Source organism: Pollachius pollachius (genome assembly GCF_949987615.1).
Source record: "Pollachius pollachius genome assembly, chromosome: 3".
Classification (NCBI taxonomy): Eukaryota; Metazoa; Chordata; class Actinopteri; order Gadiformes; family Gadidae; genus Pollachius; species Pollachius pollachius.
In genome coordinates, this window is record NC_136936.1 from 23635057 (window position 1) to 23757556 (window position 122500).

Consider the following 122500-nt stretch of genomic DNA (forward strand, 5'->3'; position numbering starts at 1 on the left):
ACACTCGATTTTAGTCAACCCTGGAACTGTAAAAGTCGCCTACCGTGGAACAAAGGATCCGTTTATTATATTTAATCAGCATTTCTGATTGCAAGTACGCAAATACACATAATGAGGTGAGCTGAATTGCATGGGACACGATTATTTTATGACTATAGTACACGTGCACATTGGTGTCAGTAGCTGATCCAGGGAGAAGGACTGTGTTTGGGGTACAGGACCGACCACGAGAGTGAAAGACCGGAGCCAACAGCAGTTTAATTGCATCAGGGTTCAGCAGAGATAAGTACACGTCCCAGCAGAGATCTGGCTCACTGGCACGGATCTGCTCTCTGCTCTGCCAGCACAGTGGCAGAGCAGGCTGCCCAGAAGACGTCAAGATATCCAAGAAATGACAACCATCCATACATATATAGGGCCTATGTGTAAAGATAAGTACCATTGCTATGTTTAGATGCCGCGTTTTATTGTGTTGCTGGAGGTGGATTTTCGTTTGGTTTTTATAAATGAATGGATGAGTTGCATGAGTGTTTTCAGCATGCTCAGAGTTCACTGGTTATCTACTATAACTGATTATGTAGCTAGCGGTTAGCCCGTAGCCTAGCCCCTGTAGAGGATCATCTACGGGCCACATTACCTCATCTGCCATCAGGCCGGCAACTGTGTGGCCAGAGCCCTCGGCCTGTGGTCTGTGGCCTGTGGCTCTGTGGCCCTGTGGCTCTGCAGTGGCTTTTCCTGTGCTGGCTTACAGACCAAGCGTTACCATACCAACCAAGAAACAAACGCAGCAGACACAATCAAAGCAGGGATGGATTAGGTCATGTTTGGACAGCCAGTTCTGTGCTAACCAAGTTAAGTTAAAGAAGGGTGAGTACCGTAATGGTGGCTCATTAGTGAGCGGGCACTGCTGTTTACCATAAGTATGTGTGATGACTGTATTGGATGCAACCTGGGAGACACCAGACCAAGACCCCGGCACAGCAGCCTGTTGAACAACTGCTCCTGAATTATTAGGAGTAGGCTGGGGTCCAAACTTAAGAACTGCTCCCAGGGCACACAGGGAGGAGGATGGAAACTATGCCCCGACTAACTTGACCTCAAAAGAGCTCTCTGCTATCATTATTGGTTGGAATGAAGTCAGGAATTATGGATAAAAAAGAACGATTTGGAGACAAAGAGCAGGAGCTAGAACTGACTCTCAAACTCTGACACGATCAAAGTCTCAGACACTCAGACTCTCCTCCCCTCCTCTCCTCCCCCCCTTCTCTCTTCCCCTCTTCTCTCCTTTTCATCTCTTCTCCTCCTCTCTCCTCTCCCGTTCTCTCCGCTCCTCTCCTCCCCTCTCCTCTCTTCCCCTCTTCTCTCCTTTCCTCTCTTCTCCTCCTCTCTCTCCTCTCCGGTTCTCTCCGCTCCTCTCCTCCTCTCCTCCCCCCTCCTCTCCTCCCCTCTCCTCTCTTCCCCTCTGCTCTCCTTTACTCTGTTCTCCTCCTCTCCTTTACTCTCTTCTCTGCCTCTCCTCTCCTCTCCTCTACCGTTCTCTCCTCCACTCAACTCCTCCCCCCGCCCTCCGCTTTGGGTAAACCACATGGTTTCAGCGCTAACTATTGTTTGCTCTAAAAGGGGCAGAGTGTTAGGATTTGTAATGGTTGTTAACTTAATTCTTTATGAAGATAGAGCGCGACATCAGAAACTTTCATTCTTCTGAACTCAATCCAATGATACATTTTGTGTGTGTGTGTGTGCATGTGTGTATGTAAATGGGGGAGATGGAGAAGGTTAGAGACAAATAGGCAGAGATAATGAGAAACCATTGGTGAGTTCATTTAAAAGATTACCTCAACATTTGAATATCACATTTTTAAACAACTGCTTCCATTGAAAAGTCAACTAACTGTACCTGTATTCCACGATGTTCTCTTTTTTGTCCAAACCCTACCTGTAGGTTTCCAGGTTAAGGTAGACATTCCTAAACCTGCCCTTTAATAACCTCCATCTGAATCCACTGCCAGACTCAAATGACAATGTAGTAAAAAAGAAGAACAAAAATAAAAACAAAAGAAATTCAGAAAAGTAGCAGTTGGCCAAGACAGAGTCTGGGCAGCAGCCGTTTGACAGATTTAAGTATGTAGATCTGTGATTTGGTTTAAATGCCTGGAGATTACTACCATGTGCTGAGGTGTTTTTTATTTGAAAGATGAAAACAGCTCTGAAACTTGTGGCCACTGTGGCCCAAATTGGCAAAAGATCGTAGCGGTAATCATGATTCAGGAATGCCGGCTGGAAAATAACATTTTGATTGAAAGGATAGAAAAACACCTACAAACATTTCGTCTTTAGTTTAAAATTATTCATTTTATTTTTAATCTGGTGTAGAAACTGGTGAGACCAGTGGTGATATTCATCATCTTAAGAATCAAGGTATCCACCCTTCAACTTTAACCTCCCTCCCCTCCCCCACTTCCTTCAGGAAAGCATAAAGTTGAAGTGACCTGACATCAAGATGGCAGCACAGGTGACAGTGCAGACAGCACATTGATACAGGCTTTGCACTTGGCTGTTGCCCCAAAGGCCAAGCAGTGTGGAAAAATGCTAGCAGAGATGTTGGTGTATGATTGTATGTGTGTGTGTGTGTGTGTGTGTGGGGGGGGGGGGGGGGGGGGGGGGGGGGGGGTTATGAGAGAAAGTATGTGGAGATTGGCTGCATGTCACAGAGCTCCCATTGTACACCACTTTGGCTCGGGCAGAGGCCTTTGTCAGTTGAATTGGTGTGCATTCGGAGACGATTCGGCTACTTTGTGCATTTTGTTTCTGCATTGGCCAAGTGAAGGCCTTGCTTAACGTACACGCCTTTATAAATCTCTGTGCTTTGAATACACGCCCATGTAGCTTATGAAGCTCATCCGTTATGTTGTATGTGCATTCTTCAGGGGGCACATGTGTGTTTTATTGGTTTACATTTGCATGTCTCATTTTAATGTTCCAGCTGTTTCTACCCCCATGAAATATTGAGTGTTGGAGATGGAGGTTGTGAAAATAAAAGAAAACAATTGAAGAATTAAACACCCTAGGTTAAAAATAACAGAGTACATGCAGAGTTTGCACACACATCACTTGATTAAAACAGTATGCATAGACCTTATTATAAATGATTCATATCTTTTAATAATCAATAACCCAATTCAATCAATAATACAAATGTTCATGTGGATGATTCTTTCTTCTGTTTACACCTTGTCCTTCACTCCCTCTCTATCTCTCTCTCTCTTTACCCTAACCCCAAACACCCACTATCACCATACCAACGGACCGTCCCTCCCCTTCCCTCCACACCGCCCTCCTTCTCTCCTCTATCCTCCTCCACCTCCATCCCCCTCACCCCCTCACCCTCACCAGGGAGCTGGAATGGCCAACAAGGGTCCCTCCTACGGCATGAGCCGGCAGGTCCAGGATAAGATCGCCAGTAAGTACGACCCCGAGCTGGAGCAGATCCTGGTGGAGTGGATCAGCCGGCAGTGTGGCTCTGGCGTGGGCAAGCCCGAGGCGGGGAAGGTCGGCTTCCAGGCCTGGCTGAAGGACGGATGTGTGAGTTTCAAGGCCTCCGTGGGCCATGTTTGACTCCTATAGCTATGCTCATTTCTACATGTACCGCACAGTGAGACAATATTCTAATGTTGTTTTTGGTTGCACCATGCCCTCATTGCCACTCCTACCCCCCCTCTGGACCCATCCCTCCCTTCAGGTGCTGAGTGAGCTGATCAACAGCCTGGTCACCGGGGACAAGCCCATCAAGAAGATCGGGAGTTCCCCCATGGCCTTCAAACAGATGGAGCAGATCTCCCAGTTCCTCACCGCCGCCGAGAAGTACGGCGTCATCAAGACGGACATGTTCCAGACGGTGGACCTCTGGGAAGGTACGGGACTTCCTCCTGACCCTCCCAGCTCAGGGCCTTCCCTGATTGTCCATCATATCCTCAGTAGAGTGTCCAGTACCTAAGAGACGTTGCAGTGGCTGGAGATAGGGCTAACTGCTGCTGCTTGGCTGTTTTGTTTTGCTGCGTCTACTGGGACAGGTAAGGACCTGGCTGCCGTGCAGAGAACCCTCTCCGCTCTGGGCAGCTTGGCCATCACTAAAGACGAGGGGACCTACCGGGGAGACGCCAGCTGGTTCTTCAAGTGAGTGCCCTAAAAAATGACCTCAGTGAGGAGATGTTGATTTTAACATATGATGCTGGATTCTATTTTGAATTTTTAAGTCCATTTGTATGTTGACTACATTTCCAATGCCCCTTTGCAGGAAAGCCCAAGAAAACAGGAGGGACTTCAGCGACGACCAGATGAAAGCGGGCAAGAACGTGATCGGCCTGCAGATGGGATCCAACAAGGGAGCCTCTCAGCAGGGCATGAGCTACGGGAGCTCCCGACAGATCCTCTGAAGCCCCTGACCCCACAGACGGCCCCAAGAAACCCTTCCTTTCGAGATAGCTGGCTTTGTAGTCTGTGGTAACACCAGTAAAACCCTCCTAGCAACCGCCCACCTACTGTCCCTAGCAACAGCCCCACATAGATGAGCAACACCCTGTTAAACCCCCCCCAACTCCCCCCCAGCCTCTTCTCTCCCGCAGATCTCCTTATAAGTTCCGCCTACTCAAAACGTCTTAAACAATCCTAACATCTTCAGTGTTGATCCCGCCCACTCAAAACCTCTTAACCAATCCTAATATGTTAACATCTTCAGTGGTTTGCGGTTAACAGAACCAGCGTGCAACAGCCATCACATGTAACTTTGAAACTAAGCTCAATAACTTCCTTCTCATGCACCAGGAGGACGTTGAGCAGGACACACAGAGTACTCCTACAACATCAATCATTGACTGAACTCAGCATTGACAGAGGTCAAGGCCTGCCCCGCAAATAATGATTATAATATCCGTATTGAACATAGTTCAATGCGGAATGAGAGGATAGAGGTCGTGGGTGATGTACAAAACATGTTCCTCTCGCTGATACAATTCTCAGTAAGATCCAATATTTCTTTGAGATGGCTTTACATGCTGTATCGGCACCAATATTTTGTACATTGTCTAATTAAAAGAATGACTTTGAAATACATCACGTACTAACCGTTGAACTGTTGTTTTTTTTTATACTAAATGGAAGTTGGGCCACAATACACTTGGTTGTATGCTTCAATAGTGTGTGACCACTGTTTAAGTTACTGCTGACATGGATGGAGACAACTTCTTACCAAGGCTTTATTTACATACAGCTCACCTGGGATTTGCACAACAACCCACAGCTTTCACCTTTAATCCAGAAACTCCTTTGCATAGAAAACATTTAACTCAGTTTAATATACTTTGATGACCCAGGCACAAGTTGTGTGTGTGTGTATAATATATATATATATATATATATATATATATATATAGAAACATAAAATTACATACAGTATTAAAGTTTTGCACATTAAACGTCAAGGTCTCTAAAACTTCATACGTCAAAGAATGAACTCATAAGTGAAAGTCAAAATCAGGCACACACACACACACACACACACACACACACACACACACACACCTTTATATAAATAAGGGTACAGTAGTGCACGTCAAATAAAGTCCAAGGTGACTGTTGTGATAATAACATTACGCCCTCAATTCGCATCGTACATTCAACACCCCTGCAACCCCTGTCCCGATTCTCAGCCTGAATCACCACACACACACACACAAAAACACACACACACACACATACCTTCCCTCCCACATAATAAACCCATACGCACTCGCACACACACACACACACACACATCATGCCCCTCCAACCATACTCAGTCATTTGATCCAGAAGGCCACATCGTGAAGGAATGCAGGGCAGGTGAGTCCAGTTCTGCTCTCCCCCCTCAAACGACTGCATGACAGCCCACTGAGGGGAGAGTGACCGAGCAACAGCTTGAAAAGGGCAGCAGGGGTGAAGAGGGAGTGGGGGGGTTCAGACCCTGAGAAGGTGCCGCGAGGCGTATACAGCAGGTTAAAAAGAGAAGACCCAAAGGTCAGCGGCCAGCGCCTGGCGCTACGTGGCCGCTCTCTCGGTGGCGGCGGCTGGCGCCTTGGCCTCAAAGTCCAGCACAATGCCCGAGTCCCGGTCCTCCTGCTGCTCGTCCTCCCCCTCTTCGTCCCCGTCCTCCACCGACACCCAGTCCAGCCCCCTGTCCCGTTCCCGCCGACGGCCCCTGTGGGTCCGGGGGCGGGCCCCGCTGCCGCGGCCCCTCCGCCAGCACAGCAACTCCTGGAGGTCCAAGTGGGCCAGCCCCACCTCCAGCGTGTAGTACAGCGACCAGAAGAAGGCGAAACAGCCCAGCAGCAGCAGGAACTATGTGTGCGTGTGTGTGTATGTGTGTGTGCGCGTATGCGTGGCAGTGTGTGCGTGCATGCATGTTCACGCGATAGGAAAGAATGGTGGGGTGGGGGAGAAAGAATACAAAAGTAAGATGGGGAATCCAGAAACGCATTTGCATTCTGTGAGCAACACTGAGCATTAAATGATACGGTCGTTACCGCTGGCGATTACACTGAATGATCCATGAACGAAAATGACTTGCTGGCATGGATCAGCCACGTATTAGGTTTTTAATGTTTTGATTGGCTTATCCTGTTTGCAAACGCCTTCATTAAGTTAGACAGAACCAGACAGAGCCAGGGAAAAGGGAGATAAAGTCTGAGTGTGTGTCTGTGTTTACGTGGGTGCGTGCAAAGGAGTGCATGTGTGTACGCGTTACCTTGAGGTTGTTGGAGGAGAAGGGGGTGAGTGTCTCCGGGGGGACGTCCAGGCCGGGTGGGCAGGGCAGAGAGAAGTTGCTGTCTAGGTAACGGCCGCTCATGGCCTCTTCCACCAGCCTGTCAGAAGCCCCCCAGCCATTCAGAGTTCAAAACCACCACTCAGGGATACCTTCTTACATTGGGAATGTGTGTACGTGCACGTGTGCAGGTCTGTCTTTGTATGCGCGCGCGTGCGCGTGCGCGTGCGTGCGTGCGTGCGTGCGTGCGTGCTGACCTCTGTCTCTCCTTGACCTGTCGGTAGGTGAGCGAGGACCCGTACAGGGTCAGCTTCCACTGGTTCAGCGTCCCCCCGGCAGCACACATCTGGGGGGTCGGCGTCTCTGTGGAGCGCAGGGGGGTCAGTCTCACTGTGATGCCACGGCTATTGGCGCGTCCTCACGTGTCCTTATTGGGGCCGCACCAAACAATTCTCTCACATGCAGTCAATTAATCAGTTATGGTAAAACTCTGTTTTGCGGAGGTAAAATATGAATCAGGTTTCTGCATAATGTCTTGATTTAAGAAATATGTGATTGTGTAGTGTGTTTGCGTATTCAGTCTTGAAAATACAACTTCCCACCGCGCTTCTCACCGCCCGGGGACAGCTACATGGTGCAGGGGCGTGTGCGAATGACGCAGTTGCGTCTTCGCTAAATCAATTATCTTTCTCTTCACATGTTCTTTGTATGTAGTGGCATGTGTCCATGCATGAACAGTAAGGCCTGATGAAGTGAATTTATTATAGGTACCTTTTTAACTCGGTTTGATCATATTTGTTGGAGGATAGGTCAACACCCCCATCTGTGCTTCATGTATTGGCATGTACTAATTTCGGGTGGTCTGTCTAGCATATATATGATATAAGGAATGTGTGTTAGTTGCATCAGGAGACGCTAGCGAGACAGAAGCTGTACTGTGTTGTCTTATACCCTCAGTTGTGTGAGGTATGGGACAAACCCTAATTGCTAAAGCCTTGAGGGAAAAAGTGCTTTGCGTTGGCTGAATATAGCCATAGTCTTTACTAATTGTTAATTATTTTCCTTTTCGCCGTTTTTGTACCATGGATGCCTAATTACCAGAGATGGGACAAAGTCACTGTTTGGCAAGTCCCAAGTAAGTCCCAAGTCTTAGCAGTCAAGTCCGAGTCGAGTCCCAAGTCAAGACAGGGAAAGGCAAGTCGAGTCCAAATCAAAGACACACCAAAGCCAAGTCGAGTCCAAATCAAAGACACACCAAAGCCAAGTCGAGTCCAAGTCCAAGTCCCAAACTTTTTCAAGTCTTGAACAAGTCACCATGTATTTTTACTTAATAATGTCATTGTTAGGCTATTGATCATAATTTCATGTTCATTGTTTCTGTCTTCAAATGTGTTATGATATGCGCATGCGCCGAAATCTTAGGTTGTTAAAAGTAGCCCAATAGGGCAACACTGCTGAACGTCCTCACCTCCAGCGTCAACGTAAATCCATGAGACCAACTGAAACGAAGCCGATATGAAACTTAAACTGTGATTCTGAAGATAGCATAAATGATATCGAAATTCAGTTTAGATATTATTGAAGATACGAGTGTGTAGATTTGTTATATTTTTTGAACGAAGGTAAACGGTTGAACAATGATTTTGTTACGATGTCTTAAGTGTCAGAGGCTGGCAAGACGGCTTCAATGGGACCAACTCAAAACGTAGCCGATAGGAAACTAAAACTGTTATTCTGAATAAAGTATAAACGATATCGAAATTTCGTTTAGATATTATTGAAGTGTAGATTTGTCTACGCTCGCTGTTTTTTTTTTTCATCTTCACGGAAGTGAACGCGTCTTGGGTGTCTAGCCCTCTAGGCGGGAAATAGGATAGATATCTAAAACAATAAAGGTTTTTGACTCAAGACATGTCGAGTCATTACAAGTCAAAGAGGCAAAGTCCGAGTCAAGTCTCAAGTCAATAGCAGTCAAGTCTAAGTCGAGTCGCAAGTCATGCGTAATTTTGTCAAGTCGAGTCTGAAGTCATCCAAATCATGACTCGACTCTGACTCGAGTCCAAGTCATGTGACTCGAGTCCACATCTCTGCTAATTACTGAAGAAGAATAAATTGTATCAGCTTAATTTTTGCCTCACTGCTGCCTTTTTGTGCCATTCCTAAGACCCTCGACAAACTACCCTTTGACACTCACCGTGGCCCCCAGAACCCCCAGAGGACAGCACCACGGCTCTAGGTCCCACCACCAAACCCAGGGACGTTCCGTTTCTCCATTGTCTTAGTGTGTGTGTGTGTGTGTGTGTGTGTGTGTGTGTGTGTGTGTGTGTGTGTGTGTGTGTGTGTGTGTGTGTGTGTGTGTGTGTGTGTGTGTGTCTGTGTCTGTCTCTGTGTGTGTGTGTGCGCGAGGTGTGTGTCTTACTGTGGTCCACTATGAGGAGTTTGTATTCGCCCAGGGCTTTCTCTCCCCAGCAGCGCACCGTTGAGAAGGTCCACTCCTGGTAGCCTGAGGGGTCCCTGTAGACACACACACACACACAGCTAGCAAATAAGCTTTATAAAACACATGAAAAGTGGACATCAAGCACACATCAGTCTTTTTTTAAATGCGTGTGTGCGTGCGTGAGTTACCGGTCGACGGCACGACGAGCCCCGATAAGTGACGTCATGCCACTGGGGCACACCAGCGTGATCTCTACGTTGCCGCGGCACGGGTGGGTGATGGTCATGGTAACGGACACGTGCTCCAGAGTCTGCATGCCCGACTGGCTCAGGTCCTGGGTGGTGACTGGAGGCGACGAGGGAAATGAAGAGTCAATGCCAGCGAGCTTGTCACATCTCAGCACCTCCGACAACACACAACGTTTCTCTGTCCCTCGAGGCGTCATCCATCAGTACGCCTCTCCATCATCGTCATCCTCATCTATCTGGCCTGGTTTCCAGTGGGAGAAGCAACCCCTTGGTATTTCCTGGGCTCTGGCTTTGCCTAGCGAGGCCTGGCGCTGCCTGACCATGTAGGGCTAGCATACAACACATGGTCAGTCTGAGCTGGGAGGGGTAAAGGAGCTGGTGACAGTGGGAACTGTGTGTGTGAGTGTCCACTGACACATACTTCTCTCTGTGTATAATAACAAAAACAGTATTTGATTTACAAAGCTCTTTTCTATGATCCAAAAGGCTGTGTGTGTGTGTGTGTGTGTGTGTGTGTATGTGTGTGTGTGCGTGTGTGTGTGCGTACAAGTGTGTGTGTGTGTGTGAAACACTGGCGACTTAAAAAAAATCTTTAAAAAAGCAGTTTTGTATTTGCTGTGTTGCTTACACTTATAGGGTAAATTCAATGCAACTGTGTCAACCACAAAATGACATTCCCAGCTGTTTCCTCTTTAAAAATTATGAGGGAAGGGCATGAGTTAAAATGCTGCCAGCCTAGAACACCTAGCAACCAGAGCAAACACAACACACTTCAGCCAGCGCCACCGTAACTTTGTCACTGGAACTGTTCAAGCAGAGAAATGCGGGCATCAGGGGACAAACCACACACATAGCATTAGCATCTATTTCCCCCCTTTCCCGCTGAATGGGAACAACATGTTGCATTTTTTAAGTATGGCTGCTCGGTTGAGAGTGGGCCCAGTTCTACCGGAGTTAATGGTGTGTTACACAGAATGTTCTGGGTGTCATCCCTGATGAACTTCAGCTGTGGGAGCCTACACACACACACACACACACACACACACACACACACACACACACACACACACACACACACACACACACACACACACACACACACACACACACACACACACACACGAGCAAACCAAAAAAGGAGGATGTACAGGGGACAGTCAAGTCGGAGTGGAAGAAAAGAAAGATGCTGTTGCCTATTTCCCTTGCGTGCCTGCATGCGTGGTAAAGCCTTATAATGAGCGATGTTGTGTATTAAATGCGTCACACACCGAGAGGTTACACTATAAGTGTTCGAAAAAGCATAATCCTCTATCGGACACGAATATCACAAAATGTTTATTCGGAGGGAGCTCGCACGTCCACACACACATAGTGAGGACATCGTAAAAGTGTTTCAAGAGCAAAACCCTCTCTTGGGATGCACAAATCAACACTGCACATGTTTACCATTCTCTCTCGATGACAGTCCTTTTCAAGTAACAGTGATAAAACGGCATAGATTACCATGTGGAAGATCATATTAGGTTATATTAATATCTTTGAAACAGAAAAAGACTTTGGTTTCACTTCCACTTAAAAGTTTAAACCCAGAAACATAAAGAAGAAGGAGGAGAAAAAAGGAGGAACGCAGGGTACAGAGGTAAACAGAAAACAAGCACAGCCTAGCGGGGAGAGTCTGACATCCCAGCCACTAGATCTGTCAGAAGAGTGTGCACAAGGACACAGCCAACTGGAGAACATGCCCTTATACGGGCAGGCTGCAGACAGCCTGTTCAGTGGAGGAGAGTCCTGCCAATGTAACACCATGTGTAAACTAAAGAAAGGAGGAGGGAAATGAAGACAGGCAAGACAGTCCGAGAGAAAGAGACAAACCAAATTTACCATTCCAGGTGCGGGTCAGATTGTCTGGATAGGTCAGGATAGTCACATCCCCCTTCAGTACCGGGCTCTGATAAGACAATAGGAATGGCACCGAATCCCACACCTGGCACACACACCACGGAGACAGAGTGAGGCCGACACACAGGAGCAGCCAGTTAACACACAGAGAGAGAGAGAGAGAGAGAGAGAGAGAGAGAGAGAGAGAGAGAGAGAGAGAGAGAGAGAGAGAGAGAGAGAGAGAGAGAGAGAGAGAGAGAGAGAGAGAGAGAGAGAGAGAGAGAGAGAGAGAGAGAGAGCGAGAGAGCGAGAGAGAGAGAGACTCTATATATATCAATCAATTCTATTTATATATATGATATTGACATATGATAGTATAGTACATTATATGGCCATATGATAGTAGTACATGATGGACACTATATGGCCATATGACAGTATAGTACATGATGTTCACTATATGGCCATATGGTAGTAAAGTACATGATGTACACTATATGGCCATATGGTAGTATAGTACATGATGGTGGCCGGTACCTTGGCAGCGTTGACCATCCTCCAGGCATTGAGCAGGCCGAAGCCGTGCTTATGGCTGTGGTGGAAGCCGGCCCCGTTAGTACTCCAGTCAATGCTGTTATCGTACTGTGAAAACACACAGCCCACCCCCCCCCGGTTCAGAGCCCGCCTGCTGCCCAGACCTCTACTGTACTGGCAGCCAACACCTGGATAGCAGCCTAGCCTGGGCACAGTGTGCGGTAGACGGCTTTCAGTTCGACTGGGATATCGTCAGAGTTACGGTTAGGGTTAGGGGACGTTTCCGAAGGGTCTAGGAGCAGTAGCAGAGGGAAACTCGGGAGCGGGGTGTGTATCCGCGGCCAACTGAAAACCACAGGTCTTTTGGCTCTCACGCCTCGCACATCTGGCTTTCGGATTCTAGAGTTGATGCTGCGTATTTTGTTACACAAGCCAGTACTGGTTCGTACCTCACAGCTACTCGCGGGACTTCTACATAGGTCGAGGTTACTGATAAGGCTTCAGAGTCGTTGTCCAAATCCAAAGCTGCACGCACTGGATTAATTTTCAACACGTGCAGAGGTCCCTAGTTAAGACTAGAGTTTAGATTCTCGTCCGAGCCCGACCCGGCCGGGCCGATATTTCCCACCACTATCCTCGGGCCGGGCATTTGATCGAGCGTTTGTGTTATTTTATTTATTTTTTTAATCATTGCTTTGTTGGCCTAATCTGAGGAGAAATCTACGCCATAAACAGATATATTATAGGCCTATATATATTTAGCAGAGTAGGCCTAAGTAACTAATGTGTACAAAGTTACACATTTGTGTACAAAGGTACGAGCCTTACGCTGTGCTGCATAGGAAGTGAATTGACCACCCCTACATGGTCAGCGCTGCGGCGGGACCGACCTTGGTTGCTGTGAAGATGATGATGTGCTGGACGTCCCGCCAGGTCAGGCAGGGCCGCACCTGCAGCATGAGGGCCACCATGCCCGCCGCCAGGGGGGCCGCAGCCGACGTGCCCGTGTGCCCGTTCGTGCAGCCCGTCCCCTGCTGCATCGACCAATCGGACGTCACCTGTGTGGAGAGCGCATCGATTGGGACCGACGGAAGGAGAGGGGAGGGGAGAAGAAGAAGGAGACATTACAGGATTTGGATGGAACGGAGACGGACCAACTTCAGAGGACGTAGAGTACCAAACCAAAACAGGGAGAGTCTGAAGGGGACCGCTCAAGATGTGGTGCAGCTGCCCGAATGACGAGAAAAGCCGAATTAGGAGGGCCACAGACAAACAGTGCCTAGGTGGTCACAGCCCATTGGCAGAGAGCCCAACCCAAACTGTTAGTGGAAGGGGCTTGTGCATTAACACGCTCGCTCACATACCCCAGGTGTACATTCAAAATGTACACGTCTGATACTAGTCCTTCTGGCTCTGAGACTAGGGTGCCTATTCTCCGAGCTCGTCGACTGAGCCGAGGCACTGAACCCATGTGTTAAATATGGGTGCCCCACTCCAGGCTTCACATTGTTTGTGTACAGTTAATAGAGGCCATAAAGCCTAATAACAATGCGAGGAGCGGTGCAAAGAACAGACAGGGTGTTACAATTAACAGCCACTGTAAAACCAAATCAACCACAGGAAAATGACCTACTGGAACTACTACCTAGAACTACACTGGATTGATGCTCTCCAATTTAAAGGTGTAGTGTGAGGAATTGAGTCGCATCTACCAGAACGGACAGGGCACCGATGGAATAATATTGTTTCTACATAGGGGGCGGGTCCTCTTCCACAGAGGTCACCGGGTTGCACTGGATTACACTTAATCCTAAACCTTTAAATTACCGATGCATTCCCAAAACGGGACCATCTCAAAAGCTCACCCTCCTGCCTTACCTTTTTGCTTAGAGGGGGTGGGACAAAATATCGATACGAAGATATATGGTCGCCCTTCCTCGTGTGATTCGAGAATCAATACACTGGTCCTTAATATCGATATAATATATATTTTTTAAGAATTTCTTTTGCATTTTTATTCTTTATTCCTGATGAGTTACACAGGAAATATCGCCCCAATTATCAATATTTGAATGAATAAAATAAGGTGCTCTAAACAAATTTCCCTGCTCCTCGAGTTGGCACTCAACAGGTGGGTGATATGGCAAAAATATAAAAAATAAATGAAATTCAGGCATGATCACAATACACGGCCTTATCATGATTATTTTTCATGTTTTTATGTAACCCATCCGCTGGCGAACATGAGTCGGTCCGTCGGTACTCGGGAGTGCATTTTCGCTGTTCAATGAAATGGTACCAGATTTTTCTATAGTACACTGAAACGCATCCTACACATGTATTTTAAATTAGTAATCAATCAAACTCTTCGACATTATTTTTATCCATGCAGGTTTCTCCATGATAAGATGTGAATAGTCCAGCAAGACGGAGCCCTGCGTCGCAACAGACTGGCCCCTGTCACATCGAACAGCCCTAGTGCACGTTAGCATGCATCAGGACTGTATCTGGAGACTCACGATGCTCCTCAGTTCTTTCCTTCCACTGCTGAATGTGACTGCCAACATGGACGCACACTCCTCTGCATAGAAGGGCATCAGTCCCTCCTCGTCCACCGCCCCTGAACACACAGTGGATTAAACACCGTTAACCTGGGCCTCAAACACAGTGGATTAAACACCGTTAACCTGGGCCTCAAACACAGTGGATTAAACACCGTTAACCTGGGCCTCAAACACAGTGGATTAAACACCGTTAACCTGGGCCTCAAACACAGTGGATTAAACACCGTTAACCTGGGCCTCAAACACAGTGGATTAAACACCGTTAACCTGGGCCTCAAACACAGTGGATTAAACACCGTTAACCTGGGCCTCAAACACAGTGGATTAAACACCGTTAACCTGGGCCTCAAACACAGTGGATTAAACACCGTTAACCTGGGCCTCAAACACAGTGGATTAAACACCGTTAACCTGGGCCTCAAACACAGTGGATTAAACACCGTTAACCTGGGCCTCAAACACAGCGAGTTAAACACTGTTTATCTGGGCCTCAAACACATTCCCCAATGAAAGAAAAAATATAAAAAGACTCTTACCAATGGTGATGGTGTAGATGGAGTTGGCATAGCCGTCGTAGTTGCAATTGTCGTTGTACTGTCCGCCGTTACCACTGGCAACAACAAAGATGCTGCCGAACCCTCTTCGGCCAGCGATCACTCCATGCTGCAGCGCCGCCTGAAGGGAGGGACAGATCAATACTTGATGCTGTATCAATGTTTATTAAGACCTCAGTTAAAATGCATTGCATAGAACCAGGGGAAATGATAACCCTGATTAGGATACGTCATAATAATATAATACCCTTTCTAGATCACTTCAGAACTGACTTTACACACGGCACACTGCTGCAGAGTTATAAGTACACAAAGGAAAACAAAGGGGAGTTTGATTGTTTCAAACCATGTACAAAAATAAAAACCGCCAAAGAACTAAACTAATGAACTAACAGAACTAATGAGTACATGAAAGAGTGTATATGTCCTAATTCAAGCGTTGTGAAATACAAAGTGAAGAGTAAGAGACAATACCATAGAGTGGTGCTCTAACCTAGAGGAATCTTACAAACATTACCATTATGATAGTAGAGCAACACTTACAGTATAGATAAATATGGTCAAAAACACAGTGCTCAAAGGTTTTTAGACTCAATAATAACGTTGAAGCATTTTGCATCTGTGCTGTCCTCTGTTGGACAAAGAGGGTAGTGTGCGAGATCCCCCTCACCTTCCCCAGCGGGTGGGGTCCGTCCACAGTGTGTCCATCGTCGTCCGGACCCCAGCTACGGACCACAGCACAGTTCATCAAACCGGCATTCTCTAGAACAACATCCTCAATCTCTGCTATGTTCGTTGATGTGGAGGGAGGTCCGTTTTATTATTGTGATCACGAATTACAATTCCGTAATTCTTTTCACACGCATAGTTGCAGTTATGATATTTAATTAATAGTCGATTTGTAAAGTGGTTTAAGTTCAGCAGACTTTAGTTCTGGATAATTGCGTTGTATCTTGTAGTAACTTAAATATACAAAAAGCATATTTATGAAAGATTTTAGAAATATATTCTAAAAGATTTGAGACACTTAAAATGCAAACTGCAATGCACCTCAGCTGCAGTATTGTTTTAAATGTTTTTGCCCGATCCCTAGCAGAACCAAGTTCGAGAAATGGAGGTTTTGAGCAATGAGGACTAGGACAGGGGCTTCGACACCTGCAGCTGTAGACGTCGTTGACCTGGAAGTGTTTGTTGAAGGCCACAGCCTCCATGCTGTCCGTCAGTGGGCCGTCCAGCACTCTGATACCTGCACACGCAAACACAATGAAAGAACCAGTAATCTGTAAATAAGAAAAAAATCATCATTGCGGACCCATTCCATAGACCCTTCGGATATTCACGAGTGTGTTCTGCAATAGGAAAACTGTTGAACAATTACAAAAAAAGGGTACGTAAAGTACGAAATACACTACCGTTCAAAAGTTTGGGGTCACCCAGACCATTTCATGATTTCCATGAAAACTCATCAACAGTTTCCAGCTGTGCTAACATAATTGACAAAGGTTTTCTAATCATCAATTAGCCTTTTAACACGATTATCTAAACAATGTACTATTAGAACACAGGAGTTATGGTTGCTGGAAATGGGCCTCTGTACACCTATGTAAATATTCCATTAAATATCAGCCGTTTTTTCAGCCCACATTAATATTGTCTGGACTGTATCTCTGATTTATGGAATGTTATCTTCATTGAAAAAACCTGTGCTTTTCTTTAATAAATAAGGACATTTCAAATGACCCCAAACTTTTGAACAGTAATGTATATTATATTTATTATTATCGAAAGGAGGATGCATTGGAAATCTCAGGTTGTATAACAGAAAATGTGTCATTAATTCCATGCAAAAGAATATTGAATACAATTCTAGGTTCATCTTGGGAATGCAAACAGAATCAAGTGAGAGTATAAAGTCGGGCTGCTATGTTGCACAAAGTACTGGTGCCTATGGTCACAAACCAATCAAACGCCTCAGCCAAGCATACCTGCCACCTTGCTCCCGTAGGCCACGCCCACGGCACAGAAGCTGTTGTTGGGCACGGCGGCAATCTCCCCAGCACAGCGTGTGCCGTGGTGGTTGTCACTGTGGGCATCTGGATGGGGCATGGGGTCGGGGTCGTTGGAGTTCAGGTCATAGCTGCCCTCTGGACTCTGGGGCAGAGGTGGGCAGAGGAGAGCGGCGGATGACTCAGTTTCAGTTCTGAGTTTTCGCTCTGATGATTTGACAGCCAAGAGAATGAACAAACAGGCAATGGCCTTATAACACACAACTCTGTTGTGAAAAGTCATTTTGGAATCTAAACCCATGTTATTGAATAATTTAACTGCCAAGAGAATGCCAAGCAAGGCTAGTATGATTATCTCTTCAAGATGAACAAAAACAAGTAAAGCGAAATATTTTACCATGTAGAAAAATATGGTGTGCTAAAGCAGTAATGTGTTTACACAGAGTTGTGCATATGTCTTTTATTAATATGATTTTGTTTGCTTAATGCAATGCCTGTACTTGTGTATATAATAAGTACTTAACAGTTGGTTATGATGTCATCCTTCACAAACCTTCCAGGTGAACCTGGTTTCCAGCAAATAACAGAACCTGCATTCTATTGGGCAATGGACCAGGGAAGCTATTTAAGATTAATCTAAATGGCTACTGGAAATACAGACACAGCATTTAGGGCATTTAGCAGACGCTTTTATCCAATGTGATTTACAACAGTTCATACACACTCAGACACCGACGGCGAAGTCAAACATGCAGGGAGACAGCCAGCTCGTCAGGAGCAGTCAGGGTTTGTGTCTTGCCTATGGACCCGCTATACGTCCTGAGCTAAACCGATCCCAGACACAAAAGGAAAAGAGACAATGAAACTGAAAAGCAGAATTGAAGTCGAAGACTGACTAGTACTAATAACTTAAATGGTGATTTTTAGTTAGTTGTTGTCTTTTGTACTGGAGAAAGTCCATTTGTCAATTTGTTTTTGATATTTGTCAATCCTTTTGTTGATTTGTTTATTTGCTATGGAAGAAAAGATTTTTGAAACTCGTCTCTTGATAATTCGTGGGCCTGATCACGACCTGCTTTTGAAGACTCAAATTATTCGGCCGTTTATGAAGTAGTCACAGGTTGCATTCATAGGCTGTTTCATAATCGGTCCTCACAGTAGGGTACAGAGACCGACTACAAAACAGCCTATGAATGCAACCAAGGCACTACTTCATAAAAGTCAAAATACTTAGTGTTCTTAGAATTTGAGTCTTCATTATTACAAACAATACAGCAGCTATAGTTAAGTAATAAGAAAATATTACATTTTATAAAAGAATTTCTTAACACTTAAGGTTCATATCAGTTACAGTTTTCTTAGCTATTCAGAATATTGCACCCAAATCTCAAGTAACATGTTTGAGTGACTTAAAAGGTAGTTAGTGATTAATGATGAAAACAAACAGTTCTCAGTAGTGCACTCAGACTTTTGGACCCCCACCTTTCCCCCATGTCGCCCACATGCCAGTCATGGCCCAAACCAATCAATGGTGCAGTGATAAAAAAAAGTCAAACGTCCAAAAGTAACGTTTGCCTTACATAGTTGGGCTGGATGTCCTGCAGCGTGTGTTCCACTCCGTCATCCACCACCACCACCGTGACCCCTGTCCCAGTGATGTTGCGCTCCCACAGGCCCGTCACGTTGATGTCCATGCCCTTACTCTGTTTGTTGTGCTGCAACGCGGCCCAGGGCATACAGAGAGGACAGAAAACCATAAAAAACTAAAAGGAATGATGATTGGTAGCACTTATATGATGATGATAATAATAATAATAATAATAATAATAATAATAATAATAATGCTCAGTCAAAAGTCTAAAAAGTTTATTATTCTTTAGTAACTGATGAACTTATCATTAGCCAAACATTAACATACATGTCCATCCAGATGTAGGACGGATAGATATTTGTTAATGATAAGGTCATCCTTAACTAGAGGCATATATAAATGAAGACAAAATGTTCCCCGATTATTCTATTGTCTTTCCACCAGAGCAGACACACTGATCTAAAAATCCAGGCCCTCACCAAGTGCCACTGGTTAGGGTAGAAGGGGTCATTGAAGGTCATTGCCCTCTTGGATCTGCTGAGGACGATGTCCTTGGAGTACCACAGCACATGCGGGTGGGCTGCCAGCAGGTCTCCGGAGTGGGCCCCCTTGTCTGTCCAAGCGGTAGCCCCAAGCCTGGGCTTTGAGGCACACAGGAGGTAGTGGCCTTCCAGCTGTCCGATCTGACCCCGGTTCTCCAGTCCGACCTGTTCTGCCACCTGAGGAATGAGAGAGTATCAGGATGGATGGTTTGGTTGGTCTGTTGTGCAATAACGGTAATCAGTATTCATTAACCCAGCCACAGCCGAGAAGCGCATTAGAAAGCTTCCACAAACAGGCGACCCATTCAAGGCCTCAGTCTGCGAGGGTCTTGTTCATTACTGGTCATGATGGGTTTGAGACACATTCAAATCATGATGTGCATTTGAAGCAAAATTCAAACAGGAAATGAAACGCAACCAGGAATTGCGTCCATCTCCAAAACAATGCATGACGTGAAGCAGCTCAGTACACATCGCGTGCATATTTGATCAGAAGGGCGCGTTGACTGATTTTTGGTGTCATACATGTTGGTTCCACCATCTCCGAGACCACGTCAAAGCCTGATCCTTTGCACCTCACTGCATCATCTACTGTACATGCATGTAGACATCACCGGGCTTGAGCTTCAACCTTAACGTGTTTTACACGTGATCCCGTGATCCTTGTGGCTCCTCACCTTGTCTGCGACCACATCGAGATCCACGAGAAGTCCGTCCTCTGGGGGAGAGCTGAAGCTCAGCCGCACAGCCCAGGACTGGCCCAGACCACAGGATGGGGACGGCAGGGGACCGGATGAAGAGAAGGATTCCGAGATGAGGTTGAGATACAGCAGGCAGGACGAGGACAGAAACACCAGTAGGAGGAACAGGGAGAGATAGGGCGTTGTCATGGCAACGGAGAGACAAGCGGAGGGTCGTATTAGCATCCCCACTTCATCTGAACAGCCACCTGGAACAGTGGGAAAGAAAACACAAAAGAGCAATGAGAAGACAACAATACGGGAACCAACACGACCATCATCATATCAGAAAGTTGATCAATCCATTCCTGAACATCCACAACATAACTCCGGCCTGACACTCACTACCACCGCACACACTGACGACACTGGTTTGCGTGACCAGTGTGTGACATCTAAAAGCTATGCATAATGCCATTAAAAGAAGGAGGGTAAGTCCTGGTCCTGCTCTGGCTAGGCAGCAGGGTAGGCCAGCTCCCAGTGGCACTGATAGTCCACCTCTGAGTGGACGTGAGTTACAGACTAGATATCACTCTGTGTTGAAATTGGGAGAAATACCCGGAACAAATAACACCCATTCACACGATATGCGACAATCCTGCGATACAACAATGGTGGGAACGTAGTTTGAGACACGGTGGACGTGTGGACCAAGGCCAACTCGGATGGGTTCATGAGTTTCCAAGACTACTGTTAGAGCAGATCTACACCCTCACAAACAACACGATTCAACGACTGTTAATACGTTTTTCATTGACAGGTCTAGTGGCTCACCGTACTTTATGCGTTAACGTCGTTTATCTTTGATCTGAAAACTTCCCCTCTTGTGTCTAAGTGTCAAAGAACAAGCTTGTCATCTCATTTCCGCATAAAACAAATTTGTTACGCGTGACGTTGTAGAGGGACGTACGACGTAGTAAATAGATTCATGTTGACTGCTGTACTCCATCCGAAACACCAGAGGGCAGCATTATAGCTCACAACATGTACAGCAATGGTTCCCAACCTTTTTTGTTCAAAGGACCGGCATATGCATAAAAAAAAAATTGGAGGACCGGTAGACAATTTTAATGCCTTCATTTTAAGCAGGCCCCCAGGTGCAGTGCATACTTCCGCAATCCACCAGTGCTCAGCGGTCAAGCTTGGTATTGCAGCTGTTTAAGCGGGCTGTGGAAGGGTCCCTCGATTCAAGGGGTCCAGAAGTAGATATCTCCGTTCACTCCAATACAAGTTGGGAACAGGAATGTGTCTCCGCAAAAAATATCTGGATATCAATTATTAGTTTTTAATAATAACTGATACCCAAGTATCAGTTATTAACTCATACTTCCATGGTCGGTGAACAATGCGACTGTTCACGCTTAGACCTCTCGCTTATGATGCTACAATGCTAATGATGCTAGTTAATGAAAATATTTCTGCATCCGGCACGTCATGCACTAGGGCGTGGCTAGGCACCCGAGATGCGGAAGCAAATCTCTCGATGTTTTTTTGTGTTTAATTATTGAACATTTAAGACAAAACAATAATTATGCAATACAACTTCTCGTAGGGGACAAACAATCCGATACATACACAAATACAAAACAAAAACAAAATTATGAAGGCCTAGGGGGATCCACAGCAAGAAAAAAAATCAAATAAATAATCTTATAAATAAACAAAAATTACAAGACAACCAAGTTTTAACATATGGAGCAGGAACGTCAAGGTCCCAAAATGACTTATCTTCAAAATAGCAAAAAGTTAGAAAAATCGACATTTATCTTCTTTGCAATTCTAGAGTGTTAAGGACAAGAAAAACAGCCTAAAATCATTTAAAAAACAAGTAAAGGACTGTTTAATATTTCTCCACTTGCAGCAATGAAGATGATATTTACCCAAAACTAAAATAATATTAATCAGACACAGTTGCATTCAAATTATCCATAAAAAAGAAAACGTGAGAGATATCAAAGGTTGGAATGTTATGTACTTTTAGTAATAGCCAATTTCTTATGTCAGACCAAAAAGCTTGGGACAAGGGGCATAAAAAAAACATACGTTCTAAAGTTTCTTCACACTTACCACAAAAATTACAGGGGTCAAGTTTAAAACTAAACCTTTTATGAAGAAATGCGGCTATTGGATAAACATTATTAATAATCTTAAAATGAGTTTCTTTAACTTTAGGAGAGACGGGCCATTTAATAAATTTGTTAAATGCTTTATGTGTAATAGATAAGACTGTTGAAACTGCACCTTGATTGCCTGTGGAAATTAGATAGCTATAGCCAGTGACTGAGGGATTTTTTCACATCCGTTATACGTTTTGAAACACTAACGTCTTCTCTTCTAATAAGGTTTTTACATAATGTTATTCCTAAGTACTTCACCTCAGATTCAACTCTAATTGAAGCAATAACTTAGTCGTCACTTGTATGAATGGGGAGAAGTTCACATTTTTTTGATATTAAGTGAGAGTCCTGAAGCTTTTGAAAAAAAAGAGATTGTATTTAGGGATTTATCTACTATTGATTTATCTTTTAAAAATATGGAAATCTCTCCTTGTTGTTGTCCTGCGGCGTGTGCCATTGAGCAGTTTTCATAGGAAAGAACGGGCGGCCATTTTTTAGTCCGCTGTCCTTTCTTTAATAGGTCCATGATTTTAAGATGCATCATTTTCAAACAAAGGATGTGGCTGTTTTTCAAGATGGTTCATTTGTCCTATCCAAATCAATGAAAGCAATAGCAATGAAATGTTTGAGTCTCAGGATCCCTTCCACAATGCAACAATATAATAATAATTTAAATATCTTTATTTATAGTGCACCTTTAAAAACAATGGTTAACACAGTGGCGGTAGGTCAATAGAGGGCGCTAGGGCGCCGCCCCTCCGTGAAATATTCACTTGGATATATCTGCCAATTATTAATCAACTATTATCAATACGAAATAAATCAACAAAAATATATAGCGTTTATCCTCGTTTAATTGTGTGATATACTTGTAACTGCCAGCAACCATTTAAATGCGTCTGAATGTCAATAATTTGGGCTAGGCTAGTAATTGGTCTTTCGAAATAAAGCTCTCCTCCAAGTCAGGGGCGCCGGCCACGTTGGAGTCAATGTAAACTCGCTAACTTGTTGCTGTCTATCAAGCAGAGACAGCTTTTTATTGGCGCAAGAAAATTTGCCCTCGGGTCGCACCAGTGTGCGCCCAAGGCCAATGGTATCGCTTTTCTTTTTTGTTATCACCACATGATTGTACAATTCAGCGAATCAATCAAATAGGCTACCTCCCTCAGCAGCATTCGTGCAACACAACTACATGTAGAGAGGTCGCTAACTAGCAGAGTTGTAAGCACTTTCCACCCATTTCAGTTGCGTAATTGAACTCCCCAAGCAATGTTATACTTAAAAGAAGCAAGTAAGTTACATATTAATTTAGTCTTTCGGCCTGTAGCATATAAACAAAATTAAGCAACTGTCCCATATTTCTAACTGCATTTGAAGTAGACATTGAGACTCACAAAAAAGGAACGCTATAGGACAGTGATCATGGTTTGTCTCAATATCAGAATAACAACAATGGGTCAAATACCAATGGCTGGTGGAATGGCCATAAAGTAGGTCTGTATATGCAGTGTAAGCTTGTCCAGGTCCTGCAAGTCAGAATGTAGGTTATGAATCTGAATGAATAGTAGGTGATAGGTAATAGGTAGTGGCCATCCCCAAAATGCACCAGAATACAGGAAATCCAATCTATTAAATTCAATTTTTTTTATGGGGGGGGGGGGGGGGGGGGGGGGGAAACCCCAGACCCCCTGTCTATTACTGTGCCCCACCAACATTTTTTGATCACCAGCCGCCACTGGGTTTACAAAGTTCTTTGAAATAAGACATTTAGGAAGAGATTAAAAATAATAAATAGAAGGCATCACGTAAAAGCAAATCTATAAAATGTGTTTTAAGCAGTGATGTGAAAGAGGTTATTGATTCAGCCATTTTTATCTCTGCGGGCAGGTTGTTCCAAAGCCGTGGCGCCCTGGTGGAGAAGGCCCGATTACCTCTAGTTTAGCCTCGACCTTGGAACAGTAAGGAGGGCCTCTCCCGCGGATCTAAGGCTGTGAACAGGCTCGTACGGGGTCAGCATATCTGTGATGTACTCGGGGGCTAGACCTCGACGAGCCTTAAAAGTAATTAATACAATCTTGAAATCGATTCTAAAACAGACAGAGAGCCAGTGCAAAGAAGCTAAGACAGGAGTGATGTGATGTCGTCTATTAAAACCAGGGAGAAGCCTAGACTGCATTTTGAACCAACTGGAGGCGGGAGAGTGATTTTGTGGTTGATGCCGGTTAACAGCAGCCTGGCTCCGCCAGCCTAAGAACTTCCGCTCAATTTTCATTTCCCTTCAGTAGGCGAGTTTCAGATGCAGCCAGAGCCATAGAGATAGATAGATAGATAGTTATATCTATCACTCTGGATGAGGCATGCGGCTTCGTTTGCCATGCGTCAGAATGCATTCTGAAAAACGTCAGAGAGAAGGGGCGTGACTTCGCCACTCTATAGAGCTCGTAAATCCGCTCCTTCCGGTAAATTATAATTTAAATCCACAAACAACATATGTGTAATCCAGGCCATATAAAGACTGGGACCAGAAAATAATAGCTGTCAAGGAGTTTTTTGGTGTATTGTCAAAGCCCATCAGGGTTAACTTTTCACCACTGTTGTACAAAGTGAAAATCAAAAACAGACAGGATACAGTTACAATAGATACTTTATTGATTCAATGGTGTTGCCAGCTGACATCAGCCAGTTCTGTAGTACATAGTTCTGAGATAATCTATTTAAGTAGCTCATAGACAGTATTATAGACAGTAGTAGAAACTGCTGAAGACATATTTTCTGATATTTGTATATTGTATTATTTTGTGTTAGCATATTTTGGGCTGGTTTACTTGGGTAAAAAGATGGTCCCCACTGAAGTCAGTAAATTGGACTGTTTCTGAGTCTGTAGATGGAGCCCTGTTAAGTTTTGGTTTACCCACGTCATGTGTTATGTGTTCAAAGATGGCGCAGTTGGAACAAGGTTAAAGCAAGGTGTGTTTGAACAGGTGAGTGAATGCATGTGTATGTGTGCGCACAATTGTAAGATATGGATAGGAAATGCACGACAAATGCTTTGTACAATAAATACACTTAAGCTATCAATATAAGAAGAGGTGACAGAATCTGATTTGCAATCAATTGGTTCTGCTTCATACAAGATAAAACTGAACTGATCAAAAATGCTGTTAGAATGACACATTTACCTAATTAGCTGCAGAGTTGATGTTTATCTATACTCTGTGATAAGCATCCTCACGGATTCTCTCTGCGTATATTCTGCACTTAAATGACAGCGGTTCACACATACAGGCATGCTCCACGGGTGTCCACCTCCTCCTCCGTCACACTCTTAAATACATACAGACACCTTACACACACATGATCTTTTCAATAACCCCCCACCCCGCCAACACAACATAAAGACACCTGAGAGCAACTTCAAGTCGTGAGTTCCCTCAATAAACTCATGTTTGATTTAACCCTTAAGTGTGTCCAAAAAAAGCCCATTGAATCCTTCCACCCCCAAACCTGGGTCAATTTGAACACTATTTAATAAAATAAAATAACAATATTCTGTGCGGAAAATAAAGTGAGTCTTTGTCGACAACATTAGTAAAGCGCACTCTCAATGACATCTGTAGCTCGTAACGTTGATTATTGGTTGCTCCCCAAATAATTTTAAAAGCTGGTTTAATATTCTGTATGCCTTCCGGAATGCTGCAACACACGCCATATTCCTGCAGAGAGTGTATCAAGCAAAAGCAGAAAACAAAGAAAAAGGAGCTCTCTCCAACCGGTAGCAACAACAGTCCACACCTTTAAACCCAATCCCAGACCTGCCTCTTATCATCTCATCAGCTGGACTCCTGGGTCTGACCTCTGACCTGCGCCGCCCCCCCCCCCCCCCCCCCCCCCCCCCCCCCCCCCCCAAACTACCCCTCTGTCTCTCACTTCAGGAGGGAGATGTCGTCGGCAAAGTCCCCATTGGGGTTGATGCAGCGGGCGAAGCGCCACTGGCACACCATGAGACACAGGGGCAGCATGAAGAGCGCGCAGATGCCGGCCATGATGTAGGCGATGGTCATGAGCGTGGACTCATCCGTCTGGGGGATGTTGTAGCCGCAGTCCTCCAGCTCCACGCCGTGGTAGGGGCCTTCCACCGACGCCGTGCGGAACTCGTCGTGGACTGGGGGGCGGGGAGAGAGAGTGAGAGAAAGGGTGGGGGGTGAGGGAGAGAGAGAGGGGGGGAGAGAGCAAAGGGGGAGAGAGAAAGAGAGAATATAATATTTAGAGATAAAGAGTTACAGGTAGAGAGAAAAGAGAAAGGAGTGAGAGCAAGAGAGGGAGTGGGAAACAATGAAAGACAGATTAGACCATTGTCAAATGATAAATAATAAAATGGACTGCAGGTTAAAAAGTACATAATCATTTCATGAGAAATCAGGAGTTTCAAGAAAACAATTTACTAGTTTTCAGCAACACAATACAGAGTGCGGCTAGGAGGTCAGATCAATCTAAACTGCAACGTTTCTACATTTGGGGCAGGAAATCTGAAGCATGTATAGCTTACTGTGTAGCACTATGAGATTGCCTGATCTACAGTCTGTTGAGCTGATCCTTGCTCAGTCACCTTCCAACGACCCCCCCCCCCCCCACACACACACACAAACATCCTTCACTCACCCCTTCCTTCCATTCTCACTAGCTCACTGCATTATTCACCCCAATTCCTTCCCCCCCTATCACTCTGTCTCTCTCTCTAGCTCCCTCTGTCTCTCTCTCTCTCTCTCTTCACCGTGGCAGGTGCTGACAGCGAAGCCGATGCGTTTCCTCTGGCGGTCGAAGACCACGTAGAAGCCCTCCATGATCACGGCTCCCATCACGGTGCCCGTGCTGGACTGGGACACAGCGAACTTGTAGCAGTCCTCCTGCGCAGACGCTACGTCCTCCACCGGCCGCAGGTATTGCTGAGAGAGAGCACGAGAGAGAGAGAGAGAGAGAGAGAGAGAGAGAGAGAGAGAGAGAGAGAGAGAGAGAGAGAGAGAGTGACATCGATGGATAGATAGATGGAGAGATAGGTGAGAGAAAGGGAGCAAGAGAGAGCGAGAGAGATGAGATACGTTATAAGATATAATTGCAATACTGCACATATATTAAACATACAACCGGTAAAAAGTTAAATGATCTCTATATAGTGTATTATTTAACATGTCACTTTATAGCTAGGGTGGGCAATTCAGGGAAACCAACCAGAAAAAGCTATATTTTGAGGGTAAACCACAGAATAAATCCCAGCCCTCCCTTCAGGCCTCCCTCAAAGCCGATCCCCCAAAACAAGCCACTAGCTCGCTAGCTTCAACTATAGGTCTGCTTAGCCTTAGACTCTGTTCATGCAAATTGAGTTCACAGGCAGAGTGCGTGCATAGCCGGACAGGCAGACAGACAGACAGACAGACAGACAGGCCATCCAATCATCTCCTTCTGGCCAAATGAGATGTTTGGACAGCCTTATTGTTATTTGGCGTCATGTGGTTCAGGAGGTAGAGAGGGTTGGCTGGTAACCAGAAGGCTGCTAGTTTGAACCCTGGCTCCTCCTAGCAGAGTGTCGAGGTGTCCCTGAGCAAGACACCTCACCCTGACTGCTCCTGACAAGCTGGCTGTCAGGAGCACACACTCCAAGAATGTTGTTCAATATTGTAAAGTGCTTTTAGTTATGGTTAGAAAAGCGCTATATAAATAAAGCCCATATACCATTGACCATTACCAACCTGCTAAAGATACAGATACAGGTTTATTATAATTATATATATTTTTTATTTGTTGACTTGTTGATTGCTGTTGGGATGCAAAGAGAATCGTAGTCGAGACACAATTAATGGAAATATGAAATTAAATCCAAAGTATTAGCATATAACATTGTCCTATCAATAATGTATACAGAGATGGGTACAGTTTTTCTAATTGGTTAAGGTGCTGTGTTGTTTTTCAGAGGTTTAAGGTGGTAGCAGTATTAGCATGTTCATCTTAATCTGTTTAACATTGAGAATAGGTTAGCCTTAATCAGAGCTCCAGCATTTGTCAATGGACGTGAAGGTGCTCAGCCACCCACACACAGTAAAAGGAAACATAGCTCTCTCTCCTTTGGATTATGGTTTAATTTCCCCACCCACAAGGTCTCCTTTTCATCGCAAACCACAAAAGGAAACTTGCTTAAATAGCTAGGTTGAAAAGCTTCAGAAACTAAACATTTTAACGTTGCGTTAGAAAGCCACAAAATCAATTTATTCTGATGGCTCAGCAAGGAAAATAACACATCCTATATCATGAATTTAAGTTACATTTACATTTAGGGCATTTAGCAGACGCTTTTATCCAAAGCGACTTACAATAAGGTAATTTGTCAGAAGAAGGTGAAACAATATATATTGCGGTCGGTACAGTAAGGATGTTCAGAGAACCAAGTGCAAAGCACTATCAATAGTTAGGTTAACCCATTCCCTGTATACAACAAAGATAGCTAGGATAAGATGCTACACAACTAAGTACTATAACTAGGTACGACATACAATAAATGTGTACATTAAGTGCCAGGACGTACAACATACAATAAGTAGGAGGGGTTGTCGTATGGGTGGTTATGCATAGTCTAGGTGAACTCTGAACAGATGAGTCTTCATCAAAATCAAAAAAAAATAAACACCAAACCCTCAAGGCAGTGAAATATATCAAGGCACTAGTCCTTTCCGCACCATGAATGTGTGTGTCTCCTGACCGTAAGGCCTGGGGTCTCTCCTCGACCCCCCGGTCCTACCCTGGCCTGTTTGTTGTGCTGCAGGCTTGTGTGTGTGCTTTACCTGTGGGAGGATGGAGATCTTGAAGGACTGGTTGCGGTTCTCGCTCATCAGATAGAGGGTGATGACGGGGAAGATGTGCCAGGGGGTGGTGCCAGCCTGCCAGCACACCAGCTGCTCCCCCAGCCAGAAGCCAGAAGGAAACTGCTCCGTCTGCACGGAACCACAACCCAGAGAAGACCCAACATAGGTTAATACACCATCGTCCTGTTAGCCTACTGAGGAGAGGCTCGTTAACAACACCTCGTTAACAACAACCTGATGTGTTGTGTGTGAGAGAGAGAAAGAGAGAGAGAGGTTAATACGCCACCGTCCTATTAGCCTACTGATGAGAGGCTTGTTAACAACACCTGATGAGTTGTTGTTTAATCTCGATTTCCTACTAGTAACTAACTAGTAAGAAAACGGATCGCCTAGAGAGAAGGGTTTCCCAAACTAGGGGTCAGGTCACCAAATTAGTCGGGGTCATCCAGTCTGAGGTGGGTTGCGGCCAGACAACGCACAGAACAACCCATCAATCCAATCTTATCCAAATAGGATCACTGAAGCGGTGCTCAGAGCTTCTTTAGTGTGCTGCTGACGGGTCCCACGGACAAACTGAAAAGAAAAGTCTTCTGGGTCCCGAGGACGAAAACGTTTAAGACGCTGTTAAGTAAAGAGTCTGCCCGAAAGAAGCCTTACTGAGATAGGCCAGTTGTTATGGAAACAGGGTGACAGTATGGAAAAGGAGGCCGAGCAGTGGAGGCATTGGGAGATGCTGGGAGGCGGCAGAAAGGCACAGTGAACTACCAGGACTGACCGATGAGGCAGCTTCGATGGCCTTGACGGCTGCCTGGAAGACCTTCCTGGGCAGGCGTAGGTTGGTGGTCCCGCTGTCCACGATGCTCTTATCGTAGTTATACTGAAACAAGACACGTTGCTATAATCAAACAGCTACAAGATACAAAACATTATTTTTCTACTTCACGTCACACGTCACAATGTGTCACATTTCAACAAGCTCGTGACTTTTGTACAAGAATCATCGACGCTCCAAAAAGCCCCCCGCTCACGCCACCCAGCAAGCCAAGCTACTCCAGTTTGTGTCACACAGTTACATTTACATTTAGGGCATTTGGCAGATGCTTTTATCCAAAGTGACTTACAATAAGTTCATTTGTCAGAAGAAGGTGAAACAATATATTGCTGTCTGTAAAGTAAGGATGTTCATAGAACCAAGTGCCAAGCACTAACCATCACTAGGTTAACCCATTCCCTGTATGCAACAAAGATAGCTAGGATAAGATGCTACACAATGCTAAATTTCTAAGCTACTATAACTCAGTATGACTTACAATAAGTGCGTACATTAAGTGCCAGGATGTACAGTAGACTATAAGTAGGTGATTGAGGTGAGGTGAGTCTTGAGTCCTTTGCTGTGCAACTTGTAGTTGCACAGAAAGTAAGCGTGGATACAACGCTGTTCTTGAGTCCTGTCATTGGGAAAGTCTCTTGCTACTGACTGGCAGAAGCTCAATCTTACAGATTGTGAATTTATCTCCTCCCTCCCCAGATTTACTATCCTCCTCAACTGGAAACATTTCTCAGTTAATACGGACGTTACAGACGGCATCTCATAAAGAATAATGGCTATTCTCAAGGTTATATTAGCTAGCACACCCAACCAACCCACCTTTATCCACACACACAGACACACACATACACAGAGGTGAGAGAGAGAGGAAGAGAGAGGGGACAGATAGAGAGAGAGTGACATCGATGGATAGATAGATGGAGAGATAAGTGAGACAGAAAGAGAGCGAGAGAGATGAGATACGTTATAAGATATAATTGCAATACTGCACATATATTAAACATACAACTGGTAAAAAGTTAAATTATCTGTATATAGTGTGTATTATTTTTAGAGAGAGCGAGAGAGATAGAGAGGGAGATAGAGAGACAGAGAGAAAACACACACAAACACACGCCAACAAACATGCACACACACACACACACACACACAAATACATACACACAACCACTGTCTGCGACGCATCGGGCCTCACCTCCTTACAGTCCATGTTCAGATCCTGTCCGTTGACCTCGATGCGCACGATGATGACCTCATAGTACCACTCCCTGCGGATGGGCGTGTACCACAGCTCTCCCACGTAGAGTGACGGGTCCACTCCTCCAATGATCTGTGGAGACAGGGACCTCCACAGTAAGATAAATACACAAGCAAAAATAAATCATGTAGCAAAGTATAACCAGAACCCCTCGAGCCTCAATGATCAATAATTGTCGAAGTCCTCGTTTCAATCCAAGCAGTTTATTTCGCAATCTATCTATCTACAGCTATTTCTATCGTTATATCAAAATATATTTATATACGTTTTTATATATATATATATATATATATATATATATATATATATATATATATATACATATAAATATCTTACGCACATCACCCTCAGCTAAAGTGGCTGAGATTGGACTTAAAAAGGTAATGATATATAAAAGGTAATCTCTCTTAGTATGAGAAGGAAGACATTGGTCCTCTTATTCTCGATTTATGTAGTCCTAATATAGGAATATATATCTATATATATATAGATATATATTACAATGCAGCCAGATGTCGAAAAGTTGAATCAAAAGAGTTGGCATTTCCAAATACACATTTAATGTCATTGTACTCCTAACCCTAACCCTACTGCTGATGGCTGATGGTAATCCCAGCCAGGTCTAATGGCTGTGTATTGATGTTTGGTTTGGTATCCGTGGGTATTTAGTGATGAGTTGGGTTCTCACCATGCTACCTCCGACGGTAGCGCTGCCCAGGGAGTAGTTCTGGGTGAACCCTGCACCACACAGCTGCAGGGAGAAGAGGTCAGGGATGGAGGTCTGGCGGACCAGGGAGTCAAAGAAGGGCTCCAGCATCTCATCAGGCTGAGACAGAGAGATAGAGAGAGAGAGAGTGGGGGGAGAGAGAGGAGAGAGTGATGGGGGGGAGAGAGAGATGGGGGGAGAGAGAGAGAGAGTGGAGAGAGAGGAGAGGGAGAGAGGGGGGGGGAGAGAGTGATAAAGAGGGAGGGCGGTGAGAGACAGGGAGAGATAGAGAGAGACAGAGAGGGAGAGAGATATGTAAGTATGGGTCAGTCGGTACAGTGAAGGAAAGACATGAAGATAGAAACAGAGACAGGAATCGAGAGAAAGAAAGACATTTGAAAAACAACAACAACACCAATAGTGCTGTCATTAAGGTAAAGTCAGACATCCTCGGCCCGTTCATTACAGTGACTCTTCTCCTCCCGTCGTGTAATCCTGTTGTGTATCTCATGGAGATATCACCGTGTGTCTGCGTTTTCAAAACCACTCCTGTTCATTTGGATGTGGCTGACATTCAGAGGACCTTGTTAGTGTTTCCACTAAATAGCTGAAGTCACAGAATCACTATCATCTAGCGTTTGTTACCATAGCAACGCATGCATAAATCCCCTATTCATATGAATAAAGAAAATATAATAAATGAAATATTTTAACCCCTGTTCGGATCTACCCTGTTATGTCTTGTGCATAAAAAGGCAATGACAGATTCTGAGGTGGGAGCTGGGAGGTGTTTGAACACAGAAGTGTAGTGTGAACGTGTGTTAAAGGGACTGTAGGTACGATCCGAAGGTTGTAAAGAGAGAGAGATTGGAAAAGTCAAAAATGTCAAACGAATCACCCCAAAATCCCCTCCCTGGTGGTTCCCTCCTTAGTTACTTCACCAGTTAAAATTGTTGCATTTCCCACACCTGTGATTGCAAGAAAGATGGATGGTCAAAAAATCTGAATTGGCTCATAGAGAGGCAGGCACAGTCACCTCAAACCAGATATCCTCACGGGCGGATGGCATTGCCATTTCTAACAAATTACAACAGCTGCTTAAGTGCCCCTATTCTACCACCAGGTGTGATCTGTTTCCCAATCCTCCTCTATCCCCGAGCCTTTGCCTGACATCACCAGACCTGGTCTCGAACCTCTCAGTTCATTTTTGATTTCCAAGGAGCACTATCAACAGACATAGACCAGAAGGCCTCTGGACGCAATTGGATAGACCTGCAACCAATCAGAGCAATGGAACGTGTGACATCATGAAAACAGCGCTCCTTTAGGGTGCCCCTCTATTCTGGTATCATAGTCATCATATGAAACCCAACCCTTATAAGATAACACGGGCCAGGTCGGCTGGAAGTCTGTCTGGACGGGAGGAATGCCAGACGCTTCTACCAGAGCAAATAATGCATGAGCTTGTAGATTTGTCTGGTTCCCAGTCTACTAATCCCCCTCTAGTGACATCACAAGTGGGCGTGTCCACCCAGATGTATGCTGGTTAGATAAGCCTACCAGCTGGTGCCGCCCACTGGGCAGGCTGGTAGACTGATCCGGCCATCACGGCACCTTTAATCTCATCCCCTCCCCACCAGCCCCCATCCCGCCCATAGCTCCTCCTACCCGGGCTATCTCGGCGTAGGCCAGCCCCAGGATGCCCTCCCAGTTGGAGCCGTTGATGAAGAAGCGGTCGGACTGGATGATGGCGGCGATGTTGGCTCTCAGCGTGGCGTTGGGCCCGTGGGGCACGGACACCAGGTCGGTGCCAAGCTCGCCCTCCCAGCGGCCCTGGGTGTAGGGCACGTACACGCTGCGCCCCAGGTCCCTGTAGGAGTGGGAGCTGGAGGGGGGAGGGGGGGTTGATGGATTTGGTTGGACGGAGAAAAATGACATGTTGCGGACAAGATGTCAGGTTGGTTTGTATCGTTTTTATTGACAGTTTTAATGCAGGGATATTGATTATTGAACATTTTTGATTACAATGATCAAACCTCAGACCCAGCAGTCCTAATACGTTATACCAGAACTTCCAGGGGAACCAACAACTGGTAGGGGCAGTGTTCAGCCGTGTGTTCCTGAGATTTTCTTCTTTATAACTGCTGGCAGAGTTTGTGATTAACACATTTACACACGCCCGATTGAACCAGATTGAGGTTGTCTGCCATCAAGACTTTAGATTAGAATCTGAAGTCGGATTTGTGAGACTACAATGACTGCGACTCCGACTCGGCTATCCCTCGGTTACCCAAATATCATCGTCCCACTTGAAACCTGACACTGTCGTTTTATACGTCATGACTCTGATCCCGGAAGTGCTGTGTAAACGCACACACAAGGGTGGCATAATGCCGGCTTTGTTCGATTCTGTGTGCAAAAGCAAAGCCAGAATGATGACGGATCTTCTTTACGGAAATGTTGCTGGATCTCTGTGTCAATGGGGCCTCTGCTACCCGCTGTCAAACCAAAGCATGGGGCATCTATTTTAAGTCCCTTTAAACCTATTACAAAGTTGAAGTGCTCCATGTGGGCAAATGCGTGTCTCAGTAAAACCTTGACTTGCATGCAGAATGGTTATAGCGCCACAGTACTTTGATCTGCACACTACAATGGCCAAGGCCACTGGGAGTGGGTGAGGTGCTGTCTCAGCACTGTAGCAACTACTGTGAGCAGTGTGGTTCAAGGTCTGTACTCACAGAGAGCGGTGGTAGTATCTGCGGAGGAAGGGGTGAGACGCAGCACCCACAGCAAAGTTGCTACTGCCTGTGTCCACCAGGATGTTCAACTGAATGGAGAGAGCAGCAGAGAGAGGAAGGGGGGGGAGTAAGTCAGCTTGTTGATGACATAAGTGAGTGATAAGTGAGAGGAAGACAGATTGAGGTAGAATGAGAAAGAAGGAGGGATTAAGAGAGAGACAGAGAGAGGGAGAGAAAGAAAGGGCGTTACAGTAATAATCTTCATTGAATCTGCAGTGCTCCAGGAATCGATGTGTTTGTGGAACTGCCAACCACGTTACTTGATGAAATCGATTATATGGTGTGTTACTTCTGAATGACATCTTACTGTTTGTTTTCCTCGAGACAAATACCTCTTTTTGTGAATCTCTTTGTTTTAGAGCACTGAAAAAACAGTCCCCTAATTCATCCTCCATCTATTTCTGTCTCTCTGTCATTCTAAATCTATCTGTCTGTCTGTCTGTCTGTCTGTCTGTCTGTCTGTCTCCTGTGGAGGTGTCTATTTACTGTTGCCGTAAATTCTCTCTCTCTCTCTCTCTCTCTCTCTCTCTCTCTCTCTCTCTCTCACAAACACACACACGCACACACACTATCTCTATTTTCGCTCTCTCTTTTTCTCTTTTCCTCCCTGCTCTCTCCATCACTCTTTCCTTCTTTATCTAGTCTACCTCACTCAATCTCCCCCTCTCTCTATTTCCCCTCGGCGTCCAATGACCCCGCCTAGCTTCTGCCCCCCTCCCCCCTACCCCCCGGCAGTCTCTCCATCGTGAGGATCATATTTTGTGTGGTAAGTCAATAAAAATAAAAGCAATGGAGGATTTGCAGAGAGCAAACAAGTAGGCAGTTGTAAAGGATGTGCACTGATGAGCCGACGGGTAGACTGACAGACCGACAGACAGACGGACAGTACAGCAGATAGATTCTATTGGTGTAAACCAGCCGACTGTTTAATAATGTATTAGTTCTTAAAATATCCAAAGAGGGACCACAGTTTCAATGGAAATGAGGGCCTGAAACACTTTCAATATATATATGTATGTTTCCCTGTTATTTATTTAAAAAAAATTCTATGTCTCTGACAACCCATCAGTGTCAATCTATATTAGTGTGTGTGAATAGACTTTGTGTACTCTCACTAGCACATGTGCACAAACACAGGCACACGCACAAGCACACACACCCATTCACCATCACACGCACACGCACATACACACACACACACAAATGTACACACTGTACCACCAAAAGCAAAACATTGTGTCATCTGTCTTCTACTGTCAGGGACAAATTTGCTGACTACTCAGAATTTATATGTCCTGCCTGCTTTCTCTTTCCTGTCCCTCTCATTCACACACACACACACACACACACACACACACACACACGCACACACAGACACACTGCATCATGACGCAGCAAGAGCCACCCACCCATCCCTCCTTGTCCTATCTCCCTCCCTTCCTCCCCTTTGCTCGCCCTGCAGAGAGCCTGTGAGCTCAAGCTCTCCTCTGGCTGCTGGAGGAGAGAGCTGCACTGTGGCAACACACCAGACCTGTCACACCGTTAGTGGTCACAATGTTAGCGTCAGTGTGTGGGTGTCTGCGTGTGTTTTTTTGTGTGAGGGAGTTTGAGAGAGAGAAAGAGAGAGAGAGAGAGAGAGAGAGATACAGCCAAGAGAAAGAAACAGAGAGAAAAAGAGAGAAGGAGGTGGGAAACAGACAAAAGACAGATGGACAGTTTTCACAATGATAAATAATGAAAGAGAGAGCAGGTTAAAGAGGGAATGCAAGAGAGAAGTGTGTGCGCTTGTGTGTGTGGATTTTTGTGCAATTCAGTGTCTGCACAAGTGAGTGAGTGTGTTTATGTGTATTTGAGTGTGTGCTTAGTGTGTGAGTGCGTGTGTAAGGGTTTATGTGCGTGCATGCGTGTGTTTGTCTGTGTGTGTGTGTGTGTGTGTGTGTGAGCGAGAGAGAAAGAGAGACACTGGCAAGGGATTTGCCTTCCCCTGCACCGCATTGGGATTTGGCCTATTTGGGAACTCAGTGGACTCTGCCGACATCCGACTCCAAGTTGGTTCCAACATTTAGCTCTGCAGCATAGCATTAACTTGTGAAAGCCCAAGAACTCTCCCTTGACTTACATCAAGTTCTTTATCTACCACGTTGCCCCTGTCTCGCACTCGCCTCTCTCCTATCCATTTATGCCAGTGTGACCTTACACTGTAACACCATTTTTGGAGGGTTAAAAGTAGTGCTGCACGATTAATCGAATTGCAATCGCAATACCTTTGCGATTGTATAAGGCAAAAGGCTGCGATTAATTATAATTTTTTAGTATTTTCTTATTTATTCTATTTATTTTATTTAGTTGTACTATTGAGAAAACCTAACAAGTTTGCACTGCAGAAATGCCTTTATTTTGAAAAAGATTTTTTTTATTTTTTTTATTTTGTAAAATATTGTTATTTTGAAAACAGTACTGTACACATTTTTTATGCTAGTTTAAGTTTGTATGTTTGAGTTGAGAAATAAACATTTTAAAATTATCAGTAATCTGTGTGCATTTTCCTTGAAAACCAAGCAAGTAGACTCTTTTGACTCATTAGACTCATTAGATTAGAGTAGACTCATTTGTTTATTATATCGCAATCGCAAATCGCAATATTGTCCACAATAATCGCAATATGACCTTTTCACCAAATCGTGCAGCACTAGTTAAAAGGGAACTTCACCCTACCCCTCCCCCACTCTCTGTCCATGGCCCTCTGTGTGCCAGCCTGTGCCCCACAGCTGCACCCAGCTAGCACTTCTCTCTCTACGGAATTAATGGTTCCTTTATTCCCCTCTCTCTCTCCCTCTATCTACTTGCCAGCCACATCCTTCTATCCTTCTCGGTCCTGTTTACACACATACACATATGAACACCATGACCATCTGCTCCGACCATGATGTGGATCATTGGAATGTGGTACAACTAAGCCTAACCTCTACATCTTTATGATTTATTTAACGTATTACACTGGCCTAAACGTGTCGACGGGAATACAATAACTCCAATGAGGTGGTATGTTCACCCTGGCGCTGCAAAGTCAGTGACTCCAGGTCAGCTCTGTCTGTGGGCGTGACTTTACAGAGACAGATAAGAGCGCGAGGGGGGGGGGGGGGGGGGGAGAGAGAGAGAGAGAGATTTACCTTCTGCGGGGGCGAGCCCACCGCCATTTCCACGTAGTAGCCCTGGCCGGACTTCCCACGCAAGTTGTCGATCATGTCCACAAAGTTAACACCCTTGATGCCCCTCCGTCTCCGCGTCAGCTGCCTCCCCGGGACGGAGTCGCGGGGGGCCGCCGCGGCCGGTGCGTCTGTGCGCGCGCCCTGGCGCAGTGGGAGGCGGATCGCAAGAGGCAGGCCTGAGGTATTGGGTACTACAGAATGACCCGTGCTGCCATCAAGAACGCAATAAGTCACACATAAAAGCACCGCCCAGCAATGATATGGTGTTTCCATCTTGTACAACATTCTTCTTTTGGGGGGTTTTACTCCGAGATCCGCTCACTTTTGCATCTTTACGCAGTCAGGTGTTGATGTTGCGCAAATGACAGTTGAATGCATTCTAGCAGTAGACAGAAACCCCGGTGTTTAGCCCTGTATTGATTTTATATTGGCCTTGGTTCCTTGGCTACAGCACTCTCTTTAAATCGGCTGCATTCACCTTGTGCAAACTTATTCTAGTCCATGATATTCTAGTCTTAGAATATGATGATTTCAACTCAGTAGCTAGTCGTCTTGGGAACATCCAGAACAAAATAAAATCCTTGCAGTAATCTGAGGTGGACCTGTGTGTTAATTCCTTCTGACAGAAGATGCATAGCCTATATGATGGGCTTCGTCGTCAAAAAGGTCCGATGGTCAGCAAGCCGAAGGCCTCTCAATAGTCCTCTGATCCTGGTCCGTTATGAACAAAATGATCTCTGTCATATGGGACATTATAATCCGCAGCATTTTTTTCCTCCCCGTCCACCCTTTTCTCCACCCTCCGTCTTCCTTCCACCTCCTCCTCCATCAGCGCATCCTTCAGAGCTGAACCTCTCTCTGCAGCCGCTCAACCCGGAAGTAACGAGAACACCGATGCATGCTGGGAGCAGCAGTCTTTTTTTGTTGTGGAAAAATAAATCGGTATTTGAAACAGTTTAGTCCGTTTTTATTAGTTGATGTGACATTAAAAAAACGATATTTTAATCTTTTTGTGAGCATGTCAAAAACCAACCACTTAGGAGAAATAAACAATTACTCGAATGTAATTCGACTGTTCTATAACTGCTTCTACTGCTAATTATACTATCAATACTCCTAATAATAATCTATTATAACTATATATTACTATCATTATAATTATTATTATTATTATTTATTTATTTTTATTATTATTATTATTATTATTATTATTATTATTATTATTATTATTATTATTATTATTAATATACTCTTCTACATTTATATTTATCCCAGGTATGTTCTCTGTGGTGATAAACCAACACAGTCCCAGTAAGAGGGGAGAGGAGAGTAGGAAGTCTGTGGCGACCCGCTGGCTTCGTTTATCCTCTCGGCTCTGTTCGCTGTGGACCCCTTCTGGTGGAGCAATCCAGACGGCTCTGATAGCACACACGTCTTGTCCTCCGGACCTGGAGAAGGTAGGAGAAAAATTATATCAAAGTCAGCTGCTCGTCAGTCTATGGACATGTTATCACACCCTTGGGTCCTCTGATGAGTGGCCAAAGTATCAAAGTACTGTTCTATTTGAATATCTAAATCAATTGACCTTGTGTGTGCATAAATAGTCACTGCTGAGATAGAAAATAATAGATTAGAATAGAAGAAATCAGACACAACTGTATTTGTACTGAAACCATCAAACGTGGCATGAAGATTTGACTATGCTTTGAAATAAACGAGGGCTATTGGAAATGAAAGCACAAGATCTCCTGTGAAATGAATGCACATATGGCAGACCACGAAACCCTTACACGGATCATGGCAGTCAAAGCACTGAAAAACGCTATTAAAGTAACGTGAAGAAGATGTTTCAGCAAACAATCCTCAAGATCTATGCCAACCCTTCGTTTTTTAGCCTTTCATGAGCACCAGATTGGTTGAATTGTTATGGATTATGAGAGTCAGTAAAGGAGCTGCACTCACCTGCAGAGGTCTGGGACCCCCAGCCTGTGGGCTCCGCCGCCGCTTCTGATTGGGCCTCAGCTCTGCCCTCTGCTGGGTGCCATGCAACCATGGACCTGGCCCCGCCCCCCCTGTTCAAAGAGGAGAAGCCACACACACACACACACACACACACACACACACACACACACACACACACACACACACGCCCCCCCCACACACACACACAAACACACAGACACACACACACATACACACACGTACACATGCAAGCACACTCACGCATGCACACACATGGAGTACACCCACATGCAAATACACACACACACACACACACACACACACACACACAAATGCAAGTACACGTCCCCTCCAAACACAGACACACAAATACACACACACACACGCACAGATGCACACACGCACACAGACATATTGAGTACAAACTGCTGTCTGTGGTCTGTGCTGTTCAAAGCCAACATAATTCTCAGGGAAAAAATACAGACTTAGATCAAATCAAGCAGTACCCTCAGCAAGTAAACAAAGGTCTAAAGTTGAGTTCACTTTGAGAGCCCGGTCTTATCACTTGTTTTCCAGCTGATAAATGTCCAAGGGATAACCTGTGGGCCTGTGGGTTTGAGTTGGCAGTGAAAGATAATGATTCCTGTATCGGGTGATTGGTGAGATGTCTGAATGTAATCATACTAGCAGTCAGATCCACCAAAAGTAAAATCCCTGTGTCTCTCACCAGTCCTGGGCATCTGTTGTTCGAAAGCCTTTGGCGAACGGGTTGCTGGCAATCTTTAATTGGGTGATCTGGGAGCAAGAGAGGGGTAAGAGATGGGAAGAGGGTGTAAGGGAGACATGGCAAGAACCACTAATATAGGATGACAGGGCACATGTTGGACACATGCTGTGCCTATCATGCTATATAAAATAATAAGCAATGTTTTTTTTCTCAAAGAACAGGAATTAAACTACTACAATGATCCTCCACACAAACAGGTGCAAACAAACAGGAGTTGAAGCTGAGTGCACTTGGTTTATTGGCTCTGTTTTCTCCCTACCCTTTGGTTCTGGTACGCGGTGACAGCGATGAATTGGGTCTCAGGGAAGGAGAAAGAGCAGAAGTTCCGTTGGGCGTGCAAGTGGCTGTTGGGCGCTGGATCCACGTAGATGACGTGGAGCCGGGGCTGGTAGCGATGCATGGAGTTGAGAATCATCTGGAGGGGAAGACCATGAAAGAGCATCACAGGTCATCCCCGCATGCCACATGATAGGTGCATCATTATAAAACGGTGAATGGGGTGCACCCCCTTTTGGTTTTTCAAAGTCAAATGTAAAACCATGAGCATGAAGCAAAGCATATAGGCACGAAGCACATAGGCACAAAACACATAGACACCAAACACATAGACACAAAACACATAGACACCAGACACATAGACACAAAACACAATAAAATGTTTTCTGACATGGCCGTTGTCGTCCAACAAGTTGTTGGTGAGCTTCAGGGCATCAAAGGACACGGTCTGCTTCATCCACTGGGCCCCCCTCCCCGGGGAGTCTGGGTGGAAGTGCATCCTTCCTGGAGCCGAGATGTCGGCTCGGCCGGCCACCAGCCAGGAGGAGCTGTGGAATGCGTACCTAACAACACGCCACCGCCAGCATCACACAGAGACGTCATGTTAACAACAACGCTGTCCCAGAGACACACTGCACTCCGGCCCTGGGTCTGTCCCTCCCCTGTACCTCTAGGACAGTGTTGTTATGGACAACACACCGCCACCATCACACACAGACGTCATGTCAACAACATCACTGTCCTAGAGACACCGTGCACACCGGCCCTGGGTCTGTCCCTCACCTGTATCTCTTGTCATCCACCGGGATGAAGTCCATCAGCAGAACGTATTCAGCGCTGGGGTCCATCCCTGAGATCCCCACCTGGAATGTTGGGAACATCCTCCTGGACACACACACATACACACACGCACACACACACACACACACACACACACACACACACACACACACACACACACACACACACACACACACACACACACACACACACACACACACACACACACACACACACACAGCTATTCATTGAATTCAGAAATACAAGCTACGTATTTTTCTATAAACATACTGAAATAAATGCAAGGAGCTGGAAAGAAGGGAGAGGGTGGTTGATAATGATTGTGTGTGTGCTCCTCGTCTCTGTAGGCTACCGTACATACCTCCCAGCCTTGGTGACGATCATCTCCGTGCCGAGCTGATCAAACTGCTGCCACAGCACTTGCATTTCCAGCTGAACTCTGACCCTGCCGACCTGGGGTGCTTTTGAGCATGCGAGGGAACCCTGCTCCTCACAGCAGGACTGGGACAGCTCAATGCCCTGGAACAGCTGGTGCCCTGCTTGCCAAGAGAGGAGAGGAGAGGAGATGAGAGAAGAGGAGAGGAGAGGATAGGAGACAGGAGTGGAGAGGACAAGATATGAGAGGAGACGGGAAGAGAGGAGAGGACAGGAGAGGAGAGGAGACGGGAGGAGGAGAAGAGTGGAGATGGGAGTGGAGAGGAGAGAAATGGTGTGAAGTGGAGAGGAGAGGAGAGGAGAGGAGAGGAAAGGAGAGGGGAGTGGAGAGGAGAGGAGAGAAATGGTGTGGAGTAGAGAGGAGAGGAGAGGAGACAGGAGATGAGAGGACAAGAGAGGAGAGGAAAGGAGAGGAGAAGAATGAGAGGGGGGGAGAGGAGAGCAGAGGAGAGGAAAATTGAGGGGATGAGCGGGGAGGAGAGGAGATGAGTCGGTAGGAGAGGAGAGGAGTTGAGTTGGGTGAAGTGCGGGAGGAGAGGAAGAATAAAGCAGAAGACAGGAGTGAAGAGAAGAACAGAGCAGAATAGTTAAGAGGTACGTACATAACCCTAATTGCGTGATGCACTTTATTAACTATTTCCTCACTGTAATGCCTGCATTGATCACACCTTCATCCTCATATCAAAAACCACAACACTAACAGACCTTCCCAGCATTGAGGGGCTGACACTACCAACATCCATAAAAGTACATTCTTCTAGAATTGAAAACCTAAAAGCAAAACTGATAACAATAATCCAGTGGATTTACTTACTGTGCATCTCTTGTGTCTGCCTGCTTCCTCTGTATCCTTCGACCCAGAAGTTGACCTGATTACTTCATTATTTGAATGTGGATTGATTGGATTGATAGTTTTCTTATTTTTGCTCCTCTTGGTTAAAATTTCAACTCATTTCAAAAGTTGTGTTCCAATTAAATTTAAAAATTAACAACCGCTGAAACAAGAATTGAGTTTGTTGATATCACACTAAATCCATGGAACAACCCGGAACCATTGGAGTTGTCTGAGAGATATTCGCCAATGTTTTGTGGTGTAGCTCCTAACCGCTTCTAGACTCAACATTGGGTGTAATCGAAGGTGCTCGCTCTGTCCTCTGTGGTCCAGGGCTGGCAGTGGTTGTAGTCGCTGTGTTAACGTCAAGGTTTTTATATGTCCTGACCATCTCGCCCGGGGCCTCCACACGCGGCCCATCCATTACCATTCTCTTAGGACCGGTGACATGCAACCATCTCAATCGCATGGCAGATACAACCACACACACACATACATACGCAGGCACACACACACATTCACGCACACACATGCATGCATGTACGCACACAGGCGTGCACAAAACGCACACTGATACTTTGCTGGAAACAAACATGAACTCCCCTGCTTGCAACCATCGAAAATGTTTTATCATTTTGGCTAGTTATTGGGTGTGGACAGATGGCCAGAAACAGCCTCTATTATTTAAAGAGCATTTGTGCCTGGATTCACAATTTCAACACTACACTAATTGGAGTTATTACCTCATGAGTGACGGGGAGACAAGTACTCCCTCCCTTCAAGAAGTTGCAATGGATATTCCCCAAAAAATGTAAGGGGTGCACCTTACACCATAACATGTTTTATCTTCCCTGTAATCAAAGTACAAAGTGGATTTATTTTAGATAACATGATCGGTGTGCATAGGTTTGAATGTATATGTGCGTGTGTGTTCCAGTGTACATTCCGTCGTGCCTCAGGCGTGCATGTGTGTGTTTCCAACCCCATGTGGCGGACTGATGGGCCGGTGTTGAAAGCTGGGACTGGAGCCTGGGGGTGAGGGGGACTGATCCCTAATAAAGAAACATATCCAAACTGCAGCCCGTCAATATCTCCCTCCTCCACCTCCATCTCTCTCTCTCTCTCTCTCTCTCTCCTAATCAACTCATTACTCACAGTTAACAGGAGCACAAGCAAATTCATAAAACAAGCTTTTATGAATAGAGCGGGTTGCCTGAAAGTTACTGCGTTCTTTTTCGATTGGAGCTTGTGATCAATCAGAGCTCCACAATAGGCTCTCTGCGCTGAATGACCTGAAGGGGTCACCATAGGGGTGAGAGGACAAGTACAGCCATCTGTAGACTCTTACTCTGAAAATATGGTTATGTTCCAGGCATGATGTGTGTTTTAAACTCTAAGATGTTACATTGAAGATATTTTGGATGGATGATTTACATATTAGCACTTGTAGTCGTAGTATAGTATATTGTATATCATGCTGGTTAACCTCATTAGAAATCAATGTCCAAATATTGAACATATATTTTCCTCTCTGGAAGGATGCTTGATGTCAAAGGATATATGAATGAAAATTCAGAGCATGAATTAGTATGAAATATTCATATCTTTATTGAGCTGTATTTGATGTACAGTTTTCTTCAGACAAGCAGCAATACACAAGAGTTTTATGCACTGGTGAGTATCCACATACATGTCCAACACAACACATAATAAGTTGTTCATAGCACATAAAGCACATGCGTGTTGAATATGTACGTGTCCTTGTATGTCTTTGCTTGCATGAGTTTCCGCATACATGCATGAAGTGAGGTGTGTGTGTGTGTGTGTGAGTGTGTGTGAGATCGAAAGCTATTGAGTCCCACCATTCTGTTGCAGAGAAAGTGCATCAATTTGGCTTCACACAAAGAAGTAGCGGTGTGTGTGTGTGTATGTGTGGGGTCTGAGAGAAGAAGGGGGTAGGGGGGAGAAATTGAAGGAATGATGCATAGGGGGACAAAGAAGGAGCGATTAGTCGGCCGGAAGCGGGTGGTTGTGTAGCATGTCTAGCTCTTGCTCATGGAGGTGGCGAGGGACTCGTAGAGCATGGCGAGCATGGCCCTGGCCTCCTCGACCAGGGGCTCTGCCTTGGTCTTCAGGCTCTCCACATGGGGGGCCACCTGCTTCTTGACGCCTTCGATGTCCAGGGAGCCGGCGGCAGTCTTGGCGTCGGTGAAGGCCTTGGTCAGCTGCTCTTTGTACTCCTCCACGTAGGGGGATGCCATGGTCTTGAGGCCCTCCAGGCGCTCGGTCAGCTTGCTGCGCACGGACTCCACGATGGGCATGAGGGCGGTCTTGGTCTCCTCCACGTTCTTGGACACCTTGGCGGTCAGCTCGTCAATCACGGGGTCCAGCTTGAGCCTGAGGGCGTCCATCTGGGCCTTGTGCTGCGCAGAGTAGTCGCTGATGATGGGCTCCAGCAGGGTGCGGTACTCCGCGATGTGGGCATCCACAACCTTCCTCAGGGCTTCACGCTTGGGGGCCAGGTCGGTGCGCAGGGTCTCGACGTCGGCCATGATGGAGGCACGGACTTCGGTGGTGGCTTCCATGACCTGGTTGACGACGGCGTCGGTGTAGGGCTCGGCGCCGGCCTGGGCGGTCTTGATGCTAGCCTGCAGGCTGTCCAGGCTGGAAGCCAGCTGGGTCCTAGGGGAGAGGGGAGGGATGGGAGTGGTCATTGCCTGAAGGGACCAAAGGAGGGCCCTTATGGTGTGGAGCGGAGAAAAGGTGGGGTTGCGTGGCCTTACTTGTATGACTCATACTCTGTACCATCGAGATGGTCCAGGGCGCGAGTGGCACTGTCCTTCACCTGATCCAGGTACATACCAACAGCCGACCTGATGTGGGCCAGCTGGCTGGGTGCATCGGATTGCATGGCAGCGGCATGGGAGCCTGGAAGAGGAGGGCAGAGATTAGGAAGGAGTACAGTTTGAGTTCAAGTTTGAGAGAGGAAAACATTTTTTATTTTATCTAAAAATATTTTTAGTGTTGGAAGAATGCCGGATAATAGACAAAGACGACATAAACTAGGGTATTGTGCTTGATAAATATTTTTGGGGGCATGTAATAGTAAAGGAATTCGGTTGCTGCAGAACTTACCAACAGCCAGCAGAAGGGCAAGAGCAAGAGCGACGAATTTCATGGTGTTGGTCTGAGGAGCAAAGAAAAGAGAGAAGAGGTTATTTCACATGTTATTGCTGTAGGAAATAAAACCTTAGTGTATTGAGATAACAAATCCATACAAAAAAATATTAAAATTGCAAGAAATCCTGCAAACAATCCTATGTAGCTATTGAGCGTTTTGAGTCACCCAAGAAAGCTATGAAGCTAGAAAAAACTGAAAATTTAAAATACAACAGAATAGCAAATTACAATGACTTTTATCCCAGAACTGTTCCCGATATAGTCAGCACTAGATATCCCTGAGCCCATTAAACAAGTCTCTAATCTCTGGGCAGATTATGTATTGGTACAGAAAGTTATGTGGTATGCATCAGATCAGCTCTACTCCATAATCTCCACTTTAAATCTCACACACACACTCGTCAGTATGAATAAATGATGTGAAAATGTGACTAAAGTAAATTTTCATTTAAAAGTGTCTCAAAAAAATATAAACTATTTAATATACTCATTCACAGTACTTCTAAAACAATGTCAAAGAAGGACATTGAAGCAACTATCTGAGGAAAAACCCATGCTAAACAAAAACAAGAATAAACTACTTCCATGTCCTGCCTTCTCAGCCAAACTCTGAATTTCTCCCAAACTCTGAGACTTGGAAAGTGAGCTGGGAGCTCTTACCTGGTGGAGTGGGTCCTCAGGAGACTGAATGACTGGAGCGTGAGGAAACTCTTTATACTGTCTGGTCGGGGGTGGGGGTAGTGGTGGGAGGACTGTGTGTCTCCGTGGAGGTAGATCTCAACCCCTTCACCCCCCCCCCCCCTCCCGTGTTAGCCGTTACCCTCAGCAGGGGTTCGGGGGAGGGAGGTGATGAAGAGACGGGGGGGGCACTGAGTTGGTGGGTTCAACGGTCGCCTGCTGAGAACAGAGTCATTTGGTGGCAGTCAGCACAAAGGGAGTCGAGAAAAAAAGAAAAAGCAACATAGACACGCATGCGCACACGAGACCTTAGCTGCATTGGGCCGCTTTCAAAATTCAATACTTAGGAAATTATGTTTAATAGACGACACGGGACAGAAAACGCAGCAGTCAAAGTCCAACACTGACTCGCCGATTGAACTGTGACTCAACAGTGTCCAAACACTTCCACTGTGCAAACACTTTTCACAGACTCTATGTGAGACAGCCAGACCGACACACATGCAGAAAGCACGCTGACTCACACCTTTTGTTGTAAAATACACTTTGCAAGATAATGAACAGGGTGATTTTCCCCGTGGTCACGTGAGGATTGAAACACTCTGTAAAACTCTGCCAGTGTTCCCGGACTTCGTGGCTCCCATTTGCTGGGGTTGAAACGGCCCGCAGCCGAGCCGTCACCACAGGCCCCGCGAGAGGAACTTGGATCAAAGTCAGGAGAGACAACAGACCTGGCCTCTGCCTCAGAGGAACATGGATGCATAAAGCTATAAAGACATTAGAGTGACAATGTAGATAAAACATTCTTTTAAGTTATAATGGCTATTTGTTGCTATTCTATCTCTTTAGAAAGGCAGGAAGGGGAAGTATAAATGTGAGATGGGGAGAAAAGATTGTGTCTATTGTGTGTGTGTGTGTGTGTGTGTGTATGTGTGTGTGTGTGTGTGCGTGTGACTTTGACTGTGTTAGTGTGACTGTGTATGCGTGAGTGCATCAGTCTGTGTGTATGAGTGAGTGCATCAGTCTTTGTGTGTGTGTGTGTGTGTGTGTGTGTGTGCGTGTGTGTGTGCGCGTGGGTGTGTGTGCGTGTGTGTGTGTGTGCTAGGAGGTGACTGGGGGTCTGGGGGTCTGTGCGAGAGAGGACCCCCGTAGCTCTTCAGACCCCCGTAGCTCTCCACTTCTTTCCCTCCTCACTAATAATGCTAATTGGTCTTTATCAGCCATGTGGTGGCCCTGTATCTTATCAGGTCTACTGTGAGCAGGATCAGACCCCCAGCCTGACTCCATGGAAGGCACAACACAATAATAATAGCAAATTTAAATGAAATTAAGTGTTTTTTAACATATTGAAATAACTAATTGAAAAACAGAAAATGTTTTTAAGTGGCTTGTTATTTTTTAAGATACACATAAAAATAATTCTGCCTTAATGTTGATCAACAGTGCTGAATTCAAATGAAAAGTTAGTGTTTGTTAACATATTCAAACAACTAATGGAAAACAAGAAAATGTTTTTAAGTGGTTTGTTATTTTTTATGATACACAGAAAAATAATTCTGCATGAATATAGATAGACCGTGCTGAATTCATGTGTCATTGAGTTGAGTGGGACTATGTAAACACACCGTTGAAAATGAGGATTGTCGATAAAAGGGCTAAACTAAAGGACAAGAAGTGGCCGTGAATTTGGTCCTAACTGAACTATATGTCTGGGTATGTCTTATTAAAATGCACCTATCAATGTGCAAGCAGAGGAAAATATTCATAGAGAGACAAACTACACAGACACGCACAACCACTCATTCAATACCCTGCCAAATAGCCATGTTGCAATGTTTAAAGAAAAGCCCAGATTTGCAGTGATGTGCATCACAGCCCTTTATTGTGTAAGTAAGTGGGCATTAATGTGCTCACTCTCTCGATTAAAGATCAAAGGGTGATCCATGTACATGCTGTTGTCGGTTTCGTCACTGGTGGACTTCGGCCTGCTCTGTGTCAGTCAGTTATATGTGAGTTCCACCAAGCATAGCCTCACTAGGACAGGGAAGAGAAAGAGAACATTTTGATTAATACCTTACATACTGCCTAAAGACAACACTGACACTCAAAGACCTGAAAAACGCTGGGCATTAGCAGCACCGGTATTGAATATTTACTGATCACATACGATGGATGCCTAAGCCATAAAGCCAGACGATACTGACATCTCATCATTGCTCCAAAGATAAACTTAAGCCCCGGTGATGAACCTAATTACTTTTCTTCTTTATCTCCAGCCACGTGTCGTGCATTGTGAGCGGTGTATTGCACCCATTGTGAAATACGTGGTACAAGGTTTGCATAGTTATCATGTTATCATTCATTCATTGGTGTAATGGCAAATATGTCTACATGGTTCTTGCAATGTACAAAATCCGAAACACACAGTGTGGAATTTGCAACGGACGTTATGTAACATGTTGCTGAGATTGTAAGATAAAATATATGTAAAATTACAGTGAATGACACCTACTTGTTTTTAGAGAAAAATCCAAAGTAAGATAATTAGATTAGACCAAGATAATTAGACTTTGTATGCATATCTTCTGAAAATGCAACAAAGGAATTTGAGGAAGTGACTAGCAGGACAACAATGTTTTATTCCAATGCCATTTATTCGGCTTATTTCCATTCCTGTGGAGATTTCAGAGTTGGGCTGGATAAAATCCGCCCATTCACATTCACAAGACAATTCACCAACACTTTCTCCATATAATGACTCACTTTGCCTTTCAAATTCATCAATTCACATTGTTCATGGCTTCACACCCAGACACCATTGTTGTGGTGCCCTTTGGTTTTAAGTGTTGAAGACCAGAGGGGTTTTCAACCAGCAAACTAAACAAACTCTCACAAACTCCTTCCTGAGAACACTTGACTGATCTCCTGCCATTTGGCCTCCCAGAAAATAACATGAGCTCTAGTTTTTAGCCGTTGTTTATGTACTGTTGTGTACAATCTGCAGTGTGTATGCAATGCATTCATTAATATTTAGGATATTTGGTATGCAAACCATGAGTTACCATACAGATATAAGGCAAGGCTAGGAGTCAGCCTCATGCTTAAACTCATTACGGAATCAAACACAGAATCCTGACAGTACTAACTGATACTATCTGACTGTCTCATGGCACATATTTATTACATAGGCCTGTATATGGGGCAGCCCTTCCCCGTATACATATATATAAGATAAGATAAGATAATGTGTTCAGCATCATCAAGACTGAATGCATAGCCCCTGATGACCAGGGGTACAACTAGGACCGGTTCTTATCTGCCACAGCAACCTTTGGGACTGTCCTCATTGCCCCACACTGATTCGGCTCCAATGATGAAGAGCTGCTCATCCAGATTACTGTGGTCACAAGAACTGTGCCACAGATAAGTCCTAATCATTCGATAAGTGTTAAAATGTCTGCTTTCAAAATTCCCCGAAAGTTAAGTGTGTTCACATGCATGCGCAAGTTAAAATGGGGAGTAAATAATTGGTTCTCAGGCGATTCAAAGCCGCGCTAACAATGCACAATTAATGACATTGTATCAGGACTTATTTCACAGGTCTAAGACGAGGACTGTAAGCTGGAGTTCTCTCATTCTAACAAAGCCAGCTGTGTGGTAATTACTCAGAGCTGATAAATATTTAATACGTAATTCTACCACTTAATCAGGCCCTGTCTGGGGTTCAGAGGTCAAGTCGTTGCTCCAGCTGTCTCTAGATGAAGCACAGATCACAAAGCAGCAGGGGAGGTTATCTCAGCTGTAAACAACAGTGAGGCGTGTTGTTTACAGCTGAGACACACACACACGCACAAACCCCCACACACACTCTCACACACACAAACACACACACACACACACACACACACACACACACACACACACATACACATCAGTAATATGATTTAGCAATCTCACATCTGCTGAGGACACTTCAGTTTTGATACAGATAGCCCTGTGTTACTGTAGGTCGAATCTCCCTGTGTGTGTGTGTGTGTGTGTGTGTGTGTGTGTGTGTGTGAGTGTGTGTGTGTGTGTGTGTGTGTGTGTGTGCGTGTGTTTGTGTGTGTGTGTGTGTATGTGTGTGGAAGTCCTGTGAGTATGTGAATGTGTGTGTGAGAGTGTGAGTGCGTGTGTTTGCGCGCGTGTGTGTGTGTGTGTATGTGATTGTGTGTGTGTGTGTCTGTGTGTGAGAGTGTGTGTGTATTTGTGTGTGCGTGTGTGTGTGCATAAATGCACACGCCTGCATGTGTGTGTGTGGTTGTTTGCATGCATGTGTGTCTGTAAGGGGATGGGAAAGCAAGTAAAGTAGGAGCGTCCATGTGCAGAGACGCTGCTGACGACACACGCACACAGCCAACAATGTATACTGTGACACTGTGTCCTTGTTTGGTCCGGATGGTTGAGACAATGCGATCCACGGGGGGCTTGATGCTTGGTTTTTGTCTTTGTGCCAGTGCCTGAACTCTTTGGTTTTGGTTACTGCTATTAACCCAGATAAACCAATAAACTACTTTTTAAACTGTTGTCAATGCTTGTGCTGACACCATACTCTTAGAATATGACACAAACATAGCTTTTATATATTTTAAACAGAGAGCCTGAAACTTTGACTCACCTTGACATTTATTATCTTTTATTTAATATTCATACTTTTTACTAGACTTTAAAGAGGTTTGTCCCGCTCACAAATTGTTCTTGAAAATTTCTGATATTTACAGTGTTTTCTTCTTAAGAGAGCCTGCTGGTAGATGAATAATGTTTTGGAGATTAGGAGATGAAACATACCCAGCCACCATCGCTAAGCTGATGACCCGTACTTCCATTTTATATCTCTGGCTGTTGTTGACTGCAGTTTAAACACCCACAGTCTGTGTTGAATGCTTCTGTTCTTGCTAATCACAGAGGAATAGACAAATTACTGGCTCAAAAAGAGATGCACATCCCTTCACCTCGTATAGGCTATAAATCAATAAAAAATGTCATACTTATGTAAAAGCTATATTAAGATTGCATTGCCACACCAAATAGATAGATAAAACAATACATGCCAAAAAATTAAAATCAGCTGTATATTTAAGAATGAGTTAGTATGATGATAGTAGGATTAACTGCAATTTAATAACATGCACTGTGGTTTCCTAAACCACAGGTATGTTTTTATAGTAAAACCATTTTGTGCAGCGTAGGTGTTGAGTTGATCATCTGGGTTCCAAGGCTTGTTTGTAGTTCTTTACCTACTATTTACCAAGAAGGGGCATTCACCCTGGTACAATAACCAAACCACCCACGCTGGAGCCAAAAACAAATAAAGACATAGGATAGGGAAACTCTTTAGCCAAATTCAAGCAATCTAACCAAGCAATGGAATTTCGAGAATATATTTAATGCAAAGTTGAGACATTGGGTTTAAGACGTAAGACGAAAGGGAAAATAGCTAAGGCTGTGTGGAAATGGTATCTTTTATTTTGGAAACTATCATCTGATAACTGGGAGATACAAGAAAGTCAATTTACTCTATGAAGTCATTCATAGAGTAAGAGTATAGTTTTATACAGGTATGACTGTAGTACGGTAGATATAGTTGGTTTCATATAGGCTAGCTTATTAAAATGACCAAGAGGATTCAGCCATTTTACGCAATACAAATATTGGATCTGAAGAGAGAGTAATTGATTTGAGTCAATGTTCCGTTCCTCCTCACGTGTCCCCTCTTGTGGAAAAAAAACGATGAGAGAAAAACTCAAATAGTACAATATGGTGACTACGTTGTATTAGATCCACAGACCGACTTGGCATATGTAATAGTAATGTGTGCAAAAAGCATGCCTACCACTCGGGTTTCACAAAGGCCAGTGATGATTCCTATATTTCTATTGCATTAACATACACTGAAGGCGCATATTCAATAAACTATCGTTATTTTAAATCAGTCTACTTGGCCCACAGGGTATTTCATTTTATGGTGCTGTTTATGAATAAAGAAGAAAAAAACAAGATAATTCTCAGACATCAATTTCCAATACTTTTGATAAACGATGTGAAATGAAATCAAGGTAGAGCCCAATTTTCTCTTTGTTTACATTTGCATTTATACACTATACAGTAAATATCTCATCCTGTGTTTTCCGCTGCTGCTGGGATGTTGCAAGAAAGGAATTTCCCCTCCGGGAATTCATAAAGATGTTATCTATGAATGTATGTATGTATCTATCTATCTGAATGCCACCCATATACGTTGTTTTCTTCTTACGTCTGTTAAACATCAGAACAAGCTGCATCAAAATGAATCGCGTCTTGCGGTCCAAAGACAGACGCACCTCGAGGATCCGCATTCCCAATCCCAACAACAGCCACGCTGCGCGAATGCACACTGCAGCGCGTAGCTAGCCAATCAAAACACACAGCACGTAGCCATCCAATCAAAACGCACAGCACGCAGCCAGCCAATCAAAACGCATAGAACGTAGCCAGCAAATCAAATAGAGGTTTGCGATGACGCTAGTGCGTCCAGCGGAAGCGGGCTGTGGCGTCCTTGGAGATCGACTGACTACGTTGTTGTTAATAGTTTAACTGCACATATGAAATGTGGTCCTTCATATGAAACGAGCCGTTTTCTACAGGGAAAGCGGTTCATGCCTCTTTACAAGGTAAATAGCGGTCACTATCCCTATTTATCACAAATTCAGAACATAGCAAGCGCACTGCTAATGTTAGAGGTATCCAGGGTTTTTAACTACTAGGCTCTCCATGGTCCATGGAGCCAATAATACTGTCAAAAAACATGTCGATATCCACAATACTGTCAAATTTATACAGTCAATATAACATGTCGATATCCATAAAACTGTCAAAATAACATGTCGATATCCATAATACAGTCAAAATTATACATTCAAAATAACATGTCGATATCCATATAAATCGAGGGTTTATTTTTATGAAGCATCATTTAATCAGATTTCGCTCCTGGCCTTGGATTGAATGTTTTCAATATGAATTTGGTTCTCTGAATTTAATAAACATATACACACAGATTGAACAGAATAGAGCAGTTCTCAAACCTTTTTGTTTAAGTTAATTTAAATAGTTATTCTGGACAGAGGAAATTAAATATAGCTTTTTATTGCTTATAAGAGTCCTAATTCCACTGTTGTCTTCAGTAACCATGACTGCAGCTGCTCTTATTGGAGATCAGCTGATCCTTGAAGAGGACTATGATGAGAACTACACCCCCTCTGAACCAGGTAATCGCCTTATCACTGACAAGTGTACAAGCAGTCCTAGACATAACATATTAGAACCATCATCATACATGTTTATTTCTCATTTACAATTTCTCCACCTTATTTATTTTCTCAACAGAGATTCACGAGTATGCCAGAGAGATTGGCATTGATCCTGACCGGGAGCCTGACCTCTTGTGGCTTGCTAGAGAGGGCATTGTTGCCCCCCTGCCCCGGGAATGGAAGCCTTGGTAAGGACTCGGACCCTAGTAGCTTCTTCAACTCTGCTGGTTTATACTATTTTAACTTGAATTTACTCCTTGCTGCTGTCGTGTTGCCGGGTTTAAACCGGGTTACAAAGTGTTTTAAATAAGGTGTTTTCCTGAAGGGAGTTTGGCCAGTGTTGGTTCAAGCCTGCCATTTCAAATCACTAACTAGAAAAACCTAGACCTATCAGAAGTCATTGCTAATTGAAAGTGAGTTCAATAATGTTATCAATAAAATCACATCCGGTAACCTATATCCTACCAATAAAAAATGCTGCCCAGCCCGTACCTTTCTTTTTGCTTTCAGTAATCATACTGTCGACACTCCAAAAAACCCTCCCACTCAGCCGAGCTAGTTTTTTTTATTCTGAAGGTCACCTGCCTTCTTATTAAGAGGGGCTAAATTTTCCACACTGCGACTTTAACCCCAAAAATCTATAACCGGTTGGAATGTGCGTGACATAATGTGAAGCCCTCCTATATCGCATTGAAAAGGTTATATTTTGGTGCAACCTCACAGAGGCACAAGCCCATCTGAGTCGTCCTTCCTAATTTTTTATTTGTGGCTCATGTTTTCCATCCTCTCATCCCTCCTGCAGCCAGGATGTCACAGGTGATGTGTACTACTTCAACTTCTCCACGGGCCAGTCCACCTGGGACCACCCCTGTGACGAGCACTACCGTGGCGTGGTGACGCAGGAGCGGCAGCGGGCCCAGCTGGCCGGCCCTGGCGCTGCAGCAGTAGGCTCCGCTGGGAAGAAGGAGACCAAGGAGAAGAAGAAAAAGAAGGAAAAGAAGGTGAAGAGGAAGAAAGAGCCTCTCATGACTCCCGGAGTGAGTGCGGCTCTTCATCGGTTCTGTAGCTGATGTTTAATGTGTGGCTTAAAGGTCCAGTGTGTAAGATTGAGGTGGCCATAAGCGGTGAGGTTGAAGATGGCAACCAACTGAATCCCACTCCTCAGCTCCCCCTTTCCAATCACTACGGTGGCCTGTGTTGTGTAAGGGGCCAGTAGGTGCTTCCAAAATGATGTGATCGTCCACGACAGCATCAAGTAGCCAAATGTCAAGTGATGAGGTTCTTTGATAGATCTATGAATTGTATTGTATGCATATTGCATACATTCTTTGATTGATAGATTTATGAATTGCATTGCATACGTATTGTATGCGTTTCGCTTGGGTGTATTGTCCATTCTGGGCTACTGTAGAATCATGGTGGTGCAGCATTGCGGCCTTCAAGGAAGAGGACTCCCCACGTAGATATGAAGGGCTCCAACTACGATAACGTAAACACCATTTTTTTTATATTCATGCGATTATAAGATAATTAAAACAGACCCATGGATGTTATATTCCATTTCTGCCAAGGCTGTTCCACTAGATGCCAATAATTCTACACACTGGAACTTTTTAAAAAAAGGACATTTCCTGGGTTTTTATTTGAAGCTTTTAAATAGGGAGACTGGTAGTGGCAGTTGAATCTGGTTATATGCATCTATGTCATTTGTGCTACTGCTCTTGCGTTTAGATTGCCATTGTTTTATTTTTGCTAAATGTTCTCTGGGTAGAATTGTTGTTTTATATTTGTATTATTATAAAACCTTTATTTAATCAGGTCAGTCCCTGACCTCTTGTGGCTTGCTAGAGAGGGCATTGTTGCCCCCCTGCCCCGGGAATGGAAGCCTTGGTAAGGACTGTTCCCTAACAGCTTCTTAACCTCCGCTTTATTTCATGAGGGAGCCCTGCAGAAGACAGCAGCAATACAGTGTTTCAAACTACATTCACGCAAAAATTTTGCAACATACAAAATCATATGCCTAGACGGACAAGCGGAAACTGATCTAACGAAGGAAGCAAATACAAGTTCCAAAGTAGGTTGCCTCCAAACCCGTAACTACATTGTTAAAAGCCTTAAACAGGATCAGCTCATCTAGGGGCCAATCTGTCTGCAAGTGATTCCAGGCTGTAGTCGGGTAGAACATAAAAGGCCTGTTTGCCAATTCCGTGCCTACCTTATGGACAGACAGTAAGAGGGTGACAATTGAACGCAAACAACGATTGCAAGTTTTGAGTAAGATATACCCACAAAGATATACCCAAAGATGGACTGTCTGCATAAAGTCAATATGAAGTCCACTGAACTCTCATACAACACTGGCATATAGGGTGCAATGGGGAGTGAGAGCTTAGTAGCCTGTGATCACCTTCAAAGTGATGTGGCACATAGACACGCATGTACAACAGATCCCTGTAGTCAAGCCAGGGAATGAACGTAGACTTTTTCTCCTTGAAATGCACAATGAAATTTTAGTTTCAGATCAAACAAAATTAGGAATATTTTGACCCAGGTTGTTAAAATAGCTTTTAAACAAAAGTGGACCCAAAACAGAGCTTTGGGGGACACCTGATGCAACATGTAGTAACATGACAAACCAACTTGAAGATGTGAGTACTGCCATCTTGGATTTCACATCTGCGCGATACCCCTTGTGCTTGATGTTCACAACAGGCCGGTCCACCAGGGCCCACCCCTGTGAAGAACACTAGCATGGTATGGTGCTCAATGATTTTGAAAAGCTTTCTCCCCGGGTCAAACCATTTTGAAATATTGAAGCCATTTTCTATTTGATTTCTTAACTGGGGCAGAATGAAATGGCTGGGACCTTTTTATTTTAAGATGGTTCCCTTGTTTACTTGTTGGAAAAGGGAATGGAAAAGTGTGTTTTGTTCCACCATGCAGCCTCTGAGTTCAGCCCTTGGTCCCCTGCCATCCACGCTGGGCAGCCTGGCTCCATTGAGGGGACTGGATGCCCTTGGCCCCGGCCCCATACCCAGCGCCAATCCTCCTCTCCGGGGGTCCCTTGGGGGGACCCCAAGCTCTGGGGGGCTGGAGCCGCTCAAGACATCCATTGGGGTACGTCTCCAAGATTTGGTAAAACGTTTACATCACAGCTGTGACGATCCCAATCCGTAGGAGATGGTTAACTGAGTTTTAAATTGATTTGACATGTATTGAACACACAAGCACACGCATGTGCACAGACCCCCCTTTTTTTAATGCCAAGCCAAATATGGCATAAAATGCCATATTTCATCATGACATTGTAGTATTTTCTAGTGTGTAATGTGCATTAAATGTTCATGCATACCTGCTCCTTGTCTTTGCCTGTCCAGGCTCTACGCAGCAGCGGAGGCTCCAGCGTACTTGGCAGTCGGCAGGAGCGGGGGTCCATGTCCGTACTGGTCCGAGAGGACCAGGACGACCCCGGGGAGCCAAACTCAGGAAACCAGGTCTGCCCAAACCCGGTCCTTACGGCCACTGTTACTGTTTACTGTTTGAAGATCCAGTTGAGTCTTGATGGATCATCAAGATAGTTCTATGTGTATCTAATATGACAGCTGGACTGTGTTTGTGTTCAGCAGAGTGCTTGTGGTTCAGCCGGACTTTTGAGGAACCTCTACCTGGACCTGGATGCCCTGGGAGGGGGCCTACAGTATGAGGTGAGTACAGAAGAGATACAGCAAGTAACTTGCTGTATCTTGGTTATTATATTTACAGTTGATCTTGTGTATAAGATATGCACAGTTGCAGTATAGCCTCTTCCTCATGACTTTAAATGGCCATGTATCTAATATTGATCAGACCTACTTAAATTATACATGAACCTCATAGCAACATATGAGATCAGATTAGATTGTTTTTTGTCCTCCAGATTCAACTCATTGCTACACACTGCAAATAATCTGGCACTTGCCAAGATTTTAAATCTTATAATTAGACATCATAGATAATTTGCCTTGTTTTAAAAGTTATTTACTTATTTTAAGTTAGTCATTTTACAGTATAATCTTAAATTGAGTACAAAATGTCTTTTATATCTGGTTTAGTCTAGGAATCTTAAAGCGGATTGAATAACTCTTAAAATCAGCTAAATTAGTTCTAAACTTGTTTCAAGATTCAGTGATTCTTAAATCAAGCAACTTGAATGTTGCTTGATTTAAGAATCACATAAAAGTCATTAATGACTGTCTTCAAACATGTTGAAACAAAGAGAAACTATACAACATGATACAATTACACATTTTAGATGCAACAGATGTTCAACAATGATCCTAATCTGGTGTTTAAAATATTGAGATAGCTGATTCTGTATATTATTTAAATTTTTTGTCGGTTTTTCACATGTGCTATGATATTTTATATAGTATGTCGGAGACCTAAAAGCAGGCTGCCCCCCCTTTTTGATCAAACCCTTTATGGCAAAGTAGTTGTGTATCAGAGCAAAGGTCATGGGGTCACCACCATTGTCATTAGGGTTCATCATCTAGGGGTCATTATTGAAATAATTGAGATGAAAGCTATATTTTAAATACATTAACAGAGTTTGAACTGATGGTGGTAGAAGAGAGATCATGGGGTCAATAAAATGAATAGGACTCAACCTTTGTGTCATTAATGTGGCAAGCAATTTTACAAAGAATCAGATAAAAACTACTTAAGATACATAAAAGTTTGACCTGAAGGTGGTGCTAAAGCAAATGTCGTGAGGTCACCAAAATTCATTGGCTTCATCGCTTATAAGGACTTATTAATGTACACTGTGAATTTGAAAAAAACGAACAAACATGAAAGCTATGCCAGATATTGTTCTAACACGAAAACTGCGATGGTGCGGGAAAAAAACATTAAAAAAACACGAAAAAATCCAGATGAAAGAAAACATTTTTATTTATATAAACGTGATAAAATTCACATCACATCATTTTAAGTTTTCCAGTGAAAATGAAAATTGTGATGCAAAAATGAACATTTTCTGCATCTGTCAGAGATAGTGTTACATTACCACACTGCTGATAATTTCTCACATAACCATGAAAAAAAATTTGTCAAACGTAAGGACTTCTTCAGCCCAATAAATAATTCTCTTCAGAACCAGCTGTTAACTCTTAACACTGCAATAACATATGAGTGTGGTTTGGAAAAAAATAAAAAAGGAAATACATTTTGAGAACATGGGACCATTAAATTGTTTGTGAAAAACAGATACACATCAGCTATACTGACACCGATTAATAGCATTTTTTTTGTTGACAGCTGAGATCAGTAGATCATCCAATACACATGTGCATCCCTAATCCGGCTGATGTCTATTGGCAATGATATCACAAATACTGTATTTTATTGGCACAAACTCACTTTCTCTGAAACTAACAGAAAAGTATGAAGTGTAATCAATGAGCTCATGTACAAATTCTGTAGCCTGGGCAAGAGTGGGAACTGCCACTTCATAAGCCAATAATTCTTGATTAAAATTCAAAGTTTCATAGCGCTGGAACTCAAAAGCAACAACTGTGGAATCAATCAGAAAGATATCCTTAATCAGTCCAAACACTGGGAGAATGTCATTCACATCAGCAATAATCATAGACTTCCCACTGATGTACTTATTGCCATTGAGGATAAACCATTTCACTGAGACAATAGACTGCATGACATCTAATCCCAAAAAATCGGTGACTTTTCTCTTAACATATTCAGTATTTGTAACAGCTGATACAGGCCCTGATTCTCTTTCATTTGCAAAAATTGGATGCTCAAAACCTATGTCATTCTGACAACATTCAAGAAACTGATTGTGGTTTGCTAGTGATTTACACACATTTTTGAAATTTAACTTAGAGGCCCATCGCTTAAAATAGGAATGCTTTGCCTCAAAGCGAATGCACATACTCCTTATTAAAGGACCAAGGGATATGATTTGACTAGGAAGATGCAACATGTAATGCTGCTTGTGTATCACATTTGCTTCAGGGAAAAGTTGTTTGAACTGATACAGGTGTTGCTCAATCATACTTTTGAGCAACAATACAGTTTGTAAAGAAATAGTGGGAGCCAGGACTATTTGTACTACCTCAATTAACTTCATAATGAATTGAACGTACTCATTGTCCACACCACTCAAAAGAAAAGGTAATATTTTTAAAAGTATAAACATCTGCCCACAAGTCTGTTTCAATTTGTTGTCATTAGCTGCTAGAGTGGTGACACTGATAGGACAAGGTTTGTCCTGTATATCAAGAGGTGAGTAAGGAAAGTTTTTAATGGCTGCGTTAAACTCATGTAAATCTATTTTTCCGAAGAGAATAAGGTGTTTTAATACAAGCTTAACCTCCATTGGTGCGACACCTTCGAAAATAACATGCATTATGTCCTGGGGAGTTTGTTTGATCAGATCAAATGCAGGAACATCTACTAGTCTGCTTCTTCTGTTAATTCCATAAGTGGTTTTGAGGGATCCTTTCAAGACATCTGTGCTTGCTTTGTCTATTTCAAGACACTGACTGATGTGGTTCTCCATAGTTCTTTCAACAAAACTATTCTCGTCAAAAAAACTTTGCATATCCTCAAAGTCACATTCACAGTGTCTACATTTACTATGAGCAAAACCAACCCCCTCCTTAAAGCCAGCAAGCTCGTGTTGGGCAAGTGTGTCTCCACATACGGCTATCACAGCACCAAACAACTCAGTTTCACCATTTTGTGTTTCAATCATGACACCATTGTAAAGCTGTGTCAGATCCTCAAGAATTCTATTTAGTACAACATCAACACCACTCTCCGAAATATCTTTTGCATTTGCAATAGCAAGGAGTCGTATCGAAGCCAACTTAGATCTAAATTTTGGATCAATATTACCTAAACTATAATAAAACATGAGCAATTTATTTGCAGAAGCATAGGACCCCAAGGGATTACATATTTGGATTTCATCTGTGTATAGTATTATTTGCAATGCATTCGGCCTTTGAGAATATAAAGGGTGAGAGGTAAAGAGGGCCCCATCACTAAAATCATAGAAGAATCCCTCTCTGCTCCTTTGTGGTAAAGTGTTCAACATGGTAAAGATTCTGGAATTGGTCAATAATTGCTTTAGACTTTGAATTAGGGGAATATAGTAAAACACTTTGTTTCTTATGGACATGACCCGTGAACGACCTCGCTTTACCCAACAAATCTTCTGGGACACTACAACTTCCTCTGGGTCAACTGGATTGAATAGTTCCCGAATGGCCCTATTCTGTCCATATGCAGTTGTGGAGAAAGGATCTGTGAACGTATCAAACGTGGCCAAAGCCGCATCTTGAAGCCGAGTGGTCGCGTCGGAATTCTCTTCAAACACCCTTCTCATTCTCTCTCTCAGCGTACCTAGGAGAACAGCTTGGTATTGTTGCACCCCTGAGATGACATTGTTGACGGTTCTCTGTGAAAATATTTGAAATTTATATTATTGTTTCCTGCACTATGAATCCATCCAATAAGTCCACAATATACAACTAAAGGCCATGACATAAACTATGTTTGTCTCAAAAATCACCTCACCTATGATCAGTTCATCTCATACCATCCATACACCCAACCACAGCTTGTGGAAGTTTATATTCAGTTTCGTTCAAGAATTGATAATTTTGTCAATGTAAACGTATGGGCACCGAACATATTTAGAAATTGTTCTAAAGTTGCAATTTACATCCTGTAGACGTTCATTTTTCAAAAAAAAAAAAATACTCTCAGCCAGAGACATGACGTGACTCGCTCAGCAGGAAATATGTTCGGTGCCCATATGTTAACATTGATAAATGATAGATTCTTGAACAAAAGTGAATTCAAACTTCCACATGCTGTTGTTGGGTGTATGCATGGTATGAGATTAACTGATCATAGGTGATGATCAGTAGTCACTTACCTGTGACAAGTGGCATTCTTCACGGACGCTGACGGCAAAAGCTGCAGCAGATCTGGCAATATCAGGTTCTTCCTTTGGAGAATAATAAGAAGCATTTTTTTCATAATCTAGGACACCAATTATTATGTACATTTATATTTTTATATACACATTTATATACAATTATTATGTTTGACTTAAACCAAAGCCGTTTGTTTTAACTTAGTGTAAAAAAGAAAAGATGAATAAAATAGTCAAAAATAATATTTACAAGATCATTTGGGTGACTCCAAATTTTAAATAAATCAATGATTTTTTTGGAAAGAGTCCCATTCTCTGCAGACACTATCTGTTATTACATTTTTTTGTGTACTTCTTTGTGTAACTGTTATAATCCAAAATGTTGCTGTTTTCTATTCCATTTTGTGTTGCCTTTGCTCTGCACTTTGTAGCATTCAAAATTAATTTAGAAATAGCAAAATCAGCTAGAATTAATTTACTTAGGCAACAGAGGTCAAAATACATTGTAATGTTAAGTTAGTTTGACACTTACGGGGACAAGCCAGTCAACAACCTGAGGCTGCAGTGTTTCATGCTGAGATGGGTCAGGCGGTATTTCAGTGCTGGTAGCTGCAGACAGAGGTAGTACAGGCCGTGTTTCCGCAGCGCTGGCTATTGCATCAGTGATACTGTTGGAAAAAACCGCCAGACCAAAGTTCTGCAACCCCAAAGAGTGGGATGTGGGGTTCGCTCTCCATCCGCTTGGCGGGCACGCAGTCGTCAAATACAGAGGGTGCGTCCGTTTAATATGGCGAAAGAACGAGTTGTAAACTCTGAAGTCCTGGTCACAGCCATCAATTCCACAGTAAACCCAAAAGTCCGGACTACGACTGTGAACTGCATTTATGTGGCTAAGGAGCACCTTTACAGTTAAAGCAACAAAGACCACACATATCATGCATCTCCACGCCATGATGAATTCTCTGCACGCTTTCGTCAACTTCTTCTTCGTTTTGTTTCTTGGCGGTTGGCAAACACTTCTTCTTCTCTCATGTTTAACGGCGGATGCATGATGGGAAGGATCAGGTATTTATTTTTCTAATTACTATTTTTATACTAAATTACATACATTTAAATTAACAGATTTTAAGGCTCAATGCGGTATTTTAAAACGTAGTTTTAATATTGTATGCATTTTTTGTATTTTCTGCGCATGCTCAGTTCATGATGTCAGTCATTTGCGCCTACAGCGGTTGAGGCGATTTCCGGCTGTTTCCCGCTTTGAAAGAAAAGGCTGGTAAACTTGTGGTTCAACCCTTCAACTTAAGAAAAGAAAACCATTAGCTTCCTCTGGCCGCGTATTTTTTCAGGTAAGGGTGCGTGGAAAGCGAGCCGGAGAGCTCTGGTAACCCAACATGGACGAGTTCGAGGACACCATATTGTCGGTTTTGGAAGGTAAATCATTTTTTTCATTCATGTTAACTAATTAGCTGAGCAACATTAGCATCTGTATTTTTCTGTATCTTTGAAAGGGAGATTGTTGATGTCAATTAACAACTAGTAACTACATTTTTCATATAAATTGTAGTGCACGTGTACACGTGCAACGGTTTGTAAATCCTAACCGTTTAGGAAAAATGAATTAAACGAAACCCCTTTTTTTTATTAAAGTTTGAAATGTGTTCTTGAGACACGCATTCATCAGTTTTACATATAAAAACTATTTTGGGATGATACAAGCTAGTCTTTAGAATCTTTGTGTGTGTGTGTGTGTGTGTGTGTGTCAGACACGCTACAGACACAAGCGCGCACACACACTAACAGGGAGTCGCCGTCGGGCCCTAGTCACAGCCAGGGAACGTGATGAGCGATAGCCTAAAGATTCCAGTTTCCCAGTTGACATGACTGAAGTAAAACGCACAAACTTTATATCACCTGTTCAACATGCTTAAACATTGGAATGTAGTAAGCCATAGGCTATATTTAGTGTGTGTGTTAGTGTACACAAGCGTAGTTCATGTCAACTGTGTGTTTACTGGCGAACGTGTGTAATGATGTCACGGTTACCTTGTTCACGAAAACATTTCCTATATTAGCCTTTACAATGTGATGGAGTGAAATACAAAGTGGAATTAGTTCCAATACATCAAGGACAACATATGGCTAAATCAAGTTTATTAAAGACATTAACTTGTCTTGCCTTTTGGGATAAGTGTCTAAATGAGACAGACATTAAATTATTTTTGACTGATTGGCAATCAGCAAATGAGATGTTTAGAACTTTAGTAACAACCAGGTGCTTCATTTCACCGACAACCATACAAACGTATGTATATGTGCGCATAACATGCAACTCATCATGTGACTGGAAGCTGGAAAATGTCTCATCTGAAATTAGATATGTTTTATCAATTACAGCCGCCAGCATTGATGAGGAGGTTTTGAAAACCCTTAGCCGGGATGACCTGCAAGATCTTTTTCCTGGCCCAGAGAATTTTCTCAGAAGAAAGAAGCTTTGGGATTTTATCAATCAAAAGGTACATACACATGGGATGGGATTTACTGTACAAATGTTCTCAAGTGATCAATGCTCTTAATTGTATTTTTTTTTATTTATCCCCAACAATTGTAATAGTGTGAAGGAACTACTGACCAAGATGCCAGCGCGTGTGGAAGTGAAAGTTGGATTTTACCCTCAATTAGTGCCATCCCAACATGCCAGCCTCATGCTTCCACTCCCATATCCAAAACTGCTGCCAAAACATTGAAAATGCCAGACCCACCAGAGTATGTGTTGTACACAGATTCAGAGTTGGATATGGTGCGTAGTCGGTACTTTGCATTGCTCCGCATTGGAAAAGAAAATGACTGTAAGCTGTCTAAGGAGCTCTGCTGCAGACTCATCCGGAACACAATCACCAGCATGGTTGCAATCCTGCGTGCTAGTCCCATGGGAGAAGAAGTAAAATACCCCTCCAAAGTTGAGATGAGAGCAATGGCACAGAAGATCGTCAACTATTACCCCATGTTATGTGATGCTAACACTAATATGCCATATGTAAGTAATGTTTTTTTCTCTCTCTTTAAAAAAAAACATCTATGAGTGGGATCCAAAACAGCAACTTAAACATTTGTTTTTACCACAGGTTACCATCTTCACCAAAATGCACAAGAGACTTCAAAATATGAGGTCCCCAAGGAAGAGGCAAGGCTCCATGCCGCAACGAGGCTCGGCCAAGAAGACTCTGTTCAGGTCGACAGGGACAAATGGTGACATAAGCTGTGATGCAACTGGTGAGACAAGCAGCGACCCAAGTGGATCCAGGGCTGACGCCATACTATTTGAGAGCAACGATGACCTCAGCGAGGACAACTCCAGAGCAGGTATGTTCTTAAAGTTGGACAAAGTAAAAGTATGCAGTCACTGTACTGGTTTCTGTACATCCATAAAAAACGGATTGAGACTGCATTAATGTGCTTCCCTGTTAGTTTTCAAATACTTAGATTTTAATTTTTTTAAATTATTTTTCCCACAAAAAGCTTCCCTACTCCAGCTACCCTCCGGTGTGCAAAGGAAGCCCAACAATAGCAACCTGGCTTCACCGCTATCACCCACATTATCCAGGACTGTGACAGCTTCACCAACAACATCCAGGACTGTGACAGCTTCATCAACTACATTTGCAGAGGATGATGGTAAGCCCGCCTTCACCCTTTCAGACTGCTATCTATGATAGATCTTGATTTACAGATTAGATTAAATTACTTTCAAAAATATATCCATCGGCTCACAGTCATCGGCTACATTGATGCTAACAATTTTAAACAAATTACTTTTTGGCCTAACTGAACTTGATTTGACCCATTATTTTACAAACAAGCATTTCAACATGCATTGAACCTAAGTTGTGCATCATTGTGCTGTGCATGTATTTTATATTAGGGCTAATGAAATTAATAAAGTAAATTTAAAATTTCTGTACATTTTTAATACTTCATTAGGAAATTGCTTTACTCAAGCTTCTATTGCCTTTAACACTTGAGTTTGGTAGAAATATTACTTCTGAAATCTAGTGGGGGTACTATTTACAGATACAAATAGATAAAGATACTTTTAAAAATAAAGCAGTATGATAAAAGATGTGTAAGAAAATGAATAGAAAACAGATTCTAATAATCCATTCTCAAGTCCAGTTAATGGTTACAGATTTGGAAGTTCTCCAGTGTTTTATTGCTATGCCTAATACTGACTGCTACAATTACTTTCTACTATAATTGTTTTGTAATTTAATCATATAAATGAACTTTGATTGACCTTCTCTGATGTCAGTGTAGTGTTTACTTTAAAATGTCTTTGTCTGACTCTCCCTTTTTCCTGTGTTATCAATTTTAGCACGCAAAGACAGTCTGAAGATGCAGGCAAGGCACTACCGAACTTTGAGCAACATGTACAAGAAGCCCAATGCAAGACCCAACTTCAGTGATGTAGCTCAAATATTGGACCTTGAGTGTCAGGCCAGACGGGCTTTCATTGATGCAGATGTTGCAAGGGAAGAAGACCGACCCAAAAAAATCTTTGAGGCATACCCATGTTTTAAAGACATTCAAAATGTACGTTTCCCAACTACTTTGGCATGAATGATTTGCTTTTGTCTGTCTGCCGCCTTTTTTTAAGCTTGGTCAGTGTTTGAATAACTAAGCACAATTTTGTCCCAGGCAATGGATGAGCTGCGCCGCATCGTTGATAGCACCAACCGCAAATACACAGAGGAAATGAAAGGGAGATGGGCAGACTTTTGTGCTAAGGTGCAGTTCTATGGCGTGTGGAAGAAAGCCCTGAAACCACCTTTCCCCTTGGATGTACGTGGAGGTAAGTTGCTGTTCTATATCAAATGTGTCGTCTATGTTCAAACCATTCCATTCAATTCTATTTCTTTGTTCCATAGTGGATTTCTCTATCGCCCTCTTCAATGCACTCCCATTACTTTTCCCCTCCCCAACTCCACCACCAAAGCGGCTTGGAAATGCCAGTGAGGCTCTCCTTCATATCCTCAAGGTGAGAATTATGTTGCCACTTTAATGTTTCCTTCATTTACTCACATTGTTGTGCATGTTCACACCTAACAAGGGCTACTTAAAACTTCAGTGTAACTAGAGATTAAATACAATTATTCATGCTCACAGTTTGTTTATTTCGTAAATTTAAAATTTCAACAAAGTTCAGTCCTCAACTTGAAGTAATTCATTTTAGTTTCCTCTGTTTCGACATACATCAGTTTGAGCAATCTGTTGATATTGCACTTGATGCCATTCATTTGTTGCAGCGTGATCAGTTAATCAGTGACCGTGTTCAGTGAACATAGTCTTTTAAGCAGTTTTGATGCACAGCATGTTCATACTCTCCACCATATTGTCCTTATGGTTCTGTTCTAGCCTGGCGAGGACCCTGGGCTCTACCTGGAGAAGCGGCCTCTCTCCTCCCCGGTGCTGCTTTTTGATGGAACGACCTGCATCGTTGCCGTTGGAAACATGCCAGTCTGCAACCTCCCCCAGGGGGATTTTTGGGAAGGAATGTTGGTGTTAATGGCATACTACTACACTTTGCACTTGACATACCCCAAATGTATTGCAACCATCCTCTCTGTCATTCAGACCGTGGTAATTCGTGATGCCATCCACGATCAAGACGCCACTGGTGCATATAAAAAAGCAATAGATGAATGGAACTCGTTCATTGAAAAATAGGTGAATGGTGAGAAGGATTTTGTCGGGTCAGTTGTTTTGCTTTTTGTTTGCTGTGTCCTAGCTTGTTTTGTTCATAACATGGTTAGCACTTGGTTAGAGTCCTACATTTATTTTCCTAAAAAATAGATGTAGTAGAGGTCCCACACATCCTTTAAAGTTTTTTGTTTTTGTATTTTACGACATAACATTGCATTGTCAAATCGTTGTTGTTTGTGTTCAAAAAATGACTTGATTGTGTTTGATGTTATGATGATGGAACCCTGACAGTGTTCCAATAAATGTGGATTTTCATCATGCAGTCCTGGCTGTGGTTTCAGTCAGTGAAGATGTGTAGTCTAGGAATAAGGACAGGTTTTAAGGTTTTGGGTCTATTTTTAAGCTGTATTTAGTTTCATTCTAGGATGAGGCAACTTGTATCAAGATACAGCTTAATCATACTATACTTAAACTGAGTCTTTTCGACTTAAAATATAATTTTTTTCAATGTTTTTAATCTGTAATTTGCTACAATTAAGGGTGGGGGGGAGAATTATTTGCTTATATTTAGTATATTTCCCTTATTATTGGACTGTATTAAGTTCAATTTCAAGTATATTAATCTAAAAAACAAGCATTCTCAGCTTATTTTTAACAGCGTATTTGCTTATATTTAGTATATTTCCCTTATTATTGGGCTGTATTAAGTTCAATTTCAAGTATTTTAATCTAAAAACAAGCATTTTCATCTTATTTTCAACACTTTATTTGCTTATATTTAGTATATTTCCCTTATTATTGGGCTTATTAAGTTCAATTTCAAGTAAATTAATCTAAAACTAAGCATTTTCATCTTATTTTTAACTTTTTGAAAACTACTTATTTCTAGATTTTAAAATCTTATTTCAAGATTTCTTATCAAGTAAAATTAACTTGCTGCATGGACAGATAATTTCACTAGTTTTAAGTAGATTCTCCTCAAATTGAGTGCTTATATCTTATATTCAGTCTACCCTTTTTTGCAGTGCAGGTGTACATCACACATAACTTTAACACAGAAACACATAGTACATAAACACACAACAACACAGGCTGTGAGTTTATTGAGGGCAGTGATTACAGATGGCACCTACCCAGGCAAGTATATCTCAAAAGTTATGTCACAGTAAATACAATACAATACATTCAGTAATTGATCCCAATCCATGAATGAAACATCACTTGAACTTCTATAGCCTCTCTTATGACCAGCTCTATAAAGTAAGTGGTTGCTTTACAGCTTCACAGGTTGCACACAGGCCTAATGGAGCATGGCCAAAGGAGAATAGCCATTAACTGTGTGTGTGTGTGTGTGTGTGTGTGTGTGTGTGTGTGTGTGTGTGTGCGTGTGCGCGCGTGTGTGTGTGTGTGTTTATGGGTCTTGTGTTCTGTGTGTTTGTGTGTGTGTAGGACAGTGAGGCCAGTGGCGGACCTCCACCAGAGGAGCGTACGGAGCCAGAGCTGCAGGACCTGGCTCTTTCCAGAGACCACAGTCCAGAGCCCCCCTCCCAACAGGTACAACACGCTCCCTGGACACCTGCCGGCCCTCCAGTGATCTCCATCTGGATCCTCTTTCTTGCTCTCGTTTCAGCCCCCTCTCTGTCTCCACCTTCTCCCTCTCTCTGTCGTAAGCGGGATCTATCATGTGATGTCTGACGTCTGTGCTGTTTCTGCATTGTTTCGTGTCAGACTTCCCGACATGATGGAGTTGCCATGTAGCTGGCGACTCTTATCCAGTAGCCTGTTTAAAGGCAGAGATGTGTGTGTATATATATATATATATATATATATATATATATATATATAAAAAAAACAGTCTAGCGCCATAGTAATCTTTTATAATTAAAATAGTTAATGCATTTATATTTTTCTGGTCTTTATCAAAGTTAAAGTGTATGTTGTAGGGAGTGAATGGGTTAGGGGGTTAGGGCCTGCATTACTATCCAATGTAGTAGACTATATGCTAGCAACACCCAGGAAATTGCGTCCTTGAATTATGTTTTCTATTTTCCTAATGGAATTGGGATATGTTGCTGATAATATTCAATCAGTAGTGGTGGCTGTTGGAGTAGGTTGTAGCTTCTCCACATCAGCCAGAAACATTGACTTTTTCATAAAGATCAGATTTTCTCCATCTCTGGTTTAACCTTTATTCTAATGTGTTTATTTTTCTCTCCCATGACCTCTAACATGTCCTCACTATGCCTTTCTGCGTGGTGACCCATCCCAATTGGTTGTGGTGTATAGTTGTGCTGATGGGGACATTTCCAACCAAAGCCATGGCTGTCACATTGGCCTTCTGCTTGTCCTCCTACTTCTATTAACTACTGCCACTGCTGCTTCGCTGTCTAAAAAAGAGATAACTAATCACAAACTGAGTCTTCCCCCCTTCGTTTCGTTGAAGTCACCACTGCACATCTTTTTCCAACAACAACAACAACAATAACAACAAACGAGGGAGACTTAAGACAAAGAATGAAGTAACCTCACAGATCTCACATTAATAATAATATTAATAATGAAGCATGAAAATATGTCTTTACAGTTCTATAGTGCTGGTCGTCTTATGCAGTGCGTGACAGCTTACCATGGGGCGAATCGTGATTCAATTCGAAACAACAAATAACAATGAATAAGGCATGGGTCTGCGTTATTCTGATGTTAGTGTCAGCGGTTGCCAGCCGTGCAGATCCACAGACCCGCTGTCTCCTTCCTCCCACGTGTCTCCCTCACAGTGATCTCTCTGTTCTTTCTCTCCTGTATGTGTCCTCTGCACGCCTCCTCTTCGCGGACACACCAACGTTTGTGTCTGTTCTGTACTGGCTCCCCGTTGCCCAACCCAAGGGGTCCCTCTCGGGGTGCCACCTGTCGCGCTCCCCCCTCTCGCCCGGCAGGGAGGAGGTGGGTGATGGTGCCGGGGGAGAGTCCTCAGGCGGGCGCCATGGGGTACTGCATGGGGGAAAGACGGAGGAAAAACAAGAGGTGGGAGAGGAGGAGGATGGTCGGGGAGAGGAGGAGGAGATGGAGGAGAGAGGAGGAGGAGGGGAGGAGTTGGATGGTCAGGTAGAGGAGGAGATGGAGGAGAGAGGAGGAGGGGAGGAGGAGGATTGTCAGGGAGAGGAGGAGGAGATGGAGGAGAGAGGAGGAGAAGGGGAGGAGGTGAATGGTCAGGTAGAGGAGGAGATGGAGGAGAGAGGAGGAGAAGGGGAGGAGATGAATGGTCAGGTAGAGGAGGAGATGGAGGAGAGAGGAGGAGAAGGAGGGGAGGAGATGGATGGTCAGGTAAAGGAGGAGGAGATGAAGGAGAGAGGAGTAGGAGGGGAGGAGGTGAATGGTCAGGTAGAGGAGGAGTTGGAGGAGAGAGGAGGAGAAGGAGGGGAGGAGGTGGATGGTCAGGTAAAGGAGGAGGAGATGGAGGAGAGAGGAGGGGAGGAGGTGGATGGTCAGGTAAAGGAGGAGGAGATGGAGGAGAGAGGAGGAGGAGGGGAGGAGGTGGATGGTCAGGTCGAGGAGGTAGTGGAGGCGGAGGTAGATGTTCAGGAAGAGGAGGAAGAGATGGAGGCGGAGAAGGACGGGAAGATCAATGTTGGAGAAAGAGGAGAGGCAGAGGTGGAGGAGGACGCTTCTCAGGGAGAGGACAAAAGGACGGAGGATGTAGAATGTGTTGCAGAGGAGGAGGTGGGGGCCGCTCAGGGAGAGAACGAGGAGATGGAGGATGGAGAAAGAAGAGAGGAAGAGGAGAGAAAAACAGGGGAGGGAGAGGACGAGGACCGCATTTTGAGGGGGGAGGACAGGGATGTCAAGGGGGGTGAGAAAGAGAGCGATGATGGAGCAGCACTCAGCATGGAGAGAGTTGGGGGTGAAAATGAAGGGGAATACAACGAAGAGGGGGAAGAGAAAGCAGCCGCCAGGGGGAAGGAGGAGGAGGAAGAGGAGGAGGAAGGTGAGGAGTGGCAAGGGGAGGAGGGGGCAGAGAGGCAAAGTCTACAGAGACAGAAGAAAGGCTGCGTGGGGGAAGGGGACAGAGAGAAAGAGGAGGCGCAGATGAGTAAAGAGGTGGTGGTAGATGAGGAGAGGGCAAAGGGGTGTGGCATCAGTGATTTCGGGCAGAGCGATGAGGAGGTAGAGGAGGATATTGAGGAAGAGGAGGCGGAGATAGAGCAGTGTTCTGAAAAGGATTATTTCGGAGAGATTGACCTTGCCAGAGAAACGGATACCTCAGAGAGAGATGAAGATAGAGCATTTGACAGATTTATAGTGAGTAAGGAAGAGGAAGTGGCAGGAATGCTGCAGAAAGGAGAGAAGAAGGAGGAAGGTGTTGACAGCGAGAAAGAGGAGAGCAGGCCTAGCCAGAGCGAGGAGGAGGAGGAGGAGGAGGTGGTGGAGAGATGGGTGCATGTTGATGGAAAAGGGGAAGAGGTGGATGGTGTGGAGACGGGCCGAGGGGAGGATGATGAGGACGAGGACCAAGTGTTGGAGGGAAACGTCCAGGGTGAGGCGGGGGGGGAATGGTCGGACGGGGCCTCTCTGAGTGAGGAGGAGGAGGTTGTGGAGCGGTCTGCGGAGGCTCCGCTGGTCGGCGGGGACCGCAGGATGCCCGACACAGACCGCAAAGCTAAGAAGAAACGCGTCCCCCCACTAAAAAGTCCCCTTCTGGGAGAGGTAGGGTTTGGTGTTTGCTGGCTGTTGTTTGCCTCTCTACCTGCCCCCCCTCCATCCCCGCTGCCCCTCCAGTTCCACTGCCTTAGGGGCTGTCCAAGAACACCCCCCTGGGCAGGAGGTCATCCAGGTCCAATCAGATTTCTGAAAGGAGAGTGTTATGGCCAATCAGGCCCTGTGAGCCCCTGAGGACTGGATTTGAGAACTGTGGTTTCCACAACATAACGTAGTGCTACTCATTTCTTTCTTTATTTTATATATTTCTTTCTTTATTCATTGACTTAGTTGCTAGTCTGCGTTACTTTTTTGATGCTTGGGTTGTCCTGGAGCTCAAGCTGTCGTCAAGTGACCACAGTTTATGACATCCTCTGCCCTCCCGCTTTCCATTCCACTCTGCTTGCATGGCTTGCTGGCTGGCTTTTACCAAACTGAATGACTGGCGGGCTGGCTGGCTGGCTGGCTGATTGATTGACTGAAACACTGAGTATCTCTGAAATGTCTTTGTGTGCCCTTGCACGCGTCTGTCTAGTGTTTTATAGATCTGTCTTGTGATAGCAGTGTGGATTAGTGTGTATTTGGTTCTCAGGAAGTTGTAACCCGCTCATCAACAATTATGTCATTTGTGTGTGTGTGTGTGTGTGTGTATGTGTGTGTGTGTGTGTGTGTGTGTGTGTGTGTGTGTGTGTGTGTGTGTGTGTGTGTGTGTGTGTGTGTGTGTGTGTGTGTGTGTATGTGTGTGTGTCTGGTTTTTCAGGAGTCAGTGGCCAGTAAACAAATGGAGGATGTTCCTTCGTCCATGGAGGATCTTAAGGTACGATCGGGGCATCTCAGTGTAAACCCATATCTGTCTTTTATTTTTGTCCATTCAACCATTCTTGATTTCCATCTTTTGTCATCTGTCCACCCATTCATCCATCCATTAGTTTGTTCATTTATTCATTCTTCTTTGTCCTGTGTTGATGTGTTTGCTTAGTCCGGCTATCTCTCCAAGATGTCGGAGAAGCCCCTTGAGCCCAAGGACCGGTCCCCTGCCGTCAGCCCCCTGGACACGGACCTGGGAGACGAGGAGGAGGAGGAGGAGGGAGAGAGGGAGCCGAGCGTGAGGAGGAACTCCACAGGCAGGAGGTGTGTTGCTAGTGCAGATGGGGCGACAGAAGCTCAGGAGGTAGAGTGGGTTGACTGGTAACCCGAAGGTTGCTAGTTCGATCCCGGCTCCACCTAGAGTGTTGACGTGTCCCTGAGCAAGGCGCCTCACCCTGACTGCTCCTGACGAGCTGGCTGTCGCCCTGCGGGGTTGACTCCGCCTCAGTGTTTGAATGTGTGAATGAAAAAATATAAAATAAAAGTGTCAGCAAAATCCCCTAAATGTAAATGTACATGGCATTAAATGTAAATCACTGCGAATTTATAGTTTTACCAGCTGTAATAGATTTGTGCAGAAACAAGATATTACATTGTTTTTACGGTGGACTTGAATGTTGGTAGATTTGGTTGATCATTTATTCATCTATAATTTATTAATGTGTTAATGTATATAGAAGTTTTCTGCAAGGGCCGAAGGAGTTACTTTTGGTTTTAATTTAGGCGTACAGAGATTGGGGCCTGCTAGGTCACTGGGTGTAACTGGCTGGTCATACGTCCTTGTCGGTGATTGCAGGAAGATGCATGAGCAGGGATGGTTGTTATACATGCCACTGTTTGTCCCACTGGTTTTACTGATCTATGGTTTTTAATGCACGTTGTTTGCTATGTTCTGTGAAGCCAAAGACAACAATGAAACAATTTCACGTCTCTCCCTCCAGACCCGTGCAGGCTGCTGCGGCGGTGGAGCGCTCTCCAGCCCGCCAGGTGGACCGGCTGGTCCTGCACCAGTCCAGCACCGAACACTCCCTCTCCAGCCCCGAGCCCTCGGGCAGGGACGCGGGACCCCGCCCGAAGGCCGAGGGCCTCAGTTCCTCCCTGGGGCTCCAGAGGCCCGAGACATCCAGGGGTCGGCTGGCCCGCGCCCCTAACGCCCACCAACGAGAGCAGGAGTCCCCCACGCGGGAGCAGGGGGGCCCGCCGGCCGAGGAGCTGAGCTGGAAGACGAGGAGGACCCTCAGTGGGGAAGTGGAGAGGGATGAGGAAGAGGAGGAGAAGGAGGAGGTGGAGATTGGAAAATTAAGGAAAAAAGAGCAGCAGGAGGACGAGAGGAGGAAGATGGAGGTAGAGGAACGAGATGAAGAGGAGAAGGGAAGGGAAAGGCGTAATGAGGAGAGAGCGATGGAGAGGAGGAATTTTGAAAGGGAGGTGGAGGAGGAGAAGCGGTGTGGCTCGCTGGAGAAGGAGAGAAGGCTACGCCTCCTTCGGGAGGAGCTGAGGAGAGAAGAGGAGGAGGAGGAGAGGAGGCTGAAGAAGGAGAGTGAGGAGAGAGTCAGGTAAATGTCCTGGGTAAATGATCTGTTGTAATTTTAGCATAGTCTGTACAGCTCATATCTCAGCTGGAAACTGTTTATCTGTGCTCCACATGAAGCCCCTTGTGAGTCTGCAAAGTACAGAGTTCGTCACTTTTGTCCCTTTTCACTCTAAAAGCCTCAATGCAGAAAGTCTACGAAGCTCCAAAACTAGGCGATCATTACGCCTAATTGGGGAAATTAGCTTCTGTAGGAGGACAAGCTGGGTAATAATGATGACCAAGGAGATGAATCGGTAAATGACTCACTTTGAACAGCAATCAGATGTCCATTGACTCTTAATTCCTTTCAGTGTTAGGACCTAAGCACCCCGAGGATTTACACAGTGATTAAATGTTGGTGCCTAAAGCCAGATCATAAAGTGTGTGTGTCTGTGTGTCTGTCTGACTGTTTGTCTGTGTCTGTGTCTGCATGTGCGTGCGTGCGTGCACGTGTGTGTGTGCGTGCACCTCCAGGGCTGTGTGTGAGCGGCTAGACTCTGAGAGGAGCAAGGAGGAGACCAGGCTGAGAGAGGAGTCAGACAGGAAGTTAAAGGAGCTGAGGGAGAGCGGCCAGAGGGAGACGGAGCACCAGCTGCATACGCTCAGGTAACACACACACATTGTGCTGCTGCTGCAGCACAGTACCACCCTGTAGCGAAGAGCCTCCTGACAATAATGAAGTTCTACTAAGGAATTACAGAAATACGCACTCAATTTGGGAATTACCGCCACCAAGGTTAGCTGTCGTCTGTAGAAGCCGTGGTGGATAATTCACTCTGTTCACTGTTTTTGGACATTTGTATTGGAGCAAGGCACACAGCTCAAGAATGCTTCTCCACTACTTTAGCTTTCGTCTTTCACCATTATATGTAGACTCTATAGCAAATACATTTATCCATTTGATTTACACGTGTGTGCGTGTGTGTGTGTGTGTGTGTGTGTGTGCGTGTGCGTGTGCGTGTGTGCACGTGCGTGCGCTCAGAGAGGAGAGCGGGGCTACGGTCAAGGGCCTGCGTGTCACTCTAGACGAGGAGCTGGCGGCGGAGCGTGATAGGCTGGAGGCCCGGAAGAGGCAGGACTCAGAGAACATGAGGGTGGAGCTGGAGGCAGAGCTTCAAGCGGAGAGACAGAGGCTGCTGGGAGAGAATGAGGAGAAACTGAGCTCTCTGAGACAGGAGGTGAATTATTTGAATTTCTATTATAATTGCATTTTATTTTATTAACTTTTGAATGGTTCTTTTAAGTTCCTGTTTGATTATAATCCCGACGCCTACCAACCGTTGAATCTAATGGAACATTAGACACAACGGTTGGTACTATACACCTGACTAGAAATGATTGCGATTGCTATTTCAATGTGTTAAAACATGGTGTGTGTGTGTGTCCATGTGTGTATTCAAAGATCAAAAGCACAGAGAGAAGAAAAGAGTTGAGGAGTATTCGACCTGAGCAGCAGCTGACTGAGTATCATAGAGAGGTGAGAGAACACTCATTTAATACTTTGATTTATGTTGACTGGCCCTGTTATGTTCAGGACCATTCATTCTCCACAGTAACGTTATCAAACTCAAACCTCTGTGGGACACTATGTTACGTCCTGGTCAGGATGTAGAAGGCAGCCAAGATTGCCAATAACAGCAGAAGCAGGACAGTACCATGTCAGGACTTTAGCTTGCTTCTGCACTCCTGACCCCTAACACCACCAATACTTGGTTAATACTGAGACATACACCACATGTAAACACAAGCAGTTTACATGTACGTGTATCCCATCTGTTAGACTGCATTCATGAGGGGCTTACACCTCATGACCTGAGAAATGAAGGCTGCTTCCAAAATGTTGTCAAAAGTAATCACACACACTCACACACACTCACACATACACTCACACATACACTCAAAGGCTAGCACACACACACACACACACACACACACACGCACACACACACACACACACACACACACACACACACACACGCACATGCACACACTGTGGTGACCCGGCCCCGTGAGTGTCTCTGTCTCTCTGGAAGTACCGCACGTCAGTGTCAGTTTTAAGCCAAAATAGGCATTTATTCAAAGGTAACCGGAAACCCGTGGGACTTCATCCAACGCGAGAATAAAAGAAGGAGTCACAGCATTTGTCTCTCTGGAACGGCCGGTCTCCTCCCAGGATGTGGGAGATCGTTCCCGTCCGGCGATCCAAATCACCGTCACGTTCCGCTTCTGTATACGCCATCCGAGCGTCCGTGATGCTGGTCAGTGCTGGGTGAGCGTATGGTAAGTCTTGCTGCCGTCCCATCCGACACTCCTGGAGTTTCACAGGTCACGCCGTGCTTCCAGCTCTCTCCCCTGAGAAAGCATAACAAAGCCTTTTATCTGTACCTTGTGGCACTTCTCTTCCTCCGACGCAGGTGTTTTCCATTGCGCTGAGTAGGGTTGCCAACCCTACTATGCTCCCTGGTGCCAGCTGGTGGATATCGGTGGTATACGCCTTCCACCACCTCTCCTCTTTGCCGCCTGGGGCACGGTGCTGAGGCCGGGTTGCCACACTCCTCCACCGGGGGTTGAAACTGCGCTTGCCTCTGACCGACCAGAGGCAAGCATCGCGGTGGGAAGAGCGTCGGCGTTGTCGTTGGCGTGTTCCCTGCCCGGCCAGTGGTCCACCTGGAACCTATAATCCTGAAGGGCCAGGAACCACCTCTTCACGCGTGCATTCGTGTTCTTCGGACTTGCCATCCACTTGAGTGGCGCATGGTCGGGAACTCCCGCCCCGGGAGGTAGTACCTCAGCTTGTCCAGGGCCTACTTGATGGCCAGGGCCTCCTCCTCCACGTTGGAGTATTTCTTCTCGTTGGAGAGGAGTTTTATACTGATGTAGGTCACGGGGTGTTCCTCTCCCACCTGGACCAGGGACAGTACCGCTCCCAGTCCCACTTCGGACGCATCTGTGTGTACTATCAGGGGCAGAGAAAAATCAGGATCATCAAGATTGGTTCCGAGCAGAGGGCTCGCCGGAGGAGACCGAATGCCATCTCTGCTGCCTCTGACCAGGTTACATGGTCTGGCAGGGCCTTCCGGGTCAGATCATGTAGGGGGCTGGCAAGAGTGGCGAAACCGGGGATCCTACCAGACCCAGGAATGATTTCACCTGTTTTTTGGAGGTGGGGCGGGGCCAGTCCCAGATGGCCGCAACCTTGGTCTCCCGGGGTCGGAAGTTCCCACGTCCGACTTGGTAACCCAGATAGGTCGTCTCCTCCAGACCCTGGTGGCACTTGGCGGGGTTGGACGTGAGTCTGGCCTTCTTCAACTCCCCCAGGATTGCCTGCAGCTGTCGGAGGTGGATATCCCAGCTGGCGCTGTGGATTATGATGTCGTCGATGTGCGCTGTTGCAGGAGTTGGTCCCTCATCCGCTGGAATGTAGCGTGTACTGATATAGACCCCCCGGGGTCGCCATCTTATCCCGAGCGGCTTTGGTGAGCGGAACCTGCCAGTACCCCTTGGTGAGGTCCAAGGTGGTAAGGTAGCGGGCGGGTCTGTGCCGCTCGATCAGTTCGTCGACGCTGGGCATGGGGTAGGCATCGAAGTCTGAGACCTCATTCAGCGTCCGGAAGTCGTTGCAGAACCGGGTTTTGGGATCTGGACGAGTGGGCTAGACCAAGCACTGCGCGACTCCTCGATGACACGGAGCTGGAGCATTCTGCCAACCTCCTCACTGATAGTGTTCCTACGTGCTTCTGGGACCCGGTAGGGTGGGACACGCACCGTGACGCCTGGCGCCATTTTAATGTCGTGTTGTGCTACCGTGGTCCTCCCTGGTACCTTCGAGAAGACATCCTGGTGTTGTAGGATTACTTCCTCGAGGTCCTGCTTCTGGGCGGGGCTGAGGTCGTCTCCCACGGGGACCTCCTGTATGCTGTGCCGGGCAACCAGACCCAAGGGAGCCGGTACCGGTGGGGAAGTTCGGGTCCGCCACTGCTTCAGCAGGTTGACATGGTAGAGCTGGGTGGGTTTGCATCTCCCGGGCTGCCGACCACTTCGTATGGCCCCTGCCACTTGGCCAGGAATTTCCATTCCGCGGTTGGTATCAGGAACAGGACCAACTCCCCGGGCTGAAATATGCACAGCTGGGCTCCCCGGTTGTAGACCCGTGCCTGGGCCTGCTGGGCCTGCCGGAGGTGGTCCCGGACGATGGGCCAAACCTGTGCCCTGCGGCTCCGCACCTGCTCTACATGGTCCACCATGGTGCGTTGTGGGGAGGGCCGACTCCCACACCTCCTTTGCGAGGTCTAGGAGTCCCCTTGGTCTACTAACATACAATAACTCGAAGGGGGATAACCCTGTCGGGTACTTCGCCCGTCCTTTTCTGTCCCTACGTGTCTCGACGGGTCGCAATAGGGTCCGGATGCTGAAACTCTGCAAAAAAAAAAAAGCTGCTGGGCGACCTGCCAATTCTCCAGCTCGTCCACAGTGTCGGGGCGGTTATTGGCGAGCGTTGTCCGGGCGTCCGGCGGGAGCTGACGGATGGTGTTATCTATCAGCACCCTATCCAGGATGCTTGGTCCGTCATCGGCCGCGAGCCACCTCCAGATAAACCTGCTATGTTGGGAAATCTGAGTCTGTACGGTGCCTCTGGCATCAAACCGCCAGTCCATCCGGGTTCTGCATTGACGTGTGGGCGTGTACTCCAAAATAGTCTGTAGCGTGGTCGACTTGCCTGCATTATCCACCGTATGTGGCGACCCGGCCCAATGAGTTTGTAGTGGTGGCTCCGTGAGCCACGGAGGAGTCTCAGCAATTGTCTCTCTGGAACGGCCGCTCCAGGAATGCGGGAGATCTTTCCCGTCCGGCTTTCCGAATCACCGTCGTGTTCCGCTTCTGTATACGCCATCCGAGCGTCCGTGCTGCTGGTCAGTGCTGGGCGAGCGTCTGGTAAGTCCTGCTGCCGTCCTGTCCGATACTGGTCCTCGAGTTTCACAGGTCACACCGTGCTTCCAGCTCTCTCCCCTGAGAAAGCATAACAAAGCCTTTTATCTGTACCTGGCACTTCTCTTCCTCCGCCGCAGGTGTTTTCCATTGCACTGAGTAGGGTTGCCAACCCTACTACGCTCCCTGGTGCCAGCTGGTGGATATCGGTGGTATACGCCGTCCACCACCTCTCCTCTTTGCCGCCTGGGGTGCGGTGCTGGGGCCGGGTTGCCACAACACATACAAACACATACACACACACACACAACCACACAAACACACTCGAGGCGCTGGGGTCATGTGAGCTCTGCCGTGGCTGAACTTTCCCCCAGCTGGCTGACGTGCTGCAGGAAGTGAGGGAGGAAGTTCAGCGGGACCACGACAGGAAGCTGGAGCAGCTGAAGGAGGAGCACAGGAGGGAGCTGAGTGCCATCAGGGAACAGCACCTAGACCAGGTCAGCCTCTTCATACAACCACCACTCCCAGAATGCACTTGGTGTCGTTAGATCATTTGATTTTAAGATGGAGGTTTCTTCTCTGTATGGTTTACATTTCATAACGTATATAACTGTGTGTGTGTTTCTGTGTGTGTGTGTGTGTGTGTGTGTGTGTGTGTGTGTGTGTGTGTGTGTGCTCGTGTGTGCCTGTTTCTGTGTTTGCAGGAGGCGACCCAGAGAGAGGATTTGCTGTGTGCTCTGCAGGATGAGCGAGAGCGTCTGCAAAGCACACACACCGTTCAACTGGAGAAACTCCGCCTGCAGCTGGACACACAGACACAGAAGACATGGCTGGCACACACACGCAAGGTCAGCACACACACACACACACACACACACACACACACACACACACACACACACACACACACACACACACACACACATACACACACACACACACACACACACACACACACACACACACACACACACACACACACACACACACACACACACACAAACACACACACACACACACACACACACACACACACACAAGTGTAAGAGTATGTGTTTGTCCAGCAGGAGTCTGAGCTGCAGAACCAGTTGGAGCAGCTGGAGTTGAAAACCAAAGATCTGAAGACCCAGGAGGCCCTGCTGCAAACCAAGGTTCTTTACGTGTGTGTGTGTGTGTGTGTGGCTGTCTGTCTGTCTGTCGACTACTGATGTATAACTATTGATCATTTGACCGTGCTTCCCTGTGTTTTTTCTAGGCAGCAGATCTGAAGAGGAGGAGGAAGAGGCTTGGGGAGGAGGAGGAGGAGGTGGACAGAGGCATGAAGGTGTGTTTTTGTTTGGGACTGCTTTACTGAGAGGAGAACCAAACTCCCTGACCCTGCCTCTAAACAATGTAGTGTTGTTTCATTTGTTTGTCTGTGTGTGTGTCTGTATCTGACTGTGTGTGTGTGTGTGTGTGTGTGTGTGTGCCTGGTTGTGCCCGCCAGGAGAGGGAGCAGCTGACAGAGGAGCTGGGCCGGGCGCGGGAGGAGCGGCGGCGGGCCCAGCAGGGTGCGGAGGCGGCGAGGGGCGAGCGGGACCAGGCCCGCGAGGAGTTCCGCCGCGCCCAGGAGGACCGGGAGCGGCTGGAGCGCAAGGTGGAGGCACTGCAGGAACGCTGCGCACGCCTCGGCAGCAGGGTCAGGTACGGACGGGCCGACAGGTAGACCCCGTCCGACATGGGGTCTCCCCCCATATGCGGTCCCCGCCCACACATGGCCACGCTCACATTCCGGAGACACCCCACAATTTGGTTTTCTTTCCTTGAGCCCAAACACCGGCCCTGGCCGTGTGTTTGTTGGGTTGATTCTGTGACAGACCAGCGGTAATGTGGTTCATCTGTCCGCCTTGAGAAGGCTCACTCTCTGGCTAATCATATGGATTTTTTCTGAGGTTCTGGTTCACAATGAAATGGAAACAAAGTTATTACGGATTGTGTGTTCAATGTGCTAAATATGGATATAATTTTCCGCTGCTGGTGGCAAAAACACACACTTGTGTGTAAACCAGACGTCCATATTTGTTAGAGTCTATGCTTGAGCCTGATATAAAAAACAACTTGGCTGACCAACGAGTGGCCAGGCTTTAGTTTGTAACTGCATCGCGATGCATCTGTCAATCTAATGATGTGATTGTTAACCTGGCAGTGAACTGGAGCAAGGCGAGGGAGCCGGCGTCTCCTCCACCCCTCCGCCCAGACTGGAGAAGAAGAAGGCGGAGGGCCCAGCAGAGAAGGTGGAGGACACCCCCCCCTCTAGTGGCGTGGTCAACGGATCGCTGCACATGGGGGACCTGGAGGAGCCGCCCCTCTTCCCCGTCCCCGACAGCCAGAGCAGCCTGGAGGAGTAAGGAGAGTGTGTGTGCGTGCACGTGTGTGTGCATTGCTTGCATGTCAGGTCAACACATTTTCAGTTCATGAATGACACCACTTGTTCCCATGACAACGCTGCTTCTGATTTGACCCCGGAACCCGCCTGTGTTTATCCACAACACCACCCACACACACTCGCCATAGGGACGAGTCCACCGTCCCGGAGGCCCTCACACTGTCCCCTTCGTCCCCCTCCACTCCAGCATGCGTCGCTACATCAGCACGGAGGAGGCGTCCCTCCACGAGGCCCGGCATTTCCTGGAGCGGGAGAGCCGGCGCCTGGCGGATAGGCAGGCGGCGCTGCAGGCGGCCGGCTCGGGGCCCTTCACCCGCAACCACAGCCTGGACGCCGCCGGGGTGAGGGGCCCCCAGCGTTTAACATCTCCCTGTTCTTTATGTGTCGCTCTGTTGGCTCTTTATCTCTGTCCACTATCTGTGTGTGTGTGTGTATTTATGTGTGTGTGTGTGTGTGTGTGTGTGTGTGTATATTTATGTGTCTGTGCGTGTGTGTGTGTGTGTGTGTGTGTACTATAATTGCTGCCGTTAAAGTATTTTCTTTTCCTTTCATTTATAAATGAGAGGAATGTCTTTTCATACGATTCTCAATTCCTCCTCCCCCCCTCCAACCGTCTGGCTCCTCCCCTCCACCCGTCTGGCTCCTCCCCTCCACCCGTCTGGCTCCTCCCCTCCACCCGTCTGGCTCCTCCCCCCCAGCAGGAGACGGGTCGTCTGGAGCAGCTGCGGCGTGCGGTCCAGCAGGGCAGCACGCTGCTGCGGCGCAAGGAGGAGCAGCTGCAGCAGCTGGAGAGCTCCCTGGCGGAGGAGGTGAGCAGGAGGTTCTGAGTCAGGACGCAGCGGGATAATACCACCGGGCGGAACACCTAACATTGATATTTAGGGCATTTAGCAGACACTTTTATCGACCCCCCCCATTTGTCAGAAGAAAGAGAAACAACAATTTATCGCTGTCGGTACAGTAAGGATATTCATAGAACCAAGTGCCAAGCACTAACCATCACTAGGTTAACCCATTCCCCGTACACAACAAAGATAGCTAGGATAGATTGCTACAAAATGCTGAGTACTATTTTTTTAAGTGCCAGCTTTGGATAAAATACACAGAACGGAATCCAGCAGGACACGACCTTGGTGTAATGCACGGTGACGGAGAATATCAAACCACAGTCTGCTGTAGATTTTCCTAATTTTGCGCAGTACACTGTTTGTACAGCAGGTGGCTGTTGTCCACCATTGTTGTGTCCCTAGTGGTGTCCGCATCATGTCCTCGGTGTGAAGGGCTACTTATGTGAAAGCATCCTCCAAGCTGTGTTTCTTTCTGTGAAGGGCCGTGATCATGCAGAGTGGAGGCTGTAGGCCAAGTGTCTGCTTCACACTCCAGTATAACTATTTTATTTTGGTTTTGAAAGGTTTTATTATGAGGTGGAATTTGTTAACTTATATATGACTTTGTTCATTATATTACAAGAAATATTGACTTGACACTCCTTCATTTGCTCTTTTATTGTTGGTTCTACGAGAAGTGGTTCTCTGAAGCCTAATCAGTTTTATTGTTAGGTTGAACTTTCGTAATAATATTTAATCTTGCACTTTGACGTGTGATATTTGTTTCATTGACCCAAAAAGAGTATTGACCAATCAACGATACTCTCTTATGCTATACCTTTCAGTATTGTAGCGTGGCTGTTCCTACGCACCCCACAGTGAGGAGATGGTACCAGCCCATCCCTAGTATGTTTGCACATCATCTTAGCGTCAGCTTGGGTCTTATTAAGGATAAACAACAGTGGTGGGTTCCCCACTCAAAAGGCAGAAGTAAGGGTTTCTCCGAGGGCAGTCGGTGGAGCTGTTTCTGTGTTGGTGTCCATCCCTTTTGGTTTGTTTGAATCAAACTGTAGGCACATGTTACATGAGCGACTGACAGTGCTAATGCTAACATGTGTCCTCCCGCGTCCCTCCGTCCAGCCCCTGTTGGAGGAGCTGTCCCGCATGGCCGGGGAGCGCAAGGTGACCTTCGACGTGACAGACTCTGACCTCAGCAGCACCCTAGACCCCCACGACGGACCAGGTGGGGCGCTCTGTCTCCTCCTCCTCCTGTCCTCTCCCCTCCTGTCTCCTCCTCCTCCTGTCCTCTCCCTTCCTATCTCCTCCTCCTGTCCTCTCCTTTCCTGTCTCCTCCTCCTGTCCGTTCCTTTCCTGTCTCCTCCTCTCCTTTCCTGTCTCTTCCTCCCCCTCTTTTCCTTTCCTGTCTCTTTCTCCTCCTGTCCTCTCCTTTCCTGTCTCCTCCTCCTGTCTGTTCCTTTCCTGTCTCCTCCTCTCCTTTCCTGTCTCTTCCTCCCCCTCCTTTCCTTTCCTGTCTCTTTCTCCTCCTGTCCTCTCCTTTCCTGTCCCCTCCTCCTGTCCGTTCCTTTCCTGTCTCCTCCTCTCCTTTCCTGTCTCTTCCTCCCCCTCCTTTCCTTTCCTGTCTCTTTCTCCTCCTGTCCTCTCCTTTCCTGTCCCCTCCTCCTGTCCGTTCCTTTCCTGTCTCCTCCTCTCCTTTCCTGTCTCTTCCTCCTCCTGTCCTCTCCTTTCCTGTCTCCTCCTCCTGTCCGTTCCTTTCCTGTCTCCTCCTCTCCTCTCCTTTCCTGTCTCTTCCTCATCCTCCTTTCCTTTCCTGTCTCTTTCTCCTCCTGTCCTCTCCTTTCCTGTCTCCTCCTCCTGTCCGTTCCTTTCCTGTCTCCTCCTCTCCTTTCCTGTCTCTTCCTTCTCCTGTCCTCTCCTTTCCTGTCTTCTTATCACAGGGTATAAACACAGTGTCGGTGTTAAATGCTTTGAGGTTCACAGAGCCAACATCTTCCCAATTGTATCGTTTCCTCTGGATATTTCTTTACAGTAAATCCACGTATCATGTGTTTCTTTTCTGATTTAATTGATGTATTTTGTATTCATTACGCATTGCCTTGTCGATTAATAATATAATATTATATATAGCTTCCAGAAGAGAGTCAATACTTGTTTCAATGCAATAAGTCATCCAACAGAGTCCTTCCGTTGTTCAACCACCTCTCAGCTGAATCTTCCCGTAATTGTTCCCAGGATTCTTCCCAGGATTCTTCTCCCATGCTTGATTTCAATTCATCACAAAACACAGTATATTGTAGCACATGACAAGGCCGGGGTCCCAGTGACCGCCAATCATACCTGTTATTATACAAAAGGGTGTTACCCACCTATTCATATTGGGTGACTGCCATTCAAATCAAGCCAATCATGAACCGCCGACACCCTCTTTATGCTCGTCTGTCCCACTTTGGTTACAGCAGCTGGCAGGGAGGAGGAGGAGAACAAGAGAAAGGGGAATACACATGAATAAACTAAAAGTGGGGGACAGGGACGTGTGGGAAGGGGCGTGAGGACAGGGAAGAGGTGCCAGAGGTGTCGTCAAATAACAGTGGGGGGGTTGAGCCCAGGCCTGTTGGTCTCTGGGGGATCTGTTGTTGGCTGCGAAAACAAGGGAAGGAACATTTGATGCTAGTGCCAACCCCTCAGTTGCTCCGCTGATCAATCGCTTTAAGAACAAAGGAAGAGGAGAACAGGATGTTCTGCAATTAGCTAAACGTCGGGGACAGAGGCGGGGGCGGGGCAGGGAGGAACGTGAGGGCAGGGCAAAGGGCGGCATATGGCTCAGGAGCTAGAGTGGGTTGGCTGGTAACCGGAAGGTTGCTAGTTCGATCTCTGGCTCCTCCCAGCTGAGTGTCGAGGTGTCCCTGAGCGAGACGCCTCACCCTGACTGCTCCTGACAAGCTGGCTGTCGCTGTGCGTGGTTGACTCCACCGTCGGTGTGTGAATGAGTGTATATGAATGGTTGTGAGTCGCTTTGGATAAAAGCGTCCGCTAATCACCCTAAATGGAAAAGGTGTCCTCAACTAACAGTGGGGGTCAAAGAAGGAGGGAGGGGGAATATCACGAGGCAAAACCATATCTAACAAATATTGCAATCCTTAACAAGGTATAATTGAAGAGGAAGAGATGATTCACCAGTGCTCTTATTTTAATATATTCTCCGCCCCCTCCCCCCTCATCAGGTGGCCATCCTACTGTACCTGCCAAAGTGCAGCAGTTGGCCGAATCCCTGCAGCAGATCTCGGGTCAGCTCCACCTCGTGCTAGGGGCCCTGGGCTCGCTGGCCCCGCCCTCTGCCTCCTCCGCCTGCAGCCAGGGGTACGGCGGGATGCCTCCCACCCCCTCCGCACCCCTCTCCGCCGGGCCATCCTGGGCATGGGGCGGGAACCACTCCGGGGCCGCGCCTCTCTTCGCCAGCTCCATGCCCGCTACACAGAGGGCCCCGGCGGACCTCCTGAGCAGCCGCTGGGCCAAGCTGTTCCCCGGTACGGCCGTCCACCCCTGGGGAAGCGAGTACAATCAGAATCACTTTTATTAGACCTTATTGTACAAGTACACAAGAGTAAAATCCCCAGGCTTGGTTCCTCAAAATTCACATAGCAGCAACAATACAAGATAAAGTAAATAAGATAAGTAAAAATAAAAATATGTTACAAATAAGTAAAGATAAGTAGCAGCATAGATCCCAATAATAAATAATAAGAATAAGAATAAAATAGAGTAAGTAATAATAAGATAAACTAAGACAGTGGTAATAAGTTATAATAAGTAATGGGGTGATGTAAAGTGTAAAGTGGTGAAGTGATAGCTGTACCAGCCACGATTAATTCTAGTGCAAAATTGCTATGAAAATGACAGAAAAGGGTAGTGGATTCCTCCAGGAGCCTGGGTGCACAACACAATGTAGTGTGTTGTTCCGCTGCATGGCTGGTTCTGCAACGCAGATCGTTATGAGTTAGGTTATTACTACCTGGAACGAGAATAGTTAGTAATTCAAAAGAACAGAGGCCCAGTAGAAAAAGCGGTTTCAGAACACGGTAGCGAGTCGTCCATCGCGGCCTGAGATTCCAGGCCCACTGATGAAGGGGTGATCCCCCCCAGCACCGCTCGAATCACAGGCTTCCATCAGTCTGGGATTCAAGAGATGGACTCCTTAGGCTGGATGATGGAGTTTGTTCATCATGGAGCACTTACCAGCGGCCTCCGGAGAGGACCAGCAGGATATCGCCTCGATGTGGAAACAGGTGTTACTGGAATTAAATGATCCCTAATTATAAGGTTACTCAGGATATTTGCCGGTGACTTCGACTGCGATGGGTCACGGGTGAAAACAGTAGAAACTAGTTCTAGTTATTTGACAGGCTGAGAACCACGTATAACAGGGATATAAGGTGTATGGCCTACAGGGTGCTACTAGAGGCCAGACCGGCAGATCGCTTTGTGAAACACGAACTGACGACCGATGAGTAACAATCAAGAGCATGGACACACATACCGGTGATTGTAGACATTCATGAGTGGGGGGCTGGCCAGCGTACAGGGAGATATGGATGCTGACAGCATAAAAGCGACACGATACAAAACAGACCGTTTTTGAAAGATGCTAAAATTGGTTTGGCAGAAATGAACAGTGAGGATAATAAGGGGTATTTCTAACATACAGGCATGTAACCCTATTCTAATAGTACCCCCGACTGCAATTATTAACCCTAAAAAAGCATGATTTGGGATCTTAAAAAAAACAAGCATGTATACATACGTCATATAACAGTCTAAAGCAAAAGGGGAAAGTTGAAAAAGCATGATATCAGCCCTTTAAGAATGCATAGCACTCTGGGTAAGAAATGAAGTAGTTGTGATGTGTGGCCATGCTCCAGTAGAATATTTATTGGTTGCACACAAAAAACAGCTGCTTCAAAATGTTCCCCATCACTGGAACTGCAACTGGAACTTCTTTTGATCGTCTAGGGCGTTAGATCAATATGTAATCCAATGGAAAACAATACAAATCACAACGATTTGCTTAGAGGTGAATGCCAGGGCATTGACCCGCCCCGTGGCAGATGGCCTATAGTGGCGGCTCACCTGTTCTTCTTTACTGCTGACAAGCTCTTAAGCATGAGAGCCTGACTAATGTGGGCTTCAAGTCCAGCACTGATGGTCTAGCCAGGCTAACAAGCCCTCCACCATGTCTCTCTGACCCCCAGGAGCCCCTCTAGACCCAGTGGCCTCCAGCAACTTGAGGACCACTTCAACATACTCTTCATTCACTCCTGCAAGGTAAACGACTTTTAATACCTTTGATGGCTTAACCCACAAAGTCACACAAATCAGCCTGTAATTGTCGCGATGCCATGATGTCTGCATGTGCTTGTGCTTGTGTGTGTGTGTGTGTGTGTGTGTGTGTGTGTGTGTGAGACAAAGAGCAGTATTAGACATGCATGAACATGAACTGATGATTTTATGCCATATTTTGTTTGCCATTAAAAAATATGGATGTGTGTGTGTCAGCGTGCCAGAGCTGGACGGTCAGCGGCTGCAGGGGCTGATCGACGGGAACAAGAGGTGGCTGGAGATGCGCCGGAAGGACGCCAGCATGTATCCTTCCTGTGAGGCTGAGGTCTCCGTGGAGCCCCTGGTTCAGCTCAGATTCAGACTGATCAAGATTTCTAGGAGGGAGGGGGAAGTGTAAGCTAGTGTCATCGCAAAGTTAGTGTGGTTATGACCCACGCTTTCTTTGTGTTGTTTTGTTTTTAAAGATCCAATGCTTTTTTAAGGGTTAATAATTGCATTTGGGGGTACTTCTAGAATAGGGTTACATGCCTGTATGTTAGAAATACCCCTTATTATTCTCACACTGTTAACTTCTGACCAATTTAAGCGTCTTTAAAAAACGTACAGCCCAGTCTGTTGTGATTGGTCAGCACGCCCTCTCTTTTGCAAAAGGTCGAACACTTTGCACGCGCTTGTCGGCAATCCCCCCCCCCCTCCCGAGAAGTTGTAAACATTGTGGGTAGCCGGGAGGCGCGACTTCTGCACTTCAGCACCGCCCACTGCAGTCTGACGTCACACTATTACGGAAGTAAAGTTTGAGGGCAAACAAGTTGTTTCACACGCTTATGGAGGGGCGTTCTCTGTGGCCGTGAACACTCCCCCTGACTCGGACTCAGATTTTATAGCTTTGCAGACGTAAAACATGTAACATACGTCATGTAACAGTGTAAAGCAAAAGGAAAAGTTGTGAAGCTTGATCACCCGTTTAAGCTCGTTCCACTGTTTTGTATGAGCATCATAACACACACAGTGGCGTTAGCTTTTCCCTCTCTGGGACGCACCAACCAACCACATCGACCGCTTCCCAGACGTGGCCCCACACATGCCACCTGCCACCCAGACCCGGAATGAAAATAACCAGAGAGCATTTGAAAGGCGGGGTCAGGAGGTTTGCGTCTCCTCAGAACGGGCGTGTGAAAGCAGATCTGTTTGGTTCTCCCCAAGTGTTGTTGTGTTTGTTGTTGTGTTATTTTTGACCAAAATGTATACAATTTGTAAAGCGGGGGTGATTCAAGCAGTCGTTACACATAAGCGATGGTGACGTGGGTTTTGCACGGCCTCTGGCACCGCCCTGACATTAAGTTGTTGGCGGAGGTTCTCCTACCAAATGGAAAGTGTCCCGACCCCTCCAAGGCTCTGGCTCAGGGCTGTGTCCTCAGCACCGTTGTGTCCTTGACTCGGCGGCTGCCAGACCTCTGTTCACCCGCTACCGGCCGCCGTCCACTGGGGGCGCCGGGCTGGTCCAGCTGGGCCTCGACGACAACAACCAGATCAAGGTCTACCACTACTGAGGACCCCCGGACCCCCACCTGAAGAAGCTCCATGGATCCGTTTTTCTGCCCCCCCACGTCATTTACATTACTCTACCAAAATGCTGAGACAGCTGGTCGTAACATTGTCCACTTCCACTGTCGGGGGGGGGGGGGGGGGGGGGGGGGGGGGGGTTGCTAGGGAGGATGCACTAGATGCCTTAAGTGAGTTCTAGGAAACCGTGTTAAACACTGAGTTCACTGTTCAGTGAAATTGGAGATGAAGGAGTCACACGTGACTACAAGAAAGTTTAGACAATCGCAGCGTTCAAAGCTGTCTTTTTATATATGAAAACCGGCACATGTGAATGTGCGAGCTCCAAGCAGGTTACAACAAGCACTAGAGGTGTTTCTATCTATTTAGCCTCATCATGGGTTCTTTGTTGACTCCTTTGTGTAGTATGCTTTAATCAGAGCAGAGATGTAAGAGTAGGGGCGTGAACAGGGGGCCTCATGAGTTAATGAAGTTATTAATATGGGTCCAGTGCCCAGAATGAACTTCTTGATGCACCCGTGTGATGAAGGCCTGTTGTTGTACATTCATGTAAAATAAGAAACCGGCCTTTTATCTGTATTTATTGGTTATTTTTTATCGTCTAATCCAAATATTAAGGCTGAAAGTTACTATAGATTAAGTGGGCCTTTGCTTCTGATTAGATAACTGAGATGCTTTTAACTGCATGCTTTTCAAAGAACTGGGACAAGTCTGTTCAATCAGAACACACTTTAGTCAAACAAGCTCCAAGTTACCAGGCATCTGTTAGCTTAGCAACAAGGTCACCTGAATAGAAAGTGGGTCGACGGAGAATATACCACTAATGTGATGTTGACCGGCCTGCGGTCTTCATTGAGCTTTATGCTTGGTAGATATTGTGCATAAATGTGTTTGAATTTGTATTTTTCTATGAAATATATTAAATATACATTTTTATACATTTTTAATACTTTGTGTTGTATTGCATTATTGCATCAGTTATAAATCAAACTTTTGTATTGTTTTTTTACAGAATGCAGCAATGCGATTAGATTAGATTCATAATGACAAAGTAAGACACAAATAAGGAAGCGATGAGGGACCGGGACGTGACAGGGTTATCTGAAAACCAGACATTTTATTCAGTAACCGAGCCTTTGCATTGATAGTGACATTAAAATGGGTTTATCATACAACACAGTGCAAAACAAGTTTTGTTCCTCGGTAGAACTTGAGGGACGTTAACCATTACATTACAATCATTATTGTCCAATGAGGCGGGCAGGATAAGAGATCTGGCGAATCAGAATGTAAGTATCATCTCGACATGATTAGGGTGTTAAAGGCCGCTGACAGACGGGACATAGAGGACACTCTCACAGATTAAGTTATCAGACAAACATCTGTACAAAGGCTTACGCACACACATCCACACGCAGTGTATAAACCCACAGCATATAAACAGCTAAAAAAAACTTGAAGCAGCTCTTGGTTGCTTCATAGGTCTGTGATGCAGACATAAATAAGAGCCAAGACCACGCAGGAGACGTTGACGACAGCGAATGGTGTGATGATCCTCCCCCTTTTGACGCAATGCCGTCAGGTAAACATCAAACACAGGCGAGCGTTTCGACAGTTGAGTGGCAGCGAGGGGGTCAGAGGTTAAACAAACCAAAAATAAAAAAGACACACCAAAACCCATCCGGCACTGCTCACGTCACGACCCCCCCCCCCCCCCCCCCCCCCCCCCAGTTCCATCCTGGCGCGTCGAGCGTCCATACTGGTGGGCGTGGTGTGAGGAGGAGGAGTCCTGGCGTCCTCCTCCTCCTCCTCCACACACTGGCTGTGGGAGGCGTCCGGGCTCCCAGTGCTCCTGGCAGAACCACTGGCCGTATCTTTCCTTTGTTTTGTGTTTAAAGAACCATTTCTGCTAACAGCTAGCAAGTATGGGGGGCGAGGAGACAGAGAGAGAGAGAGAGAGAAAGAGGAGGGGGGAGAGTGAGCTTGGCGGTAAGCTGGAGGTGGAGTGCAGCTCTAGAAGGCGTAGATCTTGTCTCTCTGGACGGTGTCCAGGTCGTCGTCCATTGTCAGGAGGACCTAATGGGGGACAGAGACAGGGGGGTCAGTTAAAATGGTAGTTGAGCCACTTGGAATGTTAGGTTGATTTTTTGCCCGATTTATCTGGTACGTGTTCCGTACCAGGAAAGAGCCAAACATTGCGATAGAGGACAGGAAGTGCCAGATGTCGTGGTCGTCGAAGAAGGACAGCACGATGCACTCTCTGTTGTGCTCACGAGACTCTGCCGGAGTTTTCTGTCAGGGAGGAAAGAAAAACAGAAGAAAAACATCCCATGATTGCACAGTGGCGCTCAAAAGACATCACCCTGGAAAAGAGATTTCTACGTCAAAATGAGACAACGGGCCCTATCTTGCATCCAGCACAATTTACTTTCTACACCGACGCATGTGTCGTTGCTAGTTTGCAACTGGCGTGGAGCATTCTTTTCCCTCCACAGGCACGCGTCGCTAAATTAGGGAATGATCTAGAGCCCCAAGGGGCGGTTCAGCAAAAGGAGGAGGTGTGTTCTGGCGCAAACGTTCCCTGGTGCTATTTTGCAGTTTCAGAAAACAATTCCGCCACAAACCAGGAAATACCTGGTTTAAAGTCAGTGGCGTGTTGTTCAGATGCTATTTTAAGGGCGCATGCATAATGTTGCTTGTGCACCTTGCACATACACTTTGCTTCTCTCATCTACCTAGCCACACATTCTTGGTAAATTATTTGAGAAAGAACAGCTGATACAGCGGTAACAAGTTGTACTTTTAAATCAATGCATCTGCAAACACCGTACAGCAGGCACATATTTTCTTGACACAGACATCGTGTACAAGCTAATAACTTTTATGATTGATGAGTATTTGATCGTGAGAGAACATTGTTTTAACGCGAGTGAGTGTTAAAAATAATGAATGAATGCGGGCGCGCGCGTGTGCATCCATCTGTTTAAACACACGCAAACTACTTACTAGTTACTAACACGTAACGAATAATACAGTCCATGGCAATGTATATTAACGTTGGGACACATGCATATTGAGAACACAAGTCGATAACGATGATGCATACAATACTGGTAAGAAACAATGTTTGTTAATGTATTGCGTATATCATTAAAAAGAACCACGGTTACCGCTTATCATGTGTGTTAAGTTTTTTTGCCAAAATTTATTTGAGGACTCAGTATTTCTGAAGTTGTGGAAGAAAATGCTATTCCATGTGTGAATCAGACCATATTATTTGGCCATAAACTGAGCCATTTGAAGTTTGAAATTCATGTGGGCATGCATCTGTCTCATCGGAGACTGCAAACGCGCTGTAAAAATATCAACTCGTCAGATTCAAATGCACTCATGGCTCTTAAAGGGGATGGGAGACGGCACTCTCATTGATTTATTGCATGTTACGCCCAAGCCACACCTACGGGTAATTAGGTTACTTCAGGGCAACCCTTTTTAGATTTGCGTCGGGCGCAAGAGTCATTTATCACCGGTATAATAGCAACATTGCCATAGAACCGGCCACAAAGCTACTTGCGTACTCGCGCTTCTCACTTGCGTTTCAGACTGTTAAAATAGGGCCCAACGTGTGTGTGTGTGTGTATGTGTGTATGTGTGTGTGTGTGTGTGTGTGTGTGTACCTGCCAAGTGCTGAGGCCCTGGAAGAAGAAGAAAAGTGCAAAGCCCCACACGACGGCTGTGAAGAGGATACAGACCAGTGCCAAACACTGGATCCGCTCGCCACTCCGTAGCTGTAGCCACGCACACGCACATGCACACACACACACACACACACACACACACACACACACACACACACAAACACACAGACTCAGTCACTGATCTCCACAACTATGTTATTTCACAGTATCACTCTCCTATTGGATATGTAAATTGGACACGCCATTATTACTTCAATTTCACATTTATTAAGTATGCTGGCAAATTTGGGTCCGTGACCACAAACGATTCATGAATAAACGCACACACAGACACACACAGTCACCTTCATGATGATGTAGAAGGCAAAGTAAAGCAGCAGGTTGCAGATGGCGATGGCCAACAGGTAGGAGGCAAAGTCATTGGGTCTCACTATGAGACCATAGGCAGCCCTGTGGACAGGCAGGGAGGGAGGGAGAACCCAGACAGACACACAGGGATTAATAGAACAGAGTTAGAGCCCATTGCTTATCATGGATTTCATAAACATTGCAGACGTCACAAACATGACCATATGAAAACAAACATAAAATACATTGGGATAGTAACGTAAACAGACTCACAGAGACCAATTGCCGATGTTCCCCATCACCAGCAGCACCATACGGTCCTGAGAACAACACACGGAGGGGGTCAACAAGCAGCAGGACTAGGTCAACAGGTGGGCATCTGTGCCATCGCAGTACATTAGCTTTGGCCCGGACTGGGTACTCACCACGTACATGGGCCCACTGCACTGTCGGACGCAGTCCGTGTAGATGACGTTCACTATGCGACGCATGATGCCCGAGTCTGAAATGAGAACAAAACAGTGAAGTGGGTCAGAGGGGGAACAAGTTACCAAGAATAGAATGTTGTAGGACAATTCAGAGTGATGTTAACATCAAAAGCACATCATTTCTCATCATAAGATAGGTACAATTCTCTCTCTCTCCCCCCCCCCCCCCCCCTCCGTACCTAGCCTCCAGCGGCCCATGTAGTACAGCTGTATGCTGAGCAGCAGCGTGGCCAGGATGTGGATCACAGAGAACACGATCCAGAACACCATGTTGCCCTTGCCAAACACCTGCACCGACAGACACAGACACATACACATTCAGCTGGTATCAGCGCCATCCAGATGGGGTCCACCAGTCCCCCACTCCCTCTCCTCCTCTCTCCAACACACTTAGACCCCAGAGTAGGCTCAATATGTTCACACACGTGTGTGAAATGTGTAAGATTAAAATTGCACCTTTTGCATGTCGCTAGAAGTGCAAGAGATTTTGTCATTTCCTTAAAAGGTCCCATGACATGCCACCAGGTGTGAGTGTGATTAGCCTTACAAGCCGTTTTGAAAATCTGACCCTTATGACATCACAAGTGGGTGTGTCCACCTAGATGTGTCCTCGATAGATCAGTCTACCAGCCTACCCCGTGGACTGTAGCAAATGTTGCTCATCTATCCGTCACACATCTAGGTGGACACGCGCACTTGTGATGTCATAAGGGCAGTGTTGGGCAAGTTACTTAAAAAAAGTAATTGGTTACAGTTACATCTCCCAAAAAGTAACTAAAGTACTTACTCCATTACAAATTATAAAATTAACTAGTTATTGTGGAAAGTAACTATTGCATTACTTTCAAGTACATTTTTAAATGACCACTACCCCTCTTTAATCGAACTCAAACTACATGTGCATGTTCATGTACGAAAGCATGCAACATTGAAAGATGTTTGAATGACTTGACACCGACGTGGAGAGGCACTTTGTCCAGAGCATAATGTGCATGTCGCGATTACACTCTTTCCTTTAATATCTTGGAGGGAAAAGTAATGGCAATACTTCCATTTAAAGAAGGCTGTTTTTGGATTATTTGGGCTCAGCATTCCTGTTTCACGTTGATTCACTTGTGTCGTTGTGTGTCCAACTCTGCGTGCTTTCGAATGTGTAAACAACACCCGCTGAACTCTACCTCTGATTGGCTTACCATGACATTCTACTTTACCTCAGACAATCGTTATCATTAATGCGATTGTCTCGTGCCCACTAACCAAGGAAGAACAGTAAAGAGAGAGAACAAGTTAGTCTGACGAAATAACAGCTTCAATTATAGTAACGCGCCACATTTTGTGGAAGTAACGGTAAAAGCGTTAGAATGATGGTTAGAGCAATCAATTAGATTACTTGTTACTGAAAACGCAGTCAGTAACGCCATTATTTATAATGCCGTTATTCCCATCACTGCATAAGAGGCAAATTTTCAAAACGGCTTGTAACGGCTAATCACACTCACACCTGGTGGCATGTCATGGGACCTTTAAGGGGGCCCTGCGAAAGTTACATATTCATATCTGCATGTCCACATGATAAATCATCATCGTGCTAGACATATATGCTGCAGGGGACATTCAATACCCATGTCTACAAAATCTGGATTATTCACCATTTTGTGTGTCTGTGTCTGTGTTTGTGTGCGCGCGTCTTTGTGTCTATGTGTGTGTGTGTGTGTGTCTTTGTGTCTATGTGTGCGTGTGCATGTGTGTGCATGAGCGTGTTGGTGTGAGTGTGGTTGCGTGTGTGGTCCGGCTTACCACTCCCAACACAGAGAAGAAGATGACCCCGGCCAGACAGGCGTAAGCGGTGTAGGCACTGGCGTTGATGTCGGGGTGTCTCTTCTGGTACAGCTTCAGCATGCACAGCCCCGCGATCATGTACATGAAGGAGGTGTCTGCACATAGCAGAGTGGAGGGATGGAGGTTCAAGTCTGGAACTTCCCTAATGCAGCTCTTTTAGTCAAAACATATTGAATGAGAAGGTTTCCTGTCCATGAAACAATCCATCCAGGGAATATTTAACCAAATCATGGGGAAATCTCAGGCCTGAAAATGATAACGGGGCGGTAAGGTTGCCAGTTCAATCCCCGGCTCCTCCTAGTATCGAGGTGTCCCTGAGCAAGACACCTCACCCTAACTGCTTCTGACGAGCTGACTGCCGCCTTGCATGTTTAACACCACCGTCGGTGTGTGAATGTGTGGATGAATGTGAGAATGTTAGGAAATATTGTAAAGCACTTTGAGTGGCCATTGGTTAGAAAAGCACTGTATAAATGCAGTCCATTTACCATATATCTTTTAACTGTGGCTCCAACTGGAGCCACTAGAGGTCACTCATTGTAGAGCGTAGATGCAGTGCAGGTGCAGGTTTGAGTGTTTTCAGTAAGGGATGTTTGAAACAGGAATAGAAATTGCCTGGTCTTAGGTAATGTTAATAAAACATATGAGGGTGCTTCTCTACAAAGTGGAAGTGAAGGTAACACCTTGTGGTCAGTGAGCCATAGGTTTCTAAAGATAGCATTCAAAAGGGTTACTTTCATACAGGTGTTCAATAAACTAAAGATGCCGGTTCAATATGTCAGTTTTATTTCAACATTAAACCGTCATCTTTTTTACCTGAACTTGAATCACCCAGTAAAACATTAATTTATAACAAATTATTAAGGAAACAATTCCTTTGCATAGTCAACTGACAGTTTGCATTGCAGGAAGTAAAAGCATCTACCCAAATATGAAAAGAAAATTAAAATAATAACTGTGTACATACATCTAGTGATGCCTCTGGACATATCATCAGTGATTAGGGGTGTAACGGTACACAAAAGTCACGGTTCGGTACGTACCTTGGTTTTTAAGTAACGGTACGGTACGGTACGGTTAATAGTTAAGGGGAAAATTAAAAAAAACTGCTTGTTTCTTAACCCGTAGATAAGCAGCAATGAAAACACCAATAAACTTGGTTATGGCATTTGCATTTCTGAATACCCAGACAGGGGTTGTTGAAATAGTGTTGTGAGCTGGGTTTGCACAGTTTTTTTTTTTTTCACAGCAACGGTGATATTAACACCTGGATGGTGCCTTTTCAAATGCGTGTGCATGTTAAAGTGCTGTTCGTAGAAACGGAGAGCCCTCTCCATAGCCGGAGAGCCTGTCGGAGACCCTCTCCGTAGCTTACGTGCACATCCAATATTTTTTAGCTATCCGTCGACGCCATGGACGTATTGGTCGACGCAACGGAGACGGCAAGGGCTGTGATTGGTCCTCTAACTAAATAATTTCCTGAATCACTTCTCCGGTTTGACTTTGCACCTTAATTACTTTGTACATTGTTTACTTTGCACCTTAAGGACCAATAAAACACCAAATAGGATTTAAAAACTTTGGAAGTTTATTTGACAACACTGCTTACATGGTTTGTAGTCAACATATAAGATAGATCGGGCGGCGAATTGCATTGCGCATCCGACATCCCGACGGAGAGCTGCTGAGCGGATTACAGAGTCGTATACTTTGTTCAAACGGTCCGGGTGGAACTCTGACTTCAAGTTTAAAATTCCGCATCGCAAAACAAGACTTTACATTCGCCATATTAACGCTATGTACGCCACATTTACAAACCGCGGTACACCTCTGTAACCGCACCGAAGTGCCTGTACCGTGACGGTTCGGTACAGCAGCCATAAGGATAATGGGAAGGTTAAAGTCCTTCCCAAATAAGCTACAACTTATCATGGTGATAACGAGTACCTGATGACGTGGTGCCCTCTGGCTCTGGGTCAGATACAGGGGGGTTGCGTTGTGGTGTATATATTACCCTCTATGAAACACATCTCATAAACAGTCCCCTCGCCAAGCTAACACACCAGACAGCAGAGCGGAGGCAGACGACTAAACAGAAGGCTTTAAACTAGGGGTTGAAGAGTTAGACAGAAAATATAACCCCAAATATCTATATTTTAGATATTTTAGATATGAGTTTCATTTAGATATTTTAATTAATAAAATAAGGGGCTCTAAACAGATTTCCCTGCTTCCATGAATGAAGGAAACTTCCATGAATGATTGCAGAATGATCGGTATCACGGGCCATGTATCGCGTATCGTATGGTCAGGGACTTTGTGATTCCATTTACATTTACATTTAGGGCATTTAGCAGACGCTTTTATCCAAAGCGACTTACAATAAGTGCATTTGTTACAATAAGTACATTTGTCATAAGAATGATTATGATTCCAACCCCTAGTTTAAACATGGTGGTCGGGGGTCCTGGATAAGTAAACCTACCGAATTGGAAGTTGGTGTAGTTGGGGCAGACGTGGTAGCAGGCACTGAGGAGCCCCTCCATCATCAGGGCCGTGCCCATGGCGTAGAACAGCCCAAAGTGCTTGGGGATGCCACACTCCTGAAGGGGAGTGGAGAAAAAATGTAATGTAAGAATCTTGATTCTTATGTTCTATTATTCTGAAATGATTCACATCTTACAAAAATACAATTTTAAAGGATGAGAATCTACGTGGGAATCGTTTAGAATCTAACTGTAACCCCGACATTCAAAATTTAGATTCCCCCGACTGCTCCTGAATAGAGGAGGGGAGGGGAGGGGCTTCATCAGACCATGAGAGACAGTATGCAACCCAAGACCTCCAGTACTCCCTGTAGCTCCCTCTGTGTGTGTGTGTGTGTGTGTGTGTGTGTGTGTGTGTGTGTGTGTATTTAGCTGTGTGTGTCTGTGTGTGTCTGTATTTAGCTGTGTGTATGTTGCTGTATTTGTGTGTATGTGGCAGTGTGTGTGTGTCTGTGTGCATGTGGCAGTGTTTGTGCGTGTCTTTAGGGAGCTGTGTGTATGTGGCTGTATGTCTGTGTCTGTCGCTGCGTGTGCGTCTGGGTGTTTGTGTCGGTATGTAGCTGTGTGTATGTGGCTGTGTATGTGCGTGCGCGTCTGTGTGTGTATATGGCTCCGTGTATCTGTATTTGTGTGTTTGTGTATGTGCGTACGTGTGTGTATTTGTGTGTTTGTGTATGTGCGTACGTGTGTGTGTGTGCGTGCGTGCGCGTCTGTGTGCGTGTGTGTGTGCATATGACTCCGTGTATCTGTATTTGTGTGTGTGTGTGTGTGTATGTGTGTTTACGTGCGTGCGTTTGTATGTATACAAGCGGTCCTTGGCCTCACCAGTGCGTTGAGCTCGTTGCGGAACATGGCGCGGTTGTGGACGATGTCTCGCTTGAGGACGATGAGCAAGAAGAGGAGGCCCAGCAGCACGTAACCAACGTTACTGAGGATGTTGTTGAACGCACTGGGGGGGGGGGAGACAAGAGGCATCAGCACCAGACAATAACCCAGAACACATTACTGCTAACACACACACACACACACCTCAGCGCTCCCAGGGGATGGGCGCACAGGAAGTTGTAGTAGCAGATGTCCTGGTTTCCTGTTACGTTCACAACCTGAATCCAGGGAGCGAGGGGGAGAGGGAGAGAGTTACTACAGCTGTTTTACTCTCCCCAGAGCACGCGTCCACATAAGGCGGATGGAGGGGCAGTGGTGGCGCCGTACCGTCTGATAGGTGATGACCAGCTGGACCACAGGCAGGGCGTAGAACACGGCGATGGTGGCGATGTTCCTGATGGAGACGGACACTTTGAAGGGGGGATATCATGCTTTTTCCACTTTTCCATTTGCTTTAGACTGGTAATAAAGTATGCATACATGTTTTACGTCTGCTAGGCTAGAAAAACCGAGTCCGAGCAAGGGAGAGTATTCGAGCTTGAGAACGCCCCTCAATAAGTGTGTGAAACAGCTTGTTAGCACTCAAACTGTAATTCCGTAATATAGTGACGTTGCAACAGAGTGAGCGTGCTGACCAATCACAGCAGACTGGGCTACCCGGGCGGGGGGCCTTAAAGCGACATGATACGAATCAGACCGTTTTTGAAAGACACTGAAATAGGTTTTGCAGAAATGAACAGTGTGAAAATAATAAGGGGTATTTCTAACATACAGGCATGTAACCCTATACTAGTAGAATCCCCAAATACAATTATTAACCCTTGAAAAGCATGATATGGGATCTTAAATGACAAAGTGGGGCGAGCTCACCGCTTAACCTTCCACCTCTCCTTCTCAGTATAAACCTTACAAAGCGCCGTGTGATCCTTCCCTGGGCGATGAGCCCAGGGAAGGATGAGCGTTTCACGACTGCTCCATCTAATGCAGTCCATCCTGTCTGTTTGACGCCATCTATCAACCGCTGGCATTGTTGATCGCTGGTTGTCATGGTGCCATGAAAGCTCAATCATCCAGACCTCTCTGAAGTCCTCGCTGGAGGCAGGGTGTTCAGGTATTTATAAAATGTTTCTTTGATGCAACGAACAAAATGCAAATTCCAATTTCATCCCGATATAAACAATGAAAAGGGTGAAGCGGTAAAGGAATGAGAAAGCCCGTCTGTTCATGATTCACTCAAATCAAGCATGGATGTCTCCAGGGGTTTTGCTGTGGGGAATGTGGCGTCTTATGTGTACCGGGAAATGTAGCCCCATAAAGATAAATCAACCAACCATACAAGAATTGTTGCTGTGTTTTTCTCCTCAAAGCTCACACTCTCTCATCTCGATCGTGTTTGAATCTCTCCCCGTAACCAGAGAAACATAGGTGTAAAAGAGAGTGTACATGTCAAGCCCTTCATCAAAAAGCTTTGTGGTTTTATCCCAAACAAGAAGAAAAAAAGCGACCGGTGTTCTGTGTGGCTCTGGGGTCAAACGCTCAACAAGGCCTCCTTACCAAAAGTAGATCTGATACTTCTTGCTGAGGACCCTCTTGTCTTTGCGGGACAGGTCTGACACGTACAGGAACTTCTGTGGGACAGGGAAGAAGAAGCCTCCGTCAACACCGACCGCTGAAACGGTCCGTTTGATCTCGCAGCAGCAGCAAGTGGCGTTCGATACTCGATAATAGTATGACCGCTGCCTCATGACCACCTGCATGAGGTGGACATGTGGACGCACCAGACAATAACCCAGAACACACTACTGCTAACACACACAAAAACATAACAAAAACAGGGTTTTTGTTGTTCTGCAAGGGAGGAAGGGGGCGGACCTTGGTGCGTACGATGTTCTTGTCCGAGTCGATGTCGGCCAGCGTGTCGTAGTCGTCCTCCTCCACCGAGCTTAGAGACTCCGCCCGGCTCCGGCCCACACTGTCCAGAGTGCGCTCTGAGGACACACACACACACACACACACACACACACACACACACACACACACACACACACACACACACAGTTAAGACCCAGGGCGTTGGAGTACAGGGGTCATAGGTCACCCATCGGAGGCGGGATCATAGCCCTGGGCGGGGCGACAGAGGATTTGTTTATGTTGAATTAAAACATCCCGTCTGCTTGAATTGACAACCTCAATTTGCTCAGTTTGGTTGATCGACCCTTCATTCCGAGTCGTGATTATGTCGGAGGTCATTTCGATGCTGTTTGACCCGATTTGAATTACACACATGAAGGAGATTGCTCTGGAGGGGGATTGGTTGGTGCAGATTAAGGAGGTGCGGTGATTGGACTGATTAAGGGGCCGGGCCTCGAGGCAGTGAGGGAGTGAGGGGGTCACCAATGTGGACGGCTATGTGGTGAAGGTGAGTGAGGATTGTTCGGCGTTTAAAAGGCTCCCGTCCTGAAGAACAAAAACAATAAACACAACAAATGAAGGACCGTGGCCGAGAGAAGCCTTCCCTACGACGTCGGGACGGAGCGTGGGGGACCAGGAACAGCTGGTGTGTGAGTGATATTCAACTGTACGACATGGTTTAAAACATACGATAGGGGAGAGATGAATACTTGAAATAAAGAATGAGTTTCATTTTAACATGTATACAACCCAGTGGACCGATACCTATACTGGTTCAGTATGGGTAGGGAGTGGGAGTCAGGCAGTAAATGACCCAAAACAAACGTAAGCTCCTGATGATGTCATTCTGAGTCATCAGCAATGACAAGATTACGTCAGAGCCACCAATACGGATTATTTTAGGTATCACCCTTCTAGGTTACAGTAACTCATAATAGGATAATGAATTAACACCCTCTTTATGAATTGTTTCACAAACATGAAACTATTTGTAGAATGCACCTAGAGCACAATGTGACAAAGTGTCATCCTAACATTCTCTAATCATTTTGCGAGGCTAAATGCCCATGGATGACTATGCAGCAAACATTAACAACATTGCGTGTGTGTGTGCAGACAGCATGTAGCGTGTGTCCTACCCAGGTAACCGTAGTTGTTGTCTGTGGACGTGGCACTGTCCGTCACTGCCTCAGAGCTCAGCGTGCTCCCGTTGTCAGCTGGGGGAGAACAGCGTGAATTCATTGGTTTGTGTGCGTGTGTGTGTCTGTGTGTGTGTGTGAGAGAATGTGTGTGTGTGACAAAGTGTATGTGAGAAAGTGTGTGTGTGTGTGTGTGTGTGTGTGTGTGAGAAAGTGTGTGTGTGTGTGTGTGTGTGTGACAATGCGTGTGTATGTGGGACAATGCGTGTGTGTGTGTCAATGTGTGTGTGTGTGTGAGTGTGTGTGTGTGTATGTTTGACACAAAGTGTGTGTGTTTGTGATCATGTGTGTGTGTGTGTGTGTGACTGTGTGTGTGTGTGTGAGTGACAATGTGTGTGTGTGTGTGTGTGTGAATGTTTGTTTGTGTGTGTGTGTGTCAATGTGTGTGTGTGTGTGTGTCAATGTGTGTCTGTCAATGTGTGTGTGTGTGTGTGTGTGTGTGGGGGGGGTGTGTGTTTGTTTGTGTGTGTGTGTCAATGTGTGTGTGTTGGTGTCAATGTGTGTATGTGTGTGTGTGTGTGTGTGTGTGTGTGTGTGTGTGTGTGTGTGTGTGTGTGTGTGTGTGTGTGTGTGTGTGTAACAATCGGTCTGATTGTAGCAGAAAGTAATTTGCATTTTGTTGTCATTCAGCTGAACCTGTTGTTCGGTTTCGTAGCTCAAAACGTGTAACATTCAGATCGCAAACTACACCACAATACAACCCTCCTTTGCGGTAGTCTCCTCATTAGACACAGCTACACAAAAATAACATCTTAGGAAACCCTGAACTCCCTCCCCTTGTCCCCTTATGCACGTCTTGGTGGTATTATTTTGTATTCTACATTCACTGTCCCTTTAATCCAAACGTTTGCTGTCCACACTTTTGCATACAGTTCCCCCACTCGGCTAGTGTTTCAAACCCAGAGGGAACCCAAATGGCCGGAAGATAAATAAGGCCTATTCCATCAGTCCACAACACCATAGACAGTCAATACTCACCAAAGGAGCCGTACTCGTAGGGAGAGGCTGGAGTCTTTCCTGCATGTGGAGGATAGAAGGAGACACACGGATGACCTTAAATACATGTCATACAAAACAGAAGTACCTGGTAAATGGACGGCATTTAGAGAGAGTGGCCACTCAAAGCGCTTTACAATATTACCTCCCATTCACCCATTCATTCACACATTCACACACCCGACGCAGTGTCAACCATGCAATGCGACAGCCAGCTTGTCGGGAGCAGTCCAGGTGAGGCGTCTCGCTCAGGGACACCTCAACACTAGAAACCTTCCGGTCACCAGCCGACCTGCTCTACCTCCTGAGCCACATGCCGCCCATGCTTGCCCCACATGCTTGCACTGACATGTATATGGACAGCATGGATTGTAGTGTAGATTGTAGATGAAATCAAGTTACTGAGATCCAAACAAACGGGAGGGGACGGAGGGTTAGAGCGGCATTTGGACGGTAAGCGTGCCAGGATGCAATGCCACAACAAATCAATGACATTGTGGTATTTATAGTTGTGAAACAAAGGGAGCACGTTTGGTTCTAGGTTCTTATTCAACTTCTATTGATAATGTGTTTATAAAAAGAAGTGCGCAGAGGAATCAGATCAAATACAAGCTGAACTATAGGAGGGATCACACCGTCGACAAGCAGTGGAAGGCTAGTGTCTGATCACTCTGTGATATTAAAATACATTCTGAAAGAGTGACAGCACAGATGTGTATTGGAAATATTAATGTTAGGTGTAATAATATTGTGGTGTATAATATATGTGGTAGTTTATCTTTTAAAAAGCATTGCTTAGACTCCTAAAAGTGCTGTGAACTATATGATCAGTTTCCATAAGATAACCACAATGATAACTACAATGTATACAAGGCCAGGCACATATATGCTTAGATCCTCATGTGTTGTGAGGACCTTGTGTCAATAATATTCACCTAACCAGGAGAGAGACACTCCTGAATGGCTTGTGAACGTGTTCCTCCTGTATTGCAATACAAACTTAAGGCAACCCAAGTCTGTTCTCTGTATTTAAGAATTTCAACATAGGTCGCTCTTGATGTGCCTGCAGGACCACTCCACATGCTTAAAGAGGTGTGTGCGTGTGCGTGTGTGTTTGTGTGTGTGCGCACTCGCAGATGGAAGAAATAAAAGAATAGCAGGCAAATAATGAGTCCTCTAAACAATGTTATTATGCCGTCTCCAGTCTTACCAAGTAGAGAGGCTGCACACCAGTAATCGCATGAGGCAGAGAAAGGAAAGATTTGTATTCAGAAGGGATAGGCAACAAGGGACCAAAAGGACACTAGAAGCTGTTATGCTTCACAACATTGGTTTCTTTTTTGCAACATAAAAACATTTGATGTGCTCAGAACGTTTATGCATTTACTGTAGGTACCCATTATAGTTTGTTTGCCTTCATTTGCATTGTATGAACAAAGAATCAATAGTCATAATATGACTCATTATCAAAAATAAACATCATTAGAAGTTATTACTGAATAATCTGCAAAATAATCTCAAAACATTTTCAAATACATACTAGTATAACTATTAACATCTCAGTCGGATTCCATGCCTGATTGCGTCAATGGAAATTAATTCATAGGCAGATGCAGGGAATTGTACATACTGTAAAATTCCCCCATGATGATATGATCTCCTATACTGCCTCGTCCCGGTTCACAGACACATAGGGTGTGTTTGATACGTCCTCTACAGTCTAAAGGAGCCGTGCTGGGGTGGAGTGTGTGCGGTGGTCCTACCTGTCTCTGCAGGTGACATGTCGGGGGGATGCACCAGCAGCTCTCTTTTCCTGTTCGCTCTGAACACAAGCACGAAGGACAGTGGCGCATCAGTGAACCTCGACGTGAAAGTGCACGACGTGAAAGGTGTATAAAAACACACTCGTAGGTGTGGATGTGGGGTTCATGCAGTGGTCTGCACTAGCGTAGATCATTGTATCTGGGCATCACCCGAGCAGTGTGCCTCTCTAGATCGGTGGTTCCCAAACTTCTAACTTTTTTAAGCTATGTAGCAATGTATGACAGGAGTTTTGTTTTCATTTGCGCGTGGACATAAACATTGTTGTGATTGGTTACATGTGTCAGAGGTGTTACTTTTACACAAAGTTTAAAATGGTAGTGTTTGTCCCACCCAATATTTTCAAGGATTTTGCTTTCAAAAAATGTTTACTTTATGAGGTTTTCTAACATCAATATGAGTTCCCCTAGCCTGCCTATGGTCCCCCAGTAGCTGGAAATGTCGTTAGGTGTAAAAACGAGCACTAGCTATCCTGCTCCGCCTTTGAAAAAATGAAAGCTGAGACGCACCGATTAGGAATCTGGCCCCATATGTCATCATAAGTGGCCAGGTTACGTCCTCTTTTTCTGCTTTGCCCGCCCAAAGATATTGCCCCGCCAATGAGGCAATGAGCTACAACCTTGCAAGTGCCACATGTGTGTGTACACTTCTTTGTTATTTGGATAACCGTTCTGCTGTTAGTGTTCTGGCACATAACACGCAACATAAGGTAAAGTTTGCGTAAAGCTCCCATTTGGTGAAAAGACTGGACTGCGTCGGCTTCGCTGACGTCTCTGGTACTTCCACAACGAGACTTGTAGTGGGGGTTATCCCTGCCAAGGTTGAGAAGGAATTGGGGGGAAAGGAACTTTGGCTTTGACTCCCTGAAGTCCAGATCGAACTGCAACATGGAGGAGAAAGGGATTGTTGCCCGGGATTGTCTCCCGCCTGAGCCCCACTGCCTGGCGGCGTTGGTGCCCCGTGGCGGTGATGCCCCGGTGCCCTGCGGCGGTGATGCCCCGGTGCCCTGCGGTGGTGGTGCTCCGGCAGCGGGGCTCCGGTGGGAGACAATCGCGGGCAACAATCTCTTTCTCTGCGGGCTCCGCAGTCTGGCCACGGGCTCCGCAGCCTGGCCGCGGGCTCAGCCGACCGGCCACAGGCTACGGAAACGTCAATATAAGCGAACAGAGCCGCACTGTACCGCAACGAACAGTAGCGCACCGCTCGGTGGAAACAAGGCATTTGACTGAGCGGGTTTGTTCATTCTCGTAACATAGACTTGAGGGGATAAACCCTCCCTCCGGGCTGCTCAACACCCAGGACTCCTGCTTATTGGTTCATAGCGCAACCAGGGCTTCAGCCTATTCGTGAATAGACGTAGGCGGGATCCAGATCCCTTAGCTAGTCACACCAACTCAGAGGAGGAATTTCCTCCTCTCTCCCATTGAACCCGAGGTTATTCACCCGCCGCCAACACTTTCGGGGAGATGAATGGGAGTCAATGGAGGCTGAGGGAGGAACATCCTTCCTGAAGTAATTGTCAATAGGCGATAAGGGGTGCTAATGTCCCTTTACCCAGGGAAATGAACATAACATATGCAGAGGCATTGAAGTAGTCCTATTTAAGGGCATTAATTCATTAAAGTAGTCTGGACAATCTACTTTTTTTATTCTCAACAATGTTAAGGAGGATCTTCCTCCCTCTCCTCACTTGAGAAGCCTCCACTGCTGCATACATCTCTGGTACTGGGACTTCAGTCAGCAACAGGACTGTTTGGGAAGGTAAAGCACAGATTTCTACCCCCTAGATACATCTAGGTGCCCCCGTGGGTACTAGTACCCCACTTTGATTCGAGAACAAAGGAAAAAACTGCATGCTACGAGCATGCACAGTTTTCTCCTTCAATCTAGAGACCCACACTGTGCCGGGTGTTGCTAGGATACAACAGACTGACTGAAGAGAGAGGGTGCGTACCTCCTGTGTTCCAGACACTGTGCCGGGTGTTGCTAGGATACAACAGACTGACTGAAGAGAGAGGGTGCATACCTCCTGTTGTCCAGACAGGCCATCAGGAAGGTGAGCAGGTAGAAGGACAGGAAGATGCCCAGGCAGAAGAGCATGCCCATCACGTAAACCTCCGCTGAAAACAACACGGCGTGGTCATAAACATAGCTCATGGTAAATGCTAAATGGACTGCATTTATACAGCGCTTTTTTAACCAGTGGCCACTCAAAGCGCTTAACATTATGCCTCACATTCATCCATTCATGCACACATTCACAAAGTGATGGCAGTGTCCACCATGCAAGGCAACAGCCCGCTCGTCAGGAGCAGTCAGGGTGAGGTGTCTTGGCTCAGGGACACCTCGACACTCTAGTAGGCGTCCAGGATCTAACCAGCAACCTTCCGGTTGCCAGCCACCCGCTCTACCTCCTGAGCCACATGCCGCCCTCATCTCAATAATGTGGATCTTTACACTGGTAACTATTAACGATTGGCTCTATGGGATTACTTTTAAATTCAAGTTCATTCAACAAAATCATTTGTTGATGAGTGAGGCACAGAGTGTGATGTGTGATGTCAATGACGATAGTGTACAAAGCTACAGGTTGTTTTTTTCTGCCACAGTCAAAAAAACAATGCTTCCTGATTATTGGTAGTTGTCTTTCTCCGTTGTGAATTCCTTGGTCTGAGATAGAGGACAAATTACACTGAACGGAATGGTTATGAATCAATAATTGTAAAATTCCCCCCGAGATCCTATGTGTCCCAGCTTTGATTGAATCCTGCTTGTTCTTTCCCCTGCAGACGACAGCCACTGCGTCTCGCCTCCTGCGCTCTCTATGAAGTCACCTCGTGACGAGCTGCCCAGCAACACAATAACACTCAGTCTCTGTCCAACAAAAGTATTAAAGCCTAGCGTGCATATATACCGATGATAGCTGCTCACCACCCAAAGTCACGTCATGAAATGGCTGCTGAAATCATTAGCAAAATGTATTCCTACGCCGTCGCAAAGAAATGTTCAGATAGCGGCACGGTTTCACGTTTGCCGGCTTTTCCTCCATAGGGAAAATGAAGGCCTACTGCCGTGTGGACCCGGCTGTACTGTGGTGGTGTGCCGTTCGTTTCGAGGGGCTTCCCACTCACAGTTGATGGCGGGGGAGACCACCACGTCCAGCACCTTGCTGCGGTTGCCCGCGTCAAAGAGCTCGTCGGGCCGCAGGGGGTAGAAGCGCAGCGGACCCCCGCACGCCTCGTCCTCCGTCTTCACCACCACCACCACATAGAAACTGTTGCTAGGGAAGTCCTTCCTCTGCAGGGGAAGAGACCGAAAAAAATCATAGCATATCATGTTTTACAAACTAAAGAATGAGTTGATTATGCCAAATTTTGCATTGAAGCTTATAACTGACCTAGTTTTATATTAATATTGTATTCACTATAAAAACATGTTTTGCTCTTCTCCCGCATAATAACTAGTTCAGGTTTTTAAATTGGACAACTGTCATCCAGAGAGGACAGTTACATGCGTCGTTACATCTCTATTGGGACTATTGAAACTATTGAAATTGAAATTGTGTGTTTGTGTGTGTGTGTGTGTGTGTGTGTGTGTGTGTGTGTGTGTGTGTGTGTGTGTGTGTGTGTGTGTGTGTGTGTGTGTGTGTGTGTGTGTGTGTGTGTGTGTGTGTGTGTGTGTGTGTGTGTGTTGGTATCGGTGTGAATGTGTGCTGGCTGTGTTACAATACCTGCACAGTGATGGCCCCTTTTTTGGTCATGGTTTGGTACATCCCGATGAAGGCCACATTGTTGTCCAGGTCGTACACAGGACACTGAGGTGTGGGTGGGGGGGGTGCAGAGAGGACAGCCAGAAGGAACCGGAGGAAAGGGAAGTGAAGAAAGAGAGCTATGAAAATGTACACCTATAAAAATACTACTACTTGGCTGCCATTAAGAAACTCCACAATGAGGACACATGAGGACACAATGAAGCTCTGCTGAATCTTTCTCATGAACCACACACCCTTGCTTTATAAGAAGACTTCATGCTGCTTTAGGCCCTGTTTACACGAGGACGCTTGTGGGTGAAAACGTCAAAATATTTTATCAGATGTGCCTTTTGTTTAGACGGCGACAGCGTTTTCGGGGCTTAAAAACCAACCAACCTCCAGGGTGGAACTCTTAAAAAAGCTCCACCGTTGCGTTTCCCTCTTAAGTGTTAACAACGCAAAAGTGTGCTCTGATCTGCTCATGCTGGCTCTCGTCGCGTACGCGTTTACGTCACATCCAGGTGCAGTACAGGCAAACAACAACAAACATGTCGGTTTATTTCCATCAGTCGGACATTCAAGTTGTGATAACTATCCAGGAGTCATTTCAGCAGTTAAGCCGAATAATCACAGATAATATAACAGAACAGAGAAGGCGCATGAATTACCTAATAATTACCTAATAATTAATTTATTACATAGGTTGTGTGGCAGTGCGTCACAGTATCAACTAGCCACCTGCTGGCATACTACATCGAAATTCATACACTTTTGCGTCACCCTATGCACGCAGATTTCCCCCCAAAGAAGCAAGTCTAAACGCAGAGTAAAAAGTGAGAACGCAACGCCACTTTTTTCAGTCCAGATCGTCTTCGTCTAAATTGAGCCTTAGTCACAGATTGATATTGGCTCATACCTGGATGTCCTGGATGGACATGACGGAGCAGGGGAAGGTCATGTCAGAGTTGACCTTGACGATCACTGTGTCCACCCCATCTGGAAAGTTGTACTTGAAATACTAAGAGGAGAGGGTACGCACAGATGGGATGAGAACAGGGTTAGAGAACAGGGTTAGAGAACCGGTTTAGAGAACAGCGTTAGAGACTAGAACGGGGTTAGAGAACAGACACATTATGTTGTGCTTGAATACATTTGTGTGTGTATAAATATATATATTGTATATTCATCATATCTTCATTCTTAAGTAGCTTTAACACTGAAAGCAGTAGGGGAGAGGTCTCTTCTGAAAACTTTGGTTTCAGAAGAGAAACCATAAAATGTTGCACCCTCCTTCCCTCTCCGTGACTTACAGTACAACAGAAACTCCCTCCTTCTTTGCTATCTGCACACACACACACACACACACTAATACAGATACCAGACACACGCCCACATATACACACAGACACAGCTGTTGGGTGGCGAAGGCGGTTACCTGTGGCTGAGATGGCGAGGCAGTGAAGCTGAACTTCTTGTCCGTACTGTGAATAAAAGACAAACACAAACAGGGCACTGCTGTCAAGTGCCGCACGAAATGCCCTGACAACCAAATGCTGACCATTAACACTGTGATTAAATGACTATTGAGAGTACACCAACTACCATACATCATGTTTATACAGAGTGTATATCTATTACCATTGTGACGGCAACATTTACCACATCCGGCTACAAGGCAGACAACACTTGTTGTTGCTTTATTTCCATTATGATTTTGGTTTTTCCACTCACAATACCTTTCCATTCAACCAAACAGAGCGCTGACACTACAGACCCTCACATGCACTGCATTGGGTCATCTTAGATAAAGGCAGGGCTCCAGACTAACTTTTTTCACTAGGAGCACTGTGCGCAAATTTCTTTTCACTGTATTAATGATAGGGCCGGGTAAAAAAAATCAATTAATCGATTTTGGATTGATTTCATTAAAATTTTGCAATATCGATTCATAGGGCATGAGATCGATTTCTTTTTTGCTACAATTATTATTATTTTTGCACTTTAATAAACAATGCCTTAATGCAATTTGCAGTGGATTCAAGATTCAAGATTCAAGAAAACTTTATTTATCCCCAGGGGGCAATTAAAGGTAAGGCACGTAGAGCAGACATAACAACAATGACAAACACGACTAAAAATAGATAAATAAATACGGTATGGACAATATAAAAAAAAAAAAAAAGATATCTGCCAAGAATGTACATAAAATAAACCAAACATAAATGTGCAATGGAGTACATAGACAGGAAATATATATAGATATATATATATATTGCGTATGGAATGTTAAGTAACATTTTATTGTGATTCTCTTCTATACCAACTGTTTCCACGTGTGCGTGCATGCTTTCGACGAGCACGGAAGCGACAGTTTCACAGGAGTGCGCCCGCTTGTCGTGCCGCTTGACTGGATGCTGTGCCTCCTCTCTGCCCGCTCGCCTCTCCATTGAGAATGCAGCAGGAACAACAAACGCCTCCCGTGTGAAAAGCCCTTTATGGCACATGAAGTCCTGACCGGGTTCGGGTACCCGTGGGTACCCGACGGGTGAATTTGCATGAAACGGGTGAAAAATAATGTACTGTGTCGGACACGGGTGCAGGTCGGGTAGGACGTCTGAACAATGTGGCTCGGACGCGGGTTTTGTGATTGCGAGCGAGACGTCTCCGGTGCTGGATATGTTATTCAGGAGCAGAGGAGTCGACTAAAACCGTCCACAGTGGATGATGTGCTCTTTTTGCACAGCAATCTAAAGCACCAGGCCAAACACCACATAGTGTAATTCCCCGGCGTTCCATCTAATGTGTCTAACTTTCCTGTCTAATTCCTTCGGGTGCGGGTCGGGCGTCGATATCAATTTGTAGCCGGTCGGGTCGGGTGCGGAATGTAATTCGCGCTACTGTCAGAACACGGGTTGGATGCGGTTTTAAGTATTGCTGGTGCGGGACCCATGCAGGACTCTGGCACTGGCACACTAGCCGCAGGGCGTAAGAATGAGAATAGTTTGCTCACAGAGACGTTTACGAACACTCAATATTTAATCTCTAGGACCCTCCCACTCCACACATTAGCCACTAACAGCGGCCATTTCCTATTCTTCTCACACTCATGGGTCTGCTACAGATTCCGGATTCGTTGACGCGCCCCTTCACCGTGTAAAAATAAATACATAAAAAAGGGCAAATTACCTGGGCGCACATGTGCGACCAGATGTAAAATTCAGTTGCACACTCTCACATTTTGGCCGCAGTCTGGAGCCCTGAAAGGATAGTGTGTGTGTGTGTGTGTGTGTGTATGTGTCCACTCACTGCAGGGTGAAGCTGTCCACGCGGCTGACCCTGAGCTGGTAGTGCGTGCCCAGGCTGGACAGAGTGGACACGTCCACAAAGAAGTACTGCATCTCCGAGATGGCCCGAGTGGGAGGCTGGCATAAGGTCCGGCCCACATGGGAGTATGGGTACTTCCTCTGGTACCTGGCGAGAGGCGGGGCGTGAAATGTCCCCCGTGGGAGAGAAGACAGTAGGGTGACACAGTGAAATGCCACAGTGAAGGCTTTCTACATTTTATAGAAAAAGTTGGCGAGGAGAAATTAGAAATTTAATCTCAACTCATTGTATGTAAATGATCTTGCCCTGAGTGTACGGCTCTACGAGAATGTTTTAATCAAATGGGCTGTGATGATGGTTGCTAAGCAACAAGAGCCAGTGAGCTCTACAATGGCCAAGTGTCAGGGGAGAGGACGCAGGTTTTTAGGAGGTGCACTGGTGCATTTGACGTTGTAGCAATTGTCAGTGCAGGTTTATACCAGCTATAACCAAAATGTACTTACATGTAATAAAGGCAATTACCTTAAACAAGAGATAAGGGAAACATGGAGGGAGACAATAACAGAGGGCAATGCTTAGATGACTCTTTGAAACAACTTTAAGATAAACGTCCTGTGCCTTTATTGCCCGATGCAATAAGGATTACACATCATTTTATATCGATGGAAGCACTAACAGTTAAGGGCACTATCTTTATAGCAGCAGCAACAACAGCAGCCAACGCCAACTACATAGTCACTCAAACAGCAGCACAACGTCTGGTTCCATGTTAATGATGTGCTGAGATAAGGATGAGGTTGTTACAGTAAACCCCTTTTGTTGCTAACGAATGGTCTCGCAAACCTATCTGTCCAAACACGTCCTGTAAACACAGCCGTGTACTGATGAGGAGTCTCTAAATGCGACTCATGTGAGACACAAGGTGCCGGCATGTGTATTCACTGTAAACCAGGCGGACTAGAAGAAATGAGGAACTGAAAGTCCAGGGTCCTGTGTTGCACAACCAGGAGAACATGTGAACTATTGATCAAATAAATAGTTGACCTACCAACCGGCCAATTATGAAACAACCTAATCATCTCAACTAATTAACAATCCGAAGGGTTTGAAGACAGAAGAAGTTTAATGGTGTCTTTGTGTCAAAAACCACATAATAGACTTAATCTGTATATTATGTGTCATAACCCAAATACACCCACAAAAATGGAAACGTAATGTGTTCATAACTTCAAAGTTGATGTTGATAAAGATTTTACTATCATTAAACGCTGTTTAAAATGGCTATATTATGCCATTGCACATTTCTCTATCTACCTATCTTCACTAGTTGAGTCTACTAACAGTGGAAGTGTAATTTAATTCTACATCATACTAAAATGCACCCACAGAATTAGTTGTGTGCAAACATTTACTCCAATATGTAAGTCGGAAGACGGTTAAATAGGGATTTTACAACATGCCATTCAGCAAGACACATGTATACGTGTTTGGACCTCATCTTATTACCAGGCAGTGACAACTGTTAAAGTGGGCAAAGGGTGAACAGTGGAAGACTAATCTCTGTGTTCAACCCTATCTTTATTGGCAAGTGTCACTATGTGCTGCTGATTAACTGAACACACTTAAAGAGCCAGTGAGCCCTCTGTTTCAGGTGTAATTCGAACACTATGTGATTCCAAAAAATGTGTTTTGGGCTGAGAGTTTTAAGAAAGAGATTATAATAGAGTATGTATAGAGTATAATATAATAATAATAATATTTGAGTACCGTCGTTGTGTAACTGTTACGAGCATTATAATAAGCAATATTGTCAATCTGCCACAGGCCGTAGCATTAAACTTTAGTGGTCCTAACCCTCACTCGGACTCTTGCATTAAACAAATCGCTACTCAGACGAAGCTTCGTCATTCACACAAAGACCATGGGGTTATACAATAAGTATCCGAAAGGCCCAACTTTCTCGCAGAAACCGAAGTCAACCGCTGCCCAGACAGAGCTCTACAAGTCCACACAAACCCTTGGTCGTGATGTCAGTCTACCTGGGAAAAGGTAGTCTGACTTCCTGAATGAATGCCCCCTGCCTCCGGAGCAGAAAGGAACCTTCACATCGTGTTTTGGGGAGAATGGCAAAAACATAGGATTTTACCCCATTTTTCTATTCAGTAACAGTGATAAAATAGCATAGATTACTCTGTTGATGATCATATGAGACAAATGTATTTGTGGTTTTGGGTTCACTGGCTCTTTAAGGTTAACTCCAACACATTTCTTTGATATAGTGGAGTGCTATGAAGTCTAATGATAGAACATTGGTGGATGAGTTGTTGAGTTTTAGCATTGCATGTGTCACAGAATGTGAAACACGATGTATGGTTCATGTAATCATATATTAGGCCACGGTTCAACCAATTATCAAGAAAAAACATTATTCAATTATAATCAGTAATTATTATATAACTAGACATGTATACAATGCAGTACAATATCATCTTCTGAAATATTGATTCATTATATCTAGTATTGACATTAAAACATGCAGAATCCAAGTCATGCTCTAGTCTCTGGTCAAAGAAGCAGAGAAACACGAAAGTCTATTAATCCCAAATAATTGAATTAATGAAATAGAACATTGCCTGGCTAAAACTATTCCATAAACCAGTATGACAAGATTCATCAATTAAATTCCTTCTGTCAGTCTCACATCAAAATTCCCACTAGTTGCAGCGATAGAGTTGGGTTAATTGCAGCATAAATTGTGTGCCAGTTTGGATGCTCGAACTGCATTGCTTTCTTCTCAGAGCAGTTGATTGCAAGGTGGAACGACTTACAGGCCTCTGAGGATGAGGGGAACCTGGAAGGAAAGCACCGCCTGCTTCTGTCGCACCACGAACAGAAAAGGGCTCTCCAAGCCGACGGACAGCACATCTACAGACACACGCACACCCTCGGTCTGTGGACGACAGACACAAACACAGAGACAGTGAATGGTAAACACATAAAGAACAGGGAAAATGGCAAGACAGACATTAACAATATTATTCATGTGGATATAACGCCAACCAACACAAGAAACATCCCATGCATGTTATATGTATATACTTGTATTCAATTCAATTCGATTTAATTTGTATAGCCCTTAATCACCGATACAGTCTCAAAGGGCTCAACAGGCCATATATTTATGACACCCCCTGACCCTTAATGCATATGTATTTGTGTAACGCGTATATGTTATATGTATATGATTTAAACTGACCTTATTCCTTGAGACCGTGTGATTGAAAGCATAGATGGTCTGATTGTCGTTCGTAACCGTGTCGTTGTAAGTAATATCAAACTCTGCCTCCTTCTGGATCACCATCTTGGTGGTCCCTTCTGCCCCTGTGCTGTAGCCACACTGGAGGATGAAGAGACACAACAGCAGTCCGAACCCGGGTCCGGTCCAATGGGGCAGTGGATCCCCTCTCTCCTTGTGTCGAGACTTCCAGCAGTTCCTCAAAACCATCTTTTGATTTGCGGGTTGTTTTTTAATTCCCCTGTCATTCGACGATCAGGCTGGCTTAAGTCAAATAAAACAATTTTAGCAACAATGACCAAGAGGCTGAGGAAGCTACTATACGATCTCAGACCTGTCTTAAGATCCCCCCAAAAACGCCCATCCAAAACAACAGTCTCTAACCCTATTTCACCAGACAGCAGGTGTTGTTATGCTAGACAGCTAGCGCTCGTTAGCATCGTCCAACTAGTCCAGCGCTCCGTATGAAACACCCCGATCTGAACGTCACTATTAATCTACGAACAGACCCGACAACATCTCGCGTTTAACGAATCACTGGTAAAAAAAAAAATTGTACGTATCTCTAAACTCTAAACGCCGCAATATCTAAATGACATTTCTATGCAATTTGTACTCCCTTGCATATCCAGGACGGTAAATAGGGGCAGTCGGTGTCACCAGCGCCACCCTGCTGTATGCTCAAACAGTAAACAAACCAGAGCTACCGCGACGTCAGCACGTCATGGCGTTATGACGTCAGCGTGGAGACGCGCTGCTACAGAGCTGAGCGACATAGAAAATCCATCAAAATATCCCAAGCCACATTTAGGTTGTACATGTGCACATAATATGCATTTAGGGTTATACTTCGCCTGTTCCGTATCGTTTTAATCACAGCGGACATTTAATCACAGAGGGCATTTAATCACAGAGGACATTTAAACAATATGCTCAAACAGTAAACAAACCGTAAACAGTAAACAAACCAACGCTACCTTGACGTCAGCGCGGAGGCGCGCTACGGAGCCGCGCAACATCAAAATAAGTCTAGCAAAGACATTTTTAGGTGGTTAATAATATCGATTTAGTGCTACACTACTTCTGTTCCATATCGTTTTAATCACAGATGACATGGTTTTAAATCACATGGTTTCATATATGAACTGAAGGGATGACACATGGTGACAATGATGGACATCCTTGGCTTTCAAACATGTGGACATCTTAAAGCCTTCGCTTTCAAATACCATTGCATACTCAAACATTCTATTAGTGTCTTGTTCAATTAATTAATCAAGCGGGATACGGTGGATGCAGTCCACCTTCTCCATGCGGTGGCGCTGTCTACAATCACATGAAATGCATATGATAGGATATAATATATCCTATACAAGTTTAATATAACATAATATAATTGAATAGAATATTGTAGAAAAACCAACTGTGAAATTGACCGCAACCTTTCTGAAACATCGGGATGCATGTAACAAAATGTGTAGCCTCAGCCATTTGGGACAACTCACAATATGTTATATTATTACTGGCAGTAGTCCACTCTAATGCTGCTGCCTGCTGTTGCATCCTGCAGGCCTATTGCGTGAGGGGAGAATAGGACTACGTCTGCACAAATGCGTGATATTATTTGAATATGTGTATGTACAAGCCTATAAGTTGGTTTCTGAAAGTCGTACTTCCAAACAAAATGATTGAGAGGGTTATCAATATATGTCTTGGCATGTCCCTTTACATGATGCGGTTGGAAATAGCCAGTAAACCATGCAACTGAAGCCATATTAAAGGACTTGTGATAGTAACGCAGTTTGGAAGGAATTGACGAATGACGGCCACAGAAGGCGATAATGCGCACTTCTGTGTTGCCAAGGCAACCCCAATACTGCCCGTCTTGATGTGCACCGACTCCCCGCTGTGTGGCGCAACTTGAGCCGCCAGCTTGGGCTGCACCTTCCCTTCACGCTCCCGGTAAGTTTGAAAGAAGAAAACTACAAAGATGTCATTTCAAATTTAATTAGATTCAATTTATTTTAATATATAAAATAAATTGGATTGACCTTAGTTCCCCCCAGAGGTCAAGAAAAGATCCCCTTAATTAGCAAGGAAGAAATCTTGAGGAGGAACGCAGAGTGTGTGATCCCTCCTTCCAGGGATGATCAGGAGTGCAATGGGGGCCATCATTCATACATACATGCAAAACATTTTAAATAGGGGTTGCTGGCCGGTTAACCATTAGGAGAGTCCAGGCATCCAGTCACAGTCACCGCAACACAGAATAATGATTAAGTCCATACTGGAATGTAGAGAGCTGCCAATTTAGTAACAACCCGAACAAGGACGAACAACCACGCATCGATACAATCAGAAACGTTATCATGATCAGACAGACTTCATCCATCATCCATCATCCGTGGTTTATCTAGAGCGGTATGGTCATACGTTGCGCCGTGTGTCATTGCGGTGCTTCTGTCAAACTGTGCACCTATGGTTGGGTTTTTGAAAGGCGTGTTTTTTGAGAAAAAGTGTTTTTTGAGACAAGGCCAACTTTATTATTTATATTTTAGGATATCCTATTATAGTCTACTGGTTATGTAAGTAGAAATTACAAATTTAGTATCATGATTTGTATGCCAGTCAGCAACATCTCTGTTTTGCATCAAGACAATTCCTGGATTATTATAACAAAAAAAACTTGCTAAACCCAATTCGCAAAGCAAGCATTTTGTAATCAATGAGGCTGCCGCTGGGTGATGGAGCGGAGGCTGGGTCATGAAGGAGGCTGGGTGGTGGAGGAGGCTGGGTAATGGAGGTGGTGGTGACCGCAAGGTATAAGCGCGCCTCTGTCTGTAGGCCCTTCTCGTGTGGTGGTGGAAAAACGACATTAGTTTCTGTAGAAGATGAAGTCATTTGTTACGGCTCCCGGTTGTCATGGTTACAACCCAGAGAGGGCGCTGCGGAGGCGCGTTCCACGTACGATGACGCAGGGCGGGGGCGTGCCCGCGATCGGCGCTGCGCAAGGCGGCTGGTTGTTGTTCCCGCAGCAGAGAGGCGAGAAGATGGCGGCCGTGTCAAGCGGAGCAGTCGGGTCCGCCGCGGCCGGGATCACGCATTCTACCCGGCCGGCCAACGCGAACATGGGCTCCCAGAACCGGGCACAGCCGTCCTCCGTGATCAGCAACGCCAATCGAGGAGCCACTCCAGCGGCCGGGTGCGTCACCAATCCCGGCCACCCTTCGGCCACCAGGCCACCCCCGGCCCGGGTGGGCTACTACGAGATAGAGCGGACCATCGGCAAGGGGAATTTCGCGGTTGTTAAACTAGCCACACACATCATTACCAAAGCGAAGGTAAGACGGAAATGGCAAACGATTAATATCAAGCTGTCATGGTTTTGTCTCCAGCCTCTCGACTGGTGCAGCGGTCCTATGGCTGTCTAACCGGGGATGACGCTGGGCCTTCGGCTCTAGAAGGGACACACAACGGGGTAGCCTGCTCTTGATTACACCGCTCCTCAGTGCGGGGGAGTCAAGTCGAGTCAGGGTGTCGTTGCCTTACCAGTTATTCCTTTCCAATACACATTTCTGCATATGAGGGCTAAGATGGCTGAATGGTCATCTATATGCAAGGAAACCCACGAAGGCCTGCGGTTGATGTGTGGCAAAGCGCGGCAGAGGACGGGGAGAAGGGTACTGACGGAAATGAAAAAGAGCAGAGAGGGGGATCCGATTGGGAGACTAGGCTATTGGAAGATAGCATAGCTTATTTGCTAACAAGATGCCTAGCTGGCTAGTTTAAGTTATAATTTAACAGTTAAGTGTGGAGGTAAACACCAGGTTTGGAGTTTGAGGGTTAACTTAGGAATCAAGTCAACGGTGCCAAACCGAGTTTAAGGGGAGCACCGATGAGGACAACCAGCAGGACTGTCCAGGAGTTGGGAATGGGAATGCATGAAAACAAGGGACGACTGGGAATAGGACACACTCCAAGTTATACTTGCATTTAGAAAAATGACATTGTTTACTTGGGGATATATGTTTTTTTTTTAACTGTATGTCCTGACATGGGTACCATTTTATACTCATTTTCTGCTGTGCCAAGGTAAATATATTTTTCATGACATATTAATGACAATATTGATGGTATTCTTTGAGCAGATTTTTCTTCATGCAAACAATACTTCTATAGATGATCATCTGTAGATAGTTGTCACTGTGCAATCTGATTTTGCCACAACTAATTCAACCGGGGCAACAGATGTGTTATTTGTCAACTCAGGTCTTTATTTATTGTTCAGAGATTAGACCCGTTTGGTGTTGGAGGTCTATATTACTCAATATCAATAGCCAACATGAAGATTTTATTTTCCCATAAAATTAGGTGATGTTTTGGTAGCCTGATTGTTATTTGTGGTATATAAATTGTCTCTCTGCCAACAGTGGGTTAGATAACATGTCTTACTGTATGATGGCCCTTGCCAAGCCACCATCAGTTTGATATCTGCACCACCACTGGGATGTTTTTGAATACAAATCTACTTGCTGTTTCAAGATCACTGCTGTGATATCATGCAGCCATTACAAGAATGAGCCCTCTGTTGACAACTTCTCTGGTCACTGTGGACATCACTTGTGATAGTTGTTGAGCTAAAACATGCATAATTAACAGCCGCACATCGAGCCCACAGACACACTGCCCCTACAAAACATTTAATTTTGTCCTCACAAAGACTCACAACCAGCACAGATTATGGTGTGTCATCGCATCGGAGCACTTGGGCTCTGTGTGTCTTCCCTTGTTGACATATACACAGAGGAATTGTTTTTCACAGCCTAGACCCCCGAGCGTACCTCTCATTTTAATTCTGTGGTAGTTTATGAAGCCGTAGCAAATTTGGGCCAGCCATAGGGCTGCTCAATTATGGGAAAAATCATAATCACTATTATTTTAGTAAATATTGAAATCACGATTATTCAAACAATTATTTTTGAGTTTGAAAACATGTTGTATTTATTCACCATGTCTCGCCCAAAAAAAAGAAGAAAATGTTCTAATCTAAAAGGATATACAGATATGTGTCCAGCTGTTCTGCACTTTTTTATAAATCATTAAAAAAATAATAAAAATAAATTGTTAAAAAAGAAATAGAAAATCTTGATTATGTTAATTTTGTGATCGTTTTACGCTATAATAGAAATTGCGATCAAAATTCGATTAATCGCCCAGCCCTAGCCAGCCATCGTCACCGTTCACCTGGGCTGGAACAGTCAATATCATTATGCTTATGTTTGTGATGATGTTGTGGTTTTGCCTAAGCTGTTTTGACCTATGTAAATACAGCCCACGAGTGCAACGTTTGGCCAAAGTATAATGTCAATGGAAATTTGGTGACATTGTGAATGTGTTTGCTATTAAAGCTTCACTGATTCCCGATTCCCTTCTCCGATGAATTGAATTGTCTTGAAGTGTCTTGAATATTTCCGTCTTCGTGTTAGAGCTATCCAATGTATGTATGTGTAAACAAAAGCACATTCAGGCATTTAGGCAGTCCATTGACAGTCAATCGCTGGAGCCACCCAGTGACGATTTAACTCTGTGGCTGCTAAAGGCGGCGAGATGGCAAAAGGGCAGAAAAGAAAAGCGGGAGAAGAGAGGCAGGCAGGGAGAATGAAAGACAGCCCTTGTCGTCTGTCGGCGGTCATCAGCAGCACACCAGTCAGCTCATGATTCAGCTCATGATTGCCCGTGAATCTCAGAAAGAATAGGAGTCTGCTTTCACATGAAGCAGGCGTGGATGTTTATTAAGGCTTCTCCAAATCAACCTTGTTTGCCTGGCTCTTAACAGCATATCATTCGTAATGACGTAATGTATGTTTTGACCAATCAACAACAACCAAAAATTGCCAAGCGCATCTCCCTTCTCTCCCTTGTGGGATTGAAGATGGTGACCTCCTGCCATCTACATGTCTATCAAGACATGTAGATGCCTGAAACTAAAAAGCAACATGCTACATTTGGCCCTCATTGACTCCCCTTGCTACTCAACAGATAATTTCATTTTATGTGATCTATTCAAAGGACAAGGCTGGCGTAATCCTACATTTTTATTATAAATATCCATTGGCGATGTCTATAATGAGGTCATTACAGTCAAGAATTATTTGGAGGCAGATTCTTTTGGGGGTTGTTGATGTCCCTTGATTCTCACAAACGCTCATTCTCTCAAACATTCATTGGCCGACTTGGCTGGCATGTGGGCCGTTATTGTTGTTGCAATAGTGAAAGTCTATCTTCTTAAGACAAAGGTCAACTAGTGTAGGTCACAGTGTCGGTAGAGCCACTATGAGGTAGAGGCACAAAGTGTAAGCCTATTTAAGGGCTTACTGGCTGCCTGAGTAATGCATATTACAGTCTCCTTGGATCTTAACCACACACACACACACACACACACACACACACACACACACACACACACACACACACACACACACACACACACACACACACACAATTAGGATAAAGCCCATTGCTTGATGTCAGGAGTTAATACAAGGCTGGCAATGGCATATCGTCATCTGGGAATATCACAAATGAA

The 122500-nt window shown here is 45.3% G+C and overlaps 9 protein-coding genes across 16 annotated transcripts in view; 4 read left to right on the plus strand and 5 right to left on the minus strand.

Annotated features, from left to right (window-relative positions):
• tagln (transgelin) overlaps window positions 1-5120 on the plus strand; it is a 5785-nt gene extending 665 nt beyond the window's left edge. The window contains exons 2-6 of one of the 2 annotated variants that reach the window (XM_079731719.1): window positions 2468-2512; window positions 3394-3582; window positions 3740-3911; window positions 4071-4173; window positions 4295-5120. In XM_079731719.1, coding sequence (XP_079587845.1) covers window positions 2501-2512; window positions 3394-3582; window positions 3740-3911; window positions 4071-4173; window positions 4295-4433 — 615 coding nt within the window. In that variant the 5' untranslated portion in view covers window positions 2468-2500 and the 3' untranslated portion in view covers window positions 4434-5120. The remainder of the gene's footprint in view (window positions 1-2467; window positions 2513-3393; window positions 3583-3739; window positions 3912-4070; window positions 4174-4294) is intronic. The other variant, XM_079731720.1, reaches the window with a different exon arrangement.
• A 148-nt stretch (window positions 5121-5268) lies between these two features.
• On the minus strand, window positions 5269-20775 carry pcsk7 (proprotein convertase subtilisin/kexin type 7). Of its 2 annotated transcripts, none has more exons than XM_079731136.1 (17): window positions 20668-20775; window positions 19831-20102; window positions 19091-19330; window positions 18601-18735; window positions 17000-17165; window positions 16170-16260; window positions 15685-15739; window positions 14997-15135; window positions 14416-14516; window positions 12787-12954; window positions 11900-12004; window positions 11366-11468; window positions 9425-9581; window positions 9216-9310; window positions 7054-7159; window positions 6779-6896; window positions 5269-6372 (listed from the first exon to the last, which is right to left on the minus strand). In XM_079731136.1, the coding sequence occupies exons 2-17, from the start codon at window positions 20077-20079 to the stop codon at window positions 6073-6075; spliced, it is 2328 nt and encodes a 775-aa protein (XP_079587262.1). In that variant the 5' UTR covers window positions 20080-20102; window positions 20668-20775; the 3' UTR covers window positions 5269-6072. The 2 variants fall into 2 exon arrangements, with proteins under 2 accessions (XP_079587262.1, XP_079587261.1); XM_079731135.1 differs by having other exon boundaries at window positions 20673-20768.
• Window positions 20776-25933: 5158 nt separating this feature from the next.
• bace1 (beta-secretase 1) lies at window positions 25934-38294 on the minus strand (the record flags this gene model as incomplete). Its single annotated transcript, XM_079733549.1, has 9 exons — window positions 37623-38294; window positions 34393-34481; window positions 33323-33539; window positions 31637-31774; window positions 30886-31020; window positions 29637-29738; window positions 28841-28990; window positions 26782-26953; window positions 25934-26172 (listed from the first exon to the last, which is right to left on the minus strand). Exons 1-9 carry the CDS (start codon window positions 37944-37946, stop codon window positions 25934-25936), a joined length of 1566 nt encoding a protein of 521 aa, XP_079589675.1. The 5' UTR covers window positions 37947-38294.
• A 2052-nt stretch (window positions 38295-40346) lies between these two features.
• On the minus strand, window positions 40347-42743 carry LOC307073784 (T-box transcription factor TBX1; the record flags this gene model as incomplete). The annotated part of the gene is made up of 6 exons (XM_079733744.1): window positions 40347-40418; window positions 40670-40825; window positions 41078-41249; window positions 41470-41571; window positions 41849-42023; window positions 42737-42743. 6 exons carry the CDS (start codon window positions 42741-42743, stop codon window positions 40347-40349), a joined length of 684 nt encoding a protein of 227 aa, XP_079589870.1.
• A 2053-nt stretch (window positions 42744-44796) lies between these two features.
• LOC307073786 (apolipoprotein A-I-like) lies at window positions 44797-45938 on the minus strand (the record flags this gene model as incomplete). The annotated part of the gene is made up of 3 exons (XM_079733747.1): window positions 45890-45938; window positions 45538-45682; window positions 44797-45436 (listed from the first exon to the last, which is right to left on the minus strand). Exons 1-3 carry the CDS (start codon window positions 45930-45932, stop codon window positions 44797-44799), a joined length of 828 nt encoding a protein of 275 aa, XP_079589873.1. The 5' UTR covers window positions 45933-45938.
• Window positions 45939-53164: 7226 nt separating this feature from the next.
• Window positions 53165-89904, plus strand: cep164 (centrosomal protein 164). 5 transcript variants are annotated; one of them, XM_079732701.1, is made up of 29 exons: window positions 53165-53301; window positions 53815-53898; window positions 54017-54128; window positions 54743-54977; window positions 56653-56694; window positions 56884-57057; window positions 57318-57434; window positions 57564-57644; window positions 69038-69142; window positions 70472-70609; window positions 73041-73097; window positions 73260-73411; window positions 74089-74703; window positions 75195-75326; window positions 75703-75898; window positions 76123-76197; window positions 80021-80143; window positions 80351-80494; window positions 80714-80797; window positions 80902-80970; window positions 81133-81329; window positions 81832-82029; window positions 82259-82412; window positions 82770-82880; window positions 84039-84141; window positions 86138-86440; window positions 88163-88235; window positions 88467-88553; window positions 89701-89904. In XM_079732701.1, exons 2-29 carry the CDS (start codon window positions 53820-53822, stop codon window positions 89798-89800), a joined length of 4056 nt encoding a protein of 1351 aa, XP_079588827.1. In that variant the 5' UTR covers window positions 53165-53301; window positions 53815-53819; the 3' UTR covers window positions 89801-89904. The 5 variants fall into 5 exon arrangements, with proteins under 5 accessions (XP_079588827.1, XP_079588828.1, XP_079588831.1 ...); XM_079732702.1 differs by having other exon boundaries at window positions 57567-57644; XM_079732705.1 differs by lacking the exon at window positions 70472-70609.
• On the plus strand, window positions 58286-67896 carry LOC307073036 (uncharacterized protein). Of its 2 annotated transcripts, none has more exons than XM_079732706.1 (9): window positions 58286-63322; window positions 64286-64404; window positions 64503-64925; window positions 65014-65251; window positions 65408-65563; window positions 66261-66478; window positions 66584-66737; window positions 66814-66923; window positions 67301-67896. In XM_079732706.1, exons 1-9 carry the CDS (start codon window positions 63283-63285, stop codon window positions 67610-67612), a joined length of 1770 nt encoding a protein of 589 aa, XP_079588832.1. In that variant the 5' UTR covers window positions 58286-63282; the 3' UTR covers window positions 67613-67896. The 2 variants fall into 2 exon arrangements, with proteins under 2 accessions (XP_079588832.1, XP_079588833.1); XM_079732707.1 differs by having other exon boundaries at window positions 66584-66727.
• A 1649-nt stretch (window positions 89905-91553) lies between the features above and the next one.
• sidt2 (SID1 transmembrane family, member 2) lies at window positions 91554-116574 on the minus strand. The gene is made up of 25 exons (XM_079731263.1): window positions 115876-116574; window positions 115448-115569; window positions 112602-112766; window positions 110731-110776; window positions 110212-110313; window positions 109275-109358; window positions 108676-108841; window positions 107571-107664; window positions 105487-105545; window positions 103706-103744; window positions 102668-102745; window positions 101490-101605; window positions 101172-101245; window positions 99945-100011; window positions 99762-99835; window positions 99558-99681; window positions 98672-98789; window positions 96145-96281; window positions 94527-94635; window positions 94285-94361; window positions 94133-94179; window positions 93856-93961; window positions 93491-93601; window positions 91992-92105; window positions 91554-91889 (listed from the first exon to the last, which is right to left on the minus strand). The coding sequence occupies exons 1-25, from the start codon at window positions 116122-116124 to the stop codon at window positions 91827-91829; spliced, it is 2541 nt and encodes an 846-aa protein (XP_079587389.1). The 5' UTR covers window positions 116125-116574; the 3' UTR covers window positions 91554-91826.
• Window positions 116575-118923: 2349 nt separating this feature from the next.
• The window catches only part of sik3 (SIK family kinase 3), a 41702-nt gene continuing 38125 nt past the window's right edge, over window positions 118924-122500 (plus strand). The window contains exon 1 of the mRNA XM_079732770.1: window positions 118924-119255. Coding sequence (XP_079588896.1) covers window positions 118965-119255 — 291 coding nt within the window. The 5' untranslated portion in view covers window positions 118924-118964. The remainder of the gene's footprint in view (window positions 119256-122500) is intronic.

Bases quoted from the DNA above. Each gene is read 5' to 3' on its own strand.
- pcsk7 (XM_079731136.1), bottom strand. From the start codon at position 20,079: ATGCTAATACGACCCTCCGCTTGTCTCTCCGTTGCCATGACAACGCCC. The intron at 15,740-16,169 runs GTGTCGAAGCCC...TGTGGTCCGTAG, and splicing joins AACGACGTCTACAGCTGCAG to CTGGGGTCCGGACGACGATG. The intron at 11,469-11,899 runs GTACCGGCCACC...TGTGTGTGCCAG, and splicing joins GGATGGTCAACGCTGCCAAG to GTGTGGGATTCGGTGCCATT.
- cep164 (XM_079732701.1), top strand. From the start codon at position 53,820: ATGACTGCAGCTGCTCTTATTGGAGATCAGCTGATCCTTGAAGAGGAC. The intron at 57,435-57,563 runs GTCTGCCCAAAC...GTTTGTGTTCAG, and splicing joins AGCCAAACTCAGGAAACCAG to CAGAGTGCTTGTGGTTCAGC. The intron at 84,142-86,137 runs GTGGGGCGCTCT...CCCCCTCATCAG, and splicing joins AGACCCCCACGACGGACCAG to GTGGCCATCCTACTGTACCT.
- LOC307073036 (XM_079732706.1), top strand. From the start codon at position 63,283: ATGGACGAGTTCGAGGACACCATATTGTCGGTTTTGGAAG. The intron at 65,252-65,407 runs GTATGTTCTTAA...TCCCACAAAAAG, and splicing joins CGAGGACAACTCCAGAGCAG to CTTCCCTACTCCAGCTACCC. The intron at 65,564-66,260 runs GTAAGCCCGCCT...TATCAATTTTAG, and splicing joins TACATTTGCAGAGGATGATG to CACGCAAAGACAGTCTGAAG.
- sidt2 (XM_079731263.1), bottom strand. From the start codon at position 116,124: ATGGTTTTGAGGAACTGCTGGAAGTCTCGACACAAGGAGAGAGGGGAT. The intron at 102,746-103,705 runs GTGAGTATTGAC...GTTCTCCCCCAG, and splicing joins CTACGAGTACGGCTCCTTTG to CTGACAACGGGAGCACGCTG. The intron at 101,606-102,667 runs GTAGGACACACG...GTGTGTCCTCAG, and splicing joins CAACAACTACGGTTACCTGG to AGCGCACTCTGGACAGTGTG.